Source organism: Balaenoptera musculus, chromosome 21 (assembly GCF_009873245.2).
Source record: "Balaenoptera musculus isolate JJ_BM4_2016_0621 chromosome 21, mBalMus1.pri.v3, whole genome shotgun sequence".
Taxonomy (NCBI): Eukaryota; Metazoa; Chordata; class Mammalia; order Artiodactyla; family Balaenopteridae; genus Balaenoptera; species Balaenoptera musculus.
In genome coordinates, this window is record NC_045805.1 from 7575790 (window position 1) to 7719968 (window position 144179).

Sequence of the window (144179 nt, forward strand, 5' to 3'; positions counted from 1 at the left end):
ATTGTGGCTCACGGGCCTAGTTGCTCCGCGGCATGTGGGATCCTCCCAGACCAGGGCTCGAACCCGTGTCCCCTGCATTAGCAGGCAGATTCTCAGCCACTGCGCCACCAGGGAAGCCCCAACATTTTTTTATTTGCAGACTTTTTGATGATAGCCATTCTGATAGGTGTGAAGTGATATCTCATTGTGGTTTTGATTTGCGTTTCTCTAATGATTAGCAATGTTGAACATCTTTTCATGTGCCTGTTAGCCATCTGTATATCTTCTTTGGAAAAATGCCTATTCAGGTCTTCTGCCCATTTTTAAATTAGGTTGTTAGGATTTTTTTTTTGATATTGAGTTGTATGAACTGTTTATATATTTTGTATATTAGCCCTTTTTGGGTCGTATCATGTGCAAATATTTTCTCCCATTCAGTAGGTTATCTTTTCATTTTGTCAATAGTGTCCTTTGCTGTGCAAAAGCTTTTAAGTTTAATTAGGTCCCATTTGTTTATTTTTGCTTTAGTTTTTTTGCCTTGGGAGACAGATCCAAAAAAAATATTGCTATGGTTTATGTTGAAGAGTATTCTGCCTATGTTCTCTTCTAGGTGTTTTATGGTTTTAGTTCTTACATTTAGATCTTTATAAGTCCAATAATTCTTTTATGCAGTATTATATCAAAGTCCTTGGAAATTTTAGTAGGTCTATAAAAAGTTTTCAAGGGAAACATAATTTCTATTGCCTTAAAAATATATTTGTGGGCCTCCAAAATTATAGTTTCACTCACCTAACATCACTTAAGGTAAGAAGGTTTTGACTAATGTGGTCTTTATCGCCTATGCCACATCTATATGGAGTTTGACCTTGGTAGAAGATAAATTTAAAAGTTTGAAAAGTAGGTTTAGATTAGCTTGAGAGTTTGAAATTTGGTAGAAAAAATACTAATGAAAGGAAATTTTGTGTAGTTAAAATTTTTGTTAAGCAATTTAGAGAGAATTTGGTGCCAAATTAGAAATCTGAGATACAGGAAGATGGAGTTAATCCCCATTTAAAATAGGCCATTGTTCTGAGTGACATTCTGCCCCTGAAGCCTCAGATAATCATCAGAGAAGCCTGGTTTTATTAGGCTACCTCCTAGCACAGGAAGTGCCTGTTTCTCTGAAGCAAGATATAAAGAGAGTAAAATACAAATTAGTAATATTTCTGGAATACTCCTAGAAGTTTATTTTCAAAGAGAAAAAGCTCAATCTAATTGACATTTTATCCCAGATGTTCCCAGGCTATGTTTATCTTGAAAAGGTCCCTAGAATCATTTCATATTAAATGCGCAAGTTCCTTCGGAGTTTTTTTAGATCAACCTGTTCATTTACTATATAAGGAAACTGGGAAATAGAGTGGTCACTTAGTAATGTGAACCAGCTTGCCTTGTAAGATTCAAATCTATTATTAAAGCCCATGATTTTGCTGTCATACAATTTGTCCCTAAGTTAGGAAGAGCCATAACTCTGTGGCTAATAGTCTGCAAGGTTTGATACACTTGAACATTTGTAAACTTTCACCAAATTTGATCTAGGAACCCTACTTTATATGTAAGGATCGTCATGTGATTTATCATTCAAACCAGGGTGTTTTGAGAGGAAGAGGGAGTGCTAGATGAAGCCCACACCAAAATCACAAAGAAAATCTGGAACTGTCTCTGACTGACCAGGACATATGCTCACCCTCTACGTGTGGACTTAACGGTTCCTCTTTATTTATTTATTTATTTATGTAAACATCTTTATTGGAGTATAATTGCTTTACAATGGTGTGTTAGTTTCTGCTTTATAACAAAGTGAATCAGTTATACATATACATACGTCCCCATATCTCTTCCCTCTTGCGTCTCCCTCCCTCCCACCCTCCCTATCCCACCCCTCTAGGTGGTCACAAAGCACGGAGCTGATCTCCCTGTGCTATGCGGCTGCTTCCCACTAGCTATCTATTTTATGTTTGGTAGTGTATATATGTCCATGCCACTCTCTCACTTCGTCCCAGCTTACCCTTCCCCCTCCCCATATGCTCAAGTCCATTCTCTAGTAGGTCTGCGTCTTTATTCCCGTCTTGCCCCTAGGTTCTTCATGACCTTTTTTTTTTTTTTCTTAGATTCCATATATATATGTTAGCATATGGTATTTGTTTTTCTCTTTCTGACTTACTTCACTCTGTATGACAGACCCTAGGTCCATCCACCTCACTACAAATAACTCAATTTCATTTCCTTTTATGGCTGAGTAATATTCCATTGTATATATGTGCCACATCTTCTTTATCCATTCATCTGTTGATGGACACTTAGGTTGCTTCCATGTCCTGGCTATTGTAAATAGAGCTGCAATGAACATTGTGGTACATGACTCTTTTTGAATGATGGTTTTCTCAGGGTATATGCCCAGTAGTGGGATTGCTGGGTCGTATGGTAGTTCTATTTTTAGTTTTTTAAAGAACCTCCACACTGTTCTCCATAGTGGCTGTATCAATTCACACATTCCCACCAACAGTGCAAGAGGGTTCCCTTTTCTCCACACCCTCTCCAGCATTTATTGTTTGTAGATTTTTTGATGATGGCCATTCTGACCGGTGTGAGATGATATCTCATTGTAGTTTTGACTTGCATTTCTCTAATGATTAATGATGTTGAGCATTCTTTCATGTGTTTGTTGGCAATCTGTATATCTTCTTTGGAGAAATGTCTATTTAGGTCTTCTGCCCATTTTTGGATTGGGTTGTTTGTTTTTTTGATATTGAGCTGCATGAGCTGCTTGTAAATTTTGGAGATTAATCCTTTGTCAGTTGCTTCGTTTGCAAACGGTTCCTCTTAAGACAGAATCATAAATTGATGGTGTTGACAGCCAGGAACAAGGGCAAGAATACAACGAAGAGTTTTAATCCTCAAAAAGCCTTATCTTTTATTTTGTTGTAAGTAATTAAATAGTTTTGGGGCTCATGATAGAAATCAGACATTAATTGAGAAGGATTTAGGGAGGCTTATGCTAAGCATTTTGAAGACATTTCTTTCATGTCTATGTCAGGGTGAATTGCAGGCTTCATGGAATTGATGTTTTGATTATGAAGAGTATAATAAGGTAATGGGATCTGTAGCTAGTGGACAGAACTCTGTCCTTCCTGTGCTTCACCACTAAGTTTAGAAAATAAACTCAACTCTACTACTACATATCAATTTATGAAGTGAACATAAAATTAATGCCGTTTTTCAAGTTTTTTTTAATGAAGATTATAATTGATGTCCAAAATCATTCTTTGAAATGTACCCACCTCTAAGGTTTTCAAGGGCATGATGGCTAATGTAGAATTTCCTGTTTCTGCAAGTCCTACATGCATTTCTATTTTTGGTCAACCATGCTTACATCTACAGAAGGAAGAGAAACTGACCTTCGACACTCCAGTTCATTTATTTGGTTACTTTGCAAAATTATGATTAAATACTTGGCCAACACTGGTACCAAGAGTCCTATAAATTTGATTTTATCCTTTGGATTTTTTTCCTTAGTTACTACAGAGAGTTTGAAAAACAATTGCTAATTGACCATCATTATTAACAAACTACTTTTAAAGATCCTCATAGATTTCAGGTTGTTTGATCCTAGAGGTCAGGGCTGCCTTTGTGCTGGTTAGATTTCGGTAGGAGGTAAGTCACAAAGCACCGTGGGTGGTCGTGGTGTTGCACACACACGTGACCACACAGATGGTCACCTTTATTTTCTTGGTAGATAAATCACCTTTATGTCAAGGTAAGGGGCCTCCCTTCTCTCCTGGAATTGACAGCCATGAGGTCTTTTGTGTTGCAAGATGGTGGGGCTCTGGAGAAGATTAGAATAGATATCCTTAGACGTTTGAGTGACTAAGTCTCTCTAGGAAAGGGGATAATTGAATGCTCTGTTCTGAGGAATGAATATGAAAATTAGCCCTTTTTCTCAATCTACGGAGGGAAGGGATAATTTTCTTTCCTGTGTCTGTGTGAGTCAGATATGTGTGTGTCTGCATCATTTCTGGCAGTTCTCGCGACAGTTGTGTGATATCATGTCAGCATAAATTATTGTAAAATCTTTTGGCCATGCATACTTTCCAAGAGCTAGTGCACGTATCTCTAGGACACAGACACCACAAGGAAGTCCAAGATACAGGAAGGCAGCTCATAGAAGTCTGTAAAGGGCACTGTGTCTGTCCCCTGTCGCTGGCCAGACGGCAGTAGTTATTTTATTTAGAAACCGTTAGACCGTAGTAGTTGCTTGCCTTTAGGGATATCACTGAATTATAATACAGAAGAATAATGTCTATAATGAGGATAAGAGTCACATTTTTATAATTTGGGCTAGTAAGGGACAGATACTATTGCACTGAGACAGATTTCCATCCAAATTTGTAGTAAAAACAACTGGCTCTTAAATTATAAATCTTTGATTTTGAAAAAGACAGTATCCACTTAAAAAAAAAAAACTATCCCCAATCCATCGCCCCCAGAGAAATCTTATATAATTTAAATTCTGAGTATCAAAAAGTAATTTTAATACACTAGAGATCTTTAAAGTAACACTAGTGGATCCTTTGAGTAATGCAAAGATACAGTCCTTATTTACTTTAAAATTTTTATTTAGTTTTCTGCTGTTTAAATTATTTAAAGTATAATTATATACATAGTACTTTATAAATAGAAACAATCAAGATGCAGATAGGCAAAAACAAGAAAACAAATTCAATGTTAATTTCATCAGCCAGCAATAATAACTATGAACACATATGATACACATTCTTACAGAATTACTGCAAATACACCCACACCCACAAACACACTGACATTTTTAAAGCGATTTCTGTGCTTAAGGGACTTTAAAGGGATTACTGCACTTAACTATTTTGGTAACCACACTTTCCCGTTAATCACTACATTATCAGTGTAGAGCGTTTTTTTTTTTAATTTTTAAAAAATTGTTCTTTCTTTACACTCTAAGAAAATATATTATCTTACAACAGTTATCCATTTATTTGTTCATAAGTGTCAGAGTGTCAGCCATATTTTTAGTCTTCATTGAACTCAGCGTACTTGGATATTCTTGCTTGAAAGCAATCCACACAGGCAGAGTGGGCTTGTGGAATTATTCTTAATTAGTGCACATGAGGCATGGTTAGCAGCTTAAGACCCAAATCTCACATTAAAAACTATAGATGCAATTGTTTCTGAAGTAAGTTACTTTACTGCAATTCTTGCTTCTCTGCTAGAAGAGGATCTTTGTTGCTAGGAACTTTCTTTCGTGTTTGGAATTGGAAGAAGAGCCATTCTTAGGAGGTGCCAGTTTGGCATCCTATCTGAGGCGTTTGTGAATTACACTCAGGAGCTCTGCTGGCTCCTGGTGTGGTCCCATTCTGTTTCTGTGAAGTCACTGTGGCTTTGACAAATCTTCTTAGTTCAGAGGGGTGTCTTCACCAAGATTGTCTTTTCCTTTCGCTGTTTTTTTCTGAGGATTTTACACAACTCTTGAGTGTTATAATTACTATGTCAGCGTTATATGTTATAATATATTTGACAAAATATTAAAAAATTATCAATAATAAAACATCACAATAGGAATATACGTCTCTTGCCAAACCATGTTGTTGTCAGATTTGATGAGCCATGCATTAAAATTATAGCAATTTAAAAACATCTGTCGTAATTCATTACATTCTGATTATTTAACTGAACCAAAGGTATAAATCAAAGTTAATCATTCCAGAGACTAAGAAGATAGCTTAATAATATCTGAAATTTCATGAGACATATCCTTTTAAAACAGTGAAAGTGACATGAAGGTTAATTAAATCCCATCTTTATTCCTATTTTCACTTAGTTTCAGCAAGTCATTCAGATTTTAGAATGTGTTTAAGTGAAGAAATGGTATTAATATTAGGAGTCAGTGACTTTTTTGGATAACTGGTATATTTTAAATAATTTACAGTTAAAAATTTCAATGGAAATCACTATGGTCAATTGTAATTTTTTTTTTTAGTTCAGATGGAACATGATAGGCATACTATATAAAATATTTATTTAAAAATGCTGGACAGTATTTAATAAAATGTTGAACAAATAGATCAAATCACATTGTAAGAAAATCTAAATGTCCAAATTCTTCTGCTAAGTTGGAACTTGTTTCTTTTTAAAAAGAATATTATTTGAAATAAATGGGACATTTATGAAAAATATCTTCCTTTTTCCCTGGCTTAGGAATTTGTTGTTGTCAAAGCTTTGTGAGGATGGGATTTGAAGTGTGCAAAACATCACATATAATGAACTCCATAAGACATCCACATTATTGGTTCTAATGGCAGTTTATTGAAATAGATGCGTTACTCAAAATCACATGTCTATATTGAGAGGACGTACAGATTAGATATGACAGAATTTCTTTCTTTCTGTAATGGATGAATTAGCAAGTAAATAGAATTGTTTCAGACCCAAGAAGACAGGTTTTATTGCATGTCATCCTCTCTCAGATATTGGAATTTTTTCTGAACAAGTGAAGGCAAGTACAAGTCCATTTTGTTTACTGGTAGGTAGGTCGGCATAAGTGCGTGTGCCTGTGTGTAGTTAACAAGGGTAAATGCTAGACAAAATTAATATGAGGGCTCAGATAGAAATCAGCTCATTTTATTTCTTGCTGTTAAAATTAATTAATGGACTTGAGGACACGGGGTAGGGGGAAGGGTAAGCTGGGACGAAGTGAGAGGGTAACATGGATATATATATACTACCAAATGTAAACTAGATAGCTAGTGGGAAGCAGCCGCATAGCACAGGGAGATAAGCTCGGTGCTCTGTGTCCACCTAGAGGGGTGGGATAGGGAGGGTGGGAGGGAGACGCAAGAGGGAGGGGATATGGCGATATATGTATACATATAGCTGATTCACTTTGTTATACAGCAGAAACTAACACACCATTGTAAAGCAATTATACGCCAATAAAAATGTTTTTAAAAAGTAATTAACGGATAATACTTTCATTTTCAATAATATTTGAATAGGTGGAAAACAGAAAAAGCAAAGAACCCCAGTACATTATACACACATCTGTCCGGTATCTCCTTCCTTCATTAATTAAGCCGATGCATATTTTAGTGTTCCTGATGTGTCACGTACTAGACAATGCAGATACAAAAATATGCATATTATCCCTTGAACTGTATAGGCTTGCAGCCTAGTAGGGAAGATGGTCAAACGTACTCGTGAAATTAACTGTAGCAGGCCAACAAGTGAATGAGCATTTACACTGGGTTAGGGAGAAGTTCGGGGAAAAGCTTTAATTGAAGGGAATCATGGTTCAGCGGACTTTAACAAGGTGTGAGGTTTTTGTCAGGTGAACAAGCTAAGTCAGGATATTCTGATCGGCAGGTATAGCATGAGCAAGAGCGTGTGGGGTGGCTGCCAGAGAAGTGTGGAAGGTCCTCGTGGTTAGAAGAGGGGATGCACAGAGTAGAAATCAGTGAGGGGTTTCATTCAGTGACCTATGGCAGCTGAACCAGAAGAGGGTGGCTCACTTTCTCACGTGACAGTTCAGGAGAGTCAGTTGCTGGAACTGCTGCAGAAGCAGGAACGTCGAGGTATACAACCTCCACACTCGCTGGGATTTAACCCCCATGAGCCCAAGAAGGCAGCTGATGGTCTTCTCTCTCTATTAGCTTTGTCTTTTCCGGAATATTTCTTGAAGATAAATTTAGCGCGCTCCAGGGAACTAAGGCTGTTAAATATTCTGTCGTTCGATCTCATTGAGAGGAATAACCATTTGAGTGGTTTATCACGGCTTGGACCCTAGGGCCCTTACAGGGGATCATGGAGTCCATTACAGCAAAAGCTAAAAGACGAGGCTGTAGATGTCTCACTGTGTACACTTTGGGAGACGGGAGACTGAAGGATTTTTGACAGTTTGCCAATTGGGAGAATGACATGATTTGTGCCCTGGTTAATTGCACATCACACCAATTACAGTACTGAGATAATTTTGTGTGTGTGTGTGTGTGTGTGTATTTGTGTGTGTGTGAAATTCACTTGTTGCAGACCAGTGCAATCCCCAAATGTAGAAGTAAAGGTAAGGGCTTTGGAAAAATTAGTGTTTGCCCTTTACCAGTTGGTATTGGTGTTTTTGATAGAGAAAATGGCTTGGGTTTATATCATTACATAAACATTTTATTTTAGAACAGTTTTAGATTTATAGAAAAATTACATTGTACAGAGAGTTCCCATATACCCATCACCCAGTTTCCCCTATTATTAACATTTTATATTGGTTCTGATCAATGATTGGTTCCAATCAATCACTTGTTCCAATCAATGAACCAATAATGATACAGTATTATTAACTAATACCTATACTTTATTGAGATTTCCCCAGATTTTGCCTAATGTTCTCCTTCTGTTCCAGGATCCCATGAAAATACCAAAGTACATATGTCCTACCCCCTTAGGCTCTTCTTGTCTGTGGTGGTTTCTCAGACTTGCTCTACTTTTGATGACCTTGCCCGTCTGAGGAGAACTGTCCCGGTATTTTGAGGAGTTCCATCAATTGAGATTTGTCTGGTGATTTTCCCATCATGTGACTGGGGTTGTGGGTATTTGGGAGGAAGATGACAGAGGTAAAGTGTCATTTTCATCTCCTTGAATCAGGGAAATGTAACGTGAACATGAGTCCTCACTGTAGATGTTAACATGAATCGTCACTGTAGACGTTGACCTTGATCACTACCCAGCGTAGTGCTTGTCTGGTTTCTCTACTGTAAGCTCCTCGTCCTCCACCAGCCTGTTCTCTCTCACATTCTTGGAAGGAGTTACAATGCACAACCCAAATGTAAGCTCTGAGGAGCTATGCCCCATCTTCTTAATGGCAGAGTATAATTTATATTTCAAATATATATTATTTGGAATTGTACTGCATGAGAGATTTGTCTCTTCTCCCATATTAATTAACTAGGTCATTTATTTATACCAGTGTGGACTCCCTGATATATATTTTACACTTTGGGTTATAATCCTACTACTGTATTTTATTTATTTATTTGTTTGTTTCTCAAATCATTCCATATTTTATGGTTGGGAAGTCTCACAGTTGGATCTCTTCATTGTGTACGTATGTTTAGTACTTCCTCACTTTCTGGCACTAAAAGATGCTCAAGATTCACTATGTGTATTTCCTGTACCAGTCCTAGAATCAGCCAATTTTCCAAGGAGCCCTGGTTCATTTTATTAGAGTAGGTTTTAAAAAACAAGACCTGGGCACTGCGTGTGCTCATTATTTCTGGGGTTATCATTGATTTTAGGTCCCCTCAACTTAGAAGGAAGGAAATATATGTGTGCCTACTAACATATATACGTATATCTGTTTATTCATTTATCAATACTTCTATATGTAACCATCCCTATCTATATTAAGCTAAACATGAATTCACACTGATTTCTCCCGCTCTCATACATTACCACATAGATCATTTTAACAATATTCCCTTGTTTACCTATAAACTGCCACTCTAAAAGTGAGAAACCTGACCCATTTTCCACCATCCATTTAATTGATTTAATCAGTTCCAGTATACATGTATAGCAACATGAGAATTGTTAGCTGTAACCACGTAGAACACAACTTTAGCAACTATAATATGGTGTTTATGTACAGTGCCTTTGCTTTCAGTCTTACATACTTCACTTCTTTCCAGAGTTAACATAGGTGAAAATTTTTCTCTTTCCTCTTCAGTGAAGGTGTTTCATACATGTATGGTGTCGTTAGACTCTCTTGTCAAATTCTTCATTCCTTCCTAGGATTCTGTTATTTCCTAATGATTTTAAAATTTGCATTCATTAAGATAACGTTCGGTTATAAAGATATATGGCTTTTGACAACTGCATAATGTCATCTATTCACAGTGACAGGCATCATGAAGAATAATTTCACCACCCTATGTATTCCCTGTGCTTTGCCTATTCAGCCTTCCTCGCCTCTGCTAATCCCATAGAAACCACTGCTGATTTTCTTTTTTTATACCTTTGCTTTTTCCAGAATGTCATATATTTGGAATCATACAGTAATGTACCCTTTTCAGATTGACTTATTTTAATTAGCAATATGATTTAAGATGTGACACATGTCATTTCATTACTTGATAGCTCATTTTTTATTACCAAGTAATATTGCATTGTGTGAATGTACAATAGTTTTGTTCCCCAATTGAAGGATATCTTATTTCTAGGTTTTAATAATTATGAATAAAACTGCTGTAAATATCTATATGCAGGTTTTTGTGTGGACATTCATTTTCAAGTCTGTTAAGTAAATGCCTAGGAGCTTGACTGCTGGATTGAATGGTAGGGACATGTTTAGTTTTGTAAGAAACCACCAAACTGTCTTCCAAAGTGGTTGCACCATCCTGCATCCCCAGCAGCACTGAATGAGAGCTCTTGTTGCTTCACATCCTTACCATCAGGCATATTTAACTTTTCGGACTTGAGACATGCTGATAGGTGTGTGGTTCCATGTCATTGTTATAATTTGCAATTACAATTTGCGTTTTTTTCTTTTTAAGTTTAAAAAAATTTTTTGTGTATTTTATATACAAATACTACATTAAATAGATGTTTTGTAAGTATTTTCTTCCAGTCTATGGCTTCTCTTTTCAGAGAGCAGAAGATTTTAACTTTAATGAAGTTCAATTCATCAGTGTTTTCTTTCATGGATTGTGGTTTTGGTGTCATGTTTAAAAAGTCATCACCAAACCCCAGGTGATCTAGATATTCTCCTGTGTTTTCTTACAGAAGCCTTAGTTTTATGTTTTACATTTAGACCTATGATCCATTTTGAGTTAATTTGTGTGAAAGCTGTAGAACCTGTAGTTTTTTTTCCTTATGGATGTCCAGTTGTTCCTGTACCACTGGTTGAAAACACTTCTCTTTTTTGATTGAATCACCTTTGCTTCTTTGTCAAAGAGAAATTAAGCCAATTGACTGTATTTCTGTGGGTTTATATATGAGTTCTCTATTTCGTTATATTGATATGCATCTATTTTTTCTCTAAGATTGGTGAAAGAGATCATGGAGAATTAGTGTCATTTTTTTTCTTAAATGTTAGGAAGACTTCACCTGTAAAATCATATGAATATGATACATTTAGGGGGATGTTTATTAATTACTGATTAAATTTCATCATTAGATATAAGCTGTTTCAGATTATCAGTTTCTCCTTGTTTGAATTTTGGTAATTTGTATCTATCATCTGTGTTGTCAGGCATAGAGTTGTTCATAGTAGTCCCTTATTTCTCTGTTATTACCCATGGGATTACTAGGGATGACCCCTTTTTCATCTCGAATATTAGTAACTTGCACCCCGTCTGCTTTTTTCTTGGTTAGCCTGACTAGAGTTATATCAATTTTATTGATCTTTTCAAAGAACCAGCTTTTTGGTTTTGTCTGTTTTTCTCTATTGTTTTCCTGTTTTCAATTTCATTGATTTCTGCTCTAATTTTTATTATTTCTTTTCTTATATTTACTTTAGGCTTATATTTCTCTCCTTTTTCTAGTTTTCCAACATGGAAGCCTAGATTATGTATTTTAGATCTTTCTTCTTTTCTAATACGTGCATTCAGTGCTGTAAATTTCACTCTATCACTGCTTTTGTTGTATTTCACAAATTCTGATAACTTGTTTTTTCAATTTAATTTACTTCAAAATATTCAAGTGTCTCCTGAGACTTCTTTGACCCATGGGTTATTTAGAAGTGTGTTGTTTAATCTCCAAATATTTTGCATTTTCCAGCTGTCTTTCTGTTGTTAATTTCTAGTCTAATTCTATTGTGATCTGAGAAAATATTTTATATGACTTCTTTCAAAATAAATTTGTTAAGATGTGTATTATGGTGCAGAATATGGACTATATTGATGAATGGTCCAGGTAAGCGAGAAAAGCACACGTATTTTGCTGTTTGGGGGATAATATATCTGCTAAATGTTAATTAGATCAAGTAGATTCACAGTGCTATTCTGGTCAATTATATACTTCCTGATTGTCTACCTGTTTGACCTATCAATTACTGAAAGAGGGGTGTTGAATTCTCCAGCTATAGCTGTGGATCTATTTCTTCTTTCGTTTCTTTTAGTTTTGCCTCATGTATTTTGATGCTCTGTTGTTAGATGCGTACATATTTAGGATTGTTGTGTTTCCTTGGAGAACTGATTCCTTCGTCACTATTAAACGTCCCTGTCTATCTCTGATACTTTTCCTTGTTCTGAGTTTGTTTTTGGTCTGAAGATAATATTGTTATTCCAGCTTTATTTTGATAACAACATGGTCTTTCTTTCTTCCTTTATTTTAAATGTATCTGTACTTTTATATTCACAATAAATTTTGGGGGAAAATGTGGTTAAGTCTTGTGTTTTTATCTGCTTTGAAAACCTCTGTTAATTGGTTTATTTAGACTATTTCCATTTATTTTATTTTTTAAAAAATATTTATTTATTTATTTGGCTACACCGGGTCTTAGTTTCAGTGTGCTAACTGTTAGTTGTGGCATATGGGATCCAGTTCCCTGACCAGGGATCGAACCCAGGCCCCCTGCATTTGGAGTGCAGAGTCTTAGCCACTGGACTACCAGGGAAGTCCCTAGACTATTTCCATTTAAAGTGATTATTGATATGGTTGGATTAATATTTACCATGTTTATAACTATTTTCTATTAATTGCATTTTTCTTTTCTCTTTGTTCTTATTTTCTGCTTCCTCTGGTTTTAATTAAGCATCTTATATGATTCTATTTCATATCCTCGTTTAGCATATCATATATACTTCTTTTTTATTTTCTTTGTGGTTGTCTTTGAGCTTGCAATATACATTTTTAAGTCACCCCAGGCCACTTTCAAATAACTGTGTACTGCTTTGTAGGTAGTTCAGGTATCTTAGCGTATTCCTTATGGCATTGCTGTCATTCATTTCATGGATCCATCTACTATAATCAGCTAATACATTACTACAATTACTGCTTTAAATGAGCACTTATTTTTGAGCAACTGAGAATTTAAAAATATTTTATTTTACCTTTACATTCCTTCTCCAACGGTCTTCCTTCATGTAGACCTGTATCTTTTACATTTATCATTTTTCATCTCTCTGAAGAACGTTTTATAAATTTTCTCGCAGGGCATGGCTGCTGATAATGAATTCTTTCATTTTTATTTGAGAAAAATCTTGATTTTTCTTTACTTTTTAATGATACTTTCACTGGATAGAATTCTAGGTTGGTATTTTTTTCAACACATGAAACATTTCATTCCGTTCTCTTCTTGCTTGCAATATTTCTAACATAAAAATCCAACCTATTAATAAAGCCATTGAAGGCATTTTTGATTTCTATTTGTGTTTTTTATTTCAAGTGTGTCTTTTTTTCCTTATAGTTTCCATCTCTGTGCTTCTATTACCCATCCATTTTGCACGTTGTCCTTTTTATCATTAGAACCCTTAACCTATTAATCATTGTTACTTTAAATTCCATGTCTGATAATTTAACAAATTTGTATCATGTCTAAGTATGCTTCTGATACTTGCTTTTTTCTGCAGACTGTGTTTCCTTGACTTTTATCATGCTTGGCAATTTTTCACTGATAACTGGATATGATGTATCAAGGAGTGGGAACCGAGGTAAGCAGGCCTTTTGTGGGAGGTTTTGTGTTTACTTGAGAAGAGTCTGGCTCCGTTTCGTGTTTGCTCCGGCAGTCGGTGCCAGAAGCTTCTGTTTCCTTCTGTCGTTTTCCGGCTCCCATGTTTTCCTTTGGCTTATCTGAGATAAAGTCCTTCTCAGATAAAGTCTCTGTTGCTGCTGCTTCAGCTGGAATCTGTGCTGCTTCACTGGAGTCCTGCTGGCATGGTGGGAAGGTGTGGTGGGGGGAGGATTTTACAGCTTCATGGTTAAGTCTCAGTCTTTAGGTGGGCTTGTGTCTCTGGGCTGTGACCTTCTCAAGTGTGTCTTAGCTTCTTTCCTCTCTCAGGTGAAATAGGAAGGCTGGAGGAGGCTGAGGTGGGGGGAGAGATGCTCTTTCCTCAGGTGACATAAGTCTCCGGGAATGTCTTTACCCTGGAGAACACACCTTTGGTATAGAGCATATTTCTCTGGGTCTGTTTCATAAGGATTACTCTTCCCCTTGCTCCGCCAGAACCAAGAGAGGCTCTTTCTTGACTCTTCAGCAAGAAAAGATGGCGGCATCCCCAGAGGTAAAAACCACAGAAGTGTGCTGCTCCAATAATGCCACCTTCAGGAGAGTCCTAGTCTACACTCCACCTTCAGCAACTCATTGAATTTGCTGGTTAAGTGTTCCTACCACTGTACGGCTCCAGCAGCACCTCCTCCAGGGAAGCAGATCTCAACTGTGACCCTCTGAATTCCCGTCTCTCCAGGTTTCAGGGTGGTGGCTTTTCCTGCAAACGCCATCTGCCCATGAGTCCAAGAAAAGGCATTGATTCTTAGTGAGTTCAGCTTTGTCTTCTTGCAGGGGTAGGAGTGACAACTTCTGAGCTCTTTAAACATCAGAGCTCAAGCTGGAAGTCGTCTTTATTCTTTAAAGGAATTTCAAGAGTCTTATGTTGTGTGCCCTGATAAGAACCAGCCCTGTGGTCTAGTTACAGTCAAATAATAAATTCCTATGGAAAACTCTATTCTCTTTCTATGCTATGATTCTCTCTCTTTTCAATGCTGGGTCCTCTCCAAGAAAGCAATATAATACAAGCAATGATTAAAATTATAGATGAATAAGCTTCAGAGGGCCAAGGTAGATCCACTTTATATATCTTGGACATGTTCTCTGCATTTAGATTAGCCCCTATAGCCTGAGTCAAATATTTCAGCATTTCTTTGTATTTTCTCTAGTTGTCTCAGTCATTTGTTATTTTATTCATTCCACAAAATTCGCACCTACTCTGTGTAAATATTGTCTAGGAATAAATGTGCCAGATCATATTTTCTCGATAATGCGGTGAACACACTATTTAAAATTCTTACTCTTGTGGTATTTAGATTTATAAATTAATGTTTTCTTTTCAATTTAATTGTATGTTCTTTGAAAGCAATGAGCTCAGCTCTTTAAGTCTTTTGTAATGCTGTATCCCTCCTCACCCCACACCATTCTTCATTATGAAAACTGGATTAGAGCACTCCTGAAATGTCAAGGGGTCTATTTAAGGCTAAAAGCACTTGAAGATTAAACTCTTATACTTATCCGAATGGAGCTTCAGGCTTATCTGGTTAATTGAGGTATTTTCAAACCTAATAGGACAAAAGCCTATTGTACATTCTGGAAATCATGTGATGAAGGGTTTTATTGTACTATATGTAGAAGGAAGATACAATGACAACATAGAAGCATTTTATTAAATTATTTCTATAACATGAGCTTTGGAGTCAGATGAACTGGATTTTGAAATCCAGCTTAACCTCCTGTTAGCACGGTGCCTAGCAAATAATTTAAACTTTAAGTTTTGGTCTTCGCATCTGTAAAGTAGGCATACAATTATAAATCATAAAAACATTTTCATGAGGATTAAAAGACATAAAGTCTGAAAGGCACTGAGCATATTGTGTAGCACATAGGAAACTTGATAAAGCATTGCTGCTCTTATTCTACTTACTTTAGTACTCCAAAGGAGTATAGGAAAGTATCATACAGACTCCATAAATGTTCTTATTCTACCCAAATATTCTTCAGAAACTTGGAGATGGTGTAAACTTTTGCTCTTTTCCCACATTTATCATATAAGGTTAACTCCTGTTGGATTCTCTAAATCATTTGTCAGCAAAACCCTCTGAATGAAAGATGGATGTTTCATATAGGTAACATAGAGAAGAGAACACTCCAGGATAAGCAGTGAGAAAAAGGGATACTCTATAAATAGAACATTTGTGGGGAACAGGAAAGTAGAGGGGAAGTAATGGGATTCTGTGGGAACAATCAGGGAGGGGTCAGTCTTTAAAGTTCAGGCAGATCAGGAGGGTGCTTGACTTCCTAATGATCATTGCTTAATTCATTTGATTCCTTATTCATATTTTCTAAATAAACAGTATTGAAGCATAATTCACACTGAATAAATTATACCAATTTTAAGGGTAGATTTCACTGAGTTTGAAATATTGGCACACCCATATAACCATCCCACCAAACAAACAAGATACATAATATTGATTTACTTTAATTTGTTCTTTTTCTACATAATTATGGAGGAAACTTGGTTTGTTGATTTTAGATCTTTCTTCTTTTCCTGTATAAACCTTTATACCTATACATTTTCTTCTCAGCATGGCTTTCACCACATTCCATGAATTTTGATGTGTTCTGTTTTTATTTTTATTCAGTGCAAATATTTAAAATTTTTTCTCCTGATCCTTCTTTGATCCCTAGCCTAGTTGGAAATGTGATGTTTAAATGTCAAATATTTAGATATTTCCTAAATTTTCTGCATTTTGAGTTCTAATTTGATTCCACCATAGTTATAGAACACACTGTTTACTGTATCAGTCTTAATAAGTTTAGCAAGACTTATGGTCTAGCCTATGGCTTATACTGGAGAGTATTCCATGAACACTTAACAAGTGTTTGGACTCTGCGGGAGTTTGGTGGAGTGCTCTATAGATGTCAGTGAGATCAAATTTCATGATCTAATCTTTATCTTTCCTGATTTTGCATCTTACTGTTTTATCCATTAGTAATAGAGGAGTATAGAAATATCAAAGTATAGTTGTTGAATCAGTGATGTCTTCTTTTTGATTCTGGCAGATTTTGCCTTATGTATTTTGGGGGCCCATTGCTAGGACAGTATACATTGATTATTGTCATGTTTTCTAATGTATTGACCCAAGACTTTCTAACACACTAAGTCTAGCGGCTTCACAGATTGATATTACCTACCTATTCTTTTAAGGTGTGCACATTCTAGAGGGTTCTCTCTTTAGTGCATTGCCTCTGGTCCAGTAGCATCCACATCACCTGGGAGTGCTATTGCCAAGTTTAACAAATAAAAATCCAGGACACCAAGCTAAACTTGAGTTTTGATACATGAAAGAAAATTGTGTATCTTTCATTGAGTACCTGAAGTTCATACGTACCTGGGTTACCTGTATTTTATCTGTCAGCCCCACCTGGTAACGTTTTAGAAATGCAGAATCAAGAACTCTACCTCAAACCTGTTTAATTGGAATCTGCCTTTTAATGAGAGATTTTGATAAGTTCTATGCGTATTAAAGTTCCAGAAGTGTAGGGACCTAGTTTGACATAGGGCAGGAAGTCTCAGGTGGGGTATCAGAGGGTGATATCTTAGCTATAAATTCAGAGCAGCAGTAGGAAATACACGCTTGTGAAGAGAGTCTATGATCACGGGTTCTGCTCATTTCTGCAACCCCCCAATTAAACAATTTACTGGATTTCCTTAATATCATGTGTAATCAAAACATTTCCAAATTAGTTGTAGCTCTTGGCTTTAAGTGTTATAAAGCAATAAAAAGAAAATAATTCAGAAGTGTAGTCATTGGAATATTATTTTTTGCATAAAGCTTCTGTTTTAATTACATTAAAAATATTGTGCCAAAGCCATTATGGAATTTTTAAATCTCAAGGCATTTAGAAATGTATATTGGATTGTCTCCATTACCACCACCCCTCACCCTAAGCCCACATCCTTTTAGGTGTTCATTTTGCTAATGATCACATTGTTTACTATAATTGCTTTTTAATAATTACTTCAGCTATTTCACCTAAATATATCTGCACTGAAAGTTTATCTGTAAATTAATTAGCCTTTATTAATTAGCCAGTACATATGTATAATAAAAATGTAATATCTATATTATATATTACATATATATATACATATGCACATATCTCTTCTGAAATATAATTCTAAGTGTCAGAAATCAGACACCTTCATTATTTTTTTAAAATAACAACCATAAGGAACATTACTTTTTATTTCAGAGATGTTTGTGCTTTTTTTTCCAATTTGGAAAATCCCATTATTTTTTTTTCTCTCTTTTTTAATTGAAGTATAGTTAATTTACAATGTTGTGTTAGTTTCAGGTATGCAGCACAGTGGTTCAGTTTATATATATATATACACAAAAAAATATATATATACACACATATATAGGAATATATCCTTTTTTAGATTCTATTCCCTTATAGGTTATTACAAAATAGTGGGTATAGTTCCCTGTGCTATACAGTAAGTCCTTGTTGATTGTTTTATATATAGGAGTATGTATCTGTTAATTCCAAACTCCTAATTTATCCCTCCCCTGCTTCCCCTTCGGTAATCATAAGTTTGTTTCCTATGTCTGTGGGTCTATTTCTGTTTTGTAAATAAGTTCATTTGCATCTTCTTTTTCAGATTCCACATATAAGCAATATTGTATGATATTTGTCTTTCTCTGTCTGACTCACTTCAGAATGGAACACTACTCAGCCATAAAAAAGAACAAATTACTGCCATTTGCAGCAACATAGATGGATCTAGAGATCATCACACTAAGTGAAATAAGCCAGACAGAGATTTTTGTGCTTTTACAGCCCCATAGTGATTTCTCATAGAATCTCTTGGAAGTTGAAGCCGCTGAGAGAGGGTGAATTGTGAGGGCAGCTCCCACCACTCCCGACCATTGAGACACTCGCCTGGTCACATCAACTCCCCACCCCTCTGCTTCTTCATCTTGTAATGAGAATTCTATCACACTTACTTTTCGAATGCTGCTGTGTGCGTCAGATTTGAAAAGACCTACAATTCAAGCAGTGCTCACCTCAGTGTTCGGTGGTGCAATGAAGATCTCTACTTAAAATATGCTGTTTGTTACTAATATTAGTCTTTACTCTCTCCATGTGGACTTTTATGAAAACTTAATTCTTCCGAGGAGGGTAATATATTATGTATTATTTAAATATTTATGTAAGGAAATTCCCTGGTGATCCAGTGGTTAGGACTCTGTGCTCTCACTGCTGGGGCTGGGTTCCATCCCTGGTCAGGGAGCTAAGATCCCGCGAGCCACGCGGCGCAGCCAAAAAAAAAAAAAAAAAAAATTAATGAGATGGTTTATTTTGTTATAAATAGTTAAGCACAGGTGTTGGTAATTATTAGCAAGGCAGCAAAAAGGGAAGCAACTTGGGTGGCAGGCCAATGGTAGCCATATGGGAAAGACAGATTTAGGGAAGATAAATAAAGCAGAGCTCAAGCTAAGCCCTGTAATTAAAGCCTTTCATCTACTCTAGGAATGCAGCTGGTGCAAAATATTCACACCTGTTCCTCACATCAAGAAAGAATGTATATCTGTCATAACTGATCCTGTCTGTATTCAAGCATTTGTTGACTCTCATTTGCTCCAGATCCATTCAAATATTTCTGAAGTTGTCTTGGAAGTTTCCATTTAGTCATCGCATAAATGGTTGAAGGACTTCTTGCCGGTCTTACTGGTTCATCTTCTTATGTAATTGCAACTTTGTCCTCATCTTTACTCTGGGGAGTTTTATGATCTTGACGCTATTATGCTATGTATTTTTAGGAAGGTATCATTTGACCTGCCTTTACAGAATACCACTGGGACAACCTGGCTTTAGTGGGTTTTCAGACTCTTTTCATTGTTTACGCGGCTGGTGAACACATGAGCTCTTAGGCAACTGGTCACTACTTCTCAGGGGATACTGTTGTTTTAATTAATAGATCATATTTTAGAGCTGTTTTCAGTTTACAGAGAAATTGAACAGGAAGTACAGAGAGTTCCCATACACGCTCCTCTTCCTCCTCACACAGTTTCTGCACATTATTAACAACTTACATGAGTGTGGTATATAACATTTGTTGCAGTTCATGAACCAATATCAATACATCATTAGTAACTAACGTCTAGAGTTTACATTAGGGCACACTCTTTTTGACATATAATCCTACGGGTTTTGACGCATGCCTAATGTGTCACCTCTTCATACTTATACTATTATACAGAAGAGTTTCATTGCCCTAAAATTCCCCTGTGCTCCACCTATTCAACCTTCCTTCCTCATTCTGAACCCCTGGCAACCACTGATCTTTATACTGTGTCTATAATTTTATCTTTTCCAAGATGTCATATGTTAGAATCATGCAATATGTAGCCCTTTCACATTGGTTTCTTTCACTCAGTAATACGCATGAACTTCCCCGATACCTTTTCATGGCTTGGTCGCGCATGTTAATTAGCACTGAATAATATCCCATTGTCTGGATGTACCAGTTTATCTATTCATACACCTACTGAAGGGCATCTATGATGCTTCCAAATTTTCGCATTTATGAATAAAGCTGCTGTAGATATTTGTGTGCAGGGTTTTGTGTAGACATAAGCTTTCAACTCCTTTGGGTAAATACCAAGAAGCATGATTGCTAGACTGTATGGTAAGAGTATGTTTAGTTTTGTAAGAATCTGCCAAATGGTCTTCCAAAGTGGCTTTAACATTTTGCAGGTAATGAGAATTCCTGTTACTCCACATCCTTACCAGCATTTGGTATTGTCAGTGTTCTAGGTTACAGACGTTCTAATAGGTAGATAGTGATAGCTCATTGTTGTTTTAATTTGCAATTCACTAATGATACACATTGTTGGCATCTTTTCATATGCTTATTCACCATTTGTATATCTTCTTTGGTGAGAGGTCTGTTCAGATATTTTGCCCATTTTTAAATTGGGCTGGTTATTATTACTTAGTTTTAAGTGTTCTTTGAATATTTTGGATAAATACGTGTTTTGCTAATATTTTCTACCAGTCTGTGACTTGTCTTTTCATTCTCTTAACAAAGTATTTCACAAAGCAGAAGTTTTTAGTATTACTGAAGTCCAGCTTATCTTTTTTTTTTTCTTTTATGGATTATGCTTTTGGTGTTTTATCTAAAAAGTCATCACTAAACTCAAGGTTACCTATATTTTCTTCTTTGTTTTCTTCTGGAAGTTTTATAGTAGTCTTTCATTTTACCTTTAGGTCTATAATCCATTTTGAGATGACTTTTTGTGAAAGTCGTAAGGTCTGTGTCTCAATTCATTTTTTTTTTTTATGTGAATGTCTCATGGTTCAAACACTATTTGTTAAAAAGGCTATCTTTGACCATCCATTATATTACCTTTGCTCCTTTGTGAAAGATCAGTTGACTATATTTATTATGTAGGTCTGTTTCTGAGTTCTCTATTCTGTTCCATTGGTCTGTTTGCCTATTATTTTGCCAAATATCACACTTTCTTGATTATTGTAGCCTTATAATAAGTCTTGAAATCAGGTAGTGTCAGTCCTCTGATGTTGTTTCTCTCCTTCAAAATTGTCTTGGCTATTCTGGGTCTTTTGCCTTTCCACATGAACATTAGAGTCAATTTGTTGAATCCAAAAAATGACTTGCTGGTTCAGCTGAATCTATAGATCAAGCTGGGAATAACTGACATCTTAACAATGTTGAGTCTTCCTATCCATGAACATGGAATATCTCTCCAATTTTTTTAGTTCCCTTGATTTCTTTCATCAGAATTTTATAGTTTTCCCTGTATAGATCTTGTATATATTTTGTTAGGTTTATACTTTAGTATTTCATTTTGGGTATGGTAATGTAAATGGCATCATGTTTTTACGTCAAATTCCAACTGTTCCTTGCCTGTATATAGGAAAGGTATTGACTTTTGTACATTCACCTGGCATCCTGCAACCTTGCTATCATCACTTATTAGACCCAAGAGTTTTTGTTGTTGTTGTTGACTCTTTGGGATGCTACATAAGCAATCATGTTATCTGCATACACAGTTTTATTTTCTCCTTCCAATCTGTATAATTTTAATTTCCTTTTCCTATCAAATAAGCTAGGACCTTCAGTATTATGTTGAATGGAAATGGTAAGAGGGGTCATCCTTACCTTGTTTCTGATCTTAGTGAGAAGACATCTGATTTTTCACCATTAAGTATGATGTTAGCTGCAGGTTTTTTGTAGATGTTATTTATCAAGTTGTGGAAGTTATCCTCTATATCTAGTTTGCTGAGAGCTTTTTATACTGAATGGGTGTTGGATTTTGTCAAATGATTTTTCTGCATCTACTAGTATGATTATGTGATTTTTCATTTTCAGCCTGTCTGTGATAACACTAATTGATTTTTAAATGTTGAATCAGCCTTGCATATGTGGAATAAATCCCACTTGGTCATGATTTTTAAAATTCCTTTTATATTCCTTTTATTGTTGAATCCATATGCTAATATTTTGTTTAGGACTCTTTCATTTGTGTTCATTAGAGATATTGGTCTTTAGTTTTGCACTCTCGTAGTATCTTGTTCTGGTTTTGGTATAAGATTAATGCTGGCCTCATAGAATGAGTTAGGATACATTCCCTCTCTTTCTATTTTCTGAAAGTAATTGTAGAAAGTAATTGGTATACTTTCTTCTTTAAATGTTTAGGAGAATTCACCAATGAGTCTGGTGCTTTCTCCTATGGAAGGTCATTAATCATTGAGTTTGTTTCTTTAAGAGATATAGGTCTGTTCAGATGATCTATTTCTCCTTGTGTTAGTTTTGATAGATTGTTTCAAGGAATGTACTCACTTCATCTAAGTTATTCAAGCTGTGGGCATAGAGTTGTATATAATTTTTCATGTTCATGGGATCGGTAGTTAGAAATCTCTCATGTTGGGATCCTGAGTTTTTATCTTTTCAGGTCTCTGCTTTGCTCATATTCCAGTCATCTTCAGACACCCACTTTCCCATTTTATTAGCCACATTTATATTTAGCAGCTTATTGTTCATATAGCTTCTGCTCTACTTTTCATGTTACCATTACTGTGTCTGGGTCATACGTATTGTTAATTATAATAAGGAATTATTATCAATACATAAAAAGAGTTGGTGGAGCAAAATGAATTGCTCTCTCATAAAGTTATCAAGGGAAGAGCCTGTGCATTAGCAACAGCTTGAAACAGTTCCTGACCCCTTGTGAGAATTTTTTCCTTAGCTTTGTGACTTAACATCATAAAGATCTTGCATTTTGCTGTATTCCCTTGATTCTGGCACCGTACCACAAACCTTGAAACTAGTACTCAATACCAGGTACCTCCGTTATTTGGCTGGAAAGACCAAAAGAGGTAAAAGACATAGAATTAAGAAGCCACAGAAATTAATATAATTTTAACTGATTCTTTTCAGTTAGCCAGTCCTTTTCTAGCTTTTGTACATTGAAAGAAAATGAGCACACACCCCTGTCGTGCACTGACATCAGCTGACATCAGCCAGCCTGCATCATGGGACATCCCAGTACTGCTACAATGAGGGCATAAACAATGTTCGGGCTGTAGTTTGGAGGCTCTTCATGCATGATCCCAGTGCCATGGGCTTCCTCTCCTTGAGGCTAATCTACTGCTGGTGCCCCTAATGTCCAAAATTGCCTCAAATAGAGTCTAACACTGAGCCTTAACTTGACACTATTTACTGAGGAGACTCAGTAAATAGTTGGGAGAAAGTTAACTACATCTCTTGGGAGAAAGTTGACTACACTGGCTTCCTTCCATCCTTGAAAAGGCAGAGCTTAATTTTAACTGGAGAAGAAATATGTTTTGGATATTGGTTTGCTTTTCCTGACATGAGGTCCTCAGTCACTGAAACAATCCAAGGGCTCTCCATGTTCATCCTTCCATATGGGTCCCACATCACACGGAGTCAGACTAAGGAATTCACTTCATAGGGAAGAAGATGCTTCTGTGGACACAGCAAAACTGAATCCACCAGTCTTGTCACATACTGTGCCACTCATAGGCAGCCAGCCTGGTAAAGTGATGGAATAGTTCACAGGTGGCACATCTGAGGGTCACAGGTCAGAGACGACATGCTGCAAGGATAGGGCCTTATCCTCTGAGATGCAGTATACACTCTAAACTAACAACCACTGTATGGTGTTGTGTCCCTAATAGGTAAAATAACGCAGGTCTAGGAATCAATGATAAAGGTATAGGTGTGAGTCTGCTAATATTACTTCCAGTGACTCACTTGGGGTAACTGTTTTTCCTGCCCCTTCAACTTTGGGCTCTGCAGGTTCTCTTGTTCCTACAGAGAAGCAGCAGACACAGAAAGAGCCCCTGGACTTTCAGCAATTATGCTGCCCAGGCTCATTGGATCTTACATCAAGAGACCAGCAGGTAACAAGAGGAGTCACCCACCTTCCTGGCAGGGGCAGTAGTCACTGATGGTCAGGAGGAGACAGGGATGCTTTTATAATATGTGATCGTGGAGAAAACTTTCACCTTCCTCCCTTCACATAAAGGTGGTTTATTCCAGCATCTCTTTATGCTCCTTGCTCAATTTTGAGAAGAAGTGGACAAACGCAGTAGCCATGGCCTAAGAAGAGCATGGTTACTAGGGGGCTAGAAGTCTCATGAATGACGGTGTGGACAAAAGCATCATTTTGCTCACTTGGACCACCGTAGATAAAAGCTGAGTGTGAGGGGAGTTGGGAATGACATCAGCATGGCCTTGAGACCAGCTCGAGGGGTGGGAGCTGCAGTTCATTCCACAGCTGTCCCTCTGGTATCGCAGGGCATTGGTTCCAGGACACCTTCAGATACCAAAATCCATGGATGCTCAAGTTCCTTACATAGAATGGCCTAGTACTGTCTGTGTTTGGTATCTGTGGATGCAGAATCCGTGGATACTGAGGGCCGACTGTACTAACTTCTCTCTTCTGAGCTACCCTTGGGAAGAGAGGCACCACCGAATCTTGGTGCTGCTCCCAGAGATCATAAGACCAAGTGGATATGAGTGGCTCAAGGGATGGAAGATAGCCAGCACTGTCATGCATGTCCAGATCCCACCATGGGAATTAAAGACATTCATTGAGCGGTAGGGAATCCTGCCAGCTGACCGTTCAGATATCGGCTCATTCTGGGAATTGCTTTCCTCTGAATTAAAGGGAGTAACATTTCCCGAGGTCACACTCCTTTCCATGGGGCATCCTGTATCCACTGACTGGTCCGTACAGGGGTACAAAGGCTTTCCCTTGTCAGCCAATATCAAGAGAGCTTTGATGGGCCACCTCAGCTTAAAAGTTCCCTGTGTCCTACCTGAGTGCTTTATGATGGTTACAGTGGTGCCCAAACTCCTCTCTACCCAGTCCTGCATCATCTTCTTTTTCCACTGGTGGAGAGCACATATTACTAAACTTCCTGAGCGCTGCCAAGTCTGAATCTGCTTCCCAGGGATCCCAACCAGCAAGGATAGTCTTTTATTGATTGATTGATTGATTGATTGGATGTTTTATTTATGTATTTTTAAAATCTTATTGGAGTATAGTTGATTTACAATGTTAATCAACATATATATACATTCTTTTCAGATTCTTTTCCATTGTAGATTATTATAAGATATTGAATATTTTTCCCTGTGCTATACAGTAGGTCCTTGTTGGGTTATCTATTTTATATACAGTAGTGTGTGTATCTGAATCCCAAGCTCCTAATTTACCCCTCCCCCAACCCCACGTTTCGACTTTGGTAACCATAAATCTGTGATTCTGTTTTCGAAATCTGTGATTCTGTTTCTGTTTTGTAAATAAGTTCATTTACATCATTTTTAAAAAATAGATTCCACATATGAGTGATATCATATTTGTTTTTCTCTGTCTGACTTACTTCACTTAGTATGATAATCTCTAGGTCTTTTAGAAGTTATTTCAGGAGTGACATCATCAACATGGCAGAGTAGGTAGTGCCAAGCCCCTATTCCCATAGAGAAATACTGAAAATATGGAAAGACAAGCAGAAACTCTCAGGATAAAATTTGTCAGAACTCTGGAAAACACACAAAGGTTTAGAGCAGACAAGTGAACACTGGATCGGGAAAAAGGCAGCTTGAAAATGATGGGAAAACTTTGTGATGTTTTCACTTGCTCTCACCCCATTCTCTTCCCAGGGCGACAGTTAATTCTGGAATATCAGAATTAACTAGGGAAGATAACTAAGGGCATATAAATGGAGGCAAAAAAGCCAACAGAATATGGGTATTGTCGTTGACGTGTCCTCTGAGGTACCTAAATGCAGTTGAGATTCACTGAAGTATATGTTTGCCCTCTTTCTACAAACAACACAAAATGTGCTCCTAGTTGAAAATCAAACAACAGTAAACAGAAAAATGTTGCTGAGTGACCATCCAATAATGTGTTTTTTCCCTAACTTGTGTATCACAATCTGTATGTCATTAATTATGCTTTAAAATATGATTTCTAATTGTAAAAATGTGTCTCGTCACCTGGATGTACATTAGCTTATACAGTTGTGAAGCTGTTACTGATCATTCAAATCATTCTGCTTTTTCTCTGTTGTCAGTACTGTGAGGACCATCCTTATAGGTGTGTTTGTGTTCATTTCACTAATTATATGTTTAACAAATACTGATCTACTTCTTCCTTGAGATTGTTATATTTTTCCATTGTGTTTATGCTTACAAAAGGTTCATCCTGCTCGCAAGATAAGTTACATATTCTGTTATGTTTGTAGAAATATATAACTATTGATCCAGAATATTAAGAATCATCACATTTATAGTACATTGATAGCTGTATAAAGAACTAATTCTTATTCAATTTATTAAAATACTATTTATTGTATCTCAGTAAAATCTTAAATATTTCCACGTGTATAGTTTCACTATTTTTTCTTAATGTTATTATTAAGGTTTTTATATTTTTCTCTGCTACAATAAACGAGAATAGAAAAGTAGATACCAATGAAAATAAATTATCATGATTTTTTACTTGGTCATATTAAAATATTTTATTAATTTTAAATTTTCAGTCAATTTCCTTCTGTTTACTAAGTCAATAAGTGTCATATATAAATTATGATAAATTTATCTCTTTTTAATTTTTTTCTATTTCTAACTTACTCCTTAGCTAGAAAGCTAAAACAGTATAAACCTGTATAGTGGTAATAGTCATAATTATTTAATTGTTTACTTTAATGAGAATTCCTCTTTTATTTTACATTGAATTTAGCTTCAAAAATGATAGAATTTTTCATGTTATACGAGTATATTCCTATATCTGTTATATAATATGTTTAAAAATTAGGAATAATGTCAAAAGTTGTGGAATGCCTTTACAAAATCTACGGAGGCATTTCTTTTCTTATTTAGAATGTCTTCGAGATTAATTATAATAGCATTTTCCTAATGAGAAATCATTCTAGAAATAAAGCCTGTCTGTTGGGATGAATATGAGTTTTGGAGTTAGAAACGTAAGTTCAAATTAAAATAATAGGTTAAAGTTTAATCTAAACACTTTCCTTGTTATTAGGCAATGTTTTCTAAATATTTTGGTATCATGATTTCATGTCCTACTAAAATTAGTTACTTTAATATTTCTCTCTGTCTTGGAGCAAATTATATATTATGGGGTTTTCTGTTCATTTAAAGTGCTAAAGAAGTCTGTAAAACCACTTGGATGTGGATGAGAAGGCTTTGGGAGAAAGTTTAAAGAGGAAAGAGGAGAGGGGGGAATTCTAACACTTAATGCTTGGTGGAGGAGACTAGACCTACAGAGGGGAAAGAAATCAGTCATTAAAAAAAAGGAGACATAAGTGTCCTTGTCTATCAAAATAAAGGGATGCGTGTTTCTGGGGGAATGGTCACCAGTTGCGAGTGCAGCTGAGACCTGAAATACAATAAGATCTAAGCATAGTCCAGAAATTTTTAAAGTGACCCAAGGATGTGATTATTTATTTGCAGTAATGTTCTACACAGGACTGTTCATAATAGCAAAAAAAAAAATGGTATATTTTCAGGGGTACGGTATTGATTATGGCAGTGGTATTATCCCTTTGCTACGCTGATATTAAAATGATGTTGCAACCACATATTTAGTAATGGGAAAGGAAGTTCACACTAAAATTTTAGGTGAACAAGAGGAAATTACATAACAGGGTGTATTCAGGATTATGAAGGACTTTTATTTTTGTCAGTCTGCCTATCTGCCTGTTTTAAAGATACTACAGCGATCACGTTTAACTTATATAACAGGAAAATGCAGTGAATGTTCTCACCATGAAGAAGTGACCTGTGAGTCTAGCTGCGTAGAGATCTTGGGTGAGTTCACTGACAGCTGTCTCGTGGAGTGAAGGCGCCCACAGGTGGGTGGCAGCCAGCTCTGGAATGAAGGTAGGTGTGAAAATGAAGACAGTAAGTGTGCACTGCTGTTTTGGGATTCTGCCCTTGAAAGAGAGAAAGCAGATTGACTAGTGACCAGAGAAAGATGCAAAGTTGAGTGAGGATTTGATTGTTTAAATGGAAGTGTCTTCAGTTGTGAATCATACAATGGAAATTTCCCAGGTGAGAGACAAAGATTGAATATTCAATGAAAAGGAGTAAAGAATATAATATTATTCCTGATAAGATAAGAATAGTTAGACTCCAAAACATGGGTGAAAAATTAGTCTTGGTGGAAGAGTTAGCTCTGCTCTTGCAATAGGAGAAGAGAGAGAAGGATACAGGAAATATATACGTATTGATAATTAGGAAGATCAAGTTGTTGTCTCTGATGGATTCCCTTCTCTCTTTTAAGAGAGAGGCAGGGGTCATCTGAGAGTGAGTGGAGATTAGGTGGCCAGAGGTGAAAGGAGACGGGGACCATTTGGAATAGGACTTGGAAGGAAAAAGAGAGTGAGCTGACCTGAGAAATATAGTGGAATCGCATCGTCCCAGTGCTGAGGGTCCTGTGGCTGATAATGAAGAGTTTGTAATGGAAACATTCTTCCATATGGGTTCCTCTTCTATGGCAGTGGTGTGCTGCTAGGATGCAGGCAGTGGGTTATCAGAAAGGGGATAATTGGGTTCAATTGTTACCATTTAAAATACCTCCTGGGGCTGCTTTGAAAATTAAATGAGATAATGCTTACTGAATGTTTAGATCACCGCCTGACACCTCAATAGCACACGAATTAATAGTTCGAAAATGATTTTTATTCCTGAGCCAGAGTTCACTCATACACACACACACACACAGATAACACGCACATACACACACCTAAAATAAATATTTATGTATTAATAAAATAGGTATACTTATATGCGTGTACTTTCAGAAGTATCAATTTCAGTGATATTTCAAACTTAGCTTCTGATTATTTCTATTATATTGCTTCAAATTCCGATTTCTCTCATTATAAAAATATTTTATTTTTATTCTGTGTATTTTCATTTTACCCACCTTTTCTTAGTTTCATTTCTAGAAGTTTGTATATCATTCGTTGTTTCAAATAATTTTAATTATTCCTCAATTCAAGTGATAGTTTTATCTGGTTTTCTTCAAACATCCTGTTTTATTTCTGTTTGTTTTAACTTAAGCTCTTGTAATGAATCCTTATGAATGAGTCTTTATTTACTGATCATTTTCTTCATTGGATGATTGAAATAATTGAAGTCTAAGAGGATATCTCTGAGTCCTTGTTTGATATTATACCCTAAGTCTAGATACCCGGTTTTAATAAAGGTTTTTATTGATATTACTCATTTCTTAATTGACCTAGCATTCACTTATGGGAGTATTATTTTAAAAAGAGATGGGCATCTGTGTTCTGCTTAGAAGCCCATCATAGTGAATGTAGACGAACACACATGAAAACAACACAGCCCGCAAGACCTCACCCAAAGATAATTCCTACTGATATTTTGGGGTATGTCTTTGGGGGAACCTCATGGCTTGATAGAACCAGAAGCCAGATGACATGCAGTTGCCACGTGAGTTTAGAGTTTTATTTCAATTTTTATAATTTTTTTGTGACTAAATCGACCTTTTAATGAAAATTGCACAACACATATCAGGAAAACGTACACTAAATTAATGCTCTAGAAGTTTGTAATATTTTTAACTTAAACTTTAAATCAAACATTTAGTAAAAAAAAAAAAAAAATTTATTCAACAATATTTTTTTTTCCACCGTGTTCCTATAGGTGGGTATTTCTATGTTTTAAACTAAGATTTACTTAAAACCCATTCAGACTAGGTGGTTGCACTGGGTCTCCTCGTCTCTCCCTGTTCTTCAATAATTTTGTGATCAAGCAGTTTTTGTTCTCTCTTATTACCTTAATTTTGACACATGATGAAACTTGGAATGAGAGAAAATCAATTAGTGTCAGAGAACAAGATTTCCTTTGTAATTTTTTTCAGAGTAATTGCTTTCACGGGCTGTACCTGCAAATATTGATTGCCTCTACATGTTCTGCATCAAATGTTAAACTATAATATGATTTTACAACCCCCTTTTTTATTAGCAGATTTCAGGGGTACCTTTCAACACTTTAGTTTTTCAAATTTACCGCCTATTAGAATTGCAGGCAGGGGGCCTGTGTGTTGTGAGAACTTTAATCTTTCTGTGTAGTGTTCCATTTGTGGGTGTGTTAGTGAAATGTGGGCAGTTCAAGTTGGAAAGAGAACTATTTTCCTTTTTAAAGTTTATAACCTGTTGAACAATATTGAAACAGGAGGTCAGAATATCTTCCAAAAAATATTGATTATTGTTTTTGGTATTTTTTTTACATATGTATTTTGTAGGGGAGGAAAAATAATTACCCCTCTCCCCTTCTGAGTTCTTAGCTGAGACCCCTTGTAATAAAAGATGGATGAATAAGAGGAAAACACACAGATATTTGATTAACATTTTGACCTCATATATGTATATATGGGAGATGCCCAGGGAAAATTGAGTAAACTCCCTGAGGTAGCTTGGAATTCAGACTTAAATACCTTAAGAGGTATGTAGGCCTCTTAGAGGAGAGGAAATGATTTTTAGGGAAGATAAAGTGTCCTTAGAGGAACAGATGGGAGGTGTGCTAATTTGTGACAAAGTGTGTCTGGGTGTGGTGTCCGCTTCTAGTTTCCTCTCCTGTGACAAGAGTCCATCTTCCCTGCTTGATGAAACTCCCAGGCAGGGGGTTTATGACAATTGGTTTCTTTTGGGGGATCTGTCTACAGGCAGATAAGGGGGTTCAGAGAAAGACTCTCCCTGCACTGCTGTTTTCCAAGTGCCAACAGCCCCCAGTGATCAATATACACAAGCAGCCTATTCTGGAGTGGTATGTCCTGAACGCCCACATTCATATTTTGGGGTGACATATTCTGCCACCTTTCAATTTCTAAGTTCCGAACATGTTGAGTAGGGAACACTGCGGAATTTAGTTCAACAACATTGTTTTCAATATAAAACTTAATACAAATATAATATAGTTTTCAATATAAAACTAATACAGAAACAGAGTATTTCGTGATAATAAATTTAGCTTCCTTATGGAAATAAAACCATATGTGAAAAGGCAACACAGATTTTCTTACAAGCACTTGTAAGTATCTAATTTAAACTAATAAAAGTAAGACATTTTACAGTTACCTAATAACGAGATGTACTTAGTTCTTTCCACAATTCTGTGAAACTGCGAGTTTCACCTCCACGTGGACTAAATGACTTCTCCTTGCTACACTTACTGTTGCCTGTTTGTATTTCGGGCAAATGCATCTTACCTGGCACCCCCTGTGATGGGCGGGTGGGTGGTAGTGATGACTTGTACAGCTGCCGGTCTTTTTATAATGGAGGCCCTTTTCAACTCTAAATCGCTTAAGCTAAATTAGATATGTTAAATTCTCTAAAAAGAATACTAAGCAGTCAGACGACATTGTTGCACGTCAGAAGAATGAAATGAGCCACTTCCAATAAAAATGCTGACCACAGCAAGCAGGTGCAGAGGTGTATGCTCACGGGGTCAGCATAACAGAGAAGCCAAGTCCAGAATATCTTCAGAGCAGCTCAGACATACTGTGCTTGCAGAAACCAGCAGGCGAGAGCAGGTTCTGCAAGAAAAAGAAAGATACTGCAACGTGACACCGTCAGGTTGAAATCCAGTACAACCAGGAAAGTATCACAGTAATTTGGTTCATATTTTATGAGATTAGGTCATTTAGATTTCTTACATCTCGGTGAAACCTTGTAAGTATATCATCTCGAGAAAGATTTTAAAAATTATACAGATAATGAAGTGCCTGAAACAGTCCTTATAAAACACCGTGAGAACACGGCCCTTGTCAAAGACGGGCCGCAATGAACATTTCAAAGTTACAATGAACCAGTAGTCATAGACTTCCTAATTATGAAAGGTGTATCAAAGATACAGCATTGTGTTACTACCCAATCCAATATGATCACCCTTCATTATATCTTCAAAGGCTCTTTTTCCAAATAAGGCCACGTTCTGAAACTTCAGGTATTCACGAAATTTGGGGGAACACTATTCAACCCATAATATAGACCTAAATATCAGACCTAAGCCTATGAAACTAGTAGAGAAAAGGAGATAGAATAAAATCTTTGTGACTCTGTAATAGACTAATGTTTCTTAGATATAAACAAAGTAATAACCAGAAAAATAAAAATTGAGAAATCAGAAGTTATCAAAATTTGACACTGTTGAGCTTTGAAACACAGTATTAGTAGAATGAAGAGGTTAGCCACAAAGAAGAAGAAAATATTAGCAGTATACATTTCTAAAATACACTTGAATCGAGCATACTCAACAATAAGAGGCAAACAGGCCAATTTTTTTAAATGGGTGAAAAGATTTGAACAAACATTTTGTAAATAAAGGTATACAGTTGGCCTACAGGTACATAAAAAGTTGTTTTGTTTCATTATCAGGAAAATGCAAGTTGCAGTCACCCTATGATAATGCCACACACAAACTAGAATGGCTGAAAAAGACTCAAAATATGGAATGTTGGTGAGGATGTCGAGAAACTGGGCCTATGATTCTCTTTGGGCGAGAATATAAAATGGCACAATCAATGACCTCAATTGGTTGATTGAGTTTCTTAAAGTTTTAAACTTTTACTACTCACGGCCCAGCCATTCCATTCCTGGATATTTAGCTAAGAGAAATTGAACCATATTTTTACAAGAAGTTGTACACACATGTTCACAGTGGTTTCATTCATAATAGTAAAAAAAATGCAATAGGAAAAAACCTCAAATATGCATCACTTGGTAAGTGGATAAACAAAATGGGATATACTCCACTGGAATTCTGCTTAGCAATAAAATGAATAAATGAATGTACGATAACTTGGACAAGTGTCAAATTCACGTTGCTTAGTGAAAGAAGCTAGATCATACCTATTGTATGTTTCTGTTTTTATATAAAATTCTAGAAAATAAAATCTACTTCATAGTGCCACAAAGCAGATCCATGGTTACCTGTGATTGGGGTTGATAGAAGGATAGGTTATGGCATATCACTAGGAAGCTTTGGAGGGTAATGTAAAAATACTGTATCTTGATGGTGTTGGCAGTTTCTACAGCTATATACTCTTTGGATTTTATACTTTAAACTGAGGCCTTTATAGTATACAGTTACACCTCAGAAATATAGTTCACTAAATGAATGTTTTTATTTATGGTAGGGATGTGTGTTTCCAAATGAATAGTTTTCTTACCTTAAATTTCCTACACTTGTATTCAAAGGAAAATATTTTGGAGTAAATGAATGAGCACCACTTGGGTTGAATTTCTGCTTTTTTACTTTCTCATTTTGTATTGCTACTAAAATCAACAAGATATTTCAAATTCTAATTCTTTTTATTATAATCTTTGGAGTCATAATGGTTTAATTTCTGAATGTGTCCAGCAATAATTTCTGACCTATGTAAATGGGGTAGCTGCCTATTGAGTATGCAACAGTCAGCAAATAAGATTTTTTTTTTTAAATTTATTTATTTATTTTTGGCTGTGTTGGGTCTTTGTTTCTGTGCGAGGGCTTTCTCTAGTTGTGGCAAGCGGGGGCCACTCTTCATCGCGATGCGCGGGCCTCTCACTATCGCGGCCTCTCTTGTTGCGGAGCACAGGCTCCAGACGCGCAGGCTCAGTAGTTGTGGCTCACGGGCCCAGTTGCTCCGTGGCATGTGGGATCTTCCCAGACCAGGGCTCGAACCCGTGTCCCCTGCATTGGCAGGCGGATTCTCAACCACTGCGCCACCAGGGAAGCCCAAGATTTTTTTTTGAACTTCAAATATTCTGCATTGCATGGTCTGGGAATCTAGAATTTGTCTTGTGCATATGTGTTTTTTTTCTTTTTCTTTCTTGTATCACTTTTTCTTTCCTTTTTCTTTTTCTCCTCCTGTGTCGCTATGACTAATCTCTTTAAGAGAGTAACCTGGGTTGTAAGTGACACGATTTTAATAAATAAGACTGAAGACATGAAATGCTTATTTATTCTTTGTTTTAATCTGAAGAAGCCATAATTTTATTTCATAGAATCTTAACCATTAGAAACTGTATAATCAGCTGGTAGTAACCATCTATATGATTTTTGCTCATAGTGAATCTTTGAATCTCTTGTAATAAAATAGCTAGGTTGTATTTACATTTACGTTACTGCAGAGAAATTTAAGTCCTTGATTAGATGTATTTTTAGAAACTATTAAGGATGGGACTTTGGGTCTCTTGTAACATTACAGTCTCAAGGGTTTTTCTGTTTGAGGTGATGGCGTGAAAATGGGACTATGCCACCTCTAAACACCTGGGCCCTTCCATCAAGGTTAAGTGCCATCACGGTGGCTGAGCACAGGCCATGGAGTGAGGGGGTCATGGTCAGTGTGACACCTGGTTCACCACTCTTGCCCCTGGTGGTGGAGTTCTCTTTATAAAACTTTAACAATGTACAGATGAGGAAACTGAGGCCCGGTGACTTGCAAAAACCCATGAAAAGATACACTAGCGGGGCTGAGAGAAGAGTCAAAATTTCCTGACTTTCATTTCAGTGGTAGCACTTTCTAACACACAATCGGCTTAAAAAAAAATTGTGGTAAAAACCACATTAAATTTACCATCTTAACCATTTTTAAGTTTATAGGTCAGTAGTTTTAAGTACATTTATATTGTTCTCGAACTTTCTCATCTTGCAAAACTAGAAGTCTGTACCCACTGAGAAAAACTCCCCTTTTCTCCCACCCACAGGAGGCCACCATTCTACTTTCTGTTGCTATGATGTGGATTGCGTTAGGTACCTCTTCTGAGTGACCGATGCAAGCCCCAACAATTTACACAAAGGTTTCTTTTCCATCAGCCTTAACAGCATCAGAGATAAATTATGCTTCTGTGTAGCCTCTATGCTCATATTCATAGGACTTTCTTAAAATGTTAATGAGTCACAATTTACAAATTTGAAGATGTCAGCCAGTGTCACAGAGAATCTAGTTTCTGGTATTTACTTCAATTTAGCACATGTTTATAACATAACTCCTATGTGTCACAGCAGTGAATATCCCTTCTCGAAGTGGCTTGCCTTGTGATTGAGAAAATGATCATGGAAGAACTAATGTTAGGCTCAGGGTGAGATCCTCAGATTGTGAATTACAAGGAGGAGGGAGACACCGTTTTCAAGGAGACCAGGGAAGATAACACAGAATAGGACAACCAGCTAGATCTTGAAGTTTTCTAAATTTAGTGACAAAAGAATGTGTCACAATGTGAGCCCACTGAGCTTTGTCCTCAGCAAACCAAATGACATACATTCTGTGATCAATCATCCCAACCACTTTCTTACCAATAACTCCATTGAATCAAACCTGGTGGATACCGAAGACTGATTTTCAAGGTCAGAGTCTGGAAGAGGGTACGTGCTCAGAAACTCAGTGAGGGATGAATAACTCTAAACAGTGCTTCACATGTTTTTTCCAGGTTCCTTTAAATGATGTTAGTGGCAAGCTTGGGTTAAAAAGCCCTCTTAGCACATTCTTTCTTGAAAAAGAAAGTCATGAAAACCAGGCACACAAAATTGGCAGTTTTGATATGGCAGTACAGGAAAAGGTATTGCATTTTATTGATATTGTGAAATTATTTTTTAAACTTAAAGTCATATCAACATGTACATCAAAGCCAAATAATTTGTACTATTTTCCACTGTAGCCTCAGTAGTGGTAAATTAAAGATGTATATTGCACAAGATGCACTCATGGGCAATTACGAGCTGAGTGACTATAAACCTCCAGACCTTTGAATAAATATGCTCCTTTATCAACTATAGAGATATTATATTTTAGATGCACTCCATGCCTTAAGATTCCTTAAGAATAAATCATCATGTGTTCCTAAGCCTTCAGAAAATAATTAGCCACGTACTAGCTAAGGGGTATAAAAAGCTGAAAGTTGAAAAATCAATAAATAATGAGAGGCAGATAAGCTAGCTTTGCTGTGCAGTGAATTGTGACTCTTCTCTGAATGGACAGAAAAGGCCCATTGCAGTTATTAGTAATTAGTTCTCTACTAATCTTCATGCTCTCAGGGTAAGTTCACCATTATCATTCAGTTCATTATCAGAGAGCTGAATGCATGTCAGAAATCAATTTTGCATTTAAAAGTGGTTGTGATTCTTATATTTTTCTATGTCGTTTGTTTCTTTTTTCTTTTAATTGTTTGTTTTGCTTTTAAGCGCTTTATCGACAGTGCACAGAACACCAACAACACAAGGGATTTGGGGGTTTCAGGCTTTCAGATTGCTCTCCTCATCGTTTTGCCTTCAGGTTAATAGATTTTTTTTTTTTTGTAATTGTCATATAGAAGTTTGGGGGTCACAGCTCAAATATGAACCCTGAATATAGAGGTGGTGAGTTTGGGTGACATTATTGATCCCTTACCCTCTGTGATTCCATATGTATTCTCACAAGACAATGTATCCTTAGTTGGGTCTATAGATTAATTTCTTTTCTCTCTCATCCATGCTTTTTATCTTTTCACACTTAACAATTTGAAAATGTTTTGAGTTGGCTATCATTATATAGACATACATATTTTAAAAGGAACAAAAAATAGAGCCAGTACTAAATCATCTAGATACATTCTGTTTGCAAATCAACCATCAGTGGACACAGAAAGAAGTTGACCATTCTTGATTCAGCAGTGGGCAATCAGCAGTGGCCCTGCAGGTGAATAAGGAGACAGACCAGTATGTGACCTGGTGTCCTAGGGAGGGTTCAGGGAAGGCTGCGCCTAGCCCAGTCTTCTCCTATGCCTTTACCATGACTGATCCATCCCGAAAAATCAAGAATTTACTTAAATCACTATGATGGTGGATATTTGTGATCTTATTCTTCTCTTTGCCCAGTTAATGAGAAGTTGACCATAAGTAGGTATAAGAACTAGGAAAAATACAGATGAGATGGAGGATGAAAGGGAGGAAAGTGAGACAGAAGTGAAGAAATCAGTGTCTTAATGATGACCTTTAAATATGGTTCTGAATTCCTAGTGACCAAACAGTAAAAGGGACCAGCTCTATTATAGGGTTGGCATCCACAAAAAATTCATACTCTTAGTTCCTCAGAAGCAACGTTGCTACACCTGCCACTAGAGCCTGAAAGGTTTCTCACACAGAAACCTTTATAATGGGCCCTGAATAGTGTCTTCAAGTCCAGATGGGACAATGCTTGCCCATGTGCAAAAACTCTGTAAAGCAAGGATGTTTTTAAGGGAATCAAGCTTGTGAACTCAAATTTCATAGGTCCTTTTTGTTAAACCCGATCTGGCTGAAAAAGCACTTATAATTTAATTGAGAAGGTTTTTGTTTGTTTGTTTGTTTTTTTAATTTGAAAGCCATATGGATTCATGAAATATAAAAGCAATTTTTAGAGGAATATGATGGCGTGATCAATAAAGGCTTTAAAGCATAAAATATGGTACATTAGAATAAAATTATGTGAGATAAATGGAAGAGAACTGTAAGTTCAATGAGGAAAGAGTAACAATCTACCAATTCTTCCTCCTAAAGAAGAGCTTAGTTCCTATTTTTAAATGGAAAATAGTGAGTTTCAAATTGCTATGGTATTTAGACTTCACTAGATAGTTAAAAAAATGTATAACATTTATTTTTAAATGTTGATATTTGCAGCATCGGAAATTATATGCTTTGTAATGATTTCAATTTATTAGACACACTTTAGATTCAAATTAAAAAGTGTGAATGGATAGATCATTTTCTAAAATTATTCTACAGGTTATAAAAGCAAAAACTTTTTGCTGGCCCTTGTTATAGAGAACACTTGTGAACTCAACTGTATCCAGTAATAAATGTCATGGCTGGTTTTGTATGACTAGTTTTTGAAGTGTCACCCAACTCTGTGAAAATAATGTGATGTGAGAGAAAGTGTGTGTGTGTGTGTGCGTGTGTGTGTCTGTGTGCGTGTGTGTGTCTGTGTGTGCGTGTGTGTGTCTGTGTGCGTGTGTGTCTCTGTGTCTGTGTGCATGTGTGTGTGTGTGCATGTGTGTGTCTGTGTGCGTGTGTGTGTGTGTGCATGTGTGTGTCTGTGTGCGTGTGTGTGTCTGTGTGCGTGTGTGTCTCTGTATCTCTGTGTGTCTGTGTGCGTGTGTGTCTGTGTGTGTCTGTGTGCGTGTGTCTGTGTGTGCGCGTGTGTGTGTATGTGTGTGTGTGTGTGTGTGTGGTGAGGGAGAGAAAGGGTTCAGCTGACTGAGATAAGATAATGTGAGTACAGTCTCCCCAAGGCATGTGAGGCTGAGACCTAGACTGACTGTGCAGTGACCACACTACTAGAATAGCCAGTAGCCACGTGGGGATATTTAAATGTAAATGAACTAAGAACTGAAATTAGAAACTTAGTTCTCCTGCCACACTAGTCTAGTTCAAGGGTTCATTAACTACATGGGTCTAGTGGCTGTCCCATTGGACGGCAAAGAGAGAGAATATTCCTTCATTTCAGACAGTTGGGTGGCACTTACCTTGAAAAATGGGTGGATTACATAAATACCACTTTGCTCTAAAGGACTCGACCTCAGATTTAGGCAGCAGTGTACATCTATTTTCCTCTGACAAGAGTCTATAGGGTATACGATAATAAGTGTTTTGTGTTGCACTCTTGGGGATGATTCATGAACATCCAGCTATTCTGAGCATATGGTGGGGTTGACAGACATTAAGGAGAATGCAAAAAACTGATATTTGAGCAGATTTGGGAGCTATACTTTAGCCAAAATGTTAAAATTGAGCTTTACCTTATCTTTTTTAAATGGAATATTTCTGAATATATCACTTTTTTAGAATCAGAAAAGCCAAGCATTAAACTTCATTTGTACTATATCATATTACTCACTGTTCACAAAAAACATTATACTGGCCTTTGGAAATCCTTCAAGTCCTCTCATCTAAATGTGTAATTTTTTGATTTGTGACTAGATCATTTTCCTTGATTGAGTTTTGTCTTAAGTTAAAGGTGGTATGATGTATTCCAATTTGACACAAATTTTGCTTATTTATTCTTAGGGAAATTTTTAAAATTTCCATGAGTTATTATGAAAATCAGTTATCATTTTTGAATATTTCACAATGAAGTCTCTCATTTTGAAGGGCACAAATGAATTTAGTTAATTGAATGTATTAACGGTGATTAGAATGAAAAGCTTTACGAGTAGGACAAAAGTAAATCCAAGAAGTTTTTAGATTAATAAGTAATAAGTTGGAAGAATTAGAAATATCATTTAAAATAGAAAATACAGAATTAATACAGAAAAAGTATTTGACACACTCAACAGGAAAAAAAAATTTCTGTTGACTTGTGGTGAGAGAAATATCTGGTTGCATTTATATCAAAGGTAAGATGTTGACTGAGGTTATTAAGGTCAATACTTATCTCAAGTGAAGAATAAATCTTGAGTTTTTCATTGAGTCAAAATATCAATACATGTTTGGTTACAGAAACACTAAAAATGTATCATAGTCATATTTTAATATCTTCTGATAACATAATAATTTTCAGGAAAGACTGCTATTTCTCTGACCATGGTTTTGAAAGAAATAGAATCTATCAAATATGTTGGGGCAAGGAATTTATCATGGCCAGTTTGGATGTGTCCTTCTTCGTTCTTCCTCTTTCTTCCTTCTTTTTTTATGTGTCTCCTATAAGAGATGGTGCCTTTGTCCACACCTCTGGTTTGCCTGTGTATTTTTCATCTAGAAGAAGCAACTGGTAATTTTGTGAAAGGAAGAACAGTTTCCCACAGGTGATATAACGGCCTCCAGGTGTTCCAGATGTGTGAAAGGGCCTTCAGGGAGGTGGTGTTGAGCTGTCAGTTGATTCTCTGATTTGATGCAAGTGCAGCAAAAGGTCTTAAGGATTTAAAGTTGTGCAGGATATGAACCATGCCTACAATTGCTTTTCATTCCTCAGGTGAAAACAGATGCTCTGGGCAGGTTGTCATGTGCCAAAAAGGGTGTACATTGTGTGTGTGTGTGAGTGTGTGTGCATGCCTGTGTGTGCACAGGGTTGGCCCAGAATGTGGGATGGAGGGATTGCAATCTCTACCTTTGCACGTCTGTTTTCTCTGGGTGGTTTGCCTGTTTCTTTGGGAGGCAGGTTTGGGGAAGCAATGCGTGGCTCAGAGGCACTGTTGTACCGTCTGCGGTCAGTCCCCCCCCATCCCATCCCAGTCTCGCCCACAAACACGATGTACTAACGGTATTGGGGAGATGACTTTACTATCAGAGACAGTTTGGAGCAGCAAGCACACAGGAGTTTCTGGCTACTCTGCAGAGGACCAGACGTGAACCTTTGCCCGAGCCCCGCAGACTTCTGAGGTTATGAGTAATTTGAAATTTTATACTTTACCCTTCAGTCACTGCTTTATCCACTTGCTAGTAATCCCCACACTATGCGGTTTCTGGTGTCTCCTGCTCTCTGACTGGGAATTAAGGCTGTGAGCTCCGTAGACACAGTGACAAGGGGGTGATTATTGATGCAGTTGGTAGCAGCTCTTCATCATGAGATGCTTAATTGTGTTTCTCAGTCCAGTCAGCAGTGAAGTAACATTCCTCTCCTTAACAACGGGTAAATTATTCATCTTGAAGTTTCTTTTGTAAAAATGTTTTCAATAAAGGACAGTTCTATGTTTAGTGCACAGGTAGAAAAATACAAACAAACTCTTTGGCTCAAGGGGGCCCATCAGTTTTGGAGGCCCTGCCTTTCCCGTGACAATATCTAATTGCTTCTTGGATATGCATTAATATATTTTCTTTTAAAAGGGGGCCCATTGGACTTGTGGAGTGTTTACTGCTTTGTTTATGAAAAACCGCTTTCTTATGTCTGATGTGAATTTTTTGTTACCTTTTATTTAAACCCTCTGGCATGATCATCTATCAGTGTCGATCAGGGATTGTCTTGGAAGAATTGTTGGCTTACAGGGTCTGTTTTTCCTGAGTTCCTATGGTTTTTCCAGGCATTTCCCCTTTGCATCAGTGCATTGCAGCTGCCACTGTCCTTCCTTGTGGAAAAGGTCACCTTAATTACATACTGAAAAATTTTCCTAGCAGATCAGCTATCACTTAGGTGCGATACCAGAAACGACTCCTGCCTTTCTTAATATTAATTTTCCCTTCTTCCTGTCCTCACAGTTTTAGTTTGATGCCTGGATGCCCAGAATGAAGTCCACAGTTCCTAGCCTCCCTTGCAGTTACATGGTGATGTGGTGACTTACAAACAAGGGCTTATACTGTAAATACTGAAAGGACACTAAAAAAATCCTCCTTGAAACACACCTGAACCACACACCTGGCTCCTTCCTCATTGTTTCTCCATTGATCAGCCTGGAATGTGTGTAGAGGGGCTGAGGCCAGGAATTCTGTTTTAACAGCTAGCAAGCAAGAAGCTCTCCTTGACTGAGAACAGGTCACAGGGATGGTAGGAGGGCTGAGCTGGGAGCTCTGGACCCTTAATGACTTGGTGCAGTTTCCACAAAATCCACAGAAGCCTATTTTTCTGTTCTATTTACATGAGCAAGCAAGAAACTGATACTATGTTCCTGCCACTTTTATGGTGGTTTTTCTCTCACATGCAGCTGAACTTAATCCTAGAAGGTAGTTAGATAATTTTTTTATTGGATCAATGAAATAATAGAAACAAGACTAGATCTTATCGTGTGTAATACCACATCCAATTTTTCAAACCTCCCTGCAACATCTATGACAAGCGGTCTCCAAGCCCTGTTTGAACGTCTTCTGTTATATGGACACTCCATCTCCCTGGGTCAACTAATTGGTTTGAACATCTTCCTTTAAGATAAAACAGAACTCAGGTAATCCCTCCGATACAAAGCAGATCTTTAAGAATCAAAGAGAGCTGTTATGTCAAGCTAAAAATTCAGAATAACTTGAACTCTTTCAATATCCTCTACCATTGTAGCTATGGTTTCCTAGGCATCTTACGGTTGTCAACATCCTATTTTTCAGTATCTGCTGTCTACAACTGAAAACCATTTTCCAGACCAAGTCTGACGGGGGCCAAGGAGAAAGGGTATTTGCCTGTTCTCTCATTATTACATCGTCTTCTTGTTGGGTTACAAAAATCCTCTGATTTCCTGAAGCGGGTGATCCTGACAAGAATAAATGAATGGTCATTCCCGTCTAGGTCTCCTTCTCTTGGAAACAAGTGCCCTGTGTTTGGTGTACCTGGCAGTAGAGGGGTGGAGACTGTGCATTACAGAAGCCAGGATGTCAGTTTCCTCTCTCTGATGCTCTGTCCCCATCTCATGCTCTTACCTGTCTTTCAAGGTTAGTTTACTGATTGAGTTACCAAAAACTGTCACATTGATTTAAAGGTACATTGGATTATATTTTGATATCTGAAAGAACTTATTTTTTGTGACTCACCGTTACCTTCTTTCCTAGGATGGTAGCCGACCTGGGGAAAATGCATGTGTATCAAAATGACAGTTTCCTTTGGGAGAACCCATGCTGAGTGGTCTTGCTAAATTAGTCACAGGTCATGGGCAATCATAAAGTATTAGATGTAGGTAATTGGATTAGAAGGGAGGTCATCTCCTGCAACACTCATATTTGGCAGACAGAAAAATAAGGCCCAGGAGATGACGTGGTGAAAGTCACTTACTGGGTGTTGACAAAGATCCAAGCGAAAGCAAAGAAGCCCTGACCTCAAGCTCTTTATCCTTTTCCCTAACCTCTTGGTTCATTCCACGTTGACTCTCAGGGGACTTTCAGAGGGTGACATTGGGCCACCCAGTGAGTCCTGCCACCTAATCCTCCAGCCAACCTAAGTATTGTTTGTTTTTATTTTTAAATCTACTTTATGTTCTGAGATTGAGCTTACAAATTTATTTGAAATTTAAAAAACAGTTGCACTGAAAAAAATCCCTTGTTTAACAAAATAAAAATTCAGATGAAACCTCTTATAAAATAAGTACAAATAAATAAATAAAGTATCTATGTGTGTGGAACGCTAAAGGAAAATGTAGTTTCTCCAACCACTGAAAGTCATCAGAAGACATTTTGTGACTATTGAGAAAGGAGGAAAATACATCTGTACATCTTGTTTGACACCAAAGAGAAAGAAAGTTTGGAATTGGGCTGTTGCCTTTGAATGGACATGGAAAGGCAGGGCAGGGCAGGTGACGTGTGACTACAGTCACGCCTGCACCCCTCTTTGGGGGTTGGAGGGGGCGTTCATTGTGTGTGCCTCTGGGGGGGCCAGGCAGGCAGAAGAAGCGCAGACATTCCAGCCTGTGTCCTGTCGAAATGGTCTCTTTTTGTTTCCTCCTAGATGACCCTCCTAGGAAAAAATGGGTCACAAAACTTTTAGTATGTGTTACATAAGAAGCTATGACAGCTATTGATTGTTGTTAGTTATGAGATGTCAACTGAAATTGGATCATGACATATGTTACATAAAACAAAATATTTTTTAAAAAACTCCCCAACTTATTCAAACGTGAGATATGAGAAAACCAAGCATTTCTTACTTAAAAGGTTGAAGAAACTTGAACGTTTAACCTAAGGTTTTCATACAATTCCAGCCTATAAGAGCATTTTGAGAAGCCAGGGAAAGCGTTTAGGTGGATTAGGAGGATTTTGGAGTCAGTTGTTGTGCTGTCTGCTTCTCCTCACCATCCCAGTAGAAAGGGATGGATAATGGATGTTTCTCCCTTAAGCCAAGTCAGATACTTAGAGCCCTTAGATGTCACCTCTGTAGGTTTATAGTCACAGGGTGCTGGGTGAATGTTTGTCTGGTTAGGTTCCCCGAGCCTGGAATGAGAAGGGGTTGCTAATCCATCAAGATTGCACACTCAGTGTTTATTTGGGTGAAGAGTGTAGAAGTATTTCAAATAGAATAAATGTGAAATCTTGTCCAAGAGGGCAGCCTTGAGATGCAGCAGAAGTGGCCACCAGACTCCTAGAGGTGGAACTATAAGCTTCCATCTAGAGGAGAACATATCTGTAGCTTCAAATGAGCTACATTTCCGGTTAGGAGAATGGAGGCGGGCCCTAAAGAATTGATGAAAACACCCCATTAGGAAAAGTCAAATGTGTACACCCACTAGCTCCAGAGAATGCATGGCTGGCTCGCTACAACACCCCGCTGCGACTTCTGAGGGGCAGAGATCATAGTTATCAAGCTGGTGGGGATCATGGAGAAGAGAAAAGATAAGCCAACTCAACTCCCAAATGACCAGCTGATGCAGCCCAGAGCTTATAAAAGAGAGAAGTGGGAAATTTGCTTTGAAGTTTTGATTACCATAGACTGGAGGTATTCATTATTTTATTATAAATTTTTAATTGTTACCACAGACTAAATGTATTTATTATTTTATTATAAACAGAGACTCTATTTTGTCAGTGCAGGTAATCAGAGAACTGTTTTGTTTAGTTTTGTTTTACCAGAAATGTTATGAGACTTACCCTAAATTTATCCAGAGACAGGGGAACTTCATGATAATGGTTCTACACTCATATATATTTACACATAAAAACATTGCCTTTAGAGGTAAACTATATTCAACCAATTCTTGAAGGCCCCTTTCAGCTTCAGATTCCTATGATTTTAATATTTTTCTTCTCTCCTCTCTTATGGATTTCAATTTTCATTTTTTTTTTTGTACTGGTTTTTTTTGTTGTTGCTGTTTGTTAGTTTCTGCTTTCTTCATTGAGAATTTCGAATAAGTTAGGCTGTCTTTATCACGGGGTCTGCTGTAAGAGTATATTGTGCATAATTTCACAGTGTTGAAATGTGGCATCTTTTATTAATGTACTTTTAAGTGCAACTTAAAGCTGAATTGTTATTATTTTTTTCATGAAAATGAAGTTAGAATTTTAAAATGCACAGGATTTTCAAAGTATTATATATCATAATGGATCTTAGTAAACATAATTTAGCCCATTTTTTCTACTAACACTCATGTTTAGGAAACACAAGTAACAACTGTGGAACTAAAAATATTATCAAGGAATCAAACAAAATAATATTTAGATAGCTACAGAATTCTGTGAAACAGCTCCTGTCTCTACGGATTCCTGTGTTTTTCAGAATGCAAGACTTTGAGTTTGAAGATGATGACAAAAACTCTGAAAATCAGGTTAGGAGATTGACAGAGTCAACCAAGTGATGGAATTATATTGCCAAAACAAACACAAGTGTTGAGATTCTAACTAACCTTTAATTTGCTCATATCCAGACTATCATTTATCTTACTTATTACTGGGAGTTTTTCCATTATTTTTTTAACCTCATAGATATACACCAGAACCTTAGCCTTTTTGACCAAGGTAAATCAAGCATCAAACTCAGTGAAGAGAGCATTACAAAGAAAAAAAACCCACTGCCCTCTAAAGCTATAAGCTTTGACCTCTGTCTGCAGCACAAAGGGAAAAAATAAAAGGCTGATTGAAAACAGTAAAACCACCTTGGCAATCGCTGTGTGTTTACCATGTTCTTTATTTCCAACACAATAAAATCTGGAGAATGATGGAAGATGGGTTCTTGCAAACCATGGAGTGAATATTGCAACTCTCCTTTAATGAGTTTCTCAGCAACTCTTATACTTTCAAACCTGCTTATATTATGATTATTTGTTTTAACTCTGAGCAAACTTGAATTCATCCATATTAGGAAGCTGAGAATGAAGCACTCTTCTTTCCATTTTTTCCAATTATTTATTTGTATTTATATTTTCAATTTCTCTTCTGAAGTATAACATATATCTATAACATATATAAAGAACATTGTAGTCTCATTTTTAATATAGAGCTCAGTAAATATGTACATTTTATTCTTGTATAACCCCACCCATATTATAACAGTATAAAGGTACCTTATAACATGTAATATATAATATATAAAATATAGCTATATAACATGTAATGATACAGTATGACATTAATGGGTTTATTATTATTTTAAAATAAATGAATATTTAACATTTTTCTGTTTTTTTGAATATGTATTTGTATTTATCTTAAAATAATAGTAAACCCATTACATGTTAATGCAGAAACCATTTCTGTTATTGTGGATAGAACAGCCATGAGATTTACCCTCTTAAGTTTTTAAGTGTACAATACCAAAAGCACAGGCAACAAAACACAAGTAAGTAGGGCTACATCAAACGCCAAAGCTTTTGCACAGCAAAGGAAGCCATCAACAGAGGGAAAAGGCAACCTACAGAATGGGAGAACATATTTTCAAACTCTATATCTGTTAATGGGTCAATATCCAAAAGTAAGGAACCTCTATAACTCAATAGCAAAACCCAAACCCAAACCAAAAAACAACCTGATTAAAAAATGGGCAAAGGAGGGAATTCCCTGGCAGTCCAGTGGTTAGGACTCTGAGCTCTCACTGCTGAGGGCGCAGGTTTGATCCCTAGTCAGGGAACTAACATCCCACAAGCCGTGTAGCATGGCCAAAAAGAAAGAAAAAGGGCAAAGGACTTGAATATACCTGTCTTCAAAGAAGACACACAAATGACCAACAGGTGTATGAAAACATGCTCAGCTACTCTAATCACCAGGGAATTGCAAATCAAAACCACAATGAAATATCACTTCACAGCTATTAGTAGAGTTACTTTCAAAAATAAATAAATAACGAGTTAATGGGGATGCAGAGAAATTGGAACACTTGCACACTGTTGGTAGGAGTGTAAAATGGTAAAACCACCATGGAAAACAGTATGAAGGCTCCTCAAAAAATTAAAAGTAGAACTGCAAAATGATCCAGTAATACCACTTCTGGGGATATATCCAAAAGAATTGAAATCGGAATCTGTTTAATTTTTAATGCATTAAATACCAATAGGTATAATATACATAAACAAAAGATCTTTGGAAGCCTCAATTTACAAGATTGTAAGTTTCCCAAGACCAAACATTTGAGAGCTAGTGACCTACCCCATAGCCTAGTGATTTTACTCCTAACTATATACCTGAGAGTAATGCATCCATGTCCCCAAAACATATATGAGAATGATGCTAGCAGGTGTTTTTTGTTTTTAAATAATAGCCTCAAACTAGAAATAACCCAGGTGTCCACTGACAGGACAATAGATAAATAAATTGTGGTATTTTTATAAATTAAACACTAAATCAATAAAAAAGAACTGCTTTATGAAAGACATCGATAGATATCATGGAAGATACTTTGAACAAGAGGATCAAGACTGACAGCAAATGAATACTGATGGATTCCATTCATAGGAAGTCTGAGAACAGACAAAGATAATCAGTGGTGATGCAGATCAAAACTGCCCTCGACTCAGCAGCAAGGAAGGGGGTATGCATTGGACGGACACAGGAGAAATCTCTGGAAGGGAGACTTTGCCATCGCTACCACTGAAAGATTGTTTAGCATGTCTTGCCAAATAGTATCCAACATCCTTCAATGGAAGAGACAACAAAGGTCAGGAGATAACAATTAATGTATGAAATATACAAGGATACCAGTGAACAGAGATATTAATAGAAGAGCACAAGGAATTGAGGACTCATAGGCGCCATTACTAAATCATATTTAAGAGGTGACATGGTTTGAGGCTGAAGAACCATTGCTTCTGAAGAGACATGCTATGTTTTCATGTTTTCACACTGTACATACAGTTTTCCTTGACAGGACAGTCTTTTCTACTGAACTGGCAAATTCTTTCTGTCCTGTGTGGATTCAGGAGGTAAGAAGCACTCTTGAACCTTGTTGAAGTTCACATCAAGTTGCTGTACTTTATTGACCCTTGGTTGTCTCCTCTGCTAGACTCTAAACCCTTGTGTGGAGGGACCACATTTAGTGACCATTATATCCCACTGCCTAGCCCCACCTAACATAGAGTAGGCACTAACATGCTAGATTTTCTTTATTAATTAATTAAACTCATTGATCAGCCAATTACACATTTATTAATTCATCAAAATGTATAATGGATTAAATTCATTAAATATTTAAATGTACGAATAATGATGCTTATGAAATAAGAACAGATGAGGAGTACGGGAGGTCGGAAGAAAGCTAAGACCTGGAGGAGAAGGGGCAGTGAACCCTCCCTGGAGGATCACTGCCCCAAACTACAGCAGAAGGTGACCTGACTGGCAAGGGATTGCCCCCTCTGTGCTGGGACACGCTGGCCACTGGACCCGGGTGTCCCAGGTGTGCCCTCCCCAGTGGGGGCGGGGACAGTCACCTCCATGCACCTCATCAGGATGCTCCGTGGGCATCCACCCCTCCTCTCCAGCTCCCACGCGCTGCCAGGTCCCAGCGTGGGCTGGAGGAGGGTGGCAGAGGTAGTTGTTCAGAGAGGAGACGGAGGTGGGGAGGGGGTCAGATGTCAGAGGGCTGGGGAACAGGCAGCCGAGAACTTGTCCAGGAAAGGGAGAGGAGTTGTGGCAGGAGGTGAGATCTCTTGGGAACTGAGACTCCAAGCCCCCAGTGCATGCTCCATTGTCCCATCAGATTTCCCTTACAAAACACAAGCGCAAAGGTAAAAATATCCAGACTTTTAGGACTTCGGGCACCATAGAGCATTAAACTCTAAGTGCAGGGTCCTTTAAGCATGGGACCCTCTAGATTGCTCTGGTTGCACCCCACGAAGTGGGTCCTGGGTCTGGGTTTGGTAGGACTTCTGATGGGACTGGTGGTAGTAGGTCCTCAAAGATCATTCACCCAGCTCCACGTGTTTAAGAACTTTGTGCGGATCGGCTATGAACAATCCTACACATGCAGAGACTGCTGTGAGAGGCATCCCATACTGTGCTTGAAACAGCAGAGTCTGATAGAAAGTGAGGCACCAAGACTTGATCTTCACCTAAAGGGCAAAGCAGAACAACACCAAGATGGTAACGTCTTCCTGCTTCTCCTGGGACCTCCTGAACCCTGGGCTTCTCTTAGGATCTGAGGGATGATGAAAAAACCCAAATGATGACTAAGATTGAACTTCCCAGCTCTCCTGAAAAATTAGAGCTTAAGACAGAGAAAAGTGAGTTAGAAAAATAGAGAAATGAGGCGTTTTTGAAGGTGAGTATTGTCAAGCAAATTCATCCCAGTTACCACTGTAAGTTGGCCTGCCTCTAACGTTTGCAAACTCCCAAAGTCAAGAGTTCCTAGGGCTCCATTTCCAGATTTTTGTCTGTCCTCAGACACTGCTGGTAAAGTACACCAGAAGATCAATATATAATCTAGTTACGTATATTTTTAAAATTTCCTCTGGCCCCAGCCAGATGGGGACACACCCAAATCCATATATGAATTTGGGGGAGGATGGATATTATTACAATAGCAATAAAGGAGTCTGCAGAGATAAATGAATATCTGTAGTATTAACTGCTTTATGTGTTCTTTTTTAATTTAATTTTTCTTAAACAAGGAAAGGACAAAAAAAAAAAAATCTATACCCCATTAAATTACCCAGTAAAAGTAAAGTTTAACACAGTTAAAATACAAGTTGATGAAATTATCAATGATGTCATTTACATGTAGAACTTCAATCTTCATAATGATTTATCTTTATGACTCAGGTATTTCCATATACTTTAGCAATTTGGATACTTAAGTTTTACAATATAATTCTACCAGGATAAAAACACATGCCAGGTTTTTGAAAGTTTTAAAGTGCAAATTTTCTCTTACCTTAAATTTTTTTACCTTAAATTTTATAATATATCATTATATGCGTGAAAATAAATAAGTAGATAAAATACAAAGACTATTTCAGAAATAGGTGGAAGAGTTTATGTTTCTGAGATAAATTTGCTGTCTATTGCTCTTTAAAATGAGCTTCTGTGAGTTCCCCCAAATCCTGATTTTCTTCAACACCTCCCTGTCTTTCCCTAGTGTCCACCCACCCCGGCTTCCACACTGTTCTTTGTTAGGGCTTTTCAACTAATCACACAACAGATCTGAATTCGTCCACTTTTCTGTTGTTTCCTCCTCCTCCTCTCTCTCCTTAGGATACCGTTTTCTCATGTTTTTGGATGGTGGACAAAGGAGATATTGATTTGTTCTGCCATTAATCTTCCCTGTCTATTCACAGATTTGATGTGAACTATAAAGAGATAAAGGGATTACTTCCTGGAATATGTGGCAAGATCCAGTGAAGTTCTCCAGGGAAGTAAAAGGTAGATAAGGAAAGTAGATGCAGGTGAATTAATAAAATAATGGAATATGTGCTGTGTGTGTGTTTGTCCAGCTAAGCCGTCCCTGTCGCTTTTGCAAACTTGAGTCAGGTTAAGTCTTTTTCTATAAGACTAAACTAGTCCATACATCCAGTGGGTGAAATAAATCATCAGTTAAAATTCGTATACATTCCCAATTCTCCTCTCTCTCTCTCTCTCACACACACACGCACACACACACACACTTTGTGAGCAAAGGTAGCCAACACTTACACATACAATCACATGGCGATATCAGATTTTGCTTTTTTTGTTGTTATTCATTTTTTTCTTAACCTTCAAACCCTGTGCATGTGATACGTGAGTATCTTGTTTGACTAGCATTGTCAGGAACTGAGGAGGTCCATCTAAGTGTATTTTCTGGATAACTGACAGTTGCCCTTTATAAGGAAGTTTCTCTTACATCACCTATTGTGGACAGACCCTTGCTGATGTCATCGCACACTGCATTTCACCCTACTAACACGTACGCACAATGCCTCCTTTTCTCTGCATCCGTGATACCTAAGCCCGTCATTAGTGTTCTGAGCACCATGTGCTGGCCTCTTCAGCAGCTATTAACATGTCTGGGATGATTTGCTTCTCCATTGCATGAGTCCAGAATAGCGGATTTTTAAAAACATCTTTGTGTTTTTACACAATTTGGTTCCTATGCTGTCATACCTCATCTCGTATTGCTCTCTGCGGTCTTTGCCTTGTATAGACCCCATGTTCAAAAATTCTAACTTGCTTCATCCAATCTTCTGCAGGCTCGGAAACAAAAGGACCCGAATGTTTGAAATTCCATTAAAATAGATTCTGAAATTACCTCAAAAATAATGCAGGACAGGGTATGGACTTCAGTATGAGACTATTTTAATCCTAAAGTTTGTTTTAGAGATATTCTTTTTATATTTTTACCATCTTCTTGGTAAAGGGCCCAGAACGTCATACCATGAATCAATAGCACAGTTTGTGCTTCGACAGGTCAGTGTATTTTTAAGGGTCTATTTTCTCCTTGCTAAGATGAATAGATTCGATGGAATTATCCTCCAAATTCCTGACATATGTGGAAAGTCTATAACTGGAGGTGAGATGTGCCTCTGCATATGAATATGAGTTTGAAGACAATTTTAGGAAATACCATAATGAAAAGTTAAATGTGAAGTTAAAAATGAATTAATAAAGACCTAAAAGTATGAGAATAAGAACACTATTTATGGAGCAGTATATTATATGAATATCTTATCTCTATTATAAATATACTGAATCACATTAATTGCTTTCAGAATAAATATGATCCTCCCAGAAGAATACTTAAAATTATATAATTTATTGTGTTTTCAGCAAATATATATATTTTATATGTACATAGCTTTCTTTATATATAAATTATATATATATAAGTAATTTTATTTAATTTGAAAAGTTGTGTCACATACATTAGCTAAGTGTTGGCTAGTATGTCTCAGAGATTTTTCTAGAGTATTTCAACTGGGGCATTTAAGATATTTTAACCCATGTGGTATATGTTAGAAACTATGGATTTCTTTGTTGAGACGGTTTCTGTTATTAGCAAGTTTGTTTGTTTTGGTCAATGTCACAAATCAAAGACAGTTCAGGTCATCTGTTAATGACAGTTAATCAAAATATGTATATTAACCAATTCACTTTATTTATGATGGTAGAATTCTAGCTGCACCCTTAGTGATAATGTTTCTGTAATCATAAACTTAAGGTACCTATATATAGGGAAGACATTCCATGAGTTTAATTGATGGTGGGAATGCTTTTAAGGATTTTATTTTCCAAAATGTGAGGGACCGTTTTTTCAAAAACTAGTATTGTTATGCCATTTCCACTGAAACAAAAAATCTGAAAACTTTCAGTGACGTTGGTCATCCACTCTGACCCAATTTACAAAAGAATGTGACTCAGAAAAAGCACTGAGAAAAGGCAAGTGAAATAACTGGCACTTGGTTCTTGTATCAGTGTTGTTGCAGCGAAATGACTACTGCATCAGGACCAGGAGAAGCATATTAAAATGTATAGATTTTCCGCTTAGTAGATTCCTGCAAGAGCTGCCTCATAGCTGGCACCAATTGACAATGACCCAAGAAGACATAAACAAGAAAGCTACAGAGCCAAAATTATATTTTCCAACTGGCTTGTATTGCTCTCTCTCTGCTGTAATTTTTGCTTGAACTTGACAGCTAATCATTGGTAAGCATATGCTGCTGATGAGTCTTGATCTTGCAGCATTGAAGCTTAGAGCCAAATTGACAGTGATCGCATTTTAAGTATCTGTCAGCTCAAGAATTTACAAATACCCAAATGTTTTTTGCAGAGATATTGACCATAGGAAACCAAAGTGCTCTGAAGTATAACTGCTTTCATGAACTCAGATTTACTGAATATCTATTGTGGGGTCAGAGTCCAAAGTTTGCCCAGTGTGATGAAAATAATGCAGGTAAAAAATGGGGAGATTCCACCCTATTGCCTGTCATATAGTAGTTGAAATAAAGCGTAAGTACAACTATAATGCAAAACATAATGGGATGAGTATAAGACTTTTGAAAACAGAGTGCTAAAGTGATTTGGATGAGGGAGTGATCTGTTCCAGCTGAAAATAACCAGAAATGATTTATTAATGAGGTGGCATCTGAACTGGGTATTGAAACTTCTCATTTGTGTGTTGACTGCAGATAAAATTAAGAGAATGATATTAGTAAAAGCATATATGGGGATGGGAGAGTATAAAAACATTGACCAAAGTTAATTCAGGATGAAGTGCAACCAAACAAAGGACAGAAATGCTGATATAGTTGAAAATTGTGTTGGGTTAGATTGAGAGATTTGAAAGTTATTATAAAGAGTATGTGTATTTTTAAATAGGGAGACAACCTGAATAGAAGAAAGATATGTAGATAGATATAGAGAGACAGTTATCTGAGGATTATTTTATTTCATATTTGTTTCAACCATTCACATTGATACTATTATTATACCCATTGTCTGGATGAAGTATTTGAGGCCCAAGGAAGATAAGGAACCTGACAAGGGCACCCAGCCAATAACTGGCCTAGCAGTATTCAAATATATTTGTTTTGACCCAGAGTCTGGGCCCTGTACCAATGATGGAATTCTGTGTCCCGGAAGGTAATAGTATAAGATTAATCATACAGCAGTGATAAGCTTAGTTGCATCCATAAGTTCCAGTGGAGACTTAAAGTTCTGATTCAACCATCGATCCAAACGAGACATTTCCTCTTAGTTATTATAGCTCATGATTTTTTTAAATTAAATTTTAATTTTTGAGCATTTTAGATTTACATAATTGTAGAGATACTACAGAGAGGTCACGTGTACTCCACTGTGCTGTAAGGTCAAAATTAATATTATGTGCTGCCTTGACGTTCGAAGCCAGAGGGCCTTGAAATGGCCTCACTACAAATTTCCCTGCTCACTCTATTTCTGAAAATAAAGTCCCCTAGCCAAACAGTCTTCCTCATTAAATGAACCACATGCATGCAGTTCCTGCTTATCTCTGAGTAGTGGGTTTTAGTTCCCTGCTGGCCGTGGAATTACTGAAACAAGATGATGAAACCTTCCTGTGGGAGCTGGGGATGGGACGGGGGGTGGTGAACCTCATCCTCTTGATACTACAAAGCCTGCTTCTTACAGCTCCTGGTTGTGCCCTGTGTCCTGGATACAACCCACGTGGTGTGTGGTGTGTGTTGTCCTACTATTAATGTCTTACATTAGGTGGCATATTTGTCACAACTCCTGAACCAATACTGATACATTTGTAAAGGTTAGAATTCATACTGTATTCAAAATTCCTTAGCTTTTACCTAATGCCCTTTTCCTGTTGCAGGATATCACATTATGTTTAGCCATCACGTGTCCTTAGGTTCCCCTTGGCTGTGACAATTTCTCAGGCTTTCCTTGTTTTTGATGACGTTGACAGTTTTGAGGACAGCTGGTCAGGTGTTGTGTAGAATGACTCTGTTGAGATTTCTCTGTTTTTCTCATAGTTATACAGGGATTATGGGTTTGGGGGAGGAAGACTACAGAGGTAAAATGCCGTTTCCTCACATCATATCAAGGATACCTACTACCCACATGACTTATCCCTGTTGGTGCAAACTTGATCACCTGGGTAAAGTGTGTTTGTCAGGTATCTCCACTGTAAATGACTCTCCCCGCTTTTCATCCTGTGCTCTTTAGAAGGAAGTCAGTATGCACAGCCCACACTTAAAGAGTGGAGAGTTATACTCTATCCTCTTGAAGGCACAGTATCTACATAAACTTTTTGAAATTCTTCTACCAAGGAGAATTGTCCACTCTCCCCATATACTTATTTTTTCAGTCATTTATGGAGTCACAGATATTGGTTTTATAGGTTGGATACAATCCAATTTTATTTTGTTGCCCAGATTGTTCCAGCTTTGGCCGTTGGGAGCTCTTTGACTGGGAGTTGGCTTCTGTTTTGACATACCTGAATCACCGTGCATGTGTGTTTGTATGGATGTGTTTTGCAGCACTTGTATTAGTTTCTGGTATCACAAGATGTTCTGGGCTTGTCTTGTATATTTTCTACCTCAGTCCTACAGTAACCCCTTTCTCCAAGGAGCCTTGGCTCCTTCTTAGAGAATGGCATTAATTCTGAGATCTGGTTGCTAAGTATGCTCACTGGAAATGGGCAGCCTCACTGTTCCTAGGTATGCTCAGCCGATAGAGCAAGGAAATACATGTGTGTGCATAAGCCACGTATAGACACATATCTATAGGTATTTCTATATGTAAACACGGGTGTATGTAATAGGGTAAACGTGAGTACCTGTTTAATTATTCAGTTCCTATATACTGTATGGTAGTATCAGAACTGTACTCTATTGGACATGACTTTATTAACTGGAGTACAGTGATTTTCCACAATTCATTTTGCCGTTAGTCTTACAAACTTTACTCATTTCCAAGGTAACTTAGGTCAGCATCTTTTTCCCCACCTCTTTCAGTTAGATTATTTCATACCTTTGTAATCCAGTTAAATTGTTTCATCACATTTTGCATTCTATCTGGTATTCCTGTGAAGGGTGTTTTGAAATGTGTAAATGCATGAAAAATCTCCATCTCATTTTTGCAACTCTAGGACTCAGATTTTTCTTATTTTAATTGAAGACATCTCTTTGTTGTTTAAAACTATTGGAGTTATTTATGTTATCTGGTGTTGCACAAACTATGTCTGTTCATCTAATATATGCTGACCCATCGCATATTCTTTGTAAACAGCTATTCTGTATTCCCAACTCTTCTCCAGGGAAGAGAAACAGATCTAATTTAGCCACTGCTCCTGCTGTAATGCAATTCCCAATTTTATGTTGGAATTGTCTCCCTTTCTGTAAATGGTATTCATTACATGCCTCAAATCCAGCAAGGTGTTAACACAGTCCATCTTTCCAATGTCCCTGGTTTGTCAAGACCTTCTCTTGATATGAAACCAGTTAGATTTCCATTGTTTTCTGTTGCAGGTGTTACCATTTTTGCATGAGGTTTTTCCGGGTTTGGTCCCAGGTTCCTCTACTCATTATATTTTCAAGTTGTATAATCCCTCATGATCATCTTCACATGTAAAGTAGTTTATTATATATAAAAATACCTAATATGGTATTTGCAAGTACTTCTAATTACCTTCCCCTTCCACTTACCTGTAATATTTGAAATGCCAGGTTGAGATTCTTTAGACTTGTATGAGTGGAGAACAGATAGAATACTTTGAGCAGAATGTGTGCAGTTGCGAGAGGGACCTGACGTGTGTTATGCAAGATGAATGAGTTCCTTTGTTCAAAAAATATTTATGGAGCACACACAAAGTGCCAGACACTGTGACAAGCACCAAAGCTACAGGAGTTAGTATAACAGGCAAAACTTCCCTTCTCTTATAAAGTTTAAATTCTAATGCAGAGATATGGCAGGTATACAGACAAGAAAAATATGAACACATAATATGCCTAGTAGGAATAAATTTTATTAAGAATACTAAGCAGCATGAACAGAGATTGATGGAAATGGGCACTTACCCAATAGAGGATGGCCACACATAGGCTCTGACAAGCTCATTTTTAAGCAAGGACTGAAACAAAATGCGTGCAGATATAAGAAGAGAGAACATTTCAGTTTAAGGAAACACCAAGTACAAAGCTTCTTAGACAAATCAGACTGAGTGCAAATCAGATTGAGAAATAGCTTAAAGGCTAATGTGGCCCATAAGCCACATGGAACCCACACAGGAACCTGTCTCAGGTTCTTACTCCCCTCTCTTTCTCTCTCCTTTTCAAATGATCTTACAGGTAGGGTAAGTACATAATTTAAAGACCCTGCTAATACAGTTTTGAGAAATGAAAGAGCACTAGTAATAATTATACTAGATACAAAGCATAAATGCTATATATGATCTATTAAACTATATATGATCATGCTATATATGATCTATTAAACTTAGGATAAATAAGCAAGAACTGATTTATGTTTTCTCAGAAGTAGGGATGGAATAATCTCCCAATTTGTAAAGCAGGCAACAAGGTAAAGAATTGTACCTTCTTCTCTTAATACATGAATGAAAAGGAAGAGATACCAAACCATTTTGTTCCTATCGAAATAAGCAACGTGTTCATTTTCCACCATGCACATGTTAGAACCACTTTAGACCAAGATTTAACTGTGGATTACTAAAGGAGAACCCACAGAAAAATCCGTAATTTTTAAAATATTTGGATGAATGACTGTAGCATTTTAAGAAATAATGAAATAATATGCAGGGTTCATGGGGTAGGTGGCAGTAAGTATGGCTTTCAACTTAGGATGTCATCTAAGTGGAGGTAACAGTTGACAGTGTTGGATGGGATATTGGGAGAGTAGGTAAAACTGGATCAAGATTGACATTGTTGGTTGAAGCCAGAGCAGTGAATGCAATAATGTATGGAGAAGATATAGATGGGGGAGAAACACAAAGGGATATTGAGCAGTGTTCATGGCAATGTTCATATTCACAGTATGAAAGAAGGAAGAAGAGTGAACAAACATAAACAAAGAGAGTATAGTCAGAAAGATGGGGTGTGGACCAGGATAGCACTGCATCACAGAAGTCAAGTCTTGAGCGTTCCTGCAGTGTTCCCCTGTTCTACCCTTGGTATCTCCATATCCTCAAATGTGACACCAGGAAGTATGAAGATTGCAAAGTAGAGACATCTGGTTGACCCATGAGTAGAGGAGGCAATGTGGAAAAATCAGAATGAGGTGAATCCAACTAAGACTGAGACTTTCCTATTAGATAATGGAAAAAGAGCACTGCACGTTGAGAGCTGGCTCCTTTTCTTGCTAAAAATGTGAATTGGTAAAAAATAATTTTAATTTTTTTCATCTATAAACTGGAAATAGTAATCCTTGCACAAATTGCCTTATGGGGCTGCTAAATCACTTGAAATATTAAAGAGAAAGTGCTTTATGATGAAAACTCTATAATATGGCATAGAAATATGCTTCTGAGGTATAAAAAAAGAGGCAAATGCTGCTCTCAGCTCCCTTAGTTTTAGAAGTCATAGATTTGTGTGATGAAATCTTTTATAGGTAAAACCAAAAAAAAAAAAAAAAAGAGAGAGGAAGAAAGAGAGAGGACAAAGAATGTGTAGTATAGCGAGATTATGAGGTTCTGCCTCTTCTTTTGTTAGGGATTTTAGACAAGTAACTGAAACTGTCTGTGACTCAGTTACCCCATCTGTGAAATGGTCATCATATCCCCCAACCCTTACGGAATGGGAAGAAGATACATATACACAGCCTAAAACATAGTGGGGATTCAGGTTCATAGCTGTTAAGATGATTATTTTTATGTGGTTTGTGATGAGAAGGTGTGAAGGGAGTCTGGGGCTATTGAGAAGGAGAAAGCAAAGGAATCTTTTGATTTCCTTAGGGCTATTCTAATCCAGTCCACCAGAGTAAAAACAGAAGAGACACTTCTACCAGAAAGTTTTGAGAGAGTTTCTCTACTGCTAAAGTGTGTTCAGCAAAATTGAAGAGGAGTATCTCCAAAAATTATGTGAAATGTTGAGGACAAAATATTCTTTTTCTGAGCTTTCCCCTTTGAATTGTAGGACACAGGAGCAAAATGGCATGGAGTCTCCTTTGGATCTGCAGACTGTGGGAAGGGGCGATGCCATGTCACTGGCCCCTTGTTAGGTGTTCTTTCCAGACTGAGCAAGGTACCCGAGAAGAAGTAATTTGTAAATTGAAATAAAACAGAAAACCTTGTGATTTTCACACCTAAATATTACACTTAGGCTCCTAATCAGGCTGCTTTCAGGGCTATATTGCTTTCAAATGAGACCACAGGCAAGTCACTTCTCTGGTCTCTATATCTTTAATTAAAGCAAGAAAATGAGAAGAATAACCATGTCCCCAAGAGAGGTAGTTCTGGAAGGAAATTAATTTTAAGGATACCACGATTTTTGCTGACAGCTCTCAAATCAGCTAGGTTCAGTAAATAACCAACCTTTCATTAACCGTTTGAAAAGTGGGCCGCTAACCAATACTGTAGGAATGGAAGAGGCTATTTGTTACACATGGCAAATGGAAATTTCCCTGAAAATAGCTTTAATTTCCTTTAAAATAGGGTTCTTGAAAAAGACAAGAATTTGAATGACCAGAAAATACCATGAGAGGATTAGTGCATTCAGGAACTTTTCAGGTAATCTCCTGTGTCTGTGGAAAGTGCGAAGTTAAAGGGCACAGAGAGGAAAGAAAATATTTTGGTAAAGCAGTACACTTGATCTCAAACCCTTAAGAACACCATTTAAAGCAGCAGTGTGTGTGTGTGTGTGTGTGTGTATGTGTGTGTGTGTAAACCTGTCTGCGTGTGTAGACGTGTTCAAAGACACTACAGCTGTCACAGTGTCCAAGTGCAGTGGAACAGGTAGTTTGCAGTTAGGGAGGAAAAATAATAACCCCTCTACCCTTCTGAGTTCTTGGCTGGGACTCCCTTTATAAAAGATATATTAACAGGAGAAAAGTAAACAGAGGTTTAATAACATGTACACCTCCTGTATATGTGGTAAATACCCAGAAAAGCTGAGCAACTCCCTGAGATAGCCCAAGCCACCACCTTGAATACTATCATCAGCTAAAGACAAAAGAAAGAAAGGTATAGGAATGGCAGGCCAGTTATGGGAGATGACCAGGAAAATCACAGTAAACCAGAGTCACAGTAAACCACAGTAAACCACAGTAAACCAGGGTTTGCTATGCAGATTTAAATCCCTACCTTTGCCAAGGGCCAGATCCTCTTGTGAGTTACCCATCCTTCTCTTCCTGGGACAGGGAGGGAGACACATTTTCAAGTGGAGAGTCCCTTTAAAAATTACATTTATAAATGTCAGTGTCCCTTTCAAAAGGGTAACTTCTACTCTGTTTTCAGAGCTTCTCCTGGATCTGCAATTTCTTAAAATATCAATTCAAAAAAATCCTTATGCCAAAGAGGCGTATTTTGGGGTGGTGTCTTCTGCTAGCCCTCATTACTAAGAATGTGTGACTACTGGCAAGTAAGCTTCCTGGATCTCGATTTTACAACCTATTTAATGGATATACTATATGCCCTACATGGAGCTCAGAGGGTTTCTAGGAGGAGTAAATGTAATAATGGATGTACATTTTTGAGAAAACTTCAGGACGTTTCTAATTACAAGTGACTGCCTGTTTAAGAATCAAAGATCAGCTTATCTGGATTTTAAATTAAGAGAAATAATTGTTGCTTAATTATTACAAAAGAAGGAAGGAAGGAAAAAGAAAGCAAGGAAGGAAGGGATGGGGTTCAGGACACGTTACCCCCAAAATGACACCTTGGCACCTTGAATGTCTTAAACAAAGAGTTTGAGAAAATGGCAGAAGCTGTATGGTCACTATGACTGCCGCCCCCCAGAATAGGTCATAGATCTTTCCTGTGAAAGATGCCCTCCCTGTACCAGAAGTAGAGAAGACCGTCTTACCACCAGAGACAGAGAATTCAGGGTGGAGTAATCTGTACAGACAAACCGTATCTTCCCAGTTCCTCCCCAACCCTTGATTGCTCCAGCCCAAAACTCTGTGTCTTGTCAATCCTTCACAGATTTAGTTTCCTCATCTAAAATGTAGAAAAGCTTCCAACTCTGGTCACCTAGGTCTTTATTCTCTTGTGAAGGCTCCCAGGTACACATAAAACTTAATAAAATCTGAATGCTTTTGTCTTGTTGATCTGTCTTTGTCAGTTTAATTTTCAGACCCAGACAGGGACCCTAACAGCGCTGAGAAAAATGTTTTCCTCCCCTACAGGAGGACGGAATAAATGAAGGGAGGGAGGAAAAAAAGAAAAAAAAGAAGAGAGAGAGAAAAATGGAGGGAGGGAGGGAATGAGGGAGAGAAGGAACAAGAGAAAGAGAAAACAAGCAATGACTTGTGATCCGACTGTTATCCAGGAAGTTTAGTGGATTAGTTAGTTTACGTTGTTGAATTTGGCCTGGGAGGCAGGGTGGTGGAAGGAGGGAGACAGAATAATGCGCTTCTTCCACACCTTCGACTGCCCTGCAGAGACATGCATGTGATGACCTTGCGATGTGACACAAAACCAGAGGCCAGTGTGCTTCTCTTGCGTTACTGCCCTTCCAGGTCTGCTGTCTCTGGTAAAAAATGCGACACAAATCCTGGGAGTGGCAAAGCGGAAGAGAGGGGAATCAGGACAGAATTACTGTGGGTGCTGGAAGGTGGCTTTCTCAGAACAGACGTGGGGTGAGCTCAGGGAGAAATGCATCAAAGCGCCCGTGTTTAATATCCACGTGTGCACACACTGCACGTGCATGTGTGTCAGCATCACAGAGGCCATCGGCACACGTGCTATAAGGAGGAGGAATGCACAAGGAAGTCTCACCCACCCTCAATCTTGTTTTTATTTTTTCTTAATTTTTATTTTATATTGGAGTATAGCTGATGTACAACGTTGTGTTCGTTTCAGGGGTACGGCAAAGTGATTCAGTTATACATATACATATATCTATTGTTTTTCAGATTCTTTTCCCATTTAGGTTATTACAGAATATTGAGTAGAGTTCCCTGTGCTTTACTGTAGGTCCTTGGGGTTTATCTATTTTATGTATAGTAGTGTGTATAGGTTAAGGGTGCCAATTTCATTTCTTTTACATATGTATATAGAGACCAATATATTTCATCTCAAATATCCTGTGCCATTTGCCGCTGATCAGCACATGTTATGCTCTGATTTTAGCTACAGGACATTCATTCTCTTACCTCCTGCCCATCCTGGTGTTGTTTGTTGCTTGGGTGTGGTGCTGGGGCCCTGGGCTAGAGCTGGGATCTGTGGACCTCTTCTGTGAGAAATCGCTGTGTGAATCTGGGCAAGTGGCTTTCCTCTCGGGCAAACCAGGGGGAACGAGTTACTGCCTGCCCACCTCGCAGAGGTCCTTGGAGGCTAAGGTAAATCATAGCAGCATTAAAGCTTTAAGAGCCATAAAGCTCTGTACAACTTAGAATGTTTTATAAGCCACCCTTATAGACAGTATTTCAATCTTGGATGGCTACAGTTCTCTGTTTTTTTCTGTCTACTGCCAGAGGTAAAATTAAATAAGTACTAAACAGACCCTGAATTCCTCTCTTCTGATGGCTAATAGGAAGAGTTTCCTACTCCTTTCCCTTGTATTAGATGAATTTATTCTACTCTTGATAAAAATTTGTTTTTAACTTTTTAAAAGTGAAAGTCTCTTATCTTCCCATTTGAGGAACTTGTGACCTCCTGAATAGTAGCAAAAGGTCATTCTCACCCCTGGAATAAATTAACCTTGTGATCTTAGGTCATCCCATTTTCTGGCTTTGGTTTCTTTAGAATTAAAATTAAGGTGTACGAATAAATAATCTCTAATGTCATTCCAGCTCTAAAATTATATGATGCTGGTAGTTATAACAAATGTTTTACTTTGCCAGAATAGATTACTAACTACTACTTCAAAAAAACTGGAGCCATTTTAAATTTGAGATTTAGAAATTCTTGGTTTAAGAGTTATTTTTTAAAAAATAACAGGGAAAAATAATTCTGCCATTAACTTTTTCTGAATGTTCTGTCTTTTATCCCTTTTTGTTTTTATACTTCTGGATGTAGAACTAGTATAAATTATAAGTAGAACAAATAGTGTCAAAGTTGAAGTATTGCTAGAATTTGTATGTAAAATCAGATGGCACTCCACATTTGTTACTTTAAGAAAGAGTTCAAGACCCCTACTGGCTTGTTACTATGAATGAGTGGCTGTGATTGGTGTCCTGTGACTTTTATGTTTCTGCCAGGGGCTAGATTACCTTGGCAAACCTCACAAGACACTGTTCTTAGTTTATACCTTCACCTTCTTTGCAAGGTTTTTTTCCTAAGATGTCCCAGTGAAATAGGTCAGCCTTGCTATTCCCAATCCATGGAAAAATGTAATGCCCCTGTGACACATTTCTCCTGCAGTTCAGACTTGAAATGGAAATCAGAACCAAAAAATAGAATGGAAAATGACTGATCTTGAGCAGGAGATAGATGGGCCCCCAGGGCAAACGGGTTGAGTTCATTCCCTATGGACCAATTCTCCGAGACAAGAATAATAGGACAATTGAGACAGGAGGCTGGGCCCTGCCCAGATAGAAGGTAAGAGACCACATATTCCTCATTCTTGAAGTCAGGACACCTCCCCGACTACACATGTGCAGAAAGGCTCCTTGGAGGTCAAAAGGGGAGTGATGCTAAGTGATGCCAACTAATGCTCACTACCCATAGGCCTCTTCAGTAGAATCCATCTTGGCTAAGAGATGCGCGTGCACACATGGGAAAATCCTGAAATACACCAAATATGGACTCTGAAGCAGGGACATCAAAATGATTGGCCAGAGGAAACCCGGAGGAAATACCCCATAAAAGTGATTCAAACTGCCACAAGGGCGTGACTCTCTCTCTGAGAGTCTACCCACACGTACTGTACTTCTTTTTTCTCCTAATAAATACTTTACTTGTTTCACTACTTTCCGTCTTTGTGGGAATTCGCTTTCTGCAAAGCCACAGGGCCGGGACCTTGTCAGTGATCACGGGTCTAGTGGCTACGATTCGGTGCTCTCACCGCCGCGACCCGACCTCAATCACTGGCCGAAAACTGAGACCCTGCTTCAAGTCACAGCAGGCAGAGGCCACTGGAGATCAATCTGAGTCCAAACTGGGAGCCACAAACACCTGAGAGGACAAGTAGTGCGACCCAGGCCTCGGACAGTTACAAAGCTAGCTTCACTTTCATGTCACAGCCAAGTGCTATCAGGAGAAACAAAGGGTTATAAAGAATATCATTGCAACAGGTTTTTAGAAATGGTTTCTCTTAAATCCACTTTGTTTTCTAAAAATTACTTGCATTTGATGAAGAAAAGTAAATCCTTTCTGTATATAAAGTATTTAATAAACAAGATCATGAATAATAATATTTATTATTATTATTTTGCTAAATCTGTATCTACATAGTCTTTTACTACATTCTATTAGGAAAACAGTAAGCCTGCATTATGAGTACATTTTTAAAAATGAGACCAAGTTTTTAGATTTCTATAATCTTTTTTTAAAGCAATGACAAAATGTATTCACCTGTGTTACTGAGTTTTCATGTTATTTGGCAAACGAGATGATTTAGATGTTGGCTAACACTCCATCATCTTTAAATTTCTTTCATTCGGCCTATTTGGCATATGATACTTGTGGTAAATGTGCCATAAATGAGGCCATGAAAGGATAAGGGTATTTAATTTGTCAGTAGTTCCTATTTCAGATTTTCAAAGGAATTACAGATGTGAAGGAGCCTCTGAGTGAAATTAGGCCTAAAATATATTTGCTGCTTTCAGAGGAAGAAAGGGAAAAAGGAGAAGGAAACAGAAACTTAGATGATTTTATAATCGATATTTTCATGTGTATAACATATGTTGACTTATAGTTTACATGCATATGTGATAAATGTCTAGCTTACTTTTTGTAAAATAAAATGAGTTTAATTTGATAGAAAGAGAGAAGTTGATTTCATTTATAAGAACTTACCCAGTGCACAGAGATCGCAAAGTAATAGCAGAGAAAGTTAAAGATGGGTTAGAATTGATGAAGGAAGTGTAGCATCTCCCTGGGGTTACTACTCTGGTTTACCAAAGAGAGAATATTCCAACACCCTTCAGAAAACAGAAAACAAGGACCCAACTGATCCATCACCTCCTTTGTGACAAACTGTCTCTAATGCAGTGACCTCATAGGATGTTTTAATGCATGGGCGATGTCTTGAGGAAAAAAGGAAGTGTTCAGAAAATGGTTGATTTGATATGAGGTGTTACAGCTGCCTTAGACACCTAACTTTGTTGGGTGTAATATAACCTCTGAGTGCAATGCCATCTAAGTATTGGAAGAACCTACTACCTCTTTATACCATTCCTATCATTGCCAGTGGTTCTGAGTTGAAAGAAAAAAAAAATTGGAAAGTTTTAAACAGCTGAAAAAGTGCTGAGAAATAGTGAATGTTTAAAAACATTATGAAAGTGGTACATCCAGACAATGGAATATTATTCAGTGCTAAGAACAGATGAGCTATCAAGTCATGAAAAGAAATGGACCAATCTTAAATGCATACTGCTAAGTGAAAAATAACAATCTGAAAAGGCTCATACTATACGATTCTAACCATATGACATTCTGGAAAAGGCAAAACTATGGAGACAGTAAAAAGATCGGTGTATGCCAGGGGTTATAGGTGGTACAGTCGTGGATGGATGAATAGGCAGAGCACAGGGAATTTTTAGGACAGTGAAAATGCTCTGTACGATACTATAACGGTAGATAAATGTCATTATACATTTGTCCAAACCCATAGAATGTACAGCACCAAGACTGAACCCTAATGTCACCTGTGGACTTTGGTTGATAATGATGTGTCAATGTAGATTCATCAGTTGTAAGAAAAATGTACCACTTTAGTGTGGGATGTTTGTAGTGGAAGAAGCCATGCCTGTATGGGGAAGCAGAGAATATATGGGAACTCTCTGTACTTCCCACTCAACTTTGCTATGAGCCTAAAACTACTCTAATATATATATACATATATACACACATATGTAATATATAAATAGATGTATATGTATTTTATATGTATATAATATATATATAATAAGAGAAAAATTCTAAAATGGAGCCATCCAGGTTTATTGCTATTTAAATTATTTTATTTAAAGTGTTGGTCATGCTGCAGTTTAGCCCATCTTTGAAGTAAAAGTTGGCAAGCCTTCAATTAGAATGTTTAGTAGCCTTAATAAGAAAATTATTAGGAAGTTTCTGCTAGAATACAGTATATCCTGTGCACTTAATGTTTGAAAAAAAAAGCACCTACTATTGTAAAAGCCTGCCTTAATGGTTCAGGATCCATTTATTCATCATATTGATTAAAAACTTATAATGTGTCCAACACTGCTCCATACAAATGATCCTGAAATGACCTAAATAAAAACTCTTGCTTTCCTGGACTTTTCATTCAGGATGGAGTGATTCAGGTTAGATAAGATACAAAATAGTAAAATATATACTAACCTAGATTGTAATAAATGCTCTGGGGGAATATTAAAAAAAAAGTCAAGAGGACAGAAAGTGCAATGGAAAGTAGGTGTAATTTTAACGTGGAAGGCTTCACTAGGGAAATTATACATAAGTGAACACATGAAGAAGGATAGGGAGGATGTGGATATGGATGTGGGTGGAGACCATTCTAGGCAGTGTCCACAGCTGATGTGAAATCCCTAAGGGAAGAGCTTGTGGAACAGCAAGGAAGCCAATGTAGCTGATCAGACTGAGCAAGTCAGCTGTTAGTAGGACATGAGATCAGAAGGGTAACATGGGAGCTTTACAGATGTAACCCTGTGGATAGCCCACACTGTGGTAAGCATTTTATCTTTTACATGGGGTGAGATAGGAAGTCATAGGCAAGTTTTGAGCAGGACTGAGTGATATGATTTGACTAATAATTTAAAAAACATGTTTCTGAGGAATATCTTCTTTTGGAATGACAGAGTAACTTGTGACGGCAGCACTACAGAAAACAACTCAAGAAGCTGGGTAAATTCAAGTAAAACAAGCAAAAACAAACAAGGAGAGAAATAATCCCCATGTTTACAGTTTGTGAAGCATTTCTTTTCTATTACTTCATTTTCAGCCTATTTGTGTCTTTGAATATAAATGTTGTCTCTTGTAGGCAGCGTGTTATAAGTCTTGATTTTTTATCCAGTCCCACAGCCTCTGCATTTTGATTGGAATATTTAGCTCATTCACACTTAATGTAGCTATTGATCTCAATGGAATTATACCTGCAATTTTGCTATTATGCTATATGTCTTTATGTCTTTTTGGTTCTTCTGTTTCTCCATATATGTTATATAGATGCTTCATGGCTTACCACTTTATCTCCTTCGTATATCCAGAATACATTGTTAAAATTACTGCTTTAAATAATCATAGGCTTTTAAAGATATTAATAGAAAAAAGAGAAAAAAATATTTTTATGCACGTGTTTAGTATTTCTGGTGTTCTTTCTTCCTTCCTGTGGAATTGATTTATCATTTACTTTCATTTCCTTTCAGTATGAAGAATTTACCTTAGTAATTTTTTTAGGAAAGATATCCTTATTTGTTTACTTGGGAAATTTTTGTTTCTTCATCATTTTTGAAGAATAATTTCACTGGATATAGAACTCTTGATTTTTAAATTTCTTTCAGAACCTCAAGTAAGTCATTACCAGGACTTCTAGTGTTTTTTTTGTCTCTGATGAAGAGTCTGCTGTTTATTTTATTATTGTTCCATCTTAGCTCATAATCATTTTTCTCTTTCCACTTTCAATATTTTCCCTTTGTCTTTGTCCTTCTGGAGTTTGACTGTGATGTGTCTAAATGTGATTTCTTTCTGCTAATCTTACTTTGGGTTCATTGATCTTCTTGATCTATTGATTGTTTTTTAATCAAATTATTGAGGTTTTCAGTCTTTATTTCTTCAAATATGTTTCTGCCCCATTTCATGTCTACTCTTCTTCTAGGATTCCCATTATCCAAGTCTCTGAGGTTCCTTTTTCTGAAATCGTTTTACTCTCAGTTCCTCTGATTGTCTATTCTCTATTTATCTGTAATCAAATTTACTGATGTGTTCTGTCAACTCCAGTGTGCTTTGAACCCATGTCGTGCTTTTTTTCACGTCAATTATTTTTTTCAATTCTAGGTTTCCACTTAGTTCTTTTGAATAGTTTGTATTTCTGTATTCAGAATCCATATTTACTGTGTCATTGTGATATCTTTGTTTAGTAATTTTAATATGATACTATTAATTCTTTTAACATATTTATAATGCTAGCTTTGAATAGCTTTTCTCCTAAGTTCAATATCTAGACCCACACAGAATCAGATTCTATTGACTGATTTTTTTCTTGTAATACCACAGTTTTTTGGTTTTTTTGCATGCTTCAGAATTTTTGTTAAAACTGTGCATTTTAAGGTAATATACAGTAGTACCTCTGGATTCTATTTTATTGTTTGAGGGCTTTGTCTGTTTCCTTTTTTTAACCTATCTGGACTTAAATTCTGGATTTTTCTCTGTATATGTGCAGCCACTATCATTTCTGTTCACCCTTATATTCTTAAATTTATTTTTAAATACCCACAAGGATTATCCAAGTGTCTGCAGAACTCAGCCAAATATTTGGGCAGAGATTGAGTTAAACACTTCTCATCTGTGAGTCTTGTTCCAATCAGTCTGTTTCTTGGATGGGGACACATTCAAGGCCTCCATCTCCCCTGGCTTCACCTGTTCTGGGCTCTATCAAGTCTCCCCAGGACATGCATACAATTGCCCAGTGAGTGAGCAATGTTTGGAGAGCCTATCTCTGCCCTCCTACTCTCCTGTTATGTCAAGAATCTTCTCTTTAATTTCTGGCTGGACTTGTACTAACTCCAACATGGAGACCACAACCTCCTGAAGGTTTACCTGTTTATTCCTGCCTGAGTCCACAAATTTTAGCTTGGAAGGCTGTGGGGTTTTATTCTGAACCCAAATATAGTTTATTACGTAAAGCAACAAATCTTAGGATTGGCAGGTTTATTTATGTTTGTCCTTGTCAGAACTAGGCATGGGAGAGAAGTTATCTCTAACTTCCCCCGTTCTTACCCCAAGACCTTGCTTAGTGTTTCAAAAATAAGTGTCACTTGATTTGGGTCTTCTTTTAGTTGATTTCCAGAGTCATGGGAATTGTTTTGATTTGTTTTCCCCTGCTTTAGTGTTTTATGACAACCATACCATAAAAGGTGGTAGAGACATAGGTTAGATTACAGTGTCCGTGTTGGAGGATGAAATAGAAATGCTGATTTGTGTTCAACTTTACAAATCAAAGATGTATATGTAATGTCTACATGTGATACAACTAAAAATCATAAAATAAGTTGTAGCTGAAAGTTAATTGTAACATATAAAAATGCTTGATTAGTAAGAAAGAAGAGAAAAAATAGTTGAAGTTGAAAATAAATGTTAGAATAGTATATAAACCCTAATATACCAGTGATGAAAATGGAACATTTAGTTGATTTAAAGGACAAATATTGTCTAAATGCAATTAGACATTGTCTAATGTCTAAATGCTATTTACAAGAGACACACCTTAAGATACTGAGAATAAATTCTGGAAAATGAAAGGATATAAAAGAAAATCAAATGCCAACAATGATTTAAATAAATATTCTCACCATTCCCTTATCAGACAAAGTTCACTATAAAAAGAATTATTTGAAAAAATAGGGTGACATTTCATAATGATTAAGGTGCTAATTCTCCTGGAAGATATAAGAAAACTAAATCATTATTAACATAATAATATAACTCCAAAATGTTTAAAAATAATTTTACAGGAAAAGAAGAACCAAATGAGTATTATAAAGATTTTAAAAGAATATTAACAAAGATATAATTATAAAACCTTTGCAGAGAAACCAAGAACTATTGTCAAAGGAAATTTAAGCCTCTCAAAGCAAATACCACAACATAAGAAAGGCTATTATTTATCTAAGTATTTATCTAAGTACTCATTTCAAGAATTTTCAAAAAGAACAGCAAATTGAACCCAAAGAAAGTAGAAGGAAGGAAATAATCAAGCAAAGAGCAGACTAAAATCAGAAAATAATGTTCAATATTAAAATCAGTGAGGTAAGAATTAACTGTTTGATAACCTTAATAAAAATTGATAAACTCTAGCAAGACTGATAAAGAGATAAAGCAGAAATTAATATGCACAATTAAGAGTGAATTATAAAACTTGGACCATAATTTTTGCAGACATTGAAAAATCATGAGAAGATATTATGCCACATAACTTAAAACTTTAAGGTAAAGTAGACAAGTTCATAGAAAAAGCATAAAATACAATTACTGACTCAAGAACAAATAGAAAAACCTAAATAATTTTATATCAGAAACCAGATGATTTCACCAATGAGTTTTTCCAAACATTTACAAAAGAAATAACAGTAGTCTTTCTCATGCTCTTTTATAGAAACTAAAGAAAAACAGGGATATTTCCACACCTATTATGAAACAAAACAACTCCAAATGCCACAATATGATAAGGACATGACAAGAAAGGAAAACTGGAAAATTACAAGCCCATTGCTCACATGAAAATAGATTCTAAAAAAACCTAGCGAATTGAACTTAGGAAGGTATAAAGAGGAAATCAAACCAAAATCATGTGAGTTTATTTCTGGAAGCATTTCTTTTAGTTTCTTTTAAACACTTGATCGTCAATTGTGATTTTTCTCATTATGTAAATAAAAAAGCAAAATCATAAGGTCATTTCAGTGCATGCAGAAAAGGCATACAGTGAAGTTCAAAGCTAGCAATTATAAAGCGTTAACAAAGTATGAGGAAAAGAGCACTGCCTCAGTCTTGTAAGGATTCTTGAACAACACAAGAAAAAATATATTATATATCATACTTAATGGTAAATTACTGAAAATGTTTCTTCTATCATACAGAACGAAACAAGGATGCCTCCTCTCACCACTTCTGTTCAGAGTTGCAGAGGAGGTCACGGAGAGAGAAATAAAGTATGGAATGGAGTGAAAGGCATGCCGATTTGAAAGTAAGGAATAAAATGTGATTTTTAGAAAATCTGAAAGAATGTGAATCTATAGGAATTGAATGCATAACTTTAGCACAAATGCCAATATAAAGTCAGCATGAAATTTTATTTCTTTATACTAACAGCAAACAAATAGAAAATGGAATGTTAAAATGACACTACTTATAAGATATTATAAAGCATCGAATAAACTATGCATACATCTAACAAAGATGTGGACTCCTATAAACAGAAAACTATAAAACGCAGTTGAGATGAATTAAAGCAAACCTAAATAAATGGAGGGAGACACACCAGTTCTTGGATTGGAACACTTAATATGTAAAGACAGTTCTCCACATGTTGGTCTAAACATCTGATGCAATTCCAGTGTAAATCCTAGAAGTGAGTTTGTTTGTTTGTTTGTTCCTATTTCTTTATTTATGTATTTGTCGACATTGGCGTACTCATCCTAAAATTCTTACTGGAATTCAAGGGTCAAGAATAACCAAGATAACCTTGAACAAGGCAAACCAAGTTGAAAGATTTATGACTTATAGATAGAATTATTCAGACCATGTAGTATTGGCACAGGGGTAAATAAATGGATGGAACAGAATAGAAAGTCCCCAAATATTCTGTCCTTTGATTGATGACAATCACGCCTCTGCAGTGCAGCACAGACAAGCTATTGGATATAAATGATATCAATTTGATATTCATTTTAAAGAATTTTGACAAGTGAAATTATACATAAAAATCTCTTCCAGATACTTCAATAAGTATTTCTTAAATAGGATTAAAAAAAAAGATTAATATAAAGGAAAATACCAATAAATTATACTAAACTGATGCTTTTTATCATTCAAAAGTGATGCTTTTTATCACTCCATTGAGTGAGTGAGAAGGATGTGTTATTAATAATACTCATATCTGACAAAAGGCACAAAAACAGAATACGTAAAGAACTCCTACAAATGCCTGTTAACAACAGATCACCTAATACCAGTATAGGCAAAAGAAGATTTCCATATGGCCAATAAATGCCTTAAAATGCTGACTACTTTAATTGCTGGAGTAAGGCAAATTAAACCCCACCAAAGTAGCTTAAATTTAAATACTGAAAATACCAACTGTTCATGAGGATGAGAAGCAGCCGCTGGTGAGAGATCAGTTATCACAACCACTTCGGAAAAGTTCCATAGTTTCTACTAAATCTGAAATTGTTCCCACTTTCTGGGCCAGGTTTCCACTTCTCGAAAGTACCACAGAGAGAACCATGTATTGTCAGGCAGAAGATATTCATACATGTGCCCATGACAAAATAATTCAGAGTAGCCCCAAACTGGAAATAAATCAAAGGTTCAAGTAAGCGTTGGGGTATCCATACAATGGAATATATTCATTAATGAGAAAGCATTAGTGCCTGTTACAATAGAACTGCACGGATAGATCTCAGGAACAATTTTGCTCTGAGGAAGCCACGTGCCAGAGTGGACATTTATGATTCCCTTCATATAGAATTTAAACCTGAAAAACCTTACCAGTCGAGGCAAGTTAGCTTACCATTACTTACGTGGAAGTGGTGCTGGATCCCACGTTTCATGGCTTCATCTGGGTTATGGTAAGTCGAGGGTGTTCACTTTGCAAAATCCATTGAGTCACAAGATGTGATATTCAATATAAAGTTTACTTTAGAAAAGTTTACGTGGCTCCTGAGTTGGCCTGGGGAGGATAAAAATCCAGGATGGGATTTATTCCAGTAAGCAGATGAGTGAAGACAATTTGGATTAGGGTTTTTGTGATGGTAGAGATGAGAATTCTTTAGATCCTACACCCTTACTGATGGGCTGAGACACCCAGAGGAATCAAGAATAGCTTCGTGCTCCTTGGCCTCAGCATGTTGGAGGATGGAGCCGCCTTGTGTTTAGAGGGTGAAGGCTGCAGGAGGACCATGTTTTGAGGGGAAGGGCAGACAGTTGCCTTTAAAATTTATAAAAATATTGAATCACTATGATGTATACCTGAAACCAATATAATATTTAAATCAACAGTACTTCAATATAAACATATTAATTTTTTTTAAAGAAAATGTCTGTTTGGGATACCTATATTAAATATTCAAGTACAGATGTTGAAAACACAGTTGTTTATAGACCCCTGGAATTCTGGAGATGGTCAAATGATGTTGATGAGTCAAAGTGTGGATGGGAGACTGATCATGAAATTCAGAACACAGCTGTTAATGATAACCCAGACAAGAGCTTTTTTTCCCCCTGTTTCAAGTGGTCAAGGATGAAAGCCAGAATGGGAGGCTTTAATGGAGGACAGGAAGAGAGAAATTGAACGTGGGCAAGTACAGACAGCTCTGCCAAGGAGCTTTACTACAAAAGGGAGCAGGCAAACTTAGAGATGTTAGGTCGGGACATAACTTTTTATTTACTTTTTAAGATCAGAGAAATCACGGTATGTCATTGCTTTTAGGCTGCATCAGCAGACAATTAAGACATACATGTGTATGTTCTAACCCTTTCATATACACACGTCTGTGTTTCTGTATCATCTGTCTGTGATATGCGTGTGTTTGTGTACATATGCATGTCCGAAGAGGACATAGTCACTAAAGATTCCAGTTCAAGATCACAAGGTTCCTTCTGGCAGCCCATCCTTTTCTTATTTGTAAATTCATCCTCCAACAGTAACAAACCCAGTTCTTTTTTTTTTTTTTAATAGCTCTTTTTTGGAGTAGAATTGCTTCATAATACTGCGTTAGTTTCTGTTGCACAACAAAGCTAATCAGCTATATGCATACACATGTCCCCATATCCCCTCCCTCTTGAGCCTCCCTCCCACCCTCCCTTTCCCACCCCTCTAGGTCATCGCAAAGCACGGAGCCGACTTCCCTGTGCTATGCTGCTGCTTCCCACTGCCAACTATTTTACATTCGGTAGTGTGTATATGTCAGTGCTACTCTCGCTTCGCCCCAGCTTCGCCCTCCCACCCCATGTCCTCAAGTCCATTCTCTATGTCTACCTCTTTATTCCTGCCCTGCAACTAGGTTCATCAGTACCATTTTTTTTTTTTTTTTAGATTTCATATATATGCGTTAGCATACAGTATTTGTTTTTCCGACTTACTTCACTCTGTATGACAGACTCTAGGTCCATCCACCTCACTACAAATAACTCAATTTCTTTTCTTTTTATGGCTGAGTAATATTCCATTGTATATATGTGCCACATCTTCTTTATCCATTCATCTGTTGATGGACATTTAGGTTGGTTCCATGACCTGGCTATTATAAATACTGCTGCAATGAACATTGGGGTGCATGTGTCTTTTTGAATGATGGTTTTCTCAGGGTATATGCCCAGTAGTGAGATTGCTGGGTCATATGGTAGTTCTACTTCTGGTTTTTAAGGAACCTCTGTACTGTTTTCCATAGTGCTTGTATCAATTTACATTCCCACCAACAGTGTAGGAGAAACCCAGTTCTTATTATCTACATTGTGCTTACTGATTCGTTGAATTTCAGCATACACGTAAAGTTTCAGAACTGTTGATCCAGATCCCTGTGAGAAACACATTATTAATTGCACAACATCATCCGTGTGTAGCTGTTTTTATCTTTAGCTGTGCAGCTGAAGATACTGTGTCCAGCCAAGATACTGTTTTCTACTCTCATCCACCCGCCTTCCGCTTCCGTGTAGTAATGTTATTTATTTGTGCGAGAGTTAGGCTCATTTGTTAATGTTTATGTTTCATTTTTGGTTCACCTCACGTGCTGGTTGTTTTTTTTTTTTTTTTTTTTAAATTTTATAGCTACTTTATTTATTTATTTATTATTTATTTTTGGCTGTGTTGGGTCTTCGGTTCGTGCGAGGGCTTTCTCTAGTTGCGGCAAGCGGGGGCCACTCTTCATCGCAGTGCGGGGACCGCTCTTCATCGCGGTGCGCGGGCCTCTCACTATCGCGGCCCCTCCCGTTGCGGGGCACAGGCTCCAGACGCGCAGGCTCAGTAGTTGTGGCTCACGGGCCCAGCTGCTCCGTGGCATGTGGGATCTTCCCAGACCAGGGCTCGAACCCGTGTCCCCTGCATTAACAGGCAGATTCTCAACCACTGCGCCACCAGGGAAGCCCCCCACGTGCTGGTTGTTTTTAATTCCTCATTTAAGTACATGAAAGATACTTGGAACGTTCCTATGGTTGCAAGCTATCCAAAAGTGTACACTCAGAGAAGTATTTCTGCTTTCTACCTGTTTCCCACCCGCTTCCTATAGCTTACCAATTGCTATACTTTCTGATTTATCCTTCCTACGTTTCTTTCAGGTACATGAGCAGATACATGTGTATTTACTATATCTACTGTTTTGGTAGGATTGTATGCTAGAAATGCTTTTTTGCGCTTTGTTTCAGTGAACAGTTTGCCCTGATCAAATCACTTCATAGTAGTTTATGAAGATCTTTTCTTTTTTAAACTTCTGAATACTGTTCCATTATTTAAATGCACTGTAGTTTATCAGTTATTCAAACCCCTTCCCATACATGGGAATTCAGGGTTTTTCCAGTATTTTGCAGTTACGAACAATGCTGCCATGAATAGCCTTGTGCATTTGTATTTTTGTCGTATTGATGGTGTGTCTTCAGCATAGATTCCTAGAAGTAGGATTGCTGGGTCAAAAGTTAAGTGCATATGTTGATTTTTTGTTTGGCTGGTGGGTTTCTTTAGTTATTGAGATAAGCTGAAACAACCAGCGTTCTCATCAGTGGTGTGTGGGAGAGCTGTTTTCTCACAGCCTCTGGGGCAGAATGTGTTGTCATATAATTTTTAAAGATTTGTGTCAGTCTGATAGGTGAGAAATGCTATCTCAATGTTATTTTAATTTCTTTAAAAATGAGTTTGTTCGTATGTTTGAAGGCCATTATTATCTGTTTTTGTGAACTGTCTGCCCATTACATTTTTACATTGTCTATTGGGTTTTGGTTCTTTGTCCACAATGTTTAAGAGTTCTTTGTAATATATTAGGGGTCTTAGCCCTTTGCCCGCAGTATATGTTGAGAATATTTCTTCCCAGAATGTAACTTATCTTTTGATTTTGTTTACGGTGTTTTTGTCATGCATTTTTAAATGCATTTTTTTGGTGTGTAGCTAAATTTATCCATTTTTTCTTTTGTTGGCTGTAGATTTTCATTTATTGTTAGAAAGCAATTTCCTATACCAGTGTTAAAGAGGAATTTATTCTTGTTATTTCCTAGTGCTTGTATGGTTTCAGTTTTTACATGTAGATCCCCAATCCACTTAGAACTTATTCTTATGGATAATTTGAGATAAGGACCTAATTTTATATTTTTACAAATGACTATCCATTTGTCCCAGCACCATGAATAAAAGAGTCCATATTTACCCCTGTGATTTGGGATACCACTTTGGCTATAATCTACACTTCTATACATATTTGGGTCTGATTCTGGACTTTCTCTTCTCCACTTGTCTCTATGTCTATTCATGCGCCAGCACCATAATGTTTTAGAAATGGAAACTTTATAATATATTTGACTGTTTGGCAGGGTTAATTCTCCCCCAGAGTTTTTCTTCTTCAGTGTTTATCTGGCTATTCTTTCATGTTTATTATTCCTTATGAACTTTATATCCAATGATCTAACTCCATAAAATAACTTGTAGATATTTTTATTGGGATTGCATTGACGTTAATTTAGAGAGAACCAGCAGCTTTATAATGTTGAATTGTCCTCTCCTAAAACAGGAAATATCTTTCCATTTGTTCAGATCTTATTCTTATCAGGAATTCTTTTAGGTTTTCACTATATCGATTTTGTACAATTCTTGTTATTTTTTCTAAGTTTTTGTCTTCTTTGTTGCTACTTTAAATGTACTTTTCTCTACCATCAAGTTTTAAAACTCTTTCTATAAAGGCTGTGAATTTTTGTCTTTATTGTCTGCTACTTCGCTGAATTATTTTAATGTTGAGTAAGTTTTGTCATGGACACTCTGGGATTTCATAGGTACACTCATGTCATCTGCAGTTGAGAGAGCATCACTGTTTCTTTACATATTCTTATGTCTCTAATTAACTTCTTTTGTCCAATGGTACCAGCTAATACCCTACAAGGTTAAATCCTAGTGGCGACAGTGGGCATCTTATCTTATTCCTAATATCACTTGTAATACCCAGCAGTTTTTTTCTCCAAAATATCAAATAAGACACTAGCTTTAGGATTAAGATATAAAAATATATACACACACATATATGTATATACATCTATCTATATACACACATTTGTAATAATATATATTATAATGTTAAAAAAATATCCCAGAATTCCTATTTTCATAGTGTTTTTATCATAAATAAGTATTGAGTTTTGGCAAAGGTTCTCTCCATATCTATGGAGATGATCATAAATTTTTTCCTTAGTTTTGCTAATATTTTATATCATATTACTGGATTTCTAATATTGAACTAAACTTTAATCCTGGAATGCAAGTTGGTCATGGAACATTATTTTTTCAGTCATAAAGGATTTGCTAGGATTTTGCTTAGAATTTTTATATTGACATTCATGAAGGATATTGGTCTGTAGCTTTATTTCTCTGTACTGTCTTTATTTGGGTTAGGTCATATTTGCCTTGTAAAAAGAACTACAAAAATTTTCTTCCTCTTTAATGTTCTAAAATAATTTATAGGGTACTGGGAATAAATTTGTTTTAAGTTTTGGTAGAAGTCCTCTGATAAACTCTCTAAGCCTAGTGTTTATTGTAGAGGAGTTCCTTCATAATTTTCTCTGTTTCTTCTGTGGAAACTGGTCTGTTTAACCTCCCAAACAGTGTAATTTCTTAGGAAACTCTCCATTTCCTCTAGAACACATCCAATTAATTTCCATAGAAATCATCAAAATAGTCTCATGACTTTTTAAAATGTCTTCATTTTCAATAGTTTTTTTCACCTTGTCATTTCTTATTTTGTGCATTTGTGCTTTCTACTTTTTTCCCTTGATTAAGTTAAGTAGTGGTTTGTCTATTTTGCTGTTTTAAAAAATTAATTTATTAATAAAATCTACTCTTCTATATTATTTTCCTCATTAATTTGTGTGTTTATTTTTATTATCATTCTTTATGCTCTCTTTGGTCTAATTTGTCATTTTTTTTAAATATCATGTTGAGTTGGGAATTTAATTCTGCTTTTAGCCTTTCATTTTTATTGACAAAGTACTTAGGCAGTATGTTTTCCTCTGATTATTTTTTTAAATGTGTCTTGTAGATTCTGATAAATAATATATCCTGGACAAAATATTTTTAATTCCCTAAATTTAGCTGTTATTCCTCCTTTGTCCAGATGGTATTTAATAATTTTTTAGTAAAAAAGATTATTTACTAAAAAATAAATAAAGCAGCTTTCCATTATTTTTGTTAGTACATCTCAACTTACTGCATTTGTGACCAGAGAGGGCTGTTTGTAATATTTCTAATTAATGAAAATTACTTACATTTTCTTTGTGGTATAGCATCAAATTTTATAATGTGTTTGCTCTACTATATGAATGTAGAATTCAGTGCATGTTTATAAGACCCACCCTAGTGATAATGTTGTTTAAATCTTTTATCTCCTTACTTATTTCTGTCCAGTTGATGTCTTAAACTGAAAATAGTATGTTCAAGTCTCCTGTTAGTGTGTTTCTAAGTGTCCTTACATTGCCTGTAGTTTTTACTTCCGAAGGATCATTGTTGAGGTACTTAGTGCATCAGTATTCACGGGCGTTCTGTCTTCATTGTGGATTTTCGGCATTTAACGTTAAACAGTATCACTTCCGCTTACTTCTAGTTCCTTTGACCTTAAATACTACTGTGATATCAGGACTTTGGAATCCTTTTTTTTTTTTTTTCCGGTTTGTGATCTGATCTGCTTATAAATATAGGCAGATAATATACATGTATATGCATATTCTAGATACAATATATGTATAGATTGTGTATATATTAGTATTTTCAAATTTGGGGTGAATTTAATCGTTCTGGTGATTCCTCCAACTGCCCCGAGGCCCCTTCAGTCGTGTTCCCGCTCCTCTTCCTCGTGCTTGTGGAGTCCCGGCTATCTCTGCTCCGCATCGTGTTCAGTGGTGGGAGGGTTTGGACGTGGGCATGTGGGAGGGAGGCGCTGGTACTTATTGTCATTTTTTCTTCTTTTTCATCACAGTCATCTTTTAGTTTCCTTATTCTCTTTTTTCAAGTAATGTTAAAGATGTGTGTGTGCGTTTTGGTCCCCAGGTCACCTTCGGTTTGGTGATTTCTGAAAAGCTCTCTCAGAGCTCCCCGTGGAGTTACACTTACAGGTAAATGCTATTCCAGCCAAAGGCTACGAGGCAGAGGTAGCACAGGGAAAAGGCACATGTGGCACAGCCCACAGGACGCGGACTAGCTTATTCCTCCAGCAGTGCGTTGCGACAGCACATGCAGGTGTGTCTGCCGGAGAAACTCACGGTTTCTGCGGGGCACAGAGCCCATAGGCACCTTCGCCAGGCAGGTACCAAAACTCCAGACTCCCGGAAGGAAAGCGGGCACTTGGTGTAAACCATTTGTTTGTACAAAGATTTAAGTCACAGTGAGCCATATTTATCATTTAGGTAAAGTTCCACATCCGTGTAAGGAATTCGAATTCCTAGTCGAACGCCCATATGCCAGGCTAGGAAAGCGGGCCTTTCTAAGGATGGGAGTCTCAGGCCCGTACCTGTGGTTTTGCATCAAATGTTCACATATGTGAAATTATTTCACATTGTCATACAGGAGTTTGGAGAGGTTGTTTATAAATGCCCAATATTGTCTGTGTCATTCCAAATCTTACCAACTAGAAGTAATCACTCCACGGTAGTAAAATTTTAAATATTTTTGTCAGCAGAAGGTGCAGCCCCGGGATGGGCCGCGAGGTGGCGCGGCGGCACAGGCCGCTCGGCGATGGGGCTGCGCAGGCCCAGTCGGGCGCCTGCGGCGTCAGTGGTCCCCGGGGTCTCCAGGAGCGGCCCTCCGCTGGGCCGCTGGGCCGCTGGGCCGCTGGGCCCGGGAGGCCCTTTCCTCGGGCCTCAGAGTGCTTTCGCTCCATCCGTCGAGGGGCAGTGCGGCCCCCACAGGCCGGGGACTGGTGCAGCGCAGCCAGCCGGGCCCAAGGCCGGCCCAGTCGGCCCAGGTCAGCGCCCAGCTCCTCCCGCGCTGTGGGCCCCCGGCCGCCCCCGGAGGAGGACACGGCGGGGACGCGTCCGCGGAGCCGGCCCGGCTCTCCAGGTAGGCCCTTCGGCGTCCCCCGGCCGCGGGCGTGGGTCGCGGCTCCGGCCAGGTCCCCGCAGCCTCTGCCTCGGCACCCGTCCTTGCGCAGGTCGCCCGGCAGGCCTCGAGGACGAGGGGACCCGCTGCGGCGGCCACTCACCTGTGGGGTCCAGGGTTAAAGTGTCCTCTGAGCCGGGCGGGCTGGGGACGCGGAAGCAGAGGGCAGGGTGGGCGTCAGGTAGACGGGCCCGGGGTCCGCATCCGGGCCTGCGGCGTCCCAGGTGTGCAGGTGCGCAGGTGCGCCCGGCACGTGCGGGTGAGCGGTGCGCCACCCGGCACTGGGTGTACAGCTCTCGGGAAGGAACCCACGTATGGGACGGTCTCTGTGCTCAGTTTCCCCGGACGTGGAGCTAATGATAGTGTCCTCGGGGGAACATATCCCTGAAGTGTCCCCGGTGCCCAGGGTAGCACTCAGCGTAGTGAGTGGTTTGTCACTGGGACCGTCACCACTGCCTCTGTCACCATGGTGGGTGTCCTGGACTGTTTCTCACACAGCCCCACATCCAGTCCGCCCTATTATCCCTCCCCAATTTGGGGGAGGATACTTCAGTTCTGAAGCAATTTCCTGGATCCCATTCCATCCCTTTTGTGTCTCTTTGGTGTTTCTAAAACACAAAATTGGACCATGTCCCTCCCTTGCTAAAATCTCTCAGAGAGTCCTCCCAGACTTTAGAAGGACCCCTTATTAGGAACATAGGACCTTCCATGACCAGACCTCTATACTCACCTTTTCAGTCCAGATCTCAACAGTCCCTTCTCATCTCTTACCATCCAGTCATACTGTCCAGACCAGAGGTGTTAGACATGAACTTGGACATGCCTACAAGCTGTTCATCAATTCCTCATCTTCCTAATTGCCTTTGTCCTTTGGCATCCATTCTAGAACTCTTTCTCTGTGCAGTAACATTTCCACAGAACCCTCAGAATCCTGTACTTATTTCTATCCTCGTCCTTGTTGTGCCACCTGGTTCCTTGTCTGTAACCACCTTCTCCATTGCAAGTGTAATCTACGTTCTTCCAGGGCCTGCACGAATTGTCTTGTATGCATGTTTGTCGTGCATATGCCTTATTTACTGGCAGAATCACCAGTGCAAAGCTAAGCCACTACAAATCAGTGTCAAATAAAGATTATACAAAGATATTCCAGTATGGAAGATAAAGAATGAAGTTGTTAGGTGGATAAAGAAGCAACAAAGCAATATTTGATGAAATTTGTACCTTTTCTTCATTCTCTTAAGGATCGCCAAAGCGGGATCCAGTTCACACACACAGAGGTACACAGATGCATGTCAGGTGCCCCTACATTTCTTTGTTCCTTCCCTGTAAATTCTCCCAGACTACTTCACATTTACCTTTTCTAACTCTGTTCCGGTTCTGTGCCCTTTCAGAGGTCCAGCCAGCCAGCCGATCTAAGATTATGTGAGCTCCTCCTGGGCATGGGACGACTCCACATTTCAAGGGCCCAGAATTGAGCCATATCACATTCACATTTTGTTGTTGTTGTTAACGTCTATATTAGAGTATAATTGCTTTACAATGTTGTGTTAGTTTCTGCTGTATAACAAAGTGAATCAGCTATACGTATACATATATCCCCATATCCTCTCCCTCTTGTGTCTCCCTCCCATCCTCCCTATCCCACCCCTCTAGGTGGTCACAAAGCACCGAGCTGATCTCCCTGTGCTATGCGGCTGCTTCCCACTAGCTATCTGTTTTACATTTGGTAGTGTATATATGTCCATGCCACTCTCTCACTTCGTCCCAGCTTACCCTTCCCCCTCCCTGTGTCCTCAAGTCCGTTCTCTACGTCTGCGTCTTTATTCCTGTCCTGCCCCTAAATCACAGCAAGATTCTTTTGGACCCACCTCCTAGAGAAACGGAAATAAAAACAGGCTCACTTTTGCAGGTGATCAGGCTAAAAGCTGTGAATACTCACAGGTTTTTGTGTTCTTGTCAAAAATAATGGAAAAAGCATACATTGTTAATCCTCATTCATCGTTAATTCTATGGTTCATTTTTCTGGCAACTCATGTTACAGTAATTAACAAGGAGGCCATCAGACTGGGGTTGCTCTGATGCTTGGGCCGACTTGAAGCCGGGGCGCTTCAATGGAGAACGTGAAACTTAAGAACAAATGATCACAGATGGCTAGCTGTGCTTCCCAAATATAGCTTAAGGTCCGTCCCATCAAATGATTGCTCTGCTTTGCTTTGCTCCTGTGTCTTCTCTATAAAAACCTTACCCCTAGCTTGACCCTGGAGCACTCCTAACCACACATGTTTTGATGCTGCCTGATTTAAATGGATGTTTGCTGAGATGAACTCTTGTAAATTCTAATGTGCCTCACTTTACCTTGTAACGCCAGCTTGCTTGTGGCATAGTAGTTTTTAGTTAATGAGTAACTGAAATTACCGTTTAAGTACCATGAATATTGAGAGCATTCTAACAAAGTTACATAAATTTGATGAAACTTAGTAGTACATATTAAATTTGCTGAATAATTCTTTCTTGATGATTTGAAGGCATGCAAAATCTGATTTATCTGTGTAATTTTAGGTCAGTTTTATTGAGGTAAAATCTGAATTCAATAACATTTTCCATTTTTAGGTGCATAGTTCTCTGAATTTTGACCCATGTTGACAGTCCTGTAACCATGATGATGATTAAGATTTGGAATGTTTCAGTCACACCAAAAACGATTCTTCTGCTCCTTTGAAATAAATCACCTCCTGCCACCAGCACCTGGCAACCATTGATCTGAGTTCTGTCCCTGTGAGTTGGCAGAGTTCAGAATGTCATATAATTGAATTTATATAGTACATGTCCTCATGAGTCTGGCTTCTTTCACATAGTTTAAAGCTTTGGGGATTTGTACACGTTTTACATGTTAGTTATTGATTCCTTATTATCCCTGCACTGTCGAAAGCACCATAGCTGTTTAACCACTCACCACAGGATGGCCATTAGGTACTATCCAGTCTTTGGCAATTACAGATAAAGCTGCTGTAGCCACTCATAGGTTTTTCCTGTACATGTTTATTCATGTCTCTTAGGTGATACCTAAGAGTAGGGTTGCTGGGTCATATGGTAAATATATTTTTAACTTTATAAGAAACTACCAAATTATTTTTCTATTTTGTAAATATTTATACTCTCACCAATAATGTCTGAGAGTTCTCGTTGCTCCATGTCTTTCCAGCGTGCTGTGTTTTTAGGATTTCCCTGTTTTAATTGGTGTGTGACAGTTGGTCATCTTGCTTTTGAGTTGCATTTCCCTGCTGGGTTGAGGACCTTTCCATGTGCTCATTTTCCTATGCGTATCTCTTCTTCAATGAAGCGTCTATGTAAATGTTTTGCCAGTTTTTAAATGGAATGCTTGCTTTCTCACTCTGAGTTGTGGAAGAGCTATATATAATCATCGTAAAGTCCTTTATCACCTATGTGTTTACCAGTATTTCATCCCTGTGTGTTGCTTGCCTTTTCATTTTCTTAATAGTATCTGTTGAAAAGCTAAAGGTTTTACTTTTGATAGTCAGTTATACTAATTTGTCTTATGTTATTCATGCATATTCTGTCCTACATAAGAAAAGTTTGCCAAACTCAAGGTCACACAGTCATTCTCCTATGATTTCTACTAGACGTTTTATAGATTTATATTTAGATCTATGATGTATTTCAAGTTAATGCATGTGATTTGAGTTATGGGCCAAAGTTTGTTATTTCTTTCTTTCTTTTTTTTTTTATGGGGCTGTCCATTTGTTTCACTACCGTTTGTTTTAAAGACTATCCTTTCTCTATTGAATGTCTTAGCACCTTTATCAAACCATTTGACCATATATTTGTGGGTCTATTTCTGTGTAGATTCTGTCTGTTCCATTGATTGATACATATATCATGTGGCTAGTATCACATTGTGTCGATTATTGTAGTGTTGTAGCAACCGAACATTAGATTGTGTAAATCCTCCAACTTGTTTTTTCTTGTTCAAAATTATCTTGGCTAACCTAGGTCCTTATATTTTTCAGTGTGTATTTTAGAATCAGCTTACTGACATCTACTGAAAAATTACAGGGATTTTGATCAGTATTGCATTGAATCTATTTAAGTCTTCTGATTCCTAAATTTGGTGTGTGTGTGTTTTTTTTTAATACTTAGGGTTTTTTATTTACCTCATTAAGATTACATAATTTTCAGCATGTGAATCTTGCACATATTTTGTTAAATTTATCCCTAAATATTTGATGCAAATTATAATGGTACTCTCTCGTTTAAATTTCAGTTTCCAATTATCTATTACTGTTATCAAGAAATACAATTGAATTTGTATATATTGACCTTGAATCCTGTGCCTTTTCTTAGCTCACATCTTAGCTATAGTTATGTTTTGCAGGCTTTTTTAATTTTCTACATAGGCAGTCATGTCAGCTACAAATATATATTTTTTCCTTTCCAGTCTCTATATTTTTTATCTATTTTCTTGCCTTATTTTTCCTGTTTACTGGTTAGGGCCATGTCATTTCCTGATCCTAGGACACATGCATTCAGTCTTGTCTTCATCAGTTATAGTATCATACCATTATTTGATAATTTATCTGTAGATGCTCTTTTTCAGGGTGAAGAAGTTTTGAGTTTGGTGAGAGTTTTTAATCAAGAATGGGCATTGAATTTTGTCAAAAGCTTTTTCTGAATCGATTAAGATGATCAGATGGGTTTTGTTTTCTTTTGTTTTCAGTTTGCTGGTGTGGAGAGTTACATTGTCTACTGTTAACATTTTCAGGACCTCGCTTGCGATGGGATTTTTCTTATTACATTGAAGGGGCTAGATTTGTTGCCCCTCCCCCAGAATCTTAAATGTTTCGATCCTGGGAAAGAAGGGTCCAGATTAAGTTCACATTTCGTCCCTGTTCGCCCGCATTCACAGCTGCCACTTGCCTCCTGACCCTCTGTTACGCTGCAGGCGTCCACCTGTCCTCAGATCCGCCCCCCAGTCTTTCTTGTACGTACCCAGTGGAGGCCATGGAGAAAAGGCTTGCAGGTGATTTAATAGATAATTGCTCTTTTCCCCTCTGGTACCGTGGGTGTCATGTAGCGTAGCATTTCTAAGGAAAGGAACTCTGTGTCTGAGAATTTGAACTGATAAATTTTAGAATTATGTTTTAATTGATTTTCTTTTTAGCAAAAATGCTTTAAGATATGTAATATTTTTACAATAACTTTCATCATATATATTATCTCTAATGTCCTTTTACTAGTTTACTTAAAGCTTCTTATGATTATTAAACTTCTGAATTTTTAACAGTTTTTTGTATATTTGCCTTGTTCACTGTTCAGCACTTTTTCCTTTGTAAACCTTCTCTTCATTATGATTATTGAATAGTTCTAAAAGTTTAGTTCTGTACAATATATATTTTTATGACTTCCTATCTTTTTTTCTGTTTTTGTTCAGATATACTTGACGTGCAACACTAAATTTAAGGTACACAATGTGATGATTTTATATCTGTGTATATTGTGAGATATTTACTGCAGTAAGGTTAGTTAACACATTTACTACCTCTCACCGTTACCTTTTTTATGGTGAGAACATTTAAGGTCTGTTCCCTTAGCAACTTTCCAGTATACAATAAAGTATTATTAACTATAGTCACCATGCTATGCATTAGATCCCTCAAACTTACTCATCTTATAAATGAAATTTTGTAAGCCTTGATTACCATCAACCATTTCCCCCATCCTTCGGGCCCTGGCAATCACCAGTCTGCTCTCTGTTTCTATGAGTTTGTTTTTGGAGATCCCACATGTAAGTGAGACGCTACTGTATTTGTCTTTCTCTCCCTGATTTAGTTCACCGAGCATAATGCTTACAAGGTTCATCCATGTTGTCACAGATGGTAGGATTGCCTTCCTTCTTTTTTATGGCTGAATAATACTCTGTTTTATAATATAAACCATATATGTAACATTTATGTATAATTATTGGATATGACAATTTACATTCCCACCAACAGTGCACAAAGGTTCCCTTTTCTCCACATTCTCACCAGCACTTGTTATGTCTTGTCTTTTTGATAATAGCCATCCTAACAGATGTGAAGTGATAGCTTGTGTTTTTTTGTTTGTTTGTTTAATATTTATTCATTTATATATTTATTTTGGCTGTGCCGGGTCTTAGTTGTAGCATGTTTAGTTGCAGCATGTAGGATCTTTAGTTGCGGCATGCAGACTTCTTAGTTGCAGCATGCATGTGGGATCTAGTTCCCCGACCAGGGATCGAACCCAGGTCCCCTGCATCGGGAGTGCGGAGTCTAACCCGCTGGGCCACCCGGGAAGTCCCCAGATAGCTTGTGGTTTTGATTCACATTTCCTTGATGATTAGTGATGTTAAGTGCCTTTCATGTGCCTGTTGGCCATTTGTATATTTTCTTTGGAAAAATGTCTATTCAGGTCATTTGCCCATTTTTTAATAGGATTTTTTTTTGCTATTAAGTTGTATGAGTTCCTGTATGAGTTGTGTATTTTGAATATTAACACCTTGTCAGATATATGGTTGGCAAAGATTATTTTTCCATCCTATAGGTTGCTTTTTCATTTTGTTGATGTTTATTCTGTTACAAAAGCTTTTTAGTTTGATGTTGTCCCCCTTGTTTATTTTTGCTTTAGTTGCTGTGCTTTTGATGTCATATCCAGAAAATCATGGCCAAGGCCAATGTCAAGGAGCTTTTTCCTATGTTTTCTTATAGGAGTTTTAAGGTTTCAGGTCTTCCATTTAAGTCTTTAATCCATTTTGAGTTAGTTTTTGTGAGTGGTGTAAGATAGGGGTCCAGTTTCATTCTTTTGCATATGAATATCCAGTTTGACCAACACCATTTATTCAAGAGACTGTCCTTTCCCCATTGAGTACTTTTGGCTCCCTTGTCAAATATTAGATGACCATAGATGTGTGAGTTTAGTTCTGGGCTCTTAATTCTGTTCCATTGGTCTATGTTTCTGTTTCTATTCTAGTATCGTACTGTTTTGATTATTATAGCTTTGTATTTTGAAAATAGGAGGTGTGATGACTCCAGATTTGTTCTTTTTCACAGTTGCTTTAGCTATTTGTGGTGCTGTATGAATTTTAGGATTGATTTTTCTATTTTTGTGAGAAATTCCTTTGGAATTTTTATAGGGATTGCATTGAATTTGAAGATTGCTTTGGATAGCATGGACATTTTAACAATATTAAATCTGATCCATGAAAACAGGATATCTTTCCATTTATTTGTAACTTCTTCAGTTTCTTTCATCATTGTCTTATAATTTTCAGTGTATATACTTTTACCTTGGTTAAATTTATCCTTAAATATTTTATTGTTTTTGATGCTATTGTAAATGGGATTGTTTTCTTTATCTCTCTTGCAGATAATTTGTTATTAGTGAGTAAAAATGCAGCTAATTTTTTATGTTGATTTTGTATACTGAAACTTAGCTGAATTGGTTTACTAGTTCTAAGAGTTTTTGGTGTAATCTTTAGTAGAGGTTTATATTATTTTAGAGACAGATACCTAAGTGAGAATTGCAAAAACGTAATACATACAAAAAGAAAATATTTATTAAAGGTGATAATTTAATAAAAGAGACATGGAAATACTTGAAAAAGAAAGCAATTTGATAAATATTGAGAGTACAGATTATTCCAGTGAGCAAAGAAAACTAAAAAATTGAATAATCAAAAGTTTTCACAAAATGCTGTCAGAATACACACATACACACACACACACAAGGTCTTTCAGTTTGGGCTCATACTGTACTGAAAGACTATTTATCCCATGGTTTTGTGCTTAAATATGCTGATTGGGAAAGAGGAATTGGAACAATAAAAATTTCCCCTAACTACAAGCTTTTTCTTAGTGTCATTTTCTTTTCTTTTACATTAAACTGCAAGTTTTATACTGAAAAACTCTCACTGTGTGTTTAATCATTTAATTCTCTATTGGATATTACACATGGATGAACAATTTCAAATAACGGTTCAATAATAAAAAGTCAATGCTAAAACAATACTAATCAGTATTGTTCTCTTAATAATTCAAGAATCATTTTGGAACTTAAACGATGAAGTCATAATCATTTGTTATCAATGCAATACATACGTGTTAGTTCAAGTTAATGGCGAATAACATTTAGAGAAATGTCAGTGTGTGAATACTATTTAATATAAAACTTAAATGTATATTTGTTTAAAGTGGAATATTTTTATTACCAACTTGTTATTCAGCTTTTCATTTAATCTAAAACTGTATCTGAAACCTGTAATTGTATCCTAATGTATCATCTCAATTCTTGAATCTTCTAGGTCTTTTTTTCATCACTCAACTTTTTCTTTTATGGCAGACAGATTGCACAGTGACCCCCAGTGTTCCTTAATTCCTTGCATTTATGCTTTGTCTAATCCCCTGTCCTTGAATAGGGACTGGGTCTGTATTGTTCGTAACCAGTAGAATATATCATATGCTTTGTCTAATCCCCTGTCCTTGAATAGGCACTGGATCTGTATTGTTTGTAACCAGTAGAATATATCATATGCTTTGTCTAATCCCCTGTCCTTGAGTAGGCACTGGATCTGTATTGTTTGTAACCAGTAGAATATATCATATGCTTTGTCTAATCCCCTGTCCTTGAGTAGGCACTGGATCTGTATTGTTTGTAACCAGTAGAATATATCAAAGGTGCTGGGTTCTCTGATTGCATTACCTAGTCTGTAACTTCCATTTGCTAGCTGACCCTCGCCCTTCTTGGCTTTGATAAAGCAAGTAGCTCCGTGGGGAGAGAGAGAGAGGCATGAACCACATGGCAATGAATTCAGGTGGCCTCCAGCCAACACCCCGCTAGAAGCTGAGGCCTTCAGTCCAATACCCCAGAAGGAAATGAATCCCTCTAACAACCATGAAGTGAGCAGATCTTTTCCTGCATGAGCCCTCAGATAAGACCCCAGCCCTGGCTGACACTGTATTTGCAGTCTCATGAGACCCTGGAGCCCATGTGTGTGGGTGTATGTACTTAACCTGCAGGAGATAAGATGGTGGTATTTTATGTATAAGTGGAATTTTGCTATTGCTTACAGATACTCTCAATAAAGACACCATTGGGAAGTTACCCTGGAGAGTGATGTGAGCTGAAAACATTTAAAGCTAAATTTCCAAGTGTGAAGTTCTGACCCAAGTCAGTCAGATTAAGAGAAGTTGTAAAGGTTGATTCTCATTCTGGGCATTAAATAAGAATGAATAATGTATAGTATTCTTACAGCTCAGAGCAGTAAGATTCAAGTTGGCTCTTTTAGTGAACATGGCAAAACTGAAATATCATTTCTTTCAAACTCTTTATGCTCATTTTAAAAATGGGTATGTGTCTAGTATGCTACTTCTGTAACTTTTGGAAATGTGTAAATCTAAGAACTCTAATTTGTAGTTATTATGGAGTAGTGTGACAGAGAAAACATTTACCACAGTCAGAGTCTACATAGCCAGGACCAACCATGCAAGTCAGCCCTGACAAATGAACAGAGTTGGCTGTGGCAGACATTGAGACATATTTGTGAGACACCCAGGTCACATTACAGTCCAGTCAGGGAAGCTACTAGTTGAAATTTGTTGCCCAATATAATAGAGTCTTACACTTACTGCATGTGTGTCACCTTTTTCTTCACAGCCAGCAGATTCTCATTCTGTGATGCTTTTTCTTTGTCTTGTCTAATCCAAACCTAGTTATCTGAACAGAGACCTAGAAACAACTCAGTTGTCAACTAATAGATGTTAATCTCTTACTGATTAGTTCTGTGAATTTACTTAAACCATTTAATGAATGCCAATTTCTGGACTACCACATTGAGAATCAGTAGGTTAATTAATCTAACTTATGAAAGTTGTAATACTAAATGTTGAGCTATTAGAAATATTTGCACAAGTGACTGTTTACACTAGACTAATGTATAGGACTATTTGAAAATCTGTATGTGGAAAACTGATATCGGTATTGGTCTCTTGGTCCCTTAGAAATTAATAAACTCAACCATCATTCATCTTTATTAAGAATGTCTTAAGTATGTTTTTTTCAGATCAGTTATTCACTTGACCCTCATAATCTTTCTAAAAATCAGTCCAAGAACTGAGAGGTAAATTATTTTTTTCAAATAAATTCTCTATAATGATTTTACTTTTATTAGCAGGGAGCTTTAAAATTTGTTTATTTGTTTATATTTTCAAAATTGGATCCTCAGTGATATGGTTTTTTTCCACACTGTGAGCACAAAACTAAAACTACAGGTTGACTAACTGAATGAAGATAAAAAATAACAATCAGTTAAAACTGTTGATCAAAGATTGGCCATTCTAAGAATTTGACTGTGCCTTTTGTATATCTTGAAGACTTCTTAATTCTTGTAAAGTGGGGAAGAAATTAATTAGGTTTCTGTAATCAAATCAGCTGGTAGGATTCCTTTTTTTGTTGTTGTCTTTTTATGGCTGAGTAGTTTTTTAAAAAATTTATTTATTTATTTATTTATGGCTGTGTTGGGTCTTTGTTTCTGTGCGAGGGCTTTCTCTAGTTGTGGCAAGCGGGGGCCACTCTTCATCGCGTTGCACGGGCCTCTCACTATTGCGGCCTCTCTTGTTGCGGAGCACAGGCTCCAGACGCGCAGGCTCAGTAATTGTAGCTCACGGGCCCAGTTGCTCCGCGGCATATGGGATCTTCCCAGACCAGGGCTCGAACCCATGTCCCCTGCATTGGCAGGCAGACTCTCAACCACTGCGCCACCAGGGAAGCCCATATGGCTGAGTAGTTTTGCGTAAATGTTTGAGAAAGGATAAAGCAGTAAGTGTGGCCACTGGGAGGAGAAAAATGGAGCAGCACCACGGGCAGAGCCCCCTTAGAGATAGGGGTCCCTACACCTATAAGACAAGTTGCTGAAACATGGCTATCAGAAACACATTACACACTTGCTGAGTAGTAACAAAAAGCAGGCTTGGCAGGCAAGTAAGGATTCTCAATGAAAAGGTGAACAGACCTTTGATAATCATCCAAAATATGCAGAAATCCAAGACAATGAAGGAAATGGTAAAAAAGTAACAAATAGTAGGTATGATGTATGTATTTTTTGTGCATTCAAAACACTGTTCTGAGAAAGAAAGAGAGGGAGGGAGGGAGGGAAGGAAGGAAGGAAGGGAGTCAAAAAGTGGAGTGTGAAAGAAGAAGATATATCATACTAATAAAGCTTAGTAAACAAATCTAAGTAAGTTTTAAATGGTAAATAAGGACCAATAATAACAATAACTATAAATGATTTAAATTTGTCTGATAACAAATTATCAGTTTGGATTTTTTGTGTGTGATTCAGTTTTTGTATATATATATACACACACACACACACACACACACGTTTATATTTTTTGGATTATTTCCCATTATAAGTTATTACAAGATACTGAATATAGTTCCCTGTGCTACGCAGTAAATCCTTGTTGCTCTCAGCTTGGATTTTAAATCTAGTTGTGTTTTGTTTAGATATGACATAATTGACTATAATATAGAAAGATTGGGAAAAAAGGAAAATTCAATCCAGAGGCATGCAAATAAGAGCAAGTTTTAAAATCAACCAAAGGGTATCCTAAGGTGAACATAATTCATATAGATTAATCCAAAACACCAAGATCATATAGATTTGAAACCATCTGCCATACATATTGTAGAGGGCAATCTGATCCAATTTAATCAAATCAAGTATGTGCATGTTCTGTGACATACAGATTCCACTCTTGAGTGTAGAGCTCAGCAAATAATTTCAAATGCATTCAGAAGGCAAGGTTTACAAGGATATTTATCAACATGTTGTTCATGTAGTGGGGAGTTCATCATTTTATCTATTACTGAGGGAGTGGATACATTGAAAGTGGTGGATGGAAGTATAAGATACTAGGCAGTCCTTAGAAAATACAGATTATGTGTGCACACTGCAGTATAATTAGATGCTAAAAACATAAAGCTGAATTTTAAAAATACAATGAAAGCTATAATATAATGTTATTTACATGAATTTACAATGCATAAATTCTAAACCATAATGCATGCTTCACAAGATCATGTATTTGATTTACATCACATACATGTGTAACACATTATACTGTTTGCCTGTGGGGAAAGATAGGAGTGAGGAATGGCAATAGAGAAGGGGTGTTAATTAACCCATTCACTCATATACGGAGAAAGCGTTCGCAGACCGATGATAATAGTGTATGTGAAAATGTATAAATTCTAAACCATACATGTCTTGAGGTGTAGGTGTCTCAGCCCCTACACCTCAAGACAGAAGGAAAGTGCAATTAAATGGTAGCCTGAGTTCCGCTTGTGGGGTGGAGCAGCAGGCTCCCAGCAAAGGAGCTCATCTTCTATAAAATCTATGAGTAACAACGAAAACAACCAAAGGAACTGTTCAAAGAAGAACAGGTGCTTTTTTTCTTTTTTCTTTTTGGTGGGTCGAGGGGAGGGCTAGTCCAAACTTGGAGCAATCATCCTACCGGGGATGAGTTTTCCATTCTTTGTGGCTTTTTCTCTGAGGGTACCCACAGTTGTAGCTTGACCTGGGAAGTGAAAAGTCAACCTTCTGGAGGAACCAGAAGGACTCAGGACAAACGTAGATGCAACAAATAGCTTACAAAAAGAGACACATCCATCATGGTTAAATGCGTATAAGGTGCTCACCATCGTAAATCATCAGAGAGTATTGAAAATTCAGTAAAATGCTACTGCACACTTAATGGGATGACTACTGTTAAAAAACCAGTGTGTGCCGGAATATTTGTAATACCTTCATTCAGAATAGCCAAAAACTGAAAAAAGCCAGAAGGTCTATCAAAAGGTGAATTAATCAACAGAATGTGGCATGTCCATATAATAAAAAGGAGCTACTAATATGTGCAAAAGTATGGGTGAATCTCAGAATCATTGTGCTGTGAAATAAAATTCATATTTTGTGGCAAGACAAGAAAAATTTAAACATAAAAAATTTTCTCTGCCCTCTGGCCTCTCCTCTCCCCCCACTGTGCTTTGGGTATCTGCATTAGGCATGGACCAAAACTCCTCCATAGGAGGAAATACCTGCTCAACCATAAAGAGCAACATTCTCTTAGCATCAGTAAGACAAGTCCCTAAAGATAACGTTCCTTCTTGATAAGGGGTGACATGGTGCTTAGATCTGGATTGTGTAAACTGTTATTTAATGAACATCCCTCTGTCTCAAAAAACTTATATAATTGTGCTTTGACTTTAAAATGTGTGGAACAGTTCTCAGAGCTTTTGAGATGCTCTTCCTGAGTTATAATCCTCAAATTTGGCTCGAATAAAATTTTCCGTTTCTTACTTAGCTCAACTGATTAAGATTTCATTGACAGTGCTAAATTAAAGAAATGCAACAAACAGTCTGTACTAGATGATTCCATTCATATAAAATTCTAGAAAATGAGAGCTGATCTATAGCGACAGCAAGCAAATCTACTGTGGCTGGAAGTACAGAAGACGGGATAAACTTCAGTGTGGAAGGAACACTTTCTGGGCGCTGGTAGAAGTGCTCTCACTTCTTATCATAGTGGTGGTTTCATGGCTATATTTATCTGCCAAAGCTCATTGACTTATGCACTCAAATAGATGTACTGGGTGGGCCAAAAGGTTCATTCCTTTTTTTCCATACAATGGCTCTAGTAGCACTTAGTTGTCTTTAACTTCATTCAAAGCAATGTTATTAGATTGTATGTGACAGCTGTCACATCAGCGTGCATTTAAAAAAAGACTTATGAAAATGGGTGAATTTTTGCGTAACCACTTTAATATTGAAGATGGAAGAAAAAAAGCAACATTTTCAGCATATTATGCTTTATTATTTCAAGAAAGGTAAAAATGCAACTGAAACGCAAAAAAAGATTTATGCAGTATACATGGAGAAGGTGCTATGATTGATTGAACATGTCAGAAGTGGTTTGCGAAGTTCCGTGCTGGAGATTTCTCACTGGATGATGCTCCAGAGTTGGGTAGACCAGTTGAAGTTGAAAGCGATCAAATCGAGACATTAATTGAGAATAATCAACATTATACCACGTGAGAGATAGATGACATACTTAAAATATTCAAATCAAGCGTTGAAAATCATTTGCACCAGCTTGGTTATGCTCATAGCTTTGATGTTTGGGTTCCACATAAGTTAAGCGAGAAAACCTTCTTGACCGTGTTTCCACATGAGATTCTCTACCTGAACATAATGAAAACGTTCCATTTTTAAAACAAATTGTAACGGGCAATGAAAAGTGGATACTCTACAATAATGTGGAACGGACGAGATCGTGGGGCAAGTGAAATGAACCACCACCAACCACACCAAAAGCTGGTCTTCATCCAAAGAAGGTGATGTTGTGTATATGGTGGGATTGGAAAGGAGTTATCTATTATGAGCTCTTTCCAGAAAACCAAAGGATTAATTCCAACAGGTACTGCTCCCAATTAGATCAACTGAAAGCAGCACTCAATGAAAAGCATCCAAAATTAGTCAACAGAAAACGCATCATCTTCCATCAGGATAATGCAAGACCGCATGTTTCTTGGATGACCAGGGAAAAACTGTTACAGCTTGGCTGGGAAGTTCTGATTCATCTGCTGTATTCACCAGACATTGCACTTTTGGATTTCCATTTATTTCAGTCTTCACAAAATTCTCTAATGGAAAAAATGTCAATTCCCTGGAAGACTGTAAAAGGCACCTGGAACAGTTCTTTGCTCAAAAAGATAAAAGGTTTTGGGAAGACAGAATTATGAAGCTGCCTGAAAAATGGCAGAAGGTAATGGAACACAAGAGTGAATACGTTTGTTCAATAAAGTTCTTGGTGGAAATGAAAAATGTGTCTTTTATTTTTACTTAAAAACCGAAGGCACTCTTTGGTCAACCCAGTACTAGATTGTATCTCAGTAAATATGACTTTAGAAAGTAATCTGAAAATGTGTAAGACAGATTTGGCAGTCATACAAGATTACAGAGAAATTCATATGAAACTTCTCTCAGAAATGAATGATATATATAAAAAGTAATATGTATAGAAACTTGAATTATAAATTTAAATATATATTATTTATATTTGTGTGTACAATATACTGCATCACAAAGCAAGTCTCATTAAATTTGAAAGATAAAACTAATTTGTTTTCTGTCATAAGGCAGTGTAATTAGAAATAAATGATTTAAAAATAGAACAAAACCCATGTCTTGAAACTTGAGTAGTTACTTCTAATTAAATTATGTATTAAGAAAGAAACATTAATGAAAATAGCACTTTTTTGGAATTAAATGATAATGAAGAGTCTATGTATCAAACCAAGTAGGTTTCAGTTAAAGTACTGTATAAAAGGATTTATTAAAAATTTGAAATGAAGAAGGAGAACAAAAGAAAGAATGAATGTTAATAACCAAAGAGTTAAGAAATTAGAAAAACAACACTTGATGGAAGACAAGTTGAAGGACGGAAATAATAAACAATTAAGATAAATTGATTAGAAAGGAAACAAATAACAGCAAAGACCAATAATACCACAAGTTCATTTGTTCAAAAAATAATAAGGTAGGTAAACGTAAATATTTAGGAAAACTGAAGAAGAAAAGAGAGAAAAATATATATGAATGCAAGGGTGACACATGAGCTAAAAGAGTAGAGATATAAAAAAATGTATATATAAAATTTGATTTCAACAACTTATTCAGTATAATTTTTAGTAAAAGTAGATAATTTTGTATAAAGTCATAATAGACTCAAATAGAATTTGATTTAATTAATATCTAATAAAATATAAAACGGTATAAAATTAACTTCTTTACTCCTCCACGCTCAGATATAACAAAAGTCATCAGGTTCAGATGGTTATATATAAACATTTCACTAAAACCTCAAAAAAATAACCTTTATGTATTACAGATAGCTGATTCCCAAAGTAGTATGCTTTATAGAAATAGTGTATAATAATGTATCATGAAATAAAGTACCGTGAAAGTATGTTTTTTAAAATAATTTAAAATTAAAAAGTAAATCCCAAAGTTAACATTTTGAAGGTAAAAAATTACTCTATTATTTTTTCCAGTAGATGTAGAAAATGTATTTGGTAAAATTTATCAGGAATTTATATGTATATAGATAAAAATGGCTCCTTTAATTTATCCATCAAAAAAATACAGAAAACAATAGTGAATTTTAAAAAATATTTCCATTAAAGACAAAAATAAGACAAGGATGCTTGATATCACTGTGCCCACTCAACGTTGTATGAGAGAGCCTAGCCAAAGCAATAAGACATATAAACATACAAACACACACACACGTCTGTATGAAGTTTGGAATGATGGATTAAAAAAAATCTTTTTATTCTTAATTGGATTTTCTGTATTTTAAATTTTAAAATTTAAAAATAAAGCTTATAAATTTATTTGGCATGGTACTTAGATAAAAATCAAGAAAGAGAAATTTGGTAACTTTTCTATAAACCATAAATGACCAAATTTGTTTAAAAAAATGAAATCAGTACTTCCAACTTAAAGTACTAATAAAAATTATAGCAGTCATAACATTAATTCTAAGAAAATTATGTAAGTCCTTATGGAGAAATACTGACGTAAGATGATGATCTAATACTTGCATGATATACCACAGACTTTACCATAAAGAACCTTATCCCACCGAATATTTAACTTCAGTGCAGTTTCAAGAAAAAGAGTTACAAGAACTCTTTTGGAAAAATATTGGAAAAACTCCTTCTAATGTTCATATAAAACAATCACGACCAAAAAAAAAAAAAAAAAAAAAATCACGACCGAAAGAAGCCAAGACAGATATAAAGAAGTCAAGAAGGGGAATTTGCTTAAAACATCAAAGCATGAATACATGAATCTACTGAAATCAGAGTACAGTAATAGTCAAATAATCCAGTGGAGCAAAATCAAGGTTCCAGAAACACACTCAACCTTGTACTTGTCATCTGTATATAGTGAAAGTACCAGTTCGATTCAGTAGAAGAAGAAGGTGTTAAATGAGACAGAATATCAGTAGATTCTGTATGAAGCAGCTCTCTCAGACCTCTTATCAGTGCACTGATCCCATCCATGAGGGCTCTGTCTTCATGTTCCATCACCTTCCAAAGGCCCCACCTCTAGAAACCACCCCCCCCTTGGGGGTTAGGGTTTCAACCCATGGGTCTTGGCAGGACACAAACATTTAGACCATAGCAAACACGTGTCACCTGCCCACTCTTACAGTTTATGAACCTCCTCTTGATGATATTTCTGCTAGAATGAAGCGTTTCTACACCATGGCTTTGCCCCTCTCTTCTAATTGTTGCTTCTGTCTGGTGCCCCCATATCCTCCATATAACTGTCTATTAAATAGACATTAGTTGTGGAGTGTTGAGTGATTTTTTTTGCAAGGATCACCTTTCTGGATGGACTAAGCTCATGCTCCTTCCCACTATAGAATTGTGGGTATTTAATTGGTGAAGTTTCTTCCGTGCAGAAGTGACCCTTAACATCCCAAGGAAAGACTGTAAGGATTCTGCTCAAATCTCTGTCCTACCTGAGCCTCTGTCTCCTCGGTGGTGTGAGAACAAAAATATTTTTCTGCCTAAACCTCCAGGTGACTGTGAGAGTCTGATTAAGTAACACGGGTAACAGTGCTTTGAAATCCACAAGTTAGGTACAAATGTAATGTATTATTATGCTCCAATGTATATTTTTACACTCAGAATGTATCACTTATTTATAAGCTGTAATCCGATGGCCAGTTCTAGTTTTCTGCTTAAAAACTAGCGGATTAGACCTTACCAAAGTTATAATAATTACATTCACACATGAAAATACTTTTCCCTAATACTCAATTTCTCCTACTGGGCCCATTTACCCATCACTCACACAAAAACTCTTTTGGCTTTTAGAATCATTTTTAAAAGCCATAAAAGCTCTCATACAAATCATGCAAAACTGTTGTTCTGACAACATAAATGTCCCATGCATCAAAAACACATTAAAATTATCCCAGCGGCTATGAAAATGCATCCAGCAGAGGAGGCTTCGTTTTTTGATAAGGATCCCACAGCAGTAAAGAGCATGGTGCCCCTGACCCTCCAAGGTGGCCACGTCCAGGCACAGCAGGGCCAAAGCTGTTGGAAGGTTTGCATCATGACAGGAAGCAGGAAGGCCAGGGTCCAGGCATGTGTAGGGACAGAAGGAGTGAATATGGTGATCGTAGATGATCGAACTGCTTCCGTACCATGGCGTGAAGATTTCAAGTTTAAGAAAATAATCGCCATTTCAATTATACTCTTTTTAAATTTTCAGATAATTCTCTATATTCTTTGGATTTTCAAACCAAAGCACTTTAACATTGGCTCAATGTAATTTTTTGCAGGTCTTTTTTTCTTCTGTCCGCAAAGGAAAGCTGTCAAGGCAGAAGTAGTCATCCTATAAACCTCTTGATTTGTTGTGCAGATCTGACTGTACCCACACTTGGCTTTATCACATATATATGTGATATTTGTCCATATATAAGTCCATATATCCATATATAAGTGAGCAGGTCATTGTGTTTCACCACAAAACCCAGATCAAGAAAAACGTGGCCTCAATACCACTCACTGTTGTCCTTATTTTACAGCTTGGTTTTGTAAAAAATTGTACCAGTTGAAAGTTAGATACACAGTAAATTAAAATTTGAAGAAAAATAAGATAGCGTACTTCGTTCTTAAGGAATTCAAGGAATATTAAACACTTTGATGGTGTAACATATTTGCATTGGTCAGCAATACGTGCAAACGAATTAACAGTAGAAAATATTAGGAATATTTCTTTACGAACATAATATCAATTTACTGTTCAAATTCTATTTGCTCCCATTGAACCCTATACATCCCCTAGCTTCATATATTCTGCACTATATTCAGTTTGTCTTCTATAGCACCTAATATGGAGTATAAGGGGGGGAAATGATTAATACGTGAAGACCCTAAAGGATTAGATATAAATGAAAGTAAAAACTCAATATTTTATTAAACTTACTAACAAGCCACACCTAGTGTGTATCTTCTGTCAGTTTGCAAGTTTCTAGTCTATTGATTGTTACTAGAAAGCATTTGCTAGTGTGTCTTTAAACTTCTGTCACATAAAAGGGTGCAGCTGATATGGCCATTGTCATGTGATAATTGAATTGTATACAACACGTTTCAAGAATGAAACATGACGAATACACGTGTTTGGTCTTGACTTCCTTTTCTCGAAGCTGACTGAAGTTATCTCTAATATGTTACACCAAAACATCCTTTCTAATACCCTGGCATTGACTTTGGGAAAGAGCTTGAGTGTCCATGTTTGGGAAAACCACTGGGAAGGTGCAGAAGGAGAAGGATGCTTTCAAGTCTCAAGAGCTTCAAGGGGCAGCTGTGCTATTTTGAGAGGATGGTGTATGTGTGGGAGAATTTTGAAACTGTTCTGCAATTTCAATTTGGAGGAGCACCTCCACCTCCTGCAATCTATCAGAATTTAGTCCCAGCCCACGACGATTTCAAGGATACACAAGTAGCCCCTTCTCTTTTCAAGGGCAAGAAAAAAAAGGATATTCCAATTTGACTGTGTCACATGGAAGAAAATACGACAGGCTCACCCTGGGAATAAATCAGCAGCTCATCAGAACAGCTGATGGTCCGTGTCTGAACTCATGTGTGCGGTCAGTACACAGTGACGAAGAATGCAGCCGGCAGCCTCTTTCTGTGTGAGTGCCTGCTCCATAAATGGCAGGGAGGAGGTGGGTGTGCTTTTCCAGGAAGAACAGGGGAAAGGAGGGTGGGTTCAATCTACTCATGTGATTGAGATACTAAGAAACTCCTGTTGAAGACATGTTTTGCAAAACACTGTAACCTGTTTCCAATTCAGGTTCTATATTCCTTTTCCTTGGGTGTCAGCTCTGGACCTGCACATTTCAGGAGATAGATTGAAAGCATGTCATACCAAGACATTCTGACTTCTGTGTTACTGCCATTGTGGGAGGCCGACCTTACCTTCCTGGTTTTTCCAGAGCTGTCATGGTTCTGGCACTAAAAATCCCATGTCTTGGCAATTTCCCTCCTGGGATGTCAAAAGTCCCAGTTTGGGGTGATGAGTACCGAAGTTTGGGAAAAAGTGCAAAACCCATAAGGTGGCCCTTAAAATAGTGTTACGGAAAGCAACAATGTTTTAATGTCAGATTGATGGGCACAGCTTCTCCTCTGATGGTCTTGCATGGTGACAGTTGGTGTTTGCCTGTAGCCACTGATATTGACAACCACAACTGCTGTTTCCCATAACAAAGCATCCACAGTTGCATCACTTCAAGTGAAACAGATTAAGTGCACTGTAATCATGAGTGTTAACAATCCACCTTTGATTTATCTGTAGCTTAGCTGCCATGCTTTGCATGGAGCTAATGCTAGTTTACCTTCAGCGTTGTTAAGTATGGTGACCACGTTTTGTGAGAGTTCAGATAATGAAAATTAGAATGGTTACAGTACCAATATCTTCATGACCCAGACATCACTGAAAACGACGGTCAAACCACTGTGTTATTTTAATGGTAGAGGGAAGGTCACAGGTACCTGATTAGAGAGGAAAATAACCCAAACAGAGCACAGGAGACAGGGAAGAATTGGGGTTTGGGTGTGGTGGTGGAGAACAGATGTAAAACACATATGGAGACTGTCACATGCGCAGGAGAGACAGCAAATACATTTAAATCAATTGAGGTTTTCATCTCCCCAGAAGGCACCACTGCTCATTTGGAAGTAGTGACCTCTGAATTAGCTTGGGCACTCCTCACTAGCAAACACTCACCATTGTATTCCCTTGCCTGATCTATGAAACTGAGTAAAGTTGCATTTCTTGGTTAAGAGGTTGCAACTAAATGTCCTGTGGGTGAACCATTTTGATAACAGATATGTTGGATTCATACAGTGAAGAATAGATTCTGTTGACTCTTAACTACAATCATGCTTTCTGCCGTGTATCAAGTAATGAGCCCAATGACAGCAATAACAAGTTTTCCCGAGGTGCTTTGATTTGAAAACTGTACTTTCAACGTGTCGTCTTGATTTCTATGAAGATTTGATGAAACTGCAGATTGTTGATATCTTGTCCTCACGCAAGCTAGACTTTGCTCCTCTGTGGGCATCTGCAGCAGACAGTACGATGGTAAAAATCTGTCAGATTCCATCAAGTCTGTAAAGTTCTCACCTTGAAAATGAAATGGTGTTACCCGCAAAATATCCTGCACACATTTTGCACAGTGTGGCTGAAAGGTGTGTTCTTTATTTACCTGTGATAATTGAGTCTTTCGTAATAAAAGATTTTGGTCACTTTTCAGTTTCCTAAAAATGTGCAGAAGCACTTAATGAGATTTTTGACTTTAATGAGATGGAAGACAGTAACCTTATACTAGATGGTTAGCAGTGTTACTGACTGTAGAAAAGATGTTGACAAACTGACCTGCCGTAAAATCATGTCTTCAAAGTGCGTGGAAAAACTATCCTTCTTCAATTCAACAAGACATTGAGGATGATAAAGGAGGAAGGAATTATAGGAAATCAGAAATGTGTGTGCTGTTTCTCTAAAAAGGTTAAATGGTCTCAGAAAGACCTTAAGTTATCTAGAAAAGGATAAATTGACTACACATGAGATGTTTAATTCGCTGTTATGTATAGGTTCCAACAAAAACTCATTGAGTTAAAAAAAAAACAACTCATTTTTGGGGAAAATAGCATTCCTTCAGAACTCAAAAAAATTCACAAGGAAAGGGCAGCCACATTAGAAGAACATTCTAAATTTTTTCATTAAAGCTGTTAAATATTTGGAAACCACTTCAGTTTCATAAATTCAGATTGTATCTGTGCTTTAAAACCATTTTCCCTGAGAAAGAGGGGGTTTAACTTTTGATGGCATCCAGTGTGCTTCAGAGTGTTTACAAATGATTGACATTTTAAGATGTGGGTGGTCTATATGATGAATTTATAGATGCCAAAGTCCTGATTGACAAATAGCTGTTTGGCCAAAACAAGCCTGTAGATACAAAGTGGATGGATATTTCTGGAGAACTGGAGACCAACTCCTACAAGTGAAAAATATGGTGATGCTAGTAAGCAAATTTCTAAGTATCCCCTGCTCAAATGCTTTTATGAGAGGAATTTAGCTTGATGTCATCCCATTGGACTGACACCAGGAATCAGTGTAATGTGGCCTTGATTAGAGCAGAACTCAAGCTGATTGACTATTCAGTTTACCACCATGGAAAAGAGAAGGTGCCAGATTACTGCGAAAGGAAATAGAAAGAGTAAACTTTCACGTGTATCATGGGACATAAAGAAATGTCATGATTACTTTGTAATTAAATGCATAAATATCCTATTGTATTTACAGTCTCCTTTTCCAAAGACATACATTTTTGTGTGTTAAGAATATACGGTAATAGAGCTTACAGATTTTAAATATCCAATGAGGAGTTTAAAGAGTTAAAACAAATTTTTGCATCAGAGGACAGAAAGAGATATTATAAAATATTGCTATACTTTTTCACATATTATTAAATTAGTCCTCCCATTAATTATTGCTGATTGCCACCGTCCAACTACCGTACTTTTCCTAATTTACAAAAAAAACCTCTCTAAAGCTTAGTTATTCTATATTGTTTTTAAAAATCTGGGCTAGAAATAAGCTAAATCACATTTTTCATTTGTTTTGTTGAGTTTTTTTTTTTTTTTTTAAATATTGGACTCAGACAATTGAAATGTGTTTTCTTTATCTGGGTTCCTGATGATACTAAGCACTTACTTTGGTAGAACACTCATCAGTTTGCAAAGTACTTTATTCCAGTGCTTGCATCTTATCCTCCAATCAGCTACTTCTCCTAAGCACAGCAGAGCAAACATTTAATATTCTAATTGTGCAGGAAACAAAGGCTCAGTGCAGTACAGTGACACGGGTAACACAGTTTGTTGTTACAATTCAAATGTACAAAAAGTCAAGGTGACTCTTTTCTCCGTGTAAAACTGGCATTATCTTAATATATTTTTGTGTTGTTTAAAATGCTCCTCTTCATGTTAACTCAGTTTCTTTTGATGAATGCTCACCCTTCAGCATCCTCCACCTTTCATGATCCTCCTGAAGTCGATATCTGAGGGCAGGTGAGGGTTACATAGGACAGAGGTAAACTCATGAGCTCCCGGGCGTGGTGAGGGCCGGGCTGCTGGGTCCTAACCGGCTCCTCTCACATCCCGGCTTGGGCGTGCTGGAGAAGTTTAATCTGGGTCTCCATGTTCCTGGATTCTCCCTCAAGACCCCTGCATTCGGTTGGTGGTTGGCGTTCCCACTGGCTTCCCTTCCCTTCTCCGCCTCTGCCTCCCTGGCCGGGAGGGCTGTGGATCTCCGTCTCTGCCCGTGGACCGGTCACCTTCCCTTTGTCCTCCTGTGCTCCTGTTTATTTAAAAATTACTCTCAGACGTCTGAAATTTTCACATGCTACATAAATAAGGAAAAACATTTGGAACCCAGAAAATCATTTGCCCTCTTAATAAACACTCTGGCTTCATATTTCTCTTCAGGGTGACCAAAAGTTAAGCTTAGGAATTTTTCTGTAATGTACATCTGAGTCAGTGTGTGGTATTGACTCACTTGGTGGGAAGCCATAGTGTTCCTGATTTTAAATGAAATCTAAGAAAAATTAGCTTAATAACTTCAAACTATCATAACATGTTAGCTTGTCAGAAGGCAGTTACAACTAGTGAATGGCAAAGCCACAAAAATATTCCCCTCACATCCATAACTTCTGATGTTCGCTCTTGCATCACACATTTTGTTTCCTTTTATACATTACGTGCTTTATGAAAAGCATCGTAGATGGTCACACATTCTTTCTAAAGCATGTGCACACACACAGAGTAACAATGGGAGTGGGGTATTTAAACATGTATCTCTCAAAATGGTTAAGAAATTTTTTTAATACTTTTTTTTAAAAATGGTAGCTAAATATGTTTTAATCACTACATGTTAGGTCCATCTGATGTAGATAAGAACTCTGTTTTTGGTAATCTGTCTTTAAGTATTCCCAAAGTAGGTTTACAATTAATTGTTAACACCTGTAGGATCCATCTGGTCTCTGCATGCAGATAACCCTGGATTATGGGATGGAGGGAGCTTTTCCAAGTCACCTGATTCCGATGCAGAATCATGAGCTGATTGTTTCCAGTGAATGTGCAGTATCATGAATGTCTCTCCATTAACATCAAATGCCAGGTGTTTCTCTGATATACAATTTTTTTTTAGTGGCCAGTTTAGCCATCATCTGAACTGACTCCAGGGGGAAGCAAAATGCTCTTCTGGATCATAGCGTTTTCAATGAGTAATTCTTGGAGAATATTCCATTTCTTTACATGAACTGCCCTCGTTCTTTTCTATAAGCGCCTAAAATCTCTTGGTATGATTGTCTTCTATTGATAAACATTTTGGTTTCTAGTTTTCTGTTATTGCAAATAATGCTGTAGTGAATAACTATATATATGCATACATGTATACGCATACATAATATGTGTGTGAGTATATAAATGTATGCATACATACACACAAAATACGTGTGTGTATATATATCTTTTCTGCACACATTTGTAATGATAGTTGTGCAAGTGGGCAGTGTTTACACTCATTGTGTTTTTCTCTTTGCTCAGTTGTAAAATCAGGGTAATAGTACCTGCTTTGCATGTTGATTGTGAAGCTGAAACAGCTTGACCTATTTATAAAAGTTCATAACTAGAAAGTACTTAAATAGTATTAGTCATCATAATTAATATGCATTATGGAGAATGATTTAACTAATATGTTTACTTTTCTTGACAGTAGAACAAACCTAGAAATTTGTTAGAAAAATTAAAGCAGAATTTGAGAGTTTTTTAGAGCTTGAGTTTATTCTGATCCCTCATGTGTATCGAGTTCTGCATTTCCAGGTTACTGTTTAGTTTGTGATCTTTGGCATTAGAGAGACCACCTTACTTATATTTTTATGTGGTGGCATTCACTCTCAAGGAATTTAGATCTGGACTTTTTTTTCCTGTTCTTGAGTGAATTAAGGATTTATCTACTTCACATTTGATGCTAAATATTTAGATAAGTAGCGTTTCTAAATTTGGCCCTTGTTTTTCTGAGATGTACAGGTAGCTAAAATGAGAAATACTAACTAGAATTTTTAAAATGAGAAATGTATGAGAGAAATTGTTTTTGATCCTTCACAGGACCATAGACTTTAAACAATCTATTAAATCTCCGATTTCTGATAACATGCAGGGAAAAATTAATTTGGAAAGATTACTAATAAGAACCTGTATTTTTCAGGCCCTCCTTAATATCATCTGAGAGAAAAAATATATCCCAGAACATACTGATAACCAGCTAGTATAAAAGTAAATACAAGTCAAGAAAGAAAAAAAAGTCTTTAATGCGAAGAGAAAGAGGCGGCTCCCCTCTTTTTTTCTTAGAGAGTTTTCTTTGAAAATTTGTAACTGTTGATTCTTTCTCTGCCCCTTTGAGATGTAAATCTCAAAGCCACGTACCAGTTTTACTGTCCAAGGCTGTATTTCTTAAGAAAATAGGTACTGTCCCTTTGAAATGTTTCCCTCATTTCCCAGTCTCTGTCTGGGGGAGGAGCAGAGCTTCTGTGGGCACCTGGCTCCAAGCTATAAAACTACCCTTCTTCATAAAGATAGGAAAAGTTTATTTTTCCTAAAACCAATTAGCTAACACAGATGGTCATTCTAATTACCAAGAGAATTAGGATGAGCTATGTGTGACAAATGATGCTGTTGAGTCCTTATACTTGAAAACTAGTTATTGTTTATCTTGAGTACATGCTTGGCTATGTAAGAAGGTGAGATTTCTTTGCTTCTGCATCTCTTAGTAAATAATCTGTGATGCACATAACATTCTGGTTAAATGCTTATTCAATAATGCATTTGTTGTCTTTCTCTTCTACCTTTGTGGAAAGTATTTATGGGGTGGAAGGAAATTTTGTTTTTAATTATATTTCCTCCTCATTAGTCAGACTTATTAAGATTGTTAGAAGGATTTTTCAGTAAACATCACGTTTGAAAGATACACACACACACACACACACACACACACATATATCCTGAAATTTTTTAAGTTCATAGCTTTCTTTTTTGGTTAGTGCAGGGAAACCAACTTAATCCTAAAAACCAATGGAAGATGAAATGTAATCATTTATTTTATTATCATTTAAAATTAAAGTCTTTAAAATGTTTTCAAAGCATTTGATATTCCATTGACATTCAGTAAACAAAGGCAGTTTAAGAAGTTCTATTTTATTTGTAAAAATTATATAGTTTTCCTCTTGATAAATTATAGGTACTGGACATGTCAGGTTAATATACACATTTTAAAGTCATTTTTGGCTAAATATTCCCCAGTCACTCTCCAAAAAACTTGCATCAGTTAAAAGCCCAATACTTGCATATGAAGGTTTCTATTTTCCTACACTTTCACCAAAGTTATGTATTATTTTTAAAATATCTCATTATTAGTGATATATATACAATTTTTGTGAATTCTGGCATCAAGTTTATGCTATTCTCAGATAATCAGTCCACTTTTAGTATTTCTGGAAGCATGGTCATAAAATCGGAATAATTTCTTCCTTAAATGCTTGGAAGAATCCACCTTCCAGTTAGCTCTTACCAGTAATAGTTTACTGTACTCATTTTATGATGTGTCTATCTGTATAGCTATCTACCCTTCTAGTTACCCATCAGTCATCAGGTGTTCAAAAATTTCTAAGTTAATTACAAGTTATCAGTCGAGTCTGGTCTAAATTTTTCAGCATGCACGTCTTTAAAGTTTCATCTTTTTAATGCAAAATATGTATACAAACAAATGCACATATGTAAGTGTACTTTGCCTGAGTATTAACAAACACGTAACACCTATAATCTAAAACTCTATCAAGATATAGATCACCACCACTTCAGAGAGGTTCCACGAGGCTCCTCCAGGTAAACACCATCCTCACTCTCCAAAGGCAATTACTTTTCTGATTATTTTTCTGCCACAGGTTAGTTTTACCTTTTTAGAAATGCATGTAAATGCAGTGATACAGTAAGCTGTCTTTTGTGTGAAACTCCTTTCACTCAGCCTAATGTTTCTGAAATTCATTCATGGTGTTACATGTATTCGTAATTCATGCCAATTTCTTAGTTGTTGTTTTGAATAGTTTTTATCATATGAATAACCAGTGCTTTTATGCATTCTTGTATTGGGGAAAATCTGGGTTGCTTCCAGGTTTTTTCTATTATGAATAAAGTTACCATGGATATTGTGTAAGTCTTTTTGTGAACGTGTGTTTTCATTTCCTTTAGGTGAGTCCCTAGGATTTGAATCGCTGGGTTACAGGGCGCATCTGTGTTAATAAGAAACTGCCTGATCTGTTCCCAGCGTGTTTGTCCCATTTTGCATGCCTGCTAGTAACATATGAGTTCCACTTGTTGAAATCCTCAACAACATTTGGTGCTAGGTAGTGATAGTTCACAGTGGTTTCAATTTCCACTTTTATAATGAATGGTAATATAATGTGAGCTTTCTTGGGTGTTTATTGCTCATCTGAATAACTCCTTTCCCATTTTTAATTGGGTTGTCTCTTTTGAATGTTATGCTTTAAGGGTTCTTTGTATATCCTAGATACCTGTCTTTTGTCAGATATGTGACCTGTGAATGTTTTCAAGTCTGAGGCTTGCATAATCTTTTTTTATGGTGAATTAATGAGCAAACTTTTTAATTTTGTATAAGTCAGATTAATTTTTCTTTTTTCTGCTGATTTTCATGACCCCTCTAAGAAGCTTTGCTCATCCTCCAGTCATAAAGATATTCCTCTAACTTTTCTTCCGATGCCTTGGTAGGTTTTGTTTTTATACGGAGGTCTATGATCTATCACTTGAATTTTTGTGTACAGAGAAAAAAATGGTAAAAGTTCATTTTTTAATGGAGATGAAATTCACATAACAGAAAAGTACATTCATAATGTCTTACAACCACCAACTCTATTTGGTTTCAAAACGTTTTTGTCACCCCCAAAGGAAACTCCTGTCCGTAAGTAGTTGCTCCCTGTTCTTACTACCCGCCAGCTCCTGGCAACCATCAGTCTGCATTCTGTCTCTATGAATTTACCTATTCTGGACATTTCATATAAATGGAATCATATACTCTGTGACCTTTTGTGCCCTACTTCTTTCACATAGCATAAAGTTCTTGAGGTTCATTCTAGTTGTAACATGTGTCAGTACTTCATTCTTTTTCATGGCTGTGTAATATTCTACTGTATAGGTGGACCACAATTTGTTTATCCATTCATCTCTTGATGGACTCTTGGGCTGTTTCCATCCATTGTTTAGTTCTCGTGAATAGCACCAGTGTGAACATTCTTGTATTTATTTGAACATCCATTTTCAGTTCTCTTGGGTGTATATACCTAGGAATAGAATTGGTGGATCAGATGATAATTTTAGGTTTAACTTTTCGAGAAGCCACCAAACTCTTTTGCGCAATGGCTGAGCCATTTTACGTTCCTGCAAGCAACGTCCAGGTTTCCAGTTTCTCCACATCCTCACTCAGCACTTCCTTCCTCCCTCCCTCCCTCCCAACCTCCCTCCCTCCCTCCCAACCTCCCTCCCTCCCTCCCTCCCAACCTCCCTCCCTCCTTTCCTTCCTTCCTTCCTTCCTTCCTTCCATTTCACTGGGCATAGAGTGGCCCCTTATTTTGGTAAGATTCATTTTTTTCCATTAATATTTGCAGTTTATCTGTCACTGTTTGTTGAAAAGACTTTGTTTATATTTGATCTGTTGATCACTTTCTGTTACTGATTGCTAGATTGACTGCACGGTGGCCAGGAAACATTTGCAGTATGATTTCAAATATGTGCAATTTAATGAGGATAGTAATATGTAACTACATACACCCAGTAGGTATTTTCAATCTAAATATTTACATCCTTGGGAAATGTTTTCTTGTGTGTTGAGTCCCCCCAAGTATTCTATGATTTTGCATGGTTTTGAATGCTTGCTCTGTTTGCTGTGGTTTAACTCTGGTAATTAGTTGGGAGGGAGGGAGGGACTGCTCTTCTGCTTTCTACGTGTTCGAGATGAGCTACCTTCTGGCAGTTAGTTGCTAACTGGAGCACTTCCCTACCTCTCAATACTCCGTGGATGCCCACACTTTAAAATTAGTATAAATGACCCTGACACCTGCTGAAGATGCTCTCTGGAGCCTCTTTTATAAGGGCATTAATTCCATTCATAAGAGGTCTGCCCTCATGACCTAAGCAACTCCCAGAAGCCTCACCTGGTAATACCATCAACTTTGGGATTTAGGGCTTCAATGTGTGAATTTTAGGGAAGACAGATATTCAGACCATAACAAGTAGGCTGACGCTGCTACAGTTAATGAGATCTCATTCACCCAGTCCTACTTACCAGATGGAAGAGTGTCCCTCGAGGTCTGCATATTGAGGTTTTAGTAGCACAGCAAAAGGTATACACCTTGTCTTGTGCACCTAGGTTCTCCTGTTTTGTTCCCTGTGACTTTATTTCATCCTTTACTCTCTCTGATGTATCTTCAACCTTTTACTCTTTACTTGCTCCATTTCTCAACCCAGACTAACAGTCATGTTTTGCCCATGATCAAAGAGTAACAGCTCCCTTCACCCTGTAACCACCAGCTTGGTTCTCCACTTTCATTTTATTCAAAGTATTTCTAAGAGTAACCAATACTAAACAGAGCCAACCCATCACCATGTATTCTCTCCCTAACCCACTGTTTGTTTTCCTAATGAAATGGTTTTCCTTAAGATTAAAAAATCTTTAATAGCTAAATTTATGGTAATATTTTCCATGTTTATCTTTTTGATTTACCTGCTGCATGTAAAGCTATTTTTTGTTTCTTTCCTCATGACCTCTCTACTGTCTACTCATTCTTCCTTTTAAAATTTCTATCAGAAAATATTTAAATTAACTCAGTTTACTCAAGAAGTAGAAAAATTATTTAACTCAAGAAGTAGAGGGGCTTCCCTGGTGGCGCAGTGGTTGAGAATCTGCCTGCTAATGCAGGGGACACGGGTTCGAGCCCTGGTCTGGGAAGATCCCACATGCCACGGAGCAGCTGAGCCCGTGAGCCACAACTACTGAGCCTGCGCGTCTGGAGCCTGTGCCCCGCAACGGGAAGGGGCCGCGATGGTGAAAGGCCCGCGCACCGCGATGAAGAGCGGTCCCCGCACCGCGATGAAGAGTGGCCCCCACTTGCCGCAACTGGAGAAAGCCCTCACGCGAACTGAAGACCCAACACAGTCAAAAATAAATAAATAAATAAATAAAGTAGCTATAAAAAAAAAAAAGTTTAAAAAAAAAAAAAGAAGTAGAAACCTCAACAAACCAGGAATTATAGTAGGAATTGGAGAGATATTCAAGTAGCTGCCCCTCAAATGACATCAAGTCCAGACAGTTTTATAGGTGAATTCCCCCAAACCTACATAGAAGAGAAAATCCCTGTAATCTTTAACTCTTCCAGATAATATAAAAATGTCTAACTTGTTTTTACAAAGCTAGCATAACCCTGTTAACAACACAAAACAAGACAAAACAAACAGGAAAACAGATAAAGTCCCTCCAAGAAATCTATGGGCCATTTGTATTTTCTAAGTTAGATGCAAAATTCTAAACAAAATGTGAACAAATCAACCTAGAGTTATATTGAAAGAGTAGTGCGAGATGACCCAGTAAAATTAATCCCAAGCATTCAAAGGTACAAAATTAGAAGATGGATTAACATAATTCAGGTCATTTTTGATGTTTGAAGAAAGTAAAACATAGGATCATTTCAGCAGATGCCAAAGCATATGAATCTGTTTTCTATGTTTGGAAAATCCTTCAACTTAGGAATCTCTGGAGAAGCAGAACCTGCCTCCTATTACAGAAACTGACAATTCCATGTATTGCTTTTCCAGACTCTCTTGTAGCTGGGTAGCAAGTACATGACCCATGTGACTCAGCCCAGACTTTGAGTCAAGAGCTAGTATCACAAAGGAGTAGGGGTGGTGTAAGAGTCTCTCTGTGTAGCAAGGAGGTTGTGGTTTTACTCAAATTTTTTTATACCTTAACCTATCCTTTAAATATTTGTACTCCAAGGATTTGGGCTTCTGCATTTCAATTTTATACTTTTTTCTGTATCATCTCATTCTCATGCTAATATTTCTTAAAGATTTGTCTTCTTGTCAGAGCTCTCTTTAGATATTTACATTCTATTGCCCATTTTTATATCCACTCAAGATTCACAGTCCCAACTTCTGTTGCTTTTGAAGTTTATTTATAAATATTAATATATCACTAGTAGGAAATACATACCTATAATCTATCATTACTTTATTCTGGTTTCCCTAAATGAATAGTTTAGGGAACTATGAATAGTTTATATGAGGATGTGATCCCAGGGAACAGAAGTGAGAACAAGAGGGTGGAAGATGGGTTCGGTGGTAGCTGTGTGCTGTTTCCTCAGTGATTGCCCGTGGCTACTGGCTGCTTGACCATAAAGAGCTTCTAAGGAATGTCATGAAGTACATCTCTTGTGTCTCCCCTAAGGCAAGAAAGTGGGGAGTATTTATCTTCAGCTCCCATGCTTCTTCATTAATCCAGGGTAACCTACTGGGTGTAACTCCGTTGTATTTCTAGGCTGAACATGCATGAGTACAGATCTGTTCCTATGGGTTCCCTAGTGAGAGAAAGCGAGAGGCTTACTGCACAGGGCCAAGGCCAGCCTCTGTCAGGTTCCACCTTTGCAGAGCTGAGGGAAGCCATTAAACAAGTTGGTAATTCCATGAATAGGGTGAGAGCAATGAAACAAAATAAATCCTAACATAGAGAAATAGTCTCAAATAAATACAATATTTCTATTGTATTTTTATCTTAAATGTAATATTATTTATTAATTTTACAAAATTTTAATCCTTTTATTTATAAAATAAATAATAATGAGTTCCTATTTTCCCACTATGAGATTAATAGAAATCCGAAGTTTGACTGTTTCGTTACTGTTAGCCAGGAATGGGGAAGTGAGTGCTCTCGTACATCTTTGGCAGAGTGAAAAATTGTGTATCCCATATGCAGAGAAATTCCTCAATACTAATGAAAATAAAGAATGCATTTACCCTTTGGCACCATGGTCTTTCTTGTAGGTATTTATTCTACAGATATACCTTTACAAATACAAAAGTGACAAATGAACAAGTTTAGTTTTTGCAGCATTTCTGTTATCCAAAAATAAACGATTGAAAATCAAGTTATGATATATTTATAATTCATACAAAGAAATATAATTTATACAGTGTAGGTGTAAAGCAGATTTTTATATTAGGCTTGTTAATATTTCATTTCAGTTTTTATAATTTCACTGATTTTATGTCAGCCTTATCTATTGAGAATTGAGAGAGGTGGGTTTAAATCTCTTGCTAAACTAATGGTTTGCATGTCTTGGGGGTAGAAATACAATTGATTTTTTAAATAATTAATGGACCTTGCTCAATCATCTTATTAGTTTAATCACTTGTGGAATATTTTGGAGTTTCTATGTAGTAATATGTAAAGGCTGTATTCTTTCTTCTGTGATGATTAAATTTATATGTCAACTTAGCCAGGCTAAGGTACCCAGTTGGTTGATCAAACACTAGTTTAGATGTTGCTGTGAAGATTTTTTTGATGCGATTGACATTTGCCATCAGTTGACTTTCAAGTAAAGGAGATTACCCTCAATAATGTAGATGGGCCTTCAGATGAAGGCCTTATGAACAAAGACTGAGGTTTCCTGAAAGGAGAATTCTACCTCCAAACTGCAGTGTAGAAACCCTGCCTGAGTTTCCAGCCTTAGACTCAAGACTGTAACATTAACTCTTCCCTGAATGTTCAGCCTGCCAGTTGCCCTACAGATTTCAGGCTCTCCAGCCCCTCTTTCTCTGTGTGTGTGTGTGTTTGTGTGTGTGTGTGTGTATAGGCACATATACATATTTATATGCATATATATGTGTGTGTGTGTATATATATATATATATGTATACGTAGAAATGAAAGAAATATTAACAAGTCTGATGTAACATCTGCATTGTATTATATGAATTGTATTTCTTTGTATGAATTGTAAATATATCATCCTTTATATACTCTCTACAGAAAGTAGAGATTAATACAGCTTTCTTGACTTTTTCTTGATTTTAAAAGAAATGCTTGAAACCTTTTATCATTAAGAATTAATTTGGGGTCATATTCTTAAGTTATTTTAGGTTCTGGAGCTCTCACGTATTCCCTTCCTAAGTTGTATTTTGTTTCAGTATCACCTTTGGAAGAATAAATACATGGGTTTTAAAACGTTTGGAAAAAGCACCAGTGTTCTTGGTGGTGTAACTTTCTATGTAGGATGCAACATGATATGGTAAACATCAAGATGGTATAATTTGTACTCTTTTTTTCCTTTGGTCATTGGCATTATTTTTCATATAAACTTGCATAAAGTTAAGGCGGTTTGCCTAGAATAAAACAAAGTGATTTCTAGCCAACACTGAATGTAGTGGCATTCAGCGGGGTGAAGGAGAAATAGCCGTATCTTCACTTCAAGCTAAGTATACAATAAAAATAAAAATCACTTCATAGTATACATTTCCTGATTATTGATATTGCTGTAATTATTACTGGTATAAAATGAATTATACTTCATTCTGGTCTTTCTTTTAAAAAATGTGAGAACATTATAGAAATATTTAATGGCTTATTATTTATGATGTCTAACAAAATATAAACTTAAATGGTGTTTGTTGCATATAGTAACTCCCTTGAAATAGAGACCTGTTTATATATGTAAAATATTATTTAATTTTATTTATAAATTTTAATAAATATAATTTTTAGTCCCTCATAATGCTGAAGGTGACATGCAATAAAGTCTATAAAAATATTGTTTAAACCTTGGAATTTCCCAATTATAATGCAGTTGACTTATTCTTTAATTCTTATTCTAAATAGTTTGACCTATGTTATCTTCTGTACTTTGTATTCTACTGAAATCACCTGAAATGTCTAGTTAGTTATTTTAAAGGGAATGTCTTAAGAACAATTTTTTAAGTAATTAGTGAAGAAATTCTTCTTCAAGTTGAAGTGACGTTTGCAAATATGTTTGTAATTCAGATGTATATAAAATAACTTTTCAATGATATAATTTTAATTTGATAGTATAATCGTTATTTTCATTGTAATCATCATATCATCATCATACCTCATCTTTAATCGGTATTTACATCCTAAGGGCAATGTCCAGTCCTTTATTGCATGATCACTTTTAATTTTCAAAAATGAGTCTATAAATTAGACACTGCTATTATTCAAATTTTCAGAAGAAGAAACGGAGGCCCAGAGAATAATTTGTTCAACATCAGAGAGTTGGTAAGTGCTAAGAGAGATCTGACCCAGAATTGTCTGATTCCATAAAGCAAACTCCTGGCCACTGCATTATTTTGCCCCATCACATCCTCATTAAAAACATTTTCTTGGCCAAACAAATTCTAGAAACACCAGCTTTGTTTGTTTGCTTATTTTGCTATAAACCACCTTCATCTGAGTGGTATGAACCTTAACCTTATCTTTTCCACAAACTAGAAATTGGTTATCTGAAGAACTGTACGTTGTTTAAAAAGAAGGGCTGTGTAAACTAAAACAGTGTATAAGCTGAAATTGTGAGGATGAAGACATGACTATCACAGAAGTTTAGTCAAGAAGAACCAAGACTGCAAGAGACATTGAGAGTGGCTGGGAAGGGAGACCGGGCAGCCCGTAAGTGATGGAGGCATTTCCTGCAAGTCAGTAGTTACCTATGTCTGGAAACAGGTACCCAGGATACACTTGCTCCTTGTTCTGAATGCCCATGACATTCCCTCATAGCCTTAAAAACACAGTTAGTTTAGAAGTCTTACTGTGTTCTATGACTAGCATATATATTTCGTCTCTATGAATTTCAATATTTCATGATTAAAAATTCATAGTAATGTTTCATTGTTGAGTTCCAAAAGCAAAGAATGAGGGGAGGGAAATGACCACATATTTTACAAACTTGTTTATAAAATATTTGTAGCAGAGCTGGATGGAGGGCTTAAGGCAGATTCTTGTGAAGTTGTATAATGTGTAAGTACAAGGGTGTAATGAGATTTATCCCAGCATCGTATCCTATTCTGTTTATCAATACCTTGTATCCTTAACTAGCCCTATTTTATATTTTTAACTTTTCATTTCCTGACTCATTTATACCAGCATCTAAATAATGTCAAGTCTGTTCATCCTAAAATCAACAACAGGTACCAGAATTTTTAACCTTACAATTACCCCTGACTTCTACCCTAGCTTTCTAAACCCATTCATGGCAAAACTTTTGAAAATGTTATTTATACTCATTTCATAATTATTTCTGTAACTTTTCATTATTATTATATTTCTTATGGTGATCTGTGATCAATGATCTTTGATGGTACTATTGTGAAAAGATAACTCACTGAAGGCTCAGTTGATGATTAGCAATTTTAGCAATGAAGTATTTTTTTTTTTTTAAACATCTTTATTGAAGTATAATTGCCTTACAATGGTGTGTTAGCTTCTGCTTTATAACAAAGTGAATCAGTTATACATATACAATATGTTCCCATTTCTCTTCCCTCTTGCATCTCCCTCCCTCCCACCCTCCCCATCCCACCCCTCTAGGTGGTCACAAAGCACTGAGCTGATCTCCCTGTGCTATGCGGCTGCTTCCCACTAGTTATCTATTCTACATTTGGCAGTGTATATATGTCCATGACACTCTCTTACCCTGTCACATCTCACCCCACCCCCTCCCCATATCCTCAAGTCCATTCTCTAGTAGGTCTGTGTCTTTATTCCCGTCTTGCCACTAGGTTCTTCATGGCCTTTTTTTTTTTTTTTTCCTTAGATTCCGTATATATGTGTTAGCATACTGTATTGTTTTTCTCTTTCTGACTTACTTCACTCTGTATGACAGACTCTAACTCCATCCACCTCATTACAAATACCTCCATTTCATTTCTTTTTATGGCTGAGTAATATTCCATTGTATATATGTGCCACATCTTCTTTATCCATTCATCTGTCGATGGACATTTAGGTTGCTTCCATGTCCTGGCTATTGTAAATAGAGCTGCAATGAACATTTTGGTACATGACTCTTTTTGACCTATGGTTTCTCAGGGTATATGCCCAGTAGTGGGATTGCTGGGTCGTATGGTAGTTCTATTTGTAGTTTTTTAAGGAACCTCCATACTGTTCTCCATAGTGGCTGTATCAATTTTCATTCCCACCAACAGTGCAAGAGTGTTCCCTTTCCTCCACACCCTCTCCAGCATTTATTGTTTCTAGATTTTTTGATGATGGCCATTCTGACCGGTGTGAGATGATATCTCATTGTAGTTTTGATTTGCATTTCTCTAATGATTAATGATGTTGAGCATTCTTTCATGTGTCTGTAGGCCATCTATATATCTTCTTTGGAGAAATGTCTATTTAGGTCTTCTGCCCATTTTTGGATTGGGTTGTTCGTTTTTTTGTTATTGAGCTGCATGAGCTGCTTGTAAATCTTGGAGATTAATCCTTTGTCAGTTGCTTCATTTGCAAATATTTTCTCCCATTCTGAGGGTTGTCTTTTGGTCTTGTTTATGGTTTCCTTTGCTGTGCAAAAGCTTTTAAGTTTCATTAGGTCCCATTTGTTTATTTGTGTTCTTATTTCCATTTCTCTGGGAGCTGGCTCAAAAAGAATCTTGCTGTGATGTATGTCATAGAGTGTTCTGCCTATGTTTTCCTCTAAGAGTTTGATAGTGTCTGGCCTTACACTTAGGTCTTTAATCCATTTTGAGTTTATTTTTGTGCATGGTGTCAGGGAGTGTTCTAATTTCATACTTTTACATGTAACTGTCCAGTTTTCCCAGCACCATTTATTGAAGAGGCTGTCTTTTCTCCACTGTATATGCTTGCCTCCTTTATCAAAGATAAGGTGACCATATGTGTGTGGGTTTATCTCTGGGCTTTCTATCCTGTTCCATTGATCTATATTTCTGTTTTTGTGCCAGTACCAAACTGTCTTGATTACTGAAGCTTTGTAATATAGTCTGAAGTCAGGGAGCCTGATTCCCCCAGCTCCATTTTTCGTTCTCAAGATTGCTTTGGCTATTCGGGGTCTTTTGTGTTTCCATACAAATTGTGAAATTTTTGTTCTAGTTCTGTGAAAAATGCCAGTGGTAGTTTGATAGGGATTGCATTGAATCTGTAGATTGCTTTGGGTAGTAGAGTCATTTTCACAATGTTGATTCTTCCAATCCAGGAACATGGTATATCTCTCCATCTATTTGTATCATCTTTAATTTCTTTCATCAGTGTCTTATAATTTTCTGCATACAGGTCTTTTGTCTCCTTAGGTAGGTTTATTCCTAGATATTTTATTCTTTTTGTTGCAATGGTAAACGGGAGTGTTTTCTTAATTTCACTTTCAGATTTTTCGTCATTAGTGTATAGAAATGCAAGAGATTTCTGTGCATTAATTTTGTATCCTGCTACTTTACCAAATTCATTGATTAGCTCTAGGAGTTTTCTGGTAGCATCTTTAGGATTCTCTATGTATAGTATCATGTCATCTGCAAATAGTGACAGCTTTACTTCTTCTTTTCCGATTTGGATTCCTTTTATTTCTTTGTCTTCTCTGATTGCTGTGGCTAACACTTCCAAAACTATGTTGAATAATAGTGGTGAGAGTGGGCAACCTTGTCTTGTTCCTGATCTTAGTGGAAATGGTTTCAGTTTTTCACCATTGAGGACAATGTTGGCTGTGGGTTTGTCATATATGGCCTTTATTATGTTGAGGAAAGTTCCCTCTATGCCTACTTTCTGCAGGGCTTTTATCATAAATGGGTGTTGAATTTTGTCAAAAGCTTTCTCTGCATCTATTGAGATGATCATATGGTTTTTCTCCTTCAATTTGTTAATATGGTGTATCACATTGATTGATTTAGCAATGAAGTATTTTTAGTTAAGGCATGTACATTGTTTTTTTAGACAGAATGCTATTGCACACTTAATAGACTGCAGTGTAGACTAAACATAACTTTTATATGCACTGAGAAACCAAAACATTTTTGTGATTCTTTTTATTGTGATATTTGCTTGATTATACTTTCTGTAAGTGAACCTGCAGTGGCTCTGAGGTATGCATGTAATCTAGAGATGATTTAAGGTGTACAGGAGGATGTGCTTAAGTTATATGCAAATACTGTGTCATTTTATATAAGGGACTTGAGCATCCTCAAATTTTGGTATCTGTGGGGCGTCCTGGAACCAATCCAACATGGATACTGAGGGACAACTGTACTGATTTTTGCCACCATCCACAGTGATACCAAGTGTCCTCAGAAATATTTCAGCACTCATATTTCTTGACCTCTCTCCTGCATATGTCCTTGTTCACTACACTTTTCTTATTAAATCTCCTCTGCCTTGCTTATTATATCACACTCTCCTGGTTGTCATTCATTCTCTTTTTCTGCTCCTTACACTAATTTATGTTTTTCTCATGTAGATTATTGCAGCTCTCTCTAGCCTTCATGACACAGTAATAATCCCCTTTAAAAGACTGTCTTAAGTATGGCAAGAACATCCATTCTAAATGTAAATATGAGTATGTATTTATTTTATATAAAACATTTCATTGAAAAAGTCTGAATCAAATAATATTAGGAGTACTTCTTTCTTGCATAATTACATTGATTATATAAGTTTAGTTAATTAATTTTTAAATAGCTCTAAGAGCTCAGGAAATTCTTTTAACTTCCTTCAGATTCAGTTCTCTCGCTTTTAAAGTAGGGAATTTAGTGGATTTGAAGTCTGGATTCTCAAATTAAATGAATTCAGAAAAATAATTTAAGTCTTTCAAAAAGCCAGACTGGTATTGCATGTCCATTCCCAAATAATTGGTTCACAGTGTAGCAAATATATAGATTTTGATTTCTCTTTATATCATGTCAAACAACCATGTAACATGTTAAACATGTTACATATGTTAAACACAATATCTGATTAGTAGTTGTAGGTATCTGATGAAAACACGTTTCAAAACCTTAAAATTTATTGTTATTTTTTATGCTATTTTGATAGACATATTATTTTAAAAGCAAAGAGCCAATGGAAAAACATTAAAAAACTTAAGTGATAGAGAAAAGTTAAAAATAAAATAAAATTAGATCATTTCTGTGGACCTTTCTAGATATAAATACTATAATGCCATCAGTTCCCAGATGAATTAATATCACAGTACAGAATCACAATTCAAGAAATTAATGGAAAGTTTCCATGCCTCTCAAATTAAACCAAGGATGATCCCCAGTTTTTCTTTTTTTAAATTTATTTATTTTTGGCTGCACTGGGTCTTTGTTGCTGCGAGGGAGCTTTCTCTAGTTGCTGTGAATGGGGGCTACTCTTTAGTTGCAGTGTGCGGGCTTCTCATTGCGGTGGCTTCTCTTGTTGCGGAGCATGGGCTCTAGGCACGTGGGCTTCAGTAGTTGCAGCACATGGGCTCAGTAGTTGTGGCTTGCGGGCTCTAGAGCACAGGCTCACTAGTTGTGGCGCATGGGCTTAGTTGCTCTGTGGCATGTGGGACCTTCCCGGACCAGAGATTGAACCCATGTCCCCTGCATGGGCAGGTGGATTCTTAACCACTGTGCCACCAGGGAAGTTCCCCCAGTTTTTCTTTATGTTCTTTAAGAGGCATTTCTTTGCTAACCAGAAATAACATTATGACAGAACTAGATATTTAGGAGAAAATATAAAAACTAAAGTAATTATTTATTTTAGTAATATTTTGAAAGTCTGATAAAAATGAGAAAATTATTGATAGGCTCTGCATAACAAAGAATATAGCTCTTAACAAGGTCCTAGAGGAGTCCTGTCCACCAGGGGACCAGGTGATCCATGTCTACCTGAGCCCCTGGCTCAAATGCAGCATGACTGCAATTCCAAATGTAATCTCATCAGATGGGAAGGTCTTTACCTGCCATAACCAGTCTGTAAAGACTGGAAGCGGTCTTTACATCTTCAAATGCACAGATAGCAACACAAGTACCTGGATGATGGAATTAAGGTAAACATGACATTATCAAGGGAAACTAATAAAGCTCTAGTAACTGACCTTAAAGAAATGGAGATCTATAATTTGCCTGACAAAGAGTTCAAAATAATCATCTTAAAGAAACTTGATGAAAGGCAAGAGAACACAGGTAGACAACTAAACAAAATCAGAAAAACAATGCATGAACATAATAAGAACTTTAATGAAGAAGTAGAAACCATAAAAAAGAACCATGCAGAAATACTGCAGCTGAAGAATACAATGACAGAACTGAAAAATTCAATAGAGAATTTCAACAAAAAAAGCCTGATCATGCAGAAGGAAGAATCAGTGTACTCAAAGACAGATCATTTGAAATTAACCAGTGAGAAGAACAAAAAGAAAAAATGAAGAAAGCCTCCATGAAATATTGGACCCCATCAAGCAAATTAATGTATGCATAATGGGAGTCCCAGAATAAGAAGAGGGACAGAAAGGGGCAGAAAGCTCATTAAAAGAAATAATTGCTGAAAACTTTCCAAGTCTTGGGGGAGACATGGACATCCAGTTACAGGAAGCTCAAAGGACCCCAAATAAGGTCAACCCAAAGGAGATTACCCTGAAACACATTTTAATCAAAATGTTAAAAGTCAAAGACAAAGAGAGAATTTTGAAAGCATGAAGAGAAAAACAACTCATCACATACAAGGAAATACCTATGAGGCAAATAGCAGATTTCTTTGCAGAAAACTTGAGGACCAGGAGGCAGTGGGATGATGTATTCAAAATACTAAAAGAAAAAAACCCCTTATAACCAGGGATACTAGACCTGGCAAAACTGTCCTTCACAAATGAAGGAGAGAGAAAGACATTCACAGACCCAAAAAAAAAGGGCTAACAGATTTCATCATTGCTAGACCTGCTTTACAGGAAATGCTAAAGGGAGTTATTCAAGTCAAAATGAAAGGACACTAAGTAAAACATGAAAATCTATAAGAGTATAACATTCAATGGTAAGTTAAATACATAGTCAAATTCAGAATACCCGAATACTGTAATGGTGGTGTGTAAATCACTTTTATATCTAGTGTAAATGTTATAAAGCAATGATTTTTTTGTTTTTTTTTTTACTTTTCAATGAAACAATTTCTAATAAGAACAAATACATGGCATTAAGGTTCAGAACCTAATATAGGCCTGACAATCAAGTCCTTGTTTTCTGGAGGAAAGGCCTCAAGTCCATTCAATTTTCAGTAACAATGATAAAACAGTAATATTATAAAAATAACTATACTAGAATAATTTGTTAATGAATACACATTTTTAAAAGATGTAAAGACATCAATAGCATAAAATGTTAAGTGGAGGAGAAAAGTGTCGAGTTTTTTTATGTGAGTGAAGGCTAGTTGTTATCGGCTTAAAATAGACTTTTATATCTGTAAGATGCTTAATGTAAGCCTCATGGGAACCACAAGGAAAAAAACCTATACTAGATACACTAGAAGTAAAGAGAAAGGAATTAAAGAATACTCCTACAAAAAATAAATTACAAAGGAATGCAACAAGAGAGGAAGAAAGAAAGAAAAGAACAACAACAACAACAAAAACACTCAGAAACAACAAAATGGCGATAGTAAATCTTTACATATCAATAATTATTTTAATCATCAGTAGACTGCTATCCCCAATCCAAAGACACAGAGTAGCTGAATGGATTAAAAACAACAACAACAACAAAAAATAGGGTCCAATAATAGGCTCCCCACAAAAGCCTCACTTTAGCTTTAAGGACACACATAGGCTGAAAGTGCAGAGATGGAAAAAGATATTGCTTTCATGTAGTCAAAAAAGAGCAGGAGGGGCTATACTTATAACAGATGAAATAAACTTTCAGTCAAAATCAGTCACCAGAGACGATGAAGGTCACTATATAGTGATAAAGGGGTCAATTCACCAAGATAATGTAACAATTGTAAATATATATATATACACCCAACATTGGACCGTTTTAATGTTTAAAGCAAATATTAATAGAAATGAAGGGAGAAATAGCAGTGCAATAGTAGGGGACTTCAGTAGCCCACTCTCAACACCAGATAGATTATCCAGACATAAAATTAATAAGGACATGGGGAGGGGGAAGGGCAAGCTGGGACGAAGTGAGAGAGTGGCATGGACATATATACACTACCAAATGTAAAATACATAGCTAGTGGGAAGCAGCCGCATAGCACAGGGAGATCAGCTTGGTGCTTTGTGGACACCTAGAGGGGTGGGAGGGAGATGCAAGAGGGAGGAGATATGGGGATATATGTATATGTATAGCTGATTCACTTTGTTATACAACAGAAACTAACACACCATTGTAAGGCAATTATGCTCCAGTAAAGATGTTAAAAAAACAAAATAAGGAAACAGCAGACATGAATAACTCTATAGAGCAAATTAACATAAAAGACATATACAGATATTCCACCCAATAGTGCCAGCATATACATTCTTCTTAAGTGCATGTGGAACATTCTGCAGAAAAGATCATATGTTGGGCCACAAAGCAAGACTTAACACATATAAGAAGACTGAAATCATATCACATAGCTTTTCTGACCGCATGGTATGAAACTAGAAATCGGTAACAGGAGGAAAATGGAAAAATTCACTAATATGTTTCATGAAGGGAGTTCAATTATAGATAAAATTAATCTGTATTGATAGAAATCAGATAGTGTTGCTTCCAGACGGGTGGTATTGACTGTAAGGAGAGACTGGAGCACACTTTGGAGTGACAGCAATGTCCTGTGGCTCGTTTTGTATTAGGGTCACATGGGTGAATATGTATGTTGTTAAAAGATAAGCTGAGGCATATTATAAATTTTAAGAGTTTATTTGAGCAAAAATCAATTTGAAGTGGGCAGCATGCGATCTATAAGATAGAAAGGAGCTCTGAGGAACTGTGCAAAATGAAAGACTTTTACAGGCAGAGGGGAGTAAGAACGAGAAATTTATACCAGCGGTTTGTTATTGCAAAGTTCCTTTCCTTTAGCGGATGACAAGGGTCTGTCAGGCAGATAACCTAACAGGTGCTGATCAGATGCTTCCTGATTGACTAGTTTAAGATTCCATTTCCGGGAGAGCCGAAACTGTAATTAGGTCTCAGTTTAGTGATATGGGACTTAGCATAAGTGACTCCATTTTGAACTGTTGTCTTATTTTTCACAGTGTCAAAACTCATAACCTTTTTATTGACTGTAAAATGCTTCACAGTGAAATGTTTTAAAAATAGGAATTTCAAAACTATATCCATAAGTTATTTTTGTATCCTAATTACCATTTAAGTTTATAAAATATAGTACTTATCTAATTTTATAAAACCAAGGTCTCATTTTCATTTTCAATTTAGATCCTGTATTTCCTTTTTCAGCTTAGTGCTTTCAGTCTGAATTGTTTCAAGCTGTTTTATCAGTCAGTATGTCATGTCATGTATTCATGTGTAAATGTACACAGTGAAAAGATGGAAACATAACAAAACTCTCTCCATTGTTAAAAACTGCAACACACAGCTACATTTCAGTTCTTAACTACAAAGATTGTACTTTGCCATCTTCCTTTCCCCGGCAAACCAAGCAGCCACTAACATATTGAACTAAGTGCATTGCCTAATAAATGTTAGCTCTTGTTCCCACTGACAAAAAGTAATCTTTACAGCTGTAAATGATAGCCAATAACGATAGCTAGCCAATTACTGCTATTGCTTGCAGAGGCAGTAGTTAGCAACCCTGCCTGCTTGGAATACACACTGGTGCCTCCTCATTAAGCCTCTGAAGTCACATATCAACCCACACATATCTTTCTTTTTTGACAAAAAAACAGAGCAAGTTAAGTTGTTCTATACAGGACTCTCTATACCAGATCTAGGTGAAAGAGACCAGTCTGGCGAAGAATAGGCTAGTTATGAGGCAGAAAAAGTGTGCTCAGCCTAGTTTCAAATCCCCTCTCAAATTGCCCCAAGGAGCCTTTCAGTTCACTTCAGCAAACGTATATTCAGCCCCTGCTGACTACAGAGTGCATTTTGAGCTCAGTGAGGTGAGAGACACATAAGGAAGCCCTAAATATTGAACTAAATACAATACAAATGTTGGAATAGCACAGAGAGCAAGATCATTACATCTTGGGGAGTCTGTGAAAGCTTCCCAAAAGAAGCAGCGTTGACCTGGAGAGACGTTTGTTCCTAATGTCCCTGGGTAGGAACGCCCTGGCCTCCACCTTTGTGTTACTAACAATTTCACAGAAGCTTGAAAATGTATGTTTGGAAATGTCAGTTTGTCCAAGTGGCCATGGCACGCAGCAGAGTGTGCTTGAGGGTTATCGTAGAAGATGAGGATTGAGAGGCAGTTGTGACCTTGAATAGATCCTGAAAGATTAACAGTTTTTAAAGTTTCCTCTGGTTCCATGATTATCATCTGAGAGCTGATCATATTACCCCACATTAAAAATAGATCTCATATGTAGCAATAGCACTGCTGCTGTGGTTTTCTCTTAGGTTGACCTTTTTCAAAACAGTAAAGGATCATCTTAAGTCCTTTCTTAAGAGACTACTCCCCTCCCCCTCAACATAGCCCAACCTGGACCCCCTCATCCTCACTCTGGATGTCAACACACCATATCCAGCCCGTTTTGTGAGATCTACTGTATTCCAAAATTTTTGTGTTTTTTTTTTTTTATCCTCAGAATTTACCAATCTTATGTCTTATCCTAATAAGACTGTGTTCTGAAAACTAATCTTAAAATGAATTTAACTATCTGACATGAAAATCTTCAATAGCATAATTTGTACTGTCCTAATATTGGTATCTTTGTTTTCCCCTGGGATCCTAGAGCACCTCTAGTAACCACAGTTTTGATTAGTCAATGGTCGACATTGTAGTCGTCCCTGGGTGGATGATAAAGAATCTATTTTGCATCTCACCTCACATTATCATTCAACCCTCATCACTCAAACAGCTGCTCTTCTGTACATAGAATGTTGCCCCAGCTAGTGACTAAGGAAGGTCACTGGCAATCCTGTTATAATTCAGAATTATTTTTAGATGGCCCGTCTATTTTTGGTCTACTGGTAGATTTCAGTAAAATTAATCTTCTCTTTGAAACTTGGAATGTGTTATGTGCCATTTATTATTACAGTCAGGCACTCCAGACAGGGTAAATATGTTGATTAACGACTCTGGTGGAACCTATGTCCTGGGCTTTGCTACTTCACGTAGCAGAGACCCATCATTCATCAGCAGTGACCACATGGCCTGCCATATTTTATTTCCTAATACATTTCAGCTTTTTCAAGCTTAGATTGCAAGTCGAGAAATTTGAAATTAGAAACTTTCAGAGCATATAAAAACCACTTTGATTTGTACACAGAATCCATCTGGCCATCTTCTGAAGTAATAAAACACACTTTAAAACTCAAGAGACCAAAGTAACTATCTCTTGATTTTTCTGTTCCCTTAAAATATTAGTATTCACAATGTGAAATATTTTCACTTATAATTAAGTCACTAATTTTTCTATGCTTGGGTACTAGAGTCAGTTAATTTGAATAATAAGCTTAACAAAAAAGCAGTATTAAACTCAAGCCATTGTATTGTAAGTCACTATTATTAACCTCTAAACTAATTTTCCTTGCAAAACTATTGAGTATGTGCATCCTTCAAATGTTAATTTAGGTTAACTAAGCAAGTACTGCCTTTGGGGCTCCATCTAAACTTGGATAGATATAGTTCAGTTACTTTAATTAAAAATATTCAATTAACTCAAACCCAGTTGGCTGTGAGTCCAGACAACATTAAACTTCTGATTAATAATTACTAAGTAAATAAATATTAAATGAAGAATGATTGATTTTTTTCCCCTTGAAACCTGAAGTCAATACAATTCCTCTACATTTTTTCAGGTAATTAATTAGTAAAGAAAATACCAAATTTATTAAGAGACTCATTTTAGAATTAAAAGACAATCTTGGAAATGTCAGGAGAGGAAAATTTAAAAAATTTGTTTTCAAATTTTGTTAAATGAAAATGAAATATTTTCTTAAAATATATTTGTATTCTATTTCTAAAATATTCAAACCTGAGCAATTTGTATGCATATCAAAGAAATAATTGCTAATGAAGATAAAGACTATTAATTGATAAAAGTCTATTTTATATGCATTTTTATTATATAATCAAATTATATGATCATAGAGAAAAAAGTCAGTGGTCCTGAATAGAAAATATGAGGAAGGTCATGGTTAAGGTGAAGTCATATAGGAATAAGAGTACTTTTGAGAACTTTCAGGCACTACAGAATTTTGCAACATTTGTGCCTCTTTGTATTCATTTTCCACTTCTGAATTATAGAACATTTTCTCATGACTAAGGAATTTATAAACCCCATGAGCTTCTCTTGAATCTGTTTTGGTTGGGAAAATTTTCATACTGTTGAGATCTGAGATCACCTAACACCCATAATCAGTATGTTTTATAATTGATCCATGACTTTCTCCAACTTGGAAACATTATTAAGTATTTGGAAAGTATGTTCTTTACCTTTAAACTAAGTTTAAATTAAAATAAATGTACTTGTATATATATATTTTTATAGGTAATAAGTTCTGTTATAAACAGTTGTGATATTTTAAGAAGATAGGAATTGTGAGGCTTGAGGAAGCTATCATTATTTAACTTAATTTTTTTTATTGAGTGAGTTGTAATGACAAAGGCACCTCTGATGCATGAAAAAGAGCATAGAACAGTGGTTTAATTCGCATCCTTTATTCCTTCATTCACGCGTTTATTTGACAGGAGATGTACAGCAGTACCTCCCCCATTTGTGACAACTGAAAATACCTCCCGACATTGGACATTTTCAGATGTCTTCTGGCATGTGCGCACGAGTGTGCGTGTGTGTGTGTGTGTGTGTGTGTGAGAGAGAGAGAGAGAGAGAGAGAAAGCCCCCACCATCCTGACAAACATTCTGTCATTGACCAAACACTGCTCAGGCTCTTTTGAGCTCTTTTTCAGCTAGGCCTGATTTCTGATTTCTGTGTTCACTTGTGTACTGACCGTTTTTACCAAGGATCCTGCTAGGTCAGTTTAGCTGTCTTCCATTCTGCTCAGCCTTGAATTCTGACGGATTCCTCACCCCACCCCACCCCCCCAGGTGATGTGTGATCACCCTGGCCTGCCTTCCCTAGGAATCCTGGTAGGGCGGTTTAGCGGGACTCTCTCCCTTGCTCTTGATATTCCTGTTAGTAATTTTACATCTACTGAACATCACCCTTCTCCTGGGCTACAAATCCCCACTTGTCCGTGTGTATTCATAGTGGAGGCCAGTCTCTCTCCCCGACTGCAGAATTCCATCACAGTGGTCTCTGTACCTATCAAGGTAGTCCCTCCTTGAAAAAAGTCTTTCTTACCATGCTTTAGCAAGTGTCACTCAATAGTCTTTTCTTTAGCATCCTGCTTCCTGGTTGAGAAACACAGCTCTTCGTGACTGTACATGTCAGCACAGCAGATTGGGTTTTCTATATTTGTGCATTGTTGTACATAACATTTCAATTTGTTTCAACATATATCCTTGTTGAACATTTATTAATCTACCAGTACTTTTTTTATTATTCTTAAATCTTTAGGTCTCTAAAAGTGAAGACATTTATTTTAAACTAAAAGGGTATTAAATGTAAGAAGTAAAATTTTAGGTGCTTTGATCTAATGGGAAGAACAGTAGTGGAGGCATTTTTTTCTGTACTTCTTTTATTCCAGATGTAATGTATCCTTTAAAATATAATTATATTTTTCCTGTTCTTTTAGGTAGACTGTAGATCTTCAAAACATGAAAAGCTTATACAGAATGATTTGTCTTTACAGTGACTTTGAAATTTCTCTCTTAAAATGTCCTCTTATTATTTCTAACTACTTTTGCTAGATCACATTAAGCAGGGCTTGTATAACAACTTTTCAATACAGTAATTTAACTGTAACTCATCAATTGATATTAGAATCTTAGAATTTTTAAAGTCGTTATATTTTAATCTTGTAGACCATCAGATATAATGCTTAGGAGGATTTTTATTTAACTTTAAAACTATATTACAAAGCCTCTGCTTTGTGCACATGGGAGATATAGGCCAGGAATTAATCTCTCACCATAAACAACTAGAAAAGTGCAGGGAACACTATTTCAGATATTGGATGACAGTCAAACAAGGCTCTGGGAGAAAGGAAGTAAACAAGGTGTGTGTGGCCTTCATGTACACTTTCTGCCTGTACACAAGTGCTGCGGTGTCCTGCAGGGAACAGGAATCCAAGTAGACAACAGAAATTTCACTCACCTTCAGGAAAGCAGATCAGACTTTAGGAAGTCAGCAGTGAGTTAATTTGAAGCCTGGAGTACCCAAGAAAAGGAAGCCATTCAGGAAAAGTTGGGTCGAGAATCTTCATAGGTGACACCACTGAGTTTTTGGCTAACTTAGAATCTTAGACTGAAATCCAAAGTGGGTAGGCAAAAGAATTTGGGGGAAAGAAAAATTACAAAGGAGCTGTGAGACAAAATATTCTCCAAGCTCATACGGGGTCAGGGCTTATTCAGATTCTAATAAGCCTGAGGAGAGAGACCTTTTTGATACCAGAGACATTCAGTAGAGCCCCAGTAGGGAGACACCATAAAAGTAGGGTCAAAAATGCAACAAAACTCAACTTTCAAAAAGAAAAAATGTCCAGCATCTAATAAAAATTAATGAAAAGGGAAGAAAATGAGATATATAACCTGGGGAAATATTAGTCATTAAAAATAAAACCAGAAAAAAAAGAGAAGATGGGCCTAGTAGAAAAAGAATGGAAAAAAAGAACATATAATTATGTTCTATATATGTTCAAGGATGTACAAGAAAATATGAACATAAAAAGGACTTAAATAGATATAAAAAAGAAACAAATGAAATTTTAAAGAGTTGAAAACTACAATATATGAAATGAAGGTATCAGTGGATGATATTAACAGCAGATTTGATACCATAGGATTAATAAAAATCTGTGATCTTGAAGACATTAAAATAGAAATTCCTTAAAATGAAGCACATCAAGAAAAGAGAGCAGAAAGAAAGAAAAAGAAAAAAGACAAAATTTCAGGGAACCATGGGAAATATCAAGCACTGTAACATGTGTAAGTGGAGTCACAGAGTGGGGAAGCAGGAAAAGAAGGGAGGAAATAATTGCCAAAGTTTTCAAACTTGGTTGAAACAAGCCCACAGATCCAAGACTCTCAATGAAACCCAAGTAGGGGAAAGACACACACACACACACACACACACACACACACACACACGCGCACACACACACACACACACACACACACACACGCGCGCGCACACACACACAGACACACACGCGCACACACACACACGCGCGCACACACATACATACACACACACATACACACACACACGCGCGCACACACACACACACACGCACACACATACACACACACGCGCGCGCACACACATACATACACACACACACGCGCGCACGCACACACACACACACACACACACAGTCATTCTTGAATTCTGTGCATAGATAAAATATCCTTCAAATAATTGGGTGAAATAAACACATTTCAGACATATAAAACTTTGGATAATTTGTCAAGAGTGAACTTGCACTACAAGAAACATTTAAAAAGTTCTTCAGGCAAAATAAAAATTATGCCTTATGGAAACTTGAATCTAAACCAAAGAATGAAAAGTTCTGGGTATAGTAAATAGTGATATTTATCAAATCTGAAATTTTTCTTTAAAAATAGCTTACTATTTACAGTAATAATAATAATAGTTACTGTATGGTTTCTAGCATACATAGAGGCAAAATCATGCCAACTGTTGACACAAAAGCTGAGGATGGAAAATGTGTGTATACTGTGTGTATACTGTTGTGAGCATCTTAATGCTGTACATAAAGAAGTATCATTTTAAAGGTGGGCTGTGATAGGTTAATGATAGATACTATAAATCCTAGATATCTTCTAGTTTTGCAGTCTATTCCATAATGATACAGCTGGCAATTCATCAGGAAGGCATAACACCTATAAACAAATACCCCAAAGGAAGGAAGATAATAATTCTGAGTGAAAGAAGCTAGGCGAAAGAAATGTACATACTGTATGATTCCATTGATATAAAAGTCCAGAAAATGCAAACTAACTAGTGACAGTAATAGAACTATGGTTTCCTGCGGATGGGCACAAAAGTGTAGATGGATTGATTACAAGGGGTACAATGAAATTTGGGAGATGATGGAAATGTTATTATAATTGTGGTGATGGTTTCTCAAGTATATACATGAGTCAAAACTCATAATATTGTGCATTTTAAGTATATATAGTTTATTTAATGTTAATTGCAACTACAATGAAATACCATTGCATACCCACTAAAATGGCCCCAGATTTAAAATACTGACAAAAGCAAGTATTGTGAAGATGTGAGCAACTAGAATAGATTGCTGGTGAATATCTACAGTGGTGTGAGCCCTTTGTTCAGAAGTTTCTTATAAAAAGAAACATAGTCTTACCCTATGATTCAGCAGTTAACTTCTAGGGATTGTGGTGGTCATGAAAATCGCTTCTCAGACCTCCTGCAGTGAAAAATGTGATTGACCCATGGCCCCAGCTACTGTGCTCAGAAATCCACCTCCAGGTTTGTGTGGGCACCACGTTGTCATGAGTTGTTCTTTGCCAGTGCGTGAGTGTGATGGAGATATTAAGGCAGGCTAATTCCTAGGGCTTTGGGGACTCTCAGGAGAGAGAGACAATCTCTCATGGGTGATTTGGCTCAAAGATTTTCTGACAGCTTTGTCAAAATGATCTTAGAGCTGCATGACAGACAAGACCTTCTTTCAGTCCTTTTCTCTTTCTTGCTCAGATATCCGACCTGCCTCATGCATGGGCTGATGACTTTCTACATCCTCCTGGTGCCCTCTGTGTTTTCCTTCACATGTGTTTCCCCCACTTAGTCTTGTGTATGTCTTGCATCTCCTCTTGGTGTTTGCCTCTCAGTGGACCTGGGTTATCACAGGTAATTTCTCAAGACATGTTTATCAGTGTTTACAGCAGCTTTATTTAAAATGCCAAACTGGAAACAACCCAAGTGTCCATCAGCAGGTGAATGGATAAACAATTTGTGCCAGATTGACACCATGGAATATTCTTCACCAGTGGCTGTGAATAGGAATTAATTACTCGTGTATGCAGTATAATGAATGGATATCAAAAATGATATTCAAGTGAAAGAAGCCAAACATGAAAAAGTACGTAGTGTATGATTTCATTTGTATGAAGCTCTACCCAAGACAAATATTGTCTATGTTGACTGAATGGAGATTGGGGCTCTTACCTGGGACAGAATGTTTAGGCTTACAGACTATATCTTGATTGTGACAGAGGTTACTGGTCAGTATAAATTTGTCAAATTCATTCAAATGTATCCAAATTATACCCAAAATTGATTTAAAACATCTGCACAACAAACAATGTAGATTCTAAATCAAATTTAGGTAAAATATTGACAATGATTTTCTTAAAATAGTATCATTATCCCTATCCTAATATCTAATACTTAGTAAATCAGAATGTATATGCAATTAATACATCTAATTCCACTATTTCTGCTAATAGATAAACTATTGTTTTATTTGCCTGGCATCCTTTTCCTTCTTGAAAAAATGATTCTCTCAAATACAACTCAATGATTCCTGTTGCATCTCTCAGTTAAAGTACCTCATCTTCTTTACTTTAAGCTGAATCAGCCTGTTCTTGGGATTTAGAAAATGAGAGTCTAATGTGAAAAGGGTTCTTTATCTCTGATGGAGAATCTGGGACTCTGTGATGTTGCATCCATGGATCAAGTTTTAAGGTTAAATCTGCTCTAAAAGGGATAAACCTGGCCTTAGAGGATAACGTCAAAACGTAGAGAAACAGGAGATGATTGCGTAAAATCTAGAGTTCTGAGGAATGCACTAATTGTCAGTGTTGCTAATTCTGGGTCAAGTCTTACGCTAAGTGCATAGTTCATCTTTAAAACAGGTTTGCGGAGATTAATGATCTCTGTCTCCTAAAAGAGGATGAAAATGCAGTTTAGAAGGGGCAAGCGTCTCGCCCATGGCTACAGCCTTAGGGAGGGCAGAAGTCTGTGTGTTTATTCACCACAAGCTGATGCCTGGCAAACCAGTTTCAGAGAAGAATAGGTTAATGAAGAACAGTGTGAGTATGCCTGGAGAAAAGAGCAAAGAGCAGGTGTGGCTAATCCTAGCAGGCATCTTAAAAATGGGCTGACGTGTCTCTCTTCTTCCCGTTCACATTTTTCCTAAAAATGGTATCAGTCTTGGATAACTTATTTTACTTTGTCCATACATGAAATGTAAAATGTTGTTGAGGAAAATGTATTTTCCAAATTAATATAGTGAATATCTATGTTTATAAACATTTTGTACATTGCTTTCCTTGCGTTATCCAAAACTCTTCTAATTATTAATCCTCCCTAAATAGGAATTTCTATAGATAGATAAAGTTGAAGATTAATGTTTACAATCATAAGACCAGAATTCATTGTGACGTTATTTCTACATCATCGAGAAAAACAATATTGTTAATAATCAGTATTGCATCTTATACTAAACTTTGACTACCACCTGGAGTGAATTCCATTTTGAATTTCTAAAATTCATATTCTCACTTGACCAGTGGTAGTGCTTCACAAGTTTCTGTTGCTTGTTGCTCATCTTTTTGGTAGAATCTCATTTTTTTGGTGGCTTTTACCTCTACACACCTAAATGTTTCTCTCCTGTCTAGAATTCTCCCATAAATTCCAGATGCCCGGGGCTAATAGCCTCCTGTCATAAGATGGCTTCTGCAAATTTACAATTACATGTATCATAGTCTTCTATGATCCTTACTTCATTCACAGCACCATTATCTGTCTAGGGTCTCGAGTTGGAAGCTCAGAAGTAACCCTAGTATCTGCAACTATTTCTTGTTAGATACACACAATGTTAATCTCATTCAATCCTTTCTTTTTCCTAAATATTCTTATAAATCCATTTCACCTTTATTTTCATTTCCATCATTTTAATTCAGGTCTCTATCATCTTCAAATATATCGTGCCATTCAATCCAAACTCCCCTAGTCAGAATCTTTTATTATCTCTCTCTAACCTCTCCAGAGTTTTATTTTGGCAAATCAGGTGCTTTGAGATCTTGGCCCCAATTTTTCCAGCCTAATTTGGCATCTGTGAGCTTCTCTGTGGCAGAGACTTGATCTCATTCATCTCTGTCACCCCAGCACCTAGGATAGTATGTGATAAATAACACCTATTAGGGAAGAGTATAATGAATGAATAATATATAAAGAAATGAATGGATTTTAATAGCATAGTTCAGACATATCTGATTCTTTCTTGGCAGTCTTTATTGGCACCTGTTTGGGGGAGAATCAACAAGCCATCAGGCAAACAAATAATAAACCTTACCTCCTAATCCATGTTTAGTAAGAATTTACTGTAAAACTCGATTATCATAGATAATTCTGTAACAGTCTATAAATTTTAATGTCACATAGTATTGGATAAAATTAGTACATTTACTATAATAGCAAAATATATCTAAGTATCTTCTGGTTGTGGATTTAGGAAGGTGTATGACTTTATAACTAATGTCTTTGCTCCTTTATAAATCTGTCCATTCACATGTAACCATGGACTAAACACTTCTGAAATCCAGCTTCTTATTTAATTCATGGTCTCTGTGTCCCCCCAAAAATCATGAAAGTGGATGTTAATTTTTTTTTTAGAAGAAAAGCATTATGTGCTCAAATTGATAGTCTTCTTTGCCATTAGGTACGTGAAGTCCTTTAATACAGAGAATCAAAGTATGAAACGTGTGATTATCCTACTTTATGGGCCCATATAGACACACAGTACATTCACTTATTCATCGAAATTTAGTAGGTGCTTACTAGATATTAAGGACTTGGACTCTGAGGACTTAAGAGGTGGATAAGAAACAGATGCTTTATTAAACACTTACCCTTAAAGCACAAAGAGAGTCTTGCTCAGTCCTACTGGCAAAAAGGTGACTGTAGTCATGGGTGTTATGGGAACATGAATATAACAGGCTCCTTTTAGAAACTCCTGGTTCTTGACATGTTAAAGTTCTGAGACCTGTTTAGCTTAGGTAACAAACTTCTGTTTTATTTATTTGATATAAGTTTTTTTGCCATTTAAAAATTTATTTTATTTTTGCAACTTTTTATATCCCATAGAGTTTACACTGTATAATGGCCACTGGAAAACACTGTATTAATAACATGGAGTGATAAACTTTAAGCTTCTCTATCAAAATAACAAAACTCTATCAACTTGTTGGCGAGTAAGAACAATTGTGCAGTTGTTAAACGTAATTTCTTTAATCTCTGAATAAACCAGAGTATCTGATCTAATTTAATCCATAAAACTATAAGAATATAAGATCCATGTAAGCACTATATATTGTAGGAGAAATGCAGAATTTTCTCGCCTTATTTCTTATGAATGAAGTTTTTATTAGCATTAATGAATTAGATTTATTTCAGGATTCTAATGGATTTGATACTAGGTTAGTAGAAAAGTATCAGTGAGAGACGTGGATGTGGAGGATGGGTGCCTTTAGTTCTGAAGCTAGAGCCATGATCTACAAGCCATGTTCTGAATATTATTAAAAAGTAAAATCCTAGTTTTACTTTTTATGTTCTAACTTTATGCCTTTTATAGCTAGTATCTTTTTTTTCCTGTTCACTTGAGAAAGGAACAGTTGTTATAAATATAAATATACATTTCCAGATGCATGATGTTTATGAGATATGTAGGTTACACTAGCATGTATAATATTGAATATTGATTTCCATTATACCACTTTCATTGTATTTGCTTAAAACTTTCTGAAATATTACTCATTTAAAAGCAAGGAAATCTGTCTTTGACATCAATATATTTTTCTTTAAAAGCAATTTAAGATGCTTATGACTTGCATAATTCAAAGCCAGTGGAAAGTTTCAATTTTCAAATACTAGGAAGATATCATCCACATTTAATTATGTATTACAGAAATTATATTTTACTCAGAGCTACACTCAGCCATGTATACAATCTTTTTTTTTTTTTTTTTAAATGGCACAACTTTTTTTTTAAACTTTGGGTTTATTTATTTATTTATTTATGGCTGTGTTGGGTCTTCGTTTCTGTGCGAGGGCTTTCTCTAGTTGCAGCGAGCGGGGGCCACTCTTCATCGCGGTGCGCGGGCCTTTCACTGTCGTGGCCTCTCTTATTGCGGAGCACAGGCTCCAGACACGCAGGCTCAGTAGTTGTGGCTCACGGGCCTAGTTGCTCCATGGCATGTGGGATCTTCCCAGACCAGGGCTCGAACCCGTGTCCCCTGCATTGGCAGGCAGATTCTCAACCACTGCCCCACCAGGGAAGCACCCATGTATACGATCTTAAAAAGAGATATGATATTCCACAGAATGATGTAGTTTAGGCATATCCATTTTTGTGTACTGTGTATTATCCTTAGAAATTACTTTGAAACCCTTTTTTTTCAACATCAGTTGATGAACTTTGAACTACATACAGTTCAGTGTGCCTAAGTAGGAGCATTTTCTTTTTAAAAAAATATTGGTAAAAATACTTTATTTCACATATTAAAAATTTTTTTACATGAAAAGTCATTAGAAAAGATTATTATTTGGTTATGATTATTGAAGTGCCTGGCTTTTCATATATTGCTAATAAGTTTTCTCCATCTTGTATTAAATGAAAAAAAGGAATAGAATAAATAAAATTTAGGAAATAGAGACAGAAACAAAAACAATCCTGTGTGATTCTCCTATGTAGACACACTGCCATTTTGCACATGTTAGTCATTTTGCTGTTTGGAAATAAATCTCTATTTAACCATATATTTATCCATGTGTGTATTGCTCCGAGTAATTTTAAAAAGGGTCAGTATTGTTCACTATATTTTTTCTTACTGTACCATGTGGAGCTTTCTGTGTAAGATGGTGTGAGACCCTTAGAAGGTTGGGGGTGGGCATGCTGCGAGTGTTTTGTTTCTTCCTTATCTTCGCTTTCCTTTCCTCTTCCTCATCCGCTTCTGTCCTTCTCCCTCCCAGTCTTAGTCATTTCACTGACAAACAGAAGAGGCTCAGTTGCAAAAAGTAATTAGAAATTTTCAGGTTAATTCCATGGTTCTTTTTGTAAGCTTTGGTTAACACATGATGGAGGAGTAGGACAATTACATAGGCTGACCGTTTTTTTTTTTTCTTTTAAGATGGATCTATATTATTTGTTCAAAGTATTCATCTCTTCAATTAGCTCAGGAAAGTATACTAGCCGTTTAATACAGTATTCAACAAGGAAAAAAAATAAGACTTTAACACCTGTGAAGATGGAGGCAAGAAGGGTTTAAGAGTAAAGATACTGTAGCTGATTCTGTGCCTGAGCAGTGTCCCCTTGCTTTCTCACCGTTCAAAATAAAAAATGAATATTAAGTCAAACAGAAGTTTCCCTAATAAACCATACTGCTTTTAAATCAGGGGAGTACTTTACTTCAACCATCAGAAGCTGAAAGAAGATACCCTGGAATCTGCAGGGGGCATTTGGCGAGTTCTTGATTTGCCTGAATTTATATGAAAACATATTTTGTTTAATTTAGTGGTAGTATAGTTTCTGGGTTGGGATTTTACACCTTCTTCAGATTCTCCAACAGTTCCAGGGCAGAAGAGGGTTAGACACCAGAGCCATGAATGGGATCCCCGTCTCGCTGCTTGAGCCAATCTCTTGATGTCCTTTTTGATGGAAACATAGGCTATAAGTTGACATTGATAAAACAGAAATAAGAAGTTGAAGGCTGATTTTTAAGGTAATTCTCTATTTCCACATGTGAATTGGGTTTGTTTGCAATAATGCTTTATAACAAATACCTTTTCACAAAGCTAACTGCATCTTTTTTTCCATGGATCTGCTCTTTTGGATCATGTTACTTCACAGGCTTGGCCTGCTTTGTAATACTTTAAGAATGTTCAAAGATTCGTGTTTCCTACTTTTACAAGGTCTTTCTAAATGTTCTACTTGGATCTTATGCATATGCACTGTATTCTTCAGTTGGCACTTTCTTTTCTAAAACTCCTGCTTGTTACAGAGACATTTTGTTTTCCTGACATTCTTGGAAAAACTACCTTGAAGTTTTACCTTGGGAATATCAACTTAAAAATGTCGATCCTTCATTTTAAACATGGTTACACAGTTTTCTATCTCCCCTGAGTGTGTGGAACTACATTCATTTTATCACTGGTGATTCTGTTATCATTGGACATCAAATAACTTTTGGCAGGAACTCAGTTCCTACTGTGGCGCTTAGGGCTGTTTGCCTGTGCACTAAATGATTCCAGACAACAGATTTCTCATGCCTTTGTTGGGTAATTTATCAGTCTTATTTCTTACAGTTGGTTTGTTATTTCTTGCTGTTATCACAGCCCTCCTAGGTGCTAATCTGCTCTTGAGCTCAGGAATGAAGTCAGCAAGATATTTCCATTGCATAAAATAAGAATTAGTAAGTATAAAGTGAGAGATCATGGCTCTCACTATAAATAAAATGCGTGGAATTATTATATAGTGTAATATCAAGAAATCATAGTTGAAATTTGGTGCTAAATATTTGAAATAGGCTTTCAAAATCCATAACTCAATCTGTTAGTTCCTTGAGAAAACCTTTGATTCGCTGTTGTAACTGTTTAACATTCACACAAAATTTTAAAAATTATATGGCAATCTATAGTTTATATATTGATAGATCATATATTAAAATACAAAACTATGACTAGGGAGGGCACACCTTATCCTCCTGATAATAGCCATCTCTAAGGTGAGAGAAGAGATGGATCCTCAGACTTATCTGTTAAGATTTTATTTTTTAAAAGCAAAACAAAAAAATAAACTAAAAAGTATCCAAACAAAAATGTAAAAACTGTCCAGTTCTGAGGGAGAGTACATATTTCTTTGTGAATTCCTACAACTTCATTTTTTGATTTTGTAAATGTTTACTTTTATCAAACATATAAATATACTTAGATGTAAGAGGCAAATACTTTAAATAATCATATAATGAAAAAAACCTATTTCTCCTACTCCTCCTCACCCCCAATTTCAGAAGTCTTTCCTTTCGGCTATGATAGCTGATACACACCCACATACATATCACCATATCCACATATCCACACACACACATCCATCCATATACCTAGAACAGGATTATATTGAGATTTACTGATTTTTCAGTTAAATACACTATCATTTGTCTTCCTACAGTGGGAGGTATGGATTTAGCTCTCTTTTACCTTTCCCCCGTCACACGTACCAGTAAAAATAGCCGCATGCATTTTCTTTAATCCCATCCTTTTAATATTTTACATTAATTTTTGCTGACAATAATACAATATTTTTACTATTATGACTATGTAAATATTATTCATGGGTGAGTTATGTAATGTACTACAATTCATTTAATTTTAAAAATTTTATTTGTGTAGTATAGAATGCTCTCATTTTGTGTGTGTGTGTGTGTGTGTGTGCAATCATGTATGTGTTTTCTATGTAGCTATCAATAATTTATCCTTCCTAACAAATCTATTTGAAAAATAACCCTCCTTGATTTGTTTCAAATTTTGGGTTTTCTCTCCGTTTGAATTTCATGGAGAAACCAGGTTTCTGGAATCAATGGAATCAATTCCATTTCAGTCTCAATTTGGACCAGCTGTTCTCCAAGTCTGCTGAATTTTTGCCATCCTTATATTTCCTTTCACTTACATCCTGTAATTCCTTCTGTTGCTGACCTGCCAGGGATCTCTTAGGGCCTAGATCCTATAACTTACTCTTCCCTGCCTTTCTAATACATTTTGGAGAGGTACCGCTGCCAATAATTTCCCCAAAGGGGATATATAAGTGTGAATGTTGCAGAACTGAATATGTCTTTATTCTGTCTTATATTTGATTGATAATTTTTCCTGACATAAAACTCTGGATTGCAATTCATTTTTTCTCAGATTCTGAAATTTCTCCATTTTGTTTGTTTTTTATTCACTTGTTTTTATATTGATGTCTTTTAAAATATCATATTTTGTTTTGAAAACCTGTGTCATTTTATTGACATATGCAGCTGTGTCAATAATAGATATTTATCTAAAATGACTTCCATAAAGCCAGTTTATCCAGATAATATGTACATTCTGGCAAATATAGACTTACTTGCCTATGGCTTAATATACCATGGACATCAAATACTTGGTAATGTTGAAAAAACTCAATGAAACTTAACTTCTGAATAGAAAGAAATGCAAAAAAGTCAAATTGTATCTTTTTTAATAATCTCAAGACTCCACCAGTTGAAATATGTGTTTCTTAAGCTCTCTGTGCGTTAGTAGGCTCATGTTTGAAATGGAGTATCATGTAATTGTTCAGATTAAACTAGTTATTATGTTCATAATTTCTAGGATAGTGACTGCCACCTAAGAGCTCAGAGGTGTTAGTTATTATTGTTGCTTTCATTAGATTGATCAAGTGAAATAATTTTAATAAAGTTAACAAAATTATCTATTAAAATGTATTAGTGAGAGCTCCACTTTACATTATTGTATATATTGAAATTTGATACTGGACATTTAAAACTTGCTGAATTGAGTTTTTTTAAACAGCTTTATTGAGATAGAAGTGTAGATAGGAGTGGAATTGCTGGGTCATACGGTGACTCAATGTTTAACCACCTGAGGAACTTCCAGATTTTGTTCCCAAGTGACAGCACCATATTACATTCCCATGTGCAGTGCATGAGAGCTCTAATGTCTTTATGTCTTTGGTGATACTTTCATTACCAGACTTTGATTCTAGCCATGCTAGTGCATGTTTCTTGGCAGTTTGCCTGTCTTTTGGAGAAATGTCTTTCAAATCCTTTGCCTGTTTTTAAATTGGGTTGTCGTTTTATTACTGAGTTGTGAGTGTCCTTTATATATTCCAGATACAGTTCCCTTTTAGATATATGTCATGAATTAAAAATATTTTCTTTCATTCTGCACATTGTCTTTGCTTTCTTAACAAGTCCTTTGAAGCATTAAAGATTTTTTTAAAATTTTGATGAAATCCAATTTATTTAATTTTTCTTTTGTGCTTGAGCTATTGGTGTCATGTGTAATAATCTGTGGATTTTAATTTCTAGATATGAAGTCACTTAAGTTATTTAATACATATTAATTTAAAAAGTCAATTTACTGTTGGATATAGAATATCTCAGTAGGCTTCACTTTTCTCTGTGAACGAATAATAATAGGATCTATCAGTGTTCACATGAAGAAATCCTTTTCCCCAGTATTGATTTTGAAACATTGCTCAAATCGGCAAGGACGTTTTTATACAGCATAATTTTATGTATAGCATATTTTGTATGGCAGTCTCATATTTGCACATGTGCTATTTAGGCAGTACTACTCAGCATATAATAATAGTGAATTATTTCTTATTTTGTTTTCCATATGCAACAAGAGTTCTTTGAACTTGTATTTTCCCACTTTAAAAAATTCGTCTTCTTATGCTTAATAAATAGTAAAATACATAAAAATCTTATACTTCATATTCAGTTTTAAGAGTATTTCCTCCTAATTTCATTTTCATAGAGTATATACATGATCACCTGTGTTTGCTTATTATCTATCAAATGATCTTGATCTTGATTACCTATGTTATCATTACTGGATTTTTCCTGAAAAATACTATTCAGTCACATTGCAATAAATAATGAGTGTGTGCCGTTAAGAGACATGACAAGGTGTGAAATGAACAGCAGAAAAACAAAAGTTGGTAAGAATCAGTGATGTAGAAAGATACAGAAAATATGCAGGTGAAAACCATGGCTTTGGTGGCTTTAAAAGGAAAGACAAGATAAGCTGAAAGATGTTAGAGAGCCTGGCCTCAGATTTAGGGAGATCATGGAAGCAATAATGCCAGAGGAAAAGGAAGATGCTAATAAAAGACAGTCCAGACAAGAGAATAACAAAACACATGCAGGGAAAAGGAAGAGGGAGGAGAGGGATACTGGTGTGCTCTTTCAGGTCATCAGTGGGGGGGGTGGGGGGGAAGAATTGTGCAAAAAACGAGACATCTATGCTAATTGCATTTTTTTTTCAGTGTATGTACAACTGTTTCCTACATACAGTTGGGAAACACATAAGAAGAGATCCTGGTGAAAAATGCAGTTTATAATTTCAAGAAAGGACAGTAGTGACCTGGAAAATTGATATGTGCCTTGTAATAGTGTTACAAGATCAGACAGATTCTGTGATGCAGTTAAATGAGGATTGGATTTGCCAACATTCAGTATTGGGTCTGTTTATCACATGCCAACGACATGGACATGGCATGGGTAACTACATTGCTCTCTGAGACTCAGTTTAATCAGCTGTAAAAGCATGAAGAAAATACCTTTATCACAAGATTCTTTAGAGATTGAACAAGATGATAATACCCCAGTCACCACCCTTGTAGGCAAGGGCTTAATAAACATCTGTTTAATTACAAACAAATAATTAGTGAATTACAAACCCAGTGTCCAAGGGTGTCAGTCACACAGTCAATAATGTTTCAGTAAAAACCTTAGAGGTTTCCAACATTATAGTTGGATGTGGCTGCAATTATTCTAAAATGGTAACCCTAAAAATAGGACAAAATATTGAAATTAAGGAAAATGTTCCTTGGGCATTTAAGTACCATACTTTACAGGAAAGATAATTTAGAAACCAGACTGCATCAATACTTGATATAGACTCTGAATCTTCATTGATACTCTTTGTTTGTATGCATATACATTAGTAGACTGACTAAAGGTCTATAGAAGCTAGAATTATTGACAAATCATAGCTACACGTTAAATTATTCTCCTGTATATCCAAAGTACACTTAAGGCTGCTAGTCTCTGATCTAACTAAATACCATATTGCCTTCTATTTCTGTATGAAAACCTGGATTTCACTCTTCCAATCAGGTATAACGTCTGCTGTGAATGGGAGAGTCAGAAATCATAATCATGGATGTCAAATGAGTAAAGTCTGTAGTTGTGTGTGTTTTATGAGTGCTAATTCCTTAGTATGGATAACTGCACTGCGGCTATGTGAGATGTTGGTATTAGGAGAGGCTGAGTAAAGGTTATTGAAAAATAACATGTTTGTTGAATTAATAGCTTGTCTATCAGATTTAAATATACTGTTGCATAATACTTAGGATAGAGGATCACTTGATATGATCTGATTGTTTTAAAGAAAAAAAGGCAGTTCAGAAATATTACTCTACGGTGTGGGTATTTGTTTTCCACATTAGTCGTCTGCATTGATTTCTTTAGCATTCTTTTCGCTTGTTGAAATTCAGTATCTTAGAGATTCTTATACATGTAGTTTAAGAAATGTTCTCACATACAGTATTAGGCATTATCTTTATATTTAATACTTATTATATTGAATGCTAGTTTCAAAAATATTGTTATTGATGTAAAAAAAGGTGTTCTCAGATCTCTTTTAGACATCTCTAGATTGCAGAAGAGTTCATTATTGATAAATAAACCATGTTAATACAAATCGAAGTTTGTATTTATCAGGCCTCAAAAATTTTTGAACATATTTAGGAAAAGATCATATTTTGATGAAAAAAAAAACCTACCCAAACAAACAAAATCCCTACAGTAGTTTTTGTAACCAATCATAGAAATACTGCCATTTTGAATGAGTTTTTTAACTTTTTAAAAAACATTATCAAAGTATAATTTACATGCCATAAAATTTACCCATTTTATATATACCATTCAGTGATTTTTATACGTTTACTGAGTTGTGCAACTGTGACCATAATCCAGTTTTCAAATGTTTTTATCACCCCAGTAAGCTCCTCATGCCCACTTGGAGTTCCCACCCTTAGTCTCAGATAATGACAAACCTATTTTTTGTCTCAGTGGGTTGGCACTTTCAGGGCATTTCATATATATCTGTCACGTACTACGTGGTCTTTTGTGTCTGGCTTCTTTTACAGTTCCTCCACATTGTTGCAGGGATCAGTGTTTTGTTCCGTTTCATTTCTGAATAATATTCCGTTGTATGAATGTACCCCAATTTGTTTATCCATTCACCAGTTGATGAACATTTGGGTTCCTTTCACTTTCGGGCTATTTTGAATACTGCTGCCATGAACATTTGCATGCAAGTCTTTATGTGGACATGAATATTTTCTTGAACAGTATCTAGTGCCTAGTTTTTCTTACTTTAATGAATACCGTAAAGTGGATTACATGATTTTTGTAGTTCTTTGCCTATTTATTATGTTTCAATGCTTAGCTTCCTTTTCCTGTTAAAAAAACATGGCCATCAACTTCAAAACAGTAAACTGTCAGTGTAAAGTCCAGTATTAAAATGAAATTATTCCCATGAATTCAAATTATATTAATATTTGAAAATATTACATTTTCCACTTAATTTAAAATGAGAAGATGTTCTATTAGTAAACATAACACTTATAAGAAACAAGGCACATTATCAGAAGGAAGACAGTAAATAATATCAGGTTTGAAGTTTTTAAATAGTTTAATTATGTGAATATAGCAACAAATGTACATATATTTGAAATGACATAGGTACTCTAGGGTAATCGTGTCTGCTTTAGGTTTAAAGATATGGAAGGAAAGCTGCCATT

At 36.6% G+C, this 144179-nt stretch overlaps 1 non-coding gene across 1 annotated transcript; it reads right to left on the minus strand.

The window, feature by feature from the left end:
- Positions 1-12573: 12573 nt before the first annotated feature.
- TRNAW-CCA lies at positions 12574-12646 on the minus strand. The gene has a single exon. It is a non-coding gene; the product is annotated as a tRNA-Trp (tRNA).
- Positions 12647-144179: the final 131533 nt, after the last annotated feature.